This window comes from Saccostrea cucullata, unplaced genomic scaffold (genome assembly GCF_032062105.1).
Source record: "Saccostrea cucullata isolate Sc308-1 unplaced genomic scaffold, CSIRO_AGI_Scuc_v1 ctg2225, whole genome shotgun sequence".
Lineage (NCBI taxonomy): Eukaryota > Metazoa > Mollusca > Bivalvia > Ostreida > Ostreidae > Saccostrea > Saccostrea cuccullata.
The window spans coordinates 13,279-157,457 of NW_026928018.1; the positions used below are offsets into that span (position 1 = coordinate 13,279).

The 144,179-nt window shown below is 33.7% G+C and overlaps 5 protein-coding genes and 1 long non-coding RNA gene across 6 annotated transcripts in view; 3 read left to right on the forward strand and 3 right to left on the reverse strand.

The window, feature by feature from the left end:
- LOC134276202 (uncharacterized) overlaps nucleotides 1-7,381 on the forward strand; it is a 17,365-nt gene extending 9,984 nt beyond the window's left edge. The window contains exons 4-6 of the mRNA XM_062758482.1: nucleotides 1,328-1,475; nucleotides 4,733-4,852; nucleotides 5,996-7,381. Of these exons, the coding sequence (XP_062614466.1) occupies nucleotides 1,328-1,475; nucleotides 4,733-4,852; nucleotides 5,996-6,153 (426 nt within the window). The 3' untranslated portion in view covers nucleotides 6,154-7,381. The remainder of the gene's footprint in view (nucleotides 1-1,327; nucleotides 1,476-4,732; nucleotides 4,853-5,995) is intronic.
- A 12,174-nt stretch (nucleotides 7,382-19,555) lies between these two features.
- LOC134276201 (uncharacterized) lies at nucleotides 19,556-54,638 on the reverse strand. The gene is made up of 5 exons (XM_062758481.1): nucleotides 54,151-54,638; nucleotides 47,997-48,149; nucleotides 32,576-32,699; nucleotides 27,526-27,681; nucleotides 19,556-20,586 (listed from the first exon to the last, which is right to left on the reverse strand). Exons 1-5 carry the CDS (start codon nucleotides 54,636-54,638, stop codon nucleotides 20,401-20,403), a joined length of 1,107 nt encoding a protein of 368 aa, XP_062614465.1. The 3' UTR covers nucleotides 19,556-20,400.
- On the forward strand, nucleotides 35,381-42,596 carry LOC134276203 (uncharacterized). Its single transcript, XR_009993992.1, has 3 exons — nucleotides 35,381-35,428; nucleotides 39,963-40,038; nucleotides 42,174-42,596. It is a non-coding gene; the product is annotated as an uncharacterized LOC134276203 (long non-coding RNA).
- Nucleotides 54,639-72,626: 17,988 nt separating the features above from the next.
- On the reverse strand, nucleotides 72,627-78,052 carry LOC134276206 (uncharacterized). Its single transcript, XM_062758483.1, has 3 exons — nucleotides 77,726-78,052; nucleotides 73,540-73,626; nucleotides 72,627-73,072 (listed from the first exon to the last, which is right to left on the reverse strand). Exons 1-3 carry the CDS (start codon nucleotides 78,050-78,052, stop codon nucleotides 72,653-72,655), a joined length of 834 nt encoding a protein of 277 aa, XP_062614467.1. The 3' UTR covers nucleotides 72,627-72,652.
- A 468-nt stretch (nucleotides 78,053-78,520) lies between these two features.
- LOC134276207 (uncharacterized protein K02A2.6-like) lies at nucleotides 78,521-82,480 on the forward strand. Its single transcript, XM_062758484.1, has one exon. It carries the CDS (start codon nucleotides 78,521-78,523, stop codon nucleotides 82,478-82,480), a length of 3,960 nt encoding a protein of 1,319 aa, XP_062614468.1.
- Nucleotides 82,481-82,704: 224 nt separating this feature from the next.
- On the reverse strand, nucleotides 82,705-84,983 carry LOC134276208 (oncoprotein-induced transcript 3 protein-like). The gene is made up of 4 exons (XM_062758485.1): nucleotides 84,918-84,983; nucleotides 83,868-84,071; nucleotides 83,553-83,714; nucleotides 82,705-82,730 (listed from the first exon to the last, which is right to left on the reverse strand). Exons 1-4 carry the CDS (start codon nucleotides 84,973-84,975, stop codon nucleotides 82,705-82,707), a joined length of 450 nt encoding a protein of 149 aa, XP_062614469.1. The 5' UTR covers nucleotides 84,976-84,983.
- Between the last annotated feature and the right edge of the window lie 59,196 nt (nucleotides 84,984-144,179).

Here is a 144,179-nt window from a genome sequence, read left to right on the forward strand (position 1 = left end):
TGAAAGGCCTCTATTATATGAAACTAAGCTTTTAAACTTACTGATCACTGTCTGTCTGTCCGTCCTTCAGTCCATTCAAGATCTCTTCTCCAGAGAATATCTTCTCTCTCCTTGGCTAAATCTGGCTCATACTTCAACCACAGAGTGCCTTTGGGTAAGCAGTGTGCAGTGACCTTGAACCATGTTTCTAGCTCAAAGGTCAAGGTCAGTAGAATTATATGGAAAATTCTTGTCTGGAGCATATCTTCTCTCTCCTTGGTTCAATCTGGCTCATACTTCACCCACAGAGTGCCTTTTGGTAAGTGGTGTGCAGTGTCATTGAACCATGTTTCTAGTATATGGAAACTAGGTGAAAGGTCAAGGTCATAGAATTATATTGAAAAATTCTTGTTCTGAGCATATCTTCTCTCTCCTTGGCCAAATCTGGCTTATACTTCACTCACAGAGTGCCACTGGCCAATGGGTGTGTAGTGACTTTGGTAGAAGTTTCTAGGTCATGGTCAGAATTTGCCTCTCTGTTTAAAATTTTCATTTGGTGCATTATTTTTTCCCCTTAATTCCAATTAATTTATCTAAGTGTGGATACAAGATAACTTTGATATATATATCATCTGTGAAGTCATACTAAATTACTTTTACTGTAGTACACGAATGTTCCTCTTCAAAATAAACCCTTTTAAACTACCTTACATTTCATGTTCATTGTTGAAAGCGTCGCCCTTTGAGATGGCCACTATCTCAATGATATCTAGTTAAAAGTTATTATTATTATTATAAAAAATGCAAATGCTTCTCTTATTACATATTTTAACTATGATATTGTATACGTATATTAGGCCATAATAAAAATATTCCTAGATTCTCATCCCCGCCTGCTGGATTTTATAGCCCTGCCTCAGTTTTTTTATTTCTGTTTTTCTATGTCTTAATTCTTAGATCGGAATCGGTATTCATCTACCATTCTACTTTCGCTTTAAATCCCATGAAAGTTGACATGATTTTGACAGCTGAAAAGATGGTAATTGATGAAATACATGCGTATATATATATTTTAAACGAAGGGTCATTGGTTGAAAAAGATTGGTGATGATGTGAAGTATGAGATAATTGGACCTCTACTATGACTCTTATTCGTGTATTGTAGATAAAATTACACTGATTGACAAGGTCAATAAAAGTCTGCAAAGTTGAAAAAATAAAAAAATATAAAATAAAAGCCGCCTGCCTCGATTTTTAAAAAACAATTTGGATGAGAATCTAGCAATTTATTTAAAATGGCTTTAAATTTAATTTTTAAAAATTAAAATATAAATACTTTATTATGAAGCTGCCTGGACCCAGTAGTATGAAAATTTCCAGAAGGCTAAAAGGTAAAACTAATAAAGACACAGATCCTGAGCATTCATCAAATTCAAGTGAGGATGACAGTTCAGTTGGATCAGAAGATGATGGAAGTGAAATTGAATCTTTAAAATGTAAGTTAGAAACATGTTCATCTAGTTTTATCTTTTGAATACAGGTATTTGATTAATTCAGATAATATATATGTGTTAGATAACTGGTATAAACATTAATGGAATCTCAGGGTTCTCCATGAGCTGTTTTACTATGTTGCTCCCGACACAGCAAAATTTTCGCCGACACAGTAAGTTAACGATTAAAATTTTATGCATGCGACACAGTAAACAACTTTGTCGACACAGTAATATATGTGATAATCAGAAAATCAAAACATATTAATTCTCTCAAACTGAAACTTTAATCAAACATAACATTTTACCAAAATCATTAAATTGATAAATTGTTTTAAATTTTCAAGGAGCTTGTAAGAATGTCATCCTGCAGGACCGACACTCGTCAAAATTTGGTCTCGCCATTTGGGCAACCTTGGTATGATCACAGGTTGCCCGAATGAATTTTAGGTCGTCCAAATAAAATATCAAATGAAACAAAATTTTTAAAAATTTTTGAAGATAATTGACAAAAGTTGTGTTTTTGTATTAATAAATGTAAACCAGACATTTTTGGAATGTAAAGATGTCTTCTATTTTTTTATCAAACAAAAATATAAGCTGAATCAGAAATGCAGAATGCTAAAGTTTGCAGCTCAAAACATTCATTTTCACTTGCCATGAAGGCCTAAATTAAAAGAGTCGAATAACCCTGGACTGAATTAATCAGGTGTTATATTACAGTGGACACCCAACATGGCTGTCTAGCAGCAGAAAACGATCATCAGATGATCAGAAAGTTGTAGGGGAATGCAAGATGTCACAGTTATTATTAATATTACAATCTATATTTAAGGTGATTGTTGACTAAGTTTGCAAATTTTATATCTCAAATAAAACTTTATTAAAGACTAAGTAAAAATTGCATCAGCTGATTGATCGAACGCAATCGCAGATTTCGCAGGAAGAAAAATCTACGCGGCTGCAATTTGAACATGTTGTTTGGGTTGGTTTTGTTACAGGAAAATATGTTTTCAAGGTCTTTTGAACTTTGTTTTAAGATATGAAACATCATTATTAAATATTCCCAAATTGTCCCAGGTCGTCATTTGGGCGAGCCAGACTGAAAATCAGGTCGTCCGAAATCATTTCTGGGTGGAAATGACGAGGTGACGAGCGTGAATGTCGAACCCTGATATTCCTGTCCTGAAGTTTCCCTAATTTTATGCGCCAAAATTTTTTCGGGGCATAATAGTTTTCATTTCAAAAATACTATGAGCCCTATAATGACCAAACTTACAAGGATACATATAGTACATCTGAGGATGCATACAACCAGACTTGATTCGGATGTTGAATCTGATCTTCATTTCCCGTTAAGTGAACAGATTAAAGTTTTTGATGCAGTTTTCATTTCAAAGATACTATGAGCCCTATAATGTCAAAAATTGCTTGGATGGTACATCTTAAGATGCATACTACCGACTTGTTTCAGATGCTGAATCTGACCTTCATTTTCCGGTTGAGTGAACAGGTTCAAGTAACTTAGAGCTCTTCAGTAACCAAACTTGCATGGATTACAATTCTAAAGGTGCAAGCAGCATTCCACCAGGCTGGCTTCAGATGCTGAATCTGATTTACATTTTCTGGATTAGTGAAAAGGTTATTTTTATACAGGTTTCATTTCTTAATAACTTTGAGCGATATTTTAAGCAGACTTGCATGGATGATACATCTAAGGATGCACACTTGTGTTCAGATGCTGAATTCGACATACATTTTCAAGTTAATGGACCTGGTTAAAGTTATGGGTGCAGGTCTATTATTAAGAAAGTATAATAAGGCTTAGGGCTGGGCAATAATATGGATATTTCAATATATTGCAATACAATGACAAAAAATATCGTATCGCAATACGATTTTGTAAAATCATATATTGGCAATATGCTCACATTAAAGAATTTTGTCATTAAATATAAAAATGAACTTATGATAGTTTGTTTTTAAGCCAAACAGTAATTCAGAAGTTGTTTATAAGTGGGAATATTTCGGATCATAACTAAAATGGAATCAAAAGATTTTTTTCTGTGTTGGTTACTTATCATGTTATGTAAATTCTGCATGTAAATTAAAGTAAATTTAGTAAGAAAATGCCATTTTAATGACATTGAAAATATTGCAATACATATCGCAATACAGTTATAATTATCGCAATATATCGCAATACAGTTATAATTATCGCAATATATCGCAATACAAAATCTTGGGCCAATACCCAGCCCTAATAAGGCTTCTGTAAACCAAACTTGCACAAATGATGCATCAAGGGATGAAAACTCTCAAAGTTGCTTCAGAAGCAGAATTTTTTTTTATTAGGTTTTCATGTTGAAGAACTAGTTTGAAGTTTTTATATAGGCCTATTCCAAAGTATCAAATCAAAATTTCATAAATTTTGCATTTTTGGATGTACACATTTTGTTGGTTAATTGTGGGACTTTGCCCTACTTAATGACAACATTCAGATGAGCTCTGTAATCTTGGATTACCTAATATGTTAGTTCCTTGCTTTGGTACTTCAAATGGATTAATTTTACTTAAGGTATTCAATGTATAACGACCATATTTTGTACCTAATAAATGAACGGTCCAATATTTTTAATCATGGTAGCAATTTGAAGATATTATCAAATGAAAATGCTCCACCAAAGGAATTTACAAAATTTTGATTATTGTCCAATTAATATCACTTTGAATTTTACATTGAAGTCTATGGGCAGTGCATGTTTTTATAAGATATTGTAAAAAGTAATTTGAATTTCAAAGAAATCTCTTGGTGAAAATATGCATAACCTCCCTCTTTATTAAAACATGAAATAAAATAAATTATTTACCACAGAAATATTGTAAAATCAAAACTTTTCTTCTTTTTATCAAGGGCAGATAACTCTTCAAAAACTGTAAATATACAAAATGACCGTCTCCTTACTTGTTATCAGTCTTGTGAATTTGGTTTATTTCACTTTTACCGTTTTCTAGCTGTGTGCTTTTAACTAGTTTAAAATTATTTAAAATCAGTCAAAATCCCTTCGTTATACATCGAATACCTTAAAATTGTATGCCCTATGATGTAGAAGGTCAACCTAAAAATGCTAGGTTTTTCTCTTTTTCATCTGTTATAGCTTAATCATAGCTATTAAATTACAGCTATTTTATTCCTCTAACATTGTAGATATGTTAATTTCCAAACCTTTTCTTTGATTTGAACAAATTCTCTTTGACAGCTGCATCAAGGAAAGTCAAGAGACACAGCTGGCTACCGGAGGAGGATAAAGCCATACAATCATATTTCAAGGAAGATATCAATGATTTCGAAAACGAAGGGAATGCAGGACCATTACATGGTAATATTTACAAGTGTGATTAACAATTGATATTTTCAAATTGCCTCTTCAATTTGATTAAAAATTCATATTACTCTTTAGTTTGATCCAGAATGTTTGCATTTTGATCAAAATATCTGCACTTTTCCTTATACCATAGATTAGATTCATGTTTTTTGGGTAATGGCTTCCGTTTTGAGACCCTGACTGACAGTAAACGACTAGACGAGTTTACATAATCTAATCTAAAAAGAATAATTATTCTAACAAAGCTGACTAATTTTTTTATGGCGTCAGGCTTGCCCAATCATCATCTAGCGATCAGTCAGGTTTACGCGACCGCACGTGTCAGTGGATGCATCTGCAATAGAAAATAGCAACAGCTGTATACCAATTTCTTCTAAAACATTCACAATGAATAATAGCTTGAATATACAATTAAATCAATTGTATCTTCAATTAATACTACAACAAAACAACGATATTATGTTTAATTTTCACGCAAGAAAAACGTTATGGTTGTTGCAGATGAATTTCTACAGAGAGGATGAGTCGAATGACATGAATCACACCTTGAGACCGATTAATGTAATACAAACAGTCTTAAACATGGTAAAATGATTACAAAATAAACACGAATACAACTAGACTATAAAGATTGAATTTCTTAATCTTGGCTTTACTTTTACGATCTTCAATCCGATTTCATCCGAACAACCGATGATATTGACCAGTAATGCCAGTATTACTGTATTTATCCATTTCTTCCATTTGTTAAACACGCCATATTGTGAGTCGATTGTACTTGTAACATTAGACATGTTAGAGTCATGGATGTAGTTAAGATGCAATCACTATACAACAGAACAATGCTCTGACAATGGCAATTAATTAAAAATTATGAAACCCTTCATGTGTCTTCGATTGACTGAAAAGAAATTAGATTGATATAGAGGATGGACATTTCTGACGATGTGTGGTCAATTCAAACCCTGACTCATTTGGACCAGGACACATGGCCATAAGGCCCGATACTGTATTTGTGTCAAGATTATTATTTTATTTTTATGTTACCGGAGTCACTCACTTGACCTGTCTGCAGATCTTTTAAAATTGTTTTTCTTGTTCGACATCATTGAAGTCTTTCTTTCTTAAACTTTACAGTGGCAAAGAAAATTAAAAAATTCCTCATCAAGAATCCAAACATTCTAAGGGATTATCCTATTGGGGAGAAAACCAAGAAGATCAGGATAAAAGTGTTTAATCTGAGGAGACAGAGGAGACTAAAATACAAGAAGGGAGTACAAAAACTTTCTGTCTGATTTTTTTTCTGCCAAGGAAGTTTTAAAAATAGACCGTGTCACAAAAGAAATGCAACAAGCATTAAATACATCTGAACTTTAAGTTCGTTTGGTCAGAAACAAGAAGAGCTTAAGCGATAGTAAGATGTCTGTCATCCGTCTATTTGCATAGCTGTCTGTCTGTCTAGCCCTCTCTGATTTTTTTTATTTGATGTTTTCTGGAGAGGGCTACAATTCCACAGCATCTCTTTAATGGTGCAAAGATATTTTTTTAAATACATGCGACTGCAGGCAGTACAAAATGTTTTTACATTCAGCTTATTTCTAATAAGATGGTATTTTATTCACTGTTGACAACATATTAGCCCGTTAAACGTGAAAACCATGAAAAATACACCTGTTTGCCTTTTCCAGCAGCCATTATAGTTCAAGCATGACGTACTGACTTGGGCTTGAAATTTAGAATTACTTAATATAGCAATTGTCAATGAATAAATAATTATGATGAATAGTAACACTAAACATCGATAAATAAAATCATTCCATGTGTCATTTTTTCGTAAACAGCATTATTTAAGCTTAAAATATTTCAGATATCAGCTCCCTATAGGATCTTTATCAAATTAGCTGTCCCAAAATAAATCTATCAAGGTCATCAAACATGGAGGATAAATTTTAAGTTATGATGTTGACATACAAGAAAAATACGGATATATGGATTTTTCTGTATATTTTTGGATCAATTTATGTCTGGGCCCAGGTAAGACATATAAATAAAATACCCATTACAGTGTAATTGACAATTTTGGCTGAAATCCGTACGGGAATGAATCGCTCCAGCTGTGCACCATTACAAAGATCCTTAGGAGTTGTAGCCCTCTCCCAAAAAAAAAAAAAAAACGGAGAGGGCTACATTATTGCAGCTTATTAAAAATGACTTAATCAAGAATCATTATTCTAGATGTTACTGTTTTAAAGTTTCAAGTTACTCTCCCTTTGTTATAAGTACAAACCAGTAGAGCTTCACACTTGACAGAGACTTCTGGTTTATCGAAATGTCAGATTGCTTTAAACCTTACAAAGTAATATGTTCCTCTTCTAAAATCCCCTCTGCTGATCATCCATTTACATCATACAAGTTAGCTGCAGATCTGTAGCTCTCTGCTTGAAAAAAATTCGGACAGATAAAGCAGAGAGCTACAGATCCAAGCGTTGTAAAAACCTTCGATTTACGCTGACGATTTTTCGTCGCTACTGTAGGCATTTATTTCGTGTAGTTTTAACTTTCTCTTGCTCTTAGAAAGGTAACCTATAATTAATCATATACCGGTATTTAACTATTTTTTGTTGATAATTTATTTACCTTAGAGTGGTCCGAAACACTCCTGTATATAGTTTTATAATATCGGTTTAAAAGACTTAAAAGTCCGTAAACACAAAGCAATATGTTAGCGTTTATACACATGTGAAAGGTAAGTACCTTATCAGGAATTGAAGTTAAATGTATGATTACTTATTAAATATAAATTTTTAAGCTGGGGAATGTATAAAATACTAGCAAAATACACGAAGTGAGCGACGAAAAATCGTCGGCGTAAATCGAAGGTTTTTACAACGCTTGGATCTGTAGCTCTCTGCTTTATCTGCCCGAATTTTCTCAAGCAGAGAGCTACAGATCTGCAGCTACATACAAGTCTGCTTGACTCCACCATATGCAACAGCAACTGCATTTCTACAATGCATTAGGTTTATCAATTTAGTAAGAAGAAAGTATGGTTTTAGCTTAATTGCGCCCTAAAAATGTAATGACATCAAAAAGTTCTGAAACTTGCTTAAATATTAGTTGAATAAATGACTGATAAAATCAGGAAAGAATATGACATGAAGGTTAACCATTCTGCAAATATGACGTCATAAATGTGAAGCATTTCTCTATTTTCAACTGAAAAAGCCTCAAAATGGCACATTTCAAGGGTGATTTTCCTTTAGAAAACATTGTTCACAGCCGTCTACCTTGTTAATTTTTTGATATTTTTATGCAAAATTCAATAAATCAAATATCTCAAGATCTTTGCAAGCGATGCCTGTGGACAATGTTATCTGAAAGAAAATTTAATTGAAAATTGGTGTCTTCTGCAACTTTTTAAGAAAACACGGGAAAATTAATGTACATGTTTATGACGTCATAATTAGCATTAAAAAACACATGTGAGAATGACTTGTTTGATTTTTCTGTATCGAATTTCAATTATTTAAAAAACATGAGTTTTCAACTTTTACACCAGTTTCAATTTTTAAAGAATCACAGGGCAATTTTTTATGGAAACCATACCTTCTTCTTTGTGCAAATGAAATACAAATTTTGGCATTTTTAAACTTTTGTTTTTCAGATGCTGTGGTCAATTTTTATATGCTGACACAGTATAGTAGCCCTTGGACTTCAGGATTTTCCCAATTTACTGATTTGCAATTTGTTAAAAATACATTTACTTGTACTTTTTAATGCCCTGCTCACATGCAGAGTTTAATTCAAATTAAACTTAAGTTAATGTAAATTAGTTTAATTTGAATTCATTTACTGTGCTAGTTACTTCACATTAGCTCTGTGTGAATGCTAAGCCAAGCTAATTTGAATTAAATTTTGAGCCAGGCTGACTGATGCCTGACTGTAGAAGAAAAACTTTACTTTGCATTAGCTGATGTATGCATGAACACAATTTAATTCGCATTAGTTTGATTCGCATGAGTTTGATTTGCATGAGTTTACTTATGATTGATTTACTGCAAATTAAACTGGTTGTGTTAGCAGGGCATATTTTATGGGTTTTATTACTTTATGTAATTTTTCCCCTATTAAAACAAGACATGTTTCTTTTTTTTGTTTAGATATAGATGTCTCTCATAAATCAAACCTAAATGTATAACATATAGAACTATATGATAACACATAGAATCAATTTATTATCGTGTTTTTTATGGCAACACATAGCAAAGTCTTGAAGCATGAAATTGATTAGTGATTTACTGAATAATTGAATTTTAGGACCATTTCTTGTTTCATTACAGCAGTAAATTTTGAATAACTTTGCAGAGCTTTCATAGTAGAAATTCAGCTTGCAGTGGACAATCTATTCACTTGGCAATGAGGAGTCGTACAAGGATTATCAGTGATTTATATTGTATCAGATATCTTTTTTTGTAGAACCCTATTTATTGTCTTGTTCTGTAGTATTCAGCTGATGATGATTTAGTTACACAGACACATACTTGGGCATGAAAAAAGAATAATATGAAGATTTTCTTCATGTCTTTTCATAATTATTTAATTAACAAACCTGTATCAATTAAATCTTATTTCTGATATATTTCATTATCCATTGCTTGTAGAATAGATACTGATACAAGTGTGTGACAACTGTATATAAAATGAAAAAAAAAATTATGCATAATACAATTAAAACATGAATTAAAAAAAGAAGTAATTAAATTAAGAGACATTGTGTTTTATTTAAAAGATTGAATTGCATACTTTTCATTGTATATATACGGTGCACATATACTCACTTGGGGGGCTCATGTAATATAGAGGATAGAGGATAGGAGCATTACATGGAGACTCGAAAGTGGGCCACAATGACTCCGGTGGCTCTGGAGGATACCCCTGCCTTTGAGCAGATAATACAATTAATAGATACTTAAACTGACACCATATGTAGCTCGATCTCTTGAAAGGAATTGTGTTCATATAGACATCAACAATAAGTTATAACAACATTGCATTGATAAAGAATTTTTCACATTTTAATAAATAGGGCACGAGCTCCTGGGATTGGGAAATTGAGGCCATATGTGATCACGTATTATAAATTACTGTAAAATTTTAATGTATTATATTTGGCGTGTACAATATTTAGCGGAAAGTGATTTTTAAACAAGTTAGCGTAGATTTGATTTAGCGCATTTCTTGATGTTCTTATCCATGTCTAAATGTGTAAGATATTTAGCGATGTACTTGAATTAGCGAACACAATAATCTTTCCGCCCAAAGTGCTAAAAGGAGTACACTGCCAAACTTTGGCAAATTCAATTACATTAAATGTAATACGTTTACAGTATAGTACATGTACGTATAGGACATGAAAAATTTAAGGAAAACAAATATTGGGCATCTTTATACATAATGTTCAAATATGGAATATTCTTTCAACAGGCTGAAGAAGTCATATTTTGATTCTGATGTTGATTCTGTATACATTCTGGGGATAAAATTCACTTCAAAGATAGCATTTTAATTTTGAGAAATTTGTTTTAATGAGGCTAGGGGTTGGCAGCCATTTTTAGACTATTTCAATCTCCTTTAAAAGGAGAGCTCCATATAAAGATATAAAAAATGATCAAATTTTAAAACTAAAATATATGAATTCTTTCTTTGTCAAATGATAGTTGACAGCTAAAGATACTGTATGTACCTGGTAAAAAAATAATTTAAATCTGGTGGTTAATTTGGGATTTATTTGTTGACCCTCCAGCCTCCTTAAACAAAAATTGCCTTTGATAAGTATTTTTTGCTCATTTCAAGGAACTCAACTCCCCTACCTTTCAATGGTGTCAGTTTAATATATCTTGCAAATTGGGGGACCCACAGCCTTGAGTTTTAAATCCATGCAGGGTCAAATTTAGCTCGTGAGCTTTCTGATCAAAGTATTTGGTGGTCCTCAAAGTATTTCATTTGTGTAGTCCAGAACCATGCATATAAAGTCTATTACAGTAAAACTCAGTTATAACAAAGTCACTGGGACCTATGCTATAATATATGTAATTTGTTATATCCGTATAAGGAATATGCTAAATTTATATTAAATGGGATCCAAGTTAACTTATCTATATAGAAGTTCTATGAATTTGCAATATCTGTGTTTGTTCTATAGGTATGTACTGAAAAATCTGTCGTCAATTTTATATTTAAATAATGGACCAAAAATTAGTATGACAAGAGGCCCAGGGGCCACATCGCTCACCTGAGCAATTGGCTAGGAAAAAGCACAGATGAGATCAGAATTGAAAGTATACTGGGGGGGGGGGAGGGAAGGAGGCTTGAATTTTACCCAGGGGGTCATGATTTGAACAAACTAGAATCTACACTACCTGAGGATGATTAATAAATAAATATCATTAAGCAATGGCTTTGAAGTACGTGAAAAATAGATTTTAAAAGGTTTCCCTATATATTTGTATGTAAAACTTTGATCGGTCATTTTGGCCCCACCCTACCCCCGGGGGTCATGATTTGAACAAACTTGAATCTACACTACCTGAGGATGATTCTACATGAATTTCATCTTTTCTGTCCCAGTGGTTCTTGAGAAGAAGATTTTTAAAGACTTTTCCTATATATTCCTATGTAAAACTTGGATTGCATGGCCATTTTGGCCCCACCCTACCCCTTGGGGTCATGATTTGTACAAACTTGAATCTACACTACCTGAAGATGATTCCAAATGAGTTTCATCTTTCCTGGCCCAGTGGTTCTTGAGAAGAAGATTTTTAAAGATTTTTCCTATATATTCCTATGTAAAACTTTGATCGGCCATTTTGGCCCCACCCTACCCCCAGGGGTCATGATTTGAACAAATTTGAATCTACACTACCCTAGGATGCTTCCACGTAAGTTTCAGCTTTTCTAGCCCAGTGGTTCTTGAGGAGGAGATTTTTAAAGATTTTTCCTACGTATTCCTATGTAAAACTTTGATCGGCCATTTTGGCCCCACCCGACCCCCCGGGGGTCATGATTTGAACAAACTTGAATCTACACTACCTGAGGATGATTCCAAATGAGTTTCATCTTTCCTGGCCCAGTGGTTGTTGAGAAGAAGATTTTTTAAAATGTCATTATTTTTTCTCTTATTCATAATTATCTCCCCTTGGAAAAGGGCCTGGCCCTTTATTTGAACAAACTTGAATCCCCTTTACCCAAGGATACTTTGTAGCAAGTTTGGTTGAAATTGGCCCAGTGGTTCTTGAGAAGATGAAAATGTAAAAAGTTAACGACAACAACGACAACGACGACGACAGACAACGGACAAATTTTGATCAGAAAAGCTCACTTGAGCCTATGGCTCAGGTGAGCTAAAAAATGTCAGTCATCAAATAACTGAATACTTGTTGAAACACCCTCAGGCTGCATGACTGATTGAGAAAAAAGAATATTGCAACAGAGCTTGGAACTTTAACCTAATAGTATACCAACAAATATATACATGTAATTATGCTGTAATTAATTGATTTCAGACAGATGAGTCCTGAAATAATGATTTTGATTTTGTTATCAGTGAAAGTATTTTTAGGATTTTCATATCCTTCAAAGTTGCACTGGTTGTGATTACAACTAATAAACAGGTAAGCAGCATTCACTTCTAAATGTAATTTTTCATAACATGTTTATACAGTATATAACTACAACAGTTATATGAGCATGATGACTGCTCAAAGTCACAAAGTAGGGAGTTGTTGTATGTACAGTAAAACTCGTTTAGTACTAACACGGATATAGCGAATTCACGGATATAGCGAAGTTTTTTCTAGGACCCCAGCTAAATTCTTATCAAATATTTGTAAAATTTTATGGTTATTACAGATATAACAAATTTACGGATATAGCGAACTGATTTTGAGTCCCGATGAGGTTAAATATGATGAGATTTACATTTTTCATAATGAACTTTTTTTTCTTTTAGCATTCATATATAAAAATCAATTAATAATAAAACTTAAGTTTTCGAAGGTATGTTTTGTAATACATGTATTTGCTTCCCTAACATATTTGGTAGTATTACATGAAGGAGAGCATGCATATTGCAAATTCGCTATATATGGTTATACAAATTCGTTAAACAGATATAAAGAATAACGGATACAGCGAATTAAATTCACAGGTCTCCAGGACTTCATTATAACCGAGTTTTACTGTAGTAAGTTAAAATCCCATAGTAGGATGTGGAGACCAGTTTTTTTTTTTTTTTAGAAGATACAACCTTGTGTATAACCATATAACCTGAGGTCCAACAAAATAGATCTTTCCCTATGCTTCATGGCCCTGAGACCTGAGTAAAGGATAAAAGGATGATGTGACATAACTGCTATCTGGGGCCCCTTTTTCCATGACTAATTAATAGAGGATATTCAATGTTTTGTAGTTGAATATGGAATTTATTTCACGAGTGGGACAGGATTTTTGATATTTTCACGAGTGCGAAGCACGAGTGAAAATATCAAGAAATCCTGTCTCACAAGTGAAATAAATTCCATATTCATCTTCAAAACATTGAATTCTTTGTTTATTACATTTTTTAAAAAATATTCTTTGATTTTTCCTTTCTATCTGTATTTTTGTAATACAGTCATAGACTCGTGACGTCATAGTTGAGCGGTTGAGACGTCATAGCTATGTGAGGTGAAAACACTGTAAACATGGATTTAGCAACATATGTTTGGTAATTTTGACAGTTTTATTCGTTGTCAGAATTGTTTATTTATTTCCATCTATCTTATATTAGGTCAAGGGAGATTTTCTTTACAGCAATCTTCGTTATAGGAAGGGAAATCGAGAGTTTTCCCGCACTTCTGATATTCGTCACACTGTGACAGGATATCATTTTGATATCCTTTCACAGTGTGACAGGATATCATTTTTATTCAATGAATAAATTAACAGTATTTCACAGGTAAAAATGTAATAATATTTAATCTACAAGGATGTTGGTAGTTTTCAAACATGAGTGAATAAATACGATGCCTTTTGAATAGTTTCAATAGTTCAGACACATTTTAATTATAAGGAATACTGCATTATCTTTGATTTTTTAGACCCTATCACAGCTAAATTCGGTTAGGTTTGTGCAAATATTTTCTTTTCCGGCAAGGGAATGGGCGGGTCTTAGTACAATAGAAGGATATGCGTGTCCGAGAACACCTTATATGGCTATTGTTATTGTTTCGCACTTAGTCATTGTCCAATCCGATAACAGAACAACAAAACATGCTGGTTTACTACGTTTCCATATTATCGCAGACACGTGGTTTAGGTCAATTTACCTGTTATCCTTTTCCACATTTCAAACTTTTACAATGGTCATCCAATGCTATTTATACTTAATAATACGCATGGATTTTCAGCATTTACGGTTTTTAGGACAAGAAATGCACATGAAACTTGTATTCACCGATACTCGGGAATACGTGTAGACCTAGCGAATTGCTCACCAAACACGCTACAAAACTTTAAACTGTTGTATATCATGTACATTCTATCAATTGTCTGTAGCTGTATATAAATTTTACTGTGCTCTCGGAAATGATACGTATGTAGATCCTTGTCTACTCTGTGACTCAAATGCATAAAAAATATCGGAAAGCAGTAAAATTCCAAGCACGTTTCCATAGTATTTTTGTGGTACTCACTCGTAACGAATTTCATTTAGCTGATTGGTCAGTTAGAAAGTATCGCCTGTGCCTCGATTAGCATATGAATTCATTCTTACGTCAGAAAATCTAGTTCCGTCGATCTGTTTATAATGGGAAAGGCCAACTAGATTTTACAATTTTTTAAAAAATAGCATGTGAGCGCAGTTAGGTACAATTTTCTCCTTTCACGTATAGGTAGATTTCAATAAAATACAGTGACCAGCCAAAGGAGAAAATTGTACCTACCTGTGCTCGTATATTTTAAGGGCTTCAAAGATTGCGGCGGGGTTAAAATGCAATGGGAATTGAATGTAAACATGATACCCCTACCCCAATAAAAGTTCTATATCTTTCAAATTACGTTTCTATTTTTGTTAAAAATAGTTTTCTATAAAGGTACACACATCAGTGATTAGTTACATACAAAAATTTGAGTAAAATTTAGACATTTAATTTTTTGTCAGTATACGAGGGGTCGCAAGTCACCTCATCCTTTGCAGCTCTCCATGTTTTTTAACCGCCATGATTGAATATAGGGTTGTTTTTAAAATGTTTTAAATATAAGTACACTAGTGCTAATTGTAACGGGAACCATTACAGATGTTCCCAAATTCAAATGCCCCCCATCTCTTTTTTGGTGCCTTTTGATGCCAATCTGTCATAACATTACGTGATCTAAGTCCATGCAACGCTTTGTAAAGTGTATTTAAGTATTTGTCTTCAAACATTTTCTTGATAGAGAATCTTTACAAATGAAATCTCGATCTCGATCTTAAAAATTGGATGTTTCCAGCCCAAATTTTCTCAGTCGCGAAAAATGCAAGTGTGTCTTTATTTCTAGTCGCAAAATCAATTGTTTGGTCGCAAATACGACTGTTTTAGTCGCAACTTGGAGCACTGTTATGCATTGCACGCATGCGCATTTGAATGCATGTGCATAATGACCATATCATCTTGTTTTCATTATTTATATACTAGTACTAGAAATAACAGCTTTTATCCAAAAATATCAAAAAATATATTTTAATCTAGTGTATTTGAAATTTTACTCATTTCATGTGCACGCACGTGCATGTCAACCATATTTTCTTGTAGGAGACTGCTTTGTTTGTCTATGCTCTAAATCCAATCCTGTTTGGTTGAAAAACAAGGAAGTTATAGCCATTTCAAGTTTAAGCCAATCAGATTGCAGCGCACATGTATAGACATGTTTTCACGACAACTGTTATATATCATATTGTAGGACATCCTAATGCATGACTATGTTTAAAATTTTAAAGCATTTGGTCAAAAATTAAAAAAAAGATATTGCGATTTTTGTTTCAGCTAATCACAGCGAACCACACGTGCACGCATGTGCATGACAACCATACTTCCTTGTGGAAGTCCATTATGTCTGTCTATGTTCTAAATCCCATACTGATTGGTTGAAAAACAAGGGAGTTATAGCCATTTAAAGTTTAAGCCAATCATATTGCAGTGCATGTGCATCGTGTGTTTACATGACAATTGTTATATCATATTGTAGTACATCGTAAAGTATGCCTATATTTTAAATTTCATAGCATTTCATCAAAAAACAGGAAAGATATAGACATTTTTGTTTCAGCCAATCAGAGCAAAGTGCACGTGCATGCGTGTGAGTTCGTGCTAATTTGACAGTGTCGCATTATCTACACTATTAATATATCCTTTTATAATGAGTTTTAAAGTATTTCATCGAAAAAATATTAAAGTTATATGGCTATATAAAGTTTATCCGTCATTTCACTCATTTCACGCGCCCGCAGGTGCATGCGTATGCGCGCAAAATGTCCTTGAAAGTTCGTTCCGCACACCTACACTACACACCTAATAACCCTAAAAAGGTTTTAGCTCAGTTGGGTGAACACTCGCAGACAAAAAGAGACCAGAGATCAAAGAAATAAAAAAAATAAGAAGAAGAAACCGAGTAAAAACAATATGTTCCCAAACTCTGTTTGGGGAACATAATTATGTTATACGCCATTTAGAAGATTATCCATAAGGGGTTATATTTGAAAATAGACCCTATGGTATCTTGGCCAAATGCCTGGTAAGGTACCCTAATTTTTTTAAGGAACTTGTTCAAGTGCTTATCCTACAATGGCAAATTCTTGGGAAAAATTATATAGTTTTGAGAAATGTGTAGTTGGACCTTAAATCTGTATACAACAAGCATACTGGCGTTCTGACTGTAAAAAGATTTCCAGGCAAAAAAATACAAGACATGTTACAAATTAAGTTTTTATATTACTAGAAATCACATAATGATTAACATTATATACATGTATATATATGTACAGATATGAAAACATGATTGATTATATGATAATGAATATAAATGTACAGTACATTGCATAATTCGTACATTAATAACTGTCTCAGGAAAAATAAATACAGAAAATTTTTAAAGATTTCCCTAAAACGAACAACAACAAAGTGTTATAGTGCCATTAAAATTAAAAACAAAATATCCAGGATGATTTAAACAAATGCCACAAAACAATTAGTATTTCTTTTTGCTACTCCTTTGGGGATTTACAGTTCAAAATATTGTTCTATATTCCAAATTGAAAAGTTTACCTATTATTTTGGTCCATAGTTAGGTGAGATTTCTTTGTTTAAAGTGTGGGTTTTCTGTACATAACCCAAACTTTTCTATAACTCCACCCATCGAGCTAGGACAAAAGTACTAAAAAATCATGCACAATTTTTAAATAAAACAATCATTCAGACTTGTTTTAATGTATACCAAATTCAGGGGAGTAAAACATATCCATTGTATACAGTGTTATGATATACAGATATAATTAACAATTAAAAATGACCATTAATACTTCAACTTAAGTTAAAAAATGAAATTAAAAACTTCAGAAATCGCTCAAGTTTTTTCAACATTTTTACTAAATAGTGTAATGACTAGGGTGACCTTAGCTTAGTAGATTCATATCTATCTTTCTTTTGATAACCAACAATGGAAACATGACAGAAAAAACAGATTCTGAAGTGTACTTAAACTTTTGGATTGTGGATTTAGCCAATCAAAGATCTAATTTTCATTAAATTGAAATATACACCACCCCTAAAAACATTTCAATCAACATACCACTGTGCACGACAAAATATATATTGGGTTTACAAAACTTAAGTTAAGCCAAGTTCTTAATTAATCTAAATTATTTGATTTATGAGAGAGAAAATCATACCAAAACAACATATATATCTCATTGAAACCATACTCGTGACATTTTCAATTACATAAATCAGAAGAACTTTCTAAAAGGAATTAAAATTTAGATACATTTAATTTTTAAGTCGCCCCCATGGTTAGAGCACCTGCCCTAGAGTTAGCAAGTAAGGAGTCAAACCCCACTGTGGGATGTGTAGACCGTATAAACCTAGGTAAAATGTTGCAGAAGGTGTTGGCATGAAGAAGATTCATAATTGTTCAATGAACCTGAGTGCCAAATATACGATGAAATTTGTAGCTCTCCACTGGCAAGTGGTGGCGTCTCCATATGAGCGAAAAATTCTCGAGAAGAACATTAAACAACATACAATGAATTTTTGAAATATATTGTTTAGAAGTCACTAACCCTATGCTCGATGGACGTGGTCAGAGGGACACGAGAAAGTGTAAAATCATATAAAATGCATGTATCATGAAACCAAAGACTTAATGCTTTTGCATGTCAATAAAATACATGTTTGTTCAAAACAAACAAAACTTAATGCTTCAATCACATGAACCAGTCTGACCAATTCCTAAGCTGACTTATATATGAATGATTTTTGAAAACTATGGTACAAGTCATTTACCCCCATATCATACTGTTAATTATGTGCAGATACCCAATGGGTGTGGTCATAATAACAACAAGGGAGCGTAGCTCTCTCGTGTCATTATGACAACGCCCATCGGGTGTTGTGTATATGGTAAGGTGAGGTCAGGCCGCATTTTCGGACTGGTATGACTTGGACGTTTTTGGTTTTTAGTTTAGTTTGATTCAATGAATAAAAATGGTCAGAATGACAACATGTGTGTCATGTTTCAATGCAAGAATAAATCTGTCTAACCCCTCATTTCAAACACAGATGACACGGGTATCCTCACATAACCATCAATTTAACATGAGGTAACTTCTTCTTCAGACACTTTTGAAATAAAATTATACACTTTTGATTGTAACTGTACAAATTTCAATCAGTAAGGTTAAAAATAATTACTAACCAAATCAATTTATTACTCACATGCAGCATACAGAGAAAAAAATTTCAAAAACTGACAATTATAGTACATGTACTAGTATAGACAGACTGATGACAATTAAACAACAGGTGAACAAAATGAATACTCATGAAACCTCCCATAATTGTGAGCTAAAGCTTGTAACATTGCATAAAAAGCAGTCATTTACAAATGCAAAAAGCAAAATCATTACTAAAGCAATTGTAAAATGCATTTTTGCACAAACAATTACATTATTAAATTTTTAAAAAATTATCCAATTTTTAAATTTCAAAATATACAAATTAATCTGTCGTTATACCATATTGTTAAAAATTTTACAACTCAAACATTTCATTAAATTAGAAAACATTGAGCTAATAAGTTAAATCAGATTTATCACAGCATGAAAATCATTTCAATGTCTATAAAATTCATATAAATATACAGTGCCTAGCTGTTGGAGCATAAAATTTGAGATCTATCAGTATGCAACATACCAGCTGTAGATTATCAACCAGTTTCTTTCAAAAACATTAAATCAAAATAATAAAACAAATCTCATTACATTTTTTAACAAAAGAAAGAAAAAAATGTATGAATTTTATACATGTACTATCACATTTTTGTCATGAAATGTATATAAACAAATGAAAAATTTTATCTTAGACTACTACATGAATTTAAAAATATATTCAAGTAAACAGTGTTCATTAGCATGTAAAAAAAAACATCTCACTTCTTATAAACTACATCAAACTTGATACATATTTACATTAAAATAAGATCTAAATAAATAGTACACAGTTTTAAATTGTTCTCCTATTTGAAAATTGCAATACTACAGTGCATATCCCACTTCTCAGTGTTTGTATATTTTTATATCTTTCGGGTGCATACAAAAATTCTTCATCTATGATTATAAACTCTAGAAATCACCTGCATGCATGGCCTTCAACTTATTCTTGCATGAGTCTCGGTGACTATTTTCATTGTGTGCAAAACTTTGTGACAGTAACATATTTACCTCATTCTAAACTTGTAAGTGAATTCTTAGGCATAAAATATTAAAATTTGAACTGATAAATAACCACTTTAAAATGTATAATATGTTGTCTTTAAATTGAAATGAACACAAAATATTGGGGCTGTCACGGGCACCTGAAATAACGCGGAACAGAACAATTCGGGTCAGGTTCTGTTCTGTTTTTCCAGAATCCGGTTCAGTTCTGATTTGTACAATACTGTAGGTTTTGCCATTAAAATGGTGTCTAAAACGAAAGGTTTTTTAATTACCATTATAATGTCAAATTGTGATTTGAATCACTTTAGTTCAATTATCTTTCTAGTTAGGAAGCTTCATTAAACCAGTCATTATGTTGCTGTTTTTAGATTAAAAATTTTTTTAAAAATTGTTGAACATAATTCAAATTGTGACTTTTTATTCTAAACCTGAATCAAGACACCTGAAAGCGAATTAAAAAAAGTTAGAACTGACCTGACCCGAAAATTATAAAACCGTGACAGCCCTACAAAATATGTGCTAAATAAACAAACAACTACCAAAATGTTTGCATACCCAGCCAAAAGAGAACCTCAAGAATGTTTTCCCTCTGGTCTTCAATAAGGTAGTCATAAGGTTTTGTGTAATATATGACACTTCTAATACCCAAGTCACTTTGATCTTTATGATGAAGAATCTTTTGAAAGTGTTCATCTCTCATTTTCAGGAATGTAAATATTACCTGAATAAAAAGAAAATTCATTTGATTCCTTGACTAAAAAGAGATATATGTGCTCCAATGCTCAACTAAGGCCCTACTGTTACATGTATTTATAATCTTTCAGAATCTTAAATTACTTAGGATGAATTCACATAACTTACAGCTTTTCTTGCTTACTGGTTTTTAAGAAGATTTTTTCAAATATTCAAATGTGACAAAAGGCCCATGGGCCTTAAAGGTCACTTGAGCATCAGGCAACAACATTAAAATGCTAGAATTCGGCTCATGTTTTAAGCTAGATTCTATGGCACTCACAATTTTGAAAGAGGGACCATTGCTAATCATACATGTAACTATAGGGTTGTCCCAGAAAAACGCTAGGTTTTTGAATACCGTATATGGTGTATAAGTGGAAATTTTAGCGAGGCGCAAATTTAGTGATTTGTCCTTTAAAATTGGTAATTTATTTTTAGCGAAATGTTATTTTAGCGATTTTAAAATGTAGATTAAAGAAGCTAATACGAATAAAACGCAATTAATTTATAGCGATATTCAATTTTAGCGATATCGGCACCCTCGCTAATAATGCCAAAATTAAATCCTCGCTAAATATTCTACTTATATGGTATTTCAAATATTATACAACCAAAACTAATAGTTTTTGGCATGTTGTTTCGAAATCATCTTTTAAATTTTGTATCAGAATAGTATAGGCCTGTGATGTCAAAAAACACCATTTAAATGAGGCCAAAATAAAATTATACTTTGTTTGGAATTGCCTCCCGCCTCATTGAATTGCCCCCTCAAAAAAAAAAATTATTGACCAAAAGTAGGAAGATTTTTTTAATTCAATAAATTTTTTGCCCATGACATGTATCACACGCACCATACAAAACACTGAAATATAATGTCAGATCTATGTAAAATTAGGGTTTTCTGTTGGTGGTAGATACTTTTTTTTTAAGTCAGAAAATGTATTTAATGTTAACTAAGATTTTTATAAAAAAATTTTAATTTATTTTCAATTAAAAAAAAATATTTTCCTTCCCTCCCTCCTGTGTCTGAAACCCTTCAGGCGGCAATTCAAAACAAACATTTTTTTTAGGACAGCCTGGTGTGAAATATTTTAAATATGTTAAATATATGTTAAATATTGGTGGTCGATGCACAACAATTTTTTTTTTACAAATAACATTGGGATTGAGGTTTTCGTTGTTATCAGGTTATATGGCAATATTATGTCAAAAATTTTACTTACATAAATACTCATTCTATTTATTTCACATCATAAATAACACATATTTGACAATATATATCAATTTGAAAGCGCTTTGAATTATAGACATTGTCAAAAATAGCGACATTAAGCAGTTATGTGGAGCACCAAATTGTCAAGCAACGCGGGATATTACTCCTATAAACAGAGAAAAAGATAACTGTAAACGATGAAAAAACATAAACATTACTATGGAGAACAGATTTATATATAGTTGCAGAGGTTTCCGGGTGACATGACTGCTTACTGATAGAAGAGACTAGCTTACATAAATATATAAGATGAACTGAAAAGGCAAGAGTGAAACATCATACATGTAAGCCTACGTGAAGACAGCTGTTAAATAAATCAATACGGTACGATTATGATCGGGAATGAGATATTGTCTTTTGAAAGAATTAACTCCAAAATCTTTAGTAGCATTAGAATTTGAGATGTATAACTTTGTAACTAAAACAAAATTAAATACATTGCCGAATGTTGTTTAAAAATGAATATGTATAAAGGCACTGTTTTTAGAACAAATTCGTAAACATCATTCAAACAAGAGGCCCAGGGGCCACAGTGCTCACCTGGGCACATCAGGCTGGAATTTAACCCCCCCCCCCCCCACTCCAGGCGTTTATCATTCGAACAAACTTGAATCTACACTACCTTAGGATGATTCCATATAAATATCACCGATCATAGTTTTGAAGTACTCGAAAAGAAGACTTTAAAAGGTTTCACTATAAATCCCTATGTAAAACTTGGGTCGGCCATTTTGGCCCCACCCTAGCCACGGGGGTCATGATTTGAACAAACTTGAATCTACACTACCTGAGGATGATTCCACATGAGTTTCATCTTTCCTGGCCAAGTGGTTCTGGAGAAGAAGATTCCTATGTAAAACTAGGGTCGGCCATTTTGGCCCCACCCTTGAACCAGGAGTCATGATTTGAACAAACTTGAATCTACACTACCTGAGAATGATTCCAAAGGAGTTTCATCTTTCCTGGCCCATCGGTTCTGGAGAAGAAGATATTTTAACATGAGGCCCATGGGCCACATTGCTCACCTGAGAAGCTTTGACCATTCTGTTCTTTACTAGATTTCCCCCTTGTAATACATATTGTGAACATCCCCTCCCTTCTACCCCACTGATCATAATTTAGACAATTTGAAATCTACACTACCACAGGATGCTTCCACATAAGTTTCAGCTTTTCTGGCCCACTGGTTCTTGAGAAGATTTTCAAAGATTTTTCCTATATATTTCTATGAAAAACTTTGATTCCACATTGTACGTGGCCCCACCCTACCCCGGGGGGCATGATTTGAACAATTTAAAATCTACAATAACCCAGGATGCTTTCACATAAGTTTAAGCTTTTCTGGCCCAGTGGTTCGTGAGAAGAAGATTTTCAAAGATTTTTCCTATATATTTCTATGTAAAACTTTGATTCCCCATTGTGGCCCCACCCTACCCCAGGGGGCATGATTTGAACCATTTAGAATCTACAATACCCAAGGATGCTTTCACTTAAGTTTCAGCTTTTCCGGCACAGTGGGTCTTGAGAAGAAGATTTTAAAGATTTTTCCTATATATTTCTAAGTAAAACTTTGATTCCCAATTGTGGCCCCGCCTAATCCCCGTGGGTCATGATTTGAACAATTTAGAATCTACACAACCCCAGGATGCTTCCACATAAGTTTCAGCTTTTCTGGCCCAGTGGTTCTTGAGAAGGAGATTTTTTAATGACCCCATCCTATTTTTGTCTTTTCTTGATTATCTCCCCTTGTGAAGGAATTTGGCCCTTCATTTTAACAATTTAAATTCCCCTTTACCCAAGCATGCTTTGTACCAAATTTGGTCAAAATTGGCCCAGAGGTTCTTGAGAAGAAGTTCAAAATGTGAAAAGTTTACGGACGGACAGACAGACGGACGGACGGACGACGGACACAATGTGATCAGAAAAGCTCACTTGAGCCTTCGGCTTAGGTGAGCTAAAAATGCCATTAATTTTTAACAAATTTATGATTATCTCCCCTTGGAAAACGGTGTGGGCCTTCATTTGGACAAACTTGAAACCCCTTCACCTAAAGCTACTTTGTGCCAAGTTTGGTTGAAATTGGCCCAGTGGTTCTTGAGAAGAAGATGAAAATGTTTAAAGTTTCCGACATCAACAACGACGACAACGACAGAGGACGGACAAATTTTGATCAGAAAATCTCACTTGAACCTTCGGCTCAGGTGAGCTTTAAATGTTGATCATGATGTATGCCAATATTTAACTCTATAGTCCCAGTGAAACAAAAGATATTAAATATAAATATGTCCATTTATGCCCCGCTCGTAGTATATTAGTAATTTAAAGCAACATCAAAATTTGTATGTGTATAAAATTTGATCAGAGTATCTTAAATAGTGATGCAGTTGAATTGCTTACATTATAGTATGTATCAGCACATGAAGTTTGACACTAATTTCATTAAAGTGAGGTCAAGCTCAAAGGAATTGCCAAGGTCAAAAACTGTTGATTCAGTTGAAACAGGTCGAAGAGAATACTCTAAATGAGGTATTATTTGTTAAAATCGCATATATTATATTCGATATTAGGGTATCGTTGAATCCGCGAAATCGGGTATTCCGTGCAACTTTCTATAAAAACTAAAGAATAAACAACGATGCATTATGCCAGTAACTGTTACTTGTACATCAGTATCTTGTGGATTTATTTTTATTAAACCTAATTCATACAGTTGTCAAATAAGTTTAAAATCAAACAACAAACACTGCTAGGGTAACAAAGAGGACACAATGGCGTTATTATTTTTCAATATAATTTCTAAAAACAAATAACTACACTTCGTTTGTCTTTATTTCCCATTTAAGTATTCCATATACTTAATTTTCTAATTTGTGCACTATTCACAAAAACGTGAAATTTTAAAGAAATTAAATGAATAACGCCGTGTTATGTATTTTTACTGAAAAATGTATGGCGTCCCTTTCACATGAAATATAAATTATTCCTAACAGTTAGAGAGTACAGTATAAGCGAGTCATAATTGTATATCTCTGCCATAATAGAATACCAACGTTATCATAAAGAAGAAAATAAAATAATTTAAACCAGAAGTCTCTGTCAAGACTGAAGCTCTACTAGTTTGAACTTATAGCAGAGGAAGAGAAAGTACTTAAGCAGCTGGGATTTGAAACTTTATAAACAGCATCAAATACAATAATGCTCATTGATAAAGTCTCTTTATGTTCTTAGTGAAGTCTACTTGTGTGCCAAGTTATACTGAAATCAGACCAAAACTGTAGGAGGAGTAGCATTGAAACAATTTGACAGACATTTCTATTTTTAGTTAACACGGCAACACCGTTCATCAAAATTATAATTGGATACACAGAATTATGTATCTTAGTGTATTCTACTTGTGTGCCAAATTATATTGAAATCAGACCAAAACTGTAGGAAGAGTAGCAATTTCAAACTATTTTACAGATATTTCTATTTTAAGTAACCACGACAGCACCATTCATCGAAATCGAAAACCGATATATAGAATTATGTATCTTAGTGTATTCTACTTGTTGGCCAAGTTATACTGAAATCAGACCAAAACTGTAGGAGGAGTAGCATTTTGAAACAATTTCACGGAAATTTCTATTTTTAGTAACCACTGCAACACCGTTCATCGAAATCAAAAACAGATGCATAAAATTATGTATCTTAGTGTAGTCTATTTGTGTGCCAAGTTATTTTGAAATTAGACCAAAACTGTAGGAGGAGTAGCATTTTATTTTTTTAAATATCCATTTTCTAATTTTATCCTATTGACATTTTTTTACATCCCCATTGCACCTGTAGACGCTGTTTTTAAAAAAGAACTGATGTATTCTGATATTTGAACAATAAAATATTGGATTCATTAAGAATGCTTTAGTTTTCTTGTTTGATTAGTAACTTAAAGTGAAATCTAAGACATAGTAAATACCTCTATACAATCAAAATTTAATTCTGATTTTTTGTCTCCAAAAAAAAAAAAGAAAGCTTACCTACCTACCCACACCTAAAATGATGAGGCGGTAACATTTATGGCCTAACTACATTTATACATGTAATGTGTATTAATATTAAAAAAAATTATCTTGTTAGTTGTTTTTTGTTTTGTTTTATACTACTACAGTGAAATGTGTGACTTTTTATATGTGAAAAAGGTCGTTTCTAGCTTTCTCCCCCCCCCCCCCCTCCCTCTTAAAAAAAAATCAGAAAAGTTGACAGGTATGATTTGTGTCTTTTTTTCTTTTTTTTCTTCCTCCGACTTGACCTTTCTTGAAAATAATCTGTAAAACTAACCAGAAGTCTCTGTCGAGACTGAAGCTCTACTGGTTTGTTCTTATAGCAATGGAAGGGAAAAGTTCTTAAGCAGTTGGGAATTAAAACTTTACCACAGAAATAAAAAGAATAATGATCCTTGATTAAGTCTCTTTATGTTCTTAGTATAGTCTACTTGCATGCCACATTATATTATAATCAGACTTAAACTGCAGGAGGAGTAGCATTTTTAAAGAATTTCATAGAAATTTCTATTTTTAGTAACAATGGCAACATCGTTCATCGAAATCAAAAACCGATATACAGAATTATGTATCTTAGTGTGGTCTACTTGTGTGCTAAGTTATATTGAAATCAGACCAAAATGTAGAAGGAGTAGTATTTTGAAAGAATTTCACAGAAATTTCTATTTTTAGTAACCACGGCAACAACGTTCATCGAAATCAAAAACCGATACACAGAATTATGTATCTTAGTGTAGTCTACTTGTATGCCAAGTTATATTGAAATCAGACCAAAACTGTAGGAGGAGTAGCATTTTGAAAGAATTTCACAGAAATTTCTATTTTTAGTAACAACGGCAACACCTTTCATCGAAATCAGAAACCGATACACAGAATTATGTATCTTAGTGTAGTCTACTTGTGTGCCAAGTTATATTGAAATCAGACCAAAACTGTAGGAGGAGTAGCATTTTGAAAGAATTTCACAGAAATTTCTATTTTTAGTAACAACGGCAACATCGTTCATCGAAATCAGAAACCGATACACAGAATTATGTATCTTAGTGTAGTCTACTTGTGTGCCAAGTAATATTGAAATCAGACCAAAACTGTAGGAGAAGTAGCATTTTGAAAGAATTTCACAGAAATTTCTATTTTTAGTAACTTACAACGGCAACACCGTTCATCGAAATCAAAAACCAATACACAGAATTATGTATCTTAGTGTGGTCTACTTGTGTGCTAAGTTATATTGAAATCAGACCAAAACTGTAGGAGGAGTAGCATTTTGAAAGAATTTCACAGAAATTTCTATTTTTAGTAATAACGGCAACACCGTTCATCGAAATCAGAAACCGATACACAGAATTATGTATCTTAGTGTAGTCTACTTGTGTGCCAAGTTATATTGAAATCAGAACAAAACTGTAGGAGGAGTAGCATTTTGAAAGATTGTTTACAGACAGACAGACAGATGGACAGCTGGACAGACGGACAGACAGACGGACGGACGACGGACGCATTACTATCGCATAAGCTCTTCTGGTCTCTGACCAGTAGAGCTAAAAATCAAATTATGGTCGCCTAACCAACAAACAGCAGCAGAGCAATATGGTATGCTCTCCCTCATTACCTTTGTCCTAAAGCAAAGTATTCCGAAGACTGCCTCTTCAAATATTGAATATTCATATTCAAGCAAGAGCTCACCAGCGTGTTGTCCTAAAGTGTCAACAGGTAGATTCTCTATGCTGAAAAATTCTGAATCAAATGGCATGATTCGAAGCTTTACCTGAAATGCAGAGTTAAAATGGTAAAAATTACATGAGGCTTTTCTACCTTTTTTTCAGAGGCCATACCAATATCTAATATATGAGGGTTGATCCAAAAGTAATGTCACTACTTCGATAAAATTGCTACTGTTCAACATAAATCAACGAAATTATACATGATTGAAGCTATATTTATTACAAATCAGTCCTGAAAAATTCAAATTAAAATGATTCACACTTTTTAAAATATGGAATCATATACAAAGTGCAATTACGGTAGTCGCCGCACCTAAATAACGTCATATGACGGATACGCACCGTCACACACTTGAACGCTTCCCCTTCGTTTCTTTAATAAATATTTGAGATTTACGAACACAATCATGTATATTTCTCTTTTTATAAGAATTATTGGCACCCATTATACACTCACACTACATATAATTTAGTCCTCTGTCAAATTTTTTTTAATAGTACCATAAGACAAACTCAAAGTTTCTTATATCCCTGTAACTGTCTAATCGTCTCTCTTTTTGGACAACGTAAGACACCATTAAACGTTTGTGCCAAACCTCCCTTTTTAGGTATTTCTGTCCTTTGCTGATCATCCAGCTAGTGACCCATGACTCGCTAAAAATTGCTGAAACCATCTGTAAACAAGTCTCTCTTCTTTATGTCTGATAAATCTTCGTAACTGTTTCTATGAACGATTTCCCCATTTTGTATCAAAAATGCATCACAGCTTGTTTCAGCGATTATCCCCCATTTTGACATTTCCTTTATTCAATCCAGCAGATTAAAACAGCAATGTTTATGATCAAAAAGCAATGACGTCATTTTATTTTCAACTTAAGACCAGAAAATGTCGAAAAGTTTTGTCTTTTAAAATATTGGGTGATTAGAAGCTTTATAAGTTGCTTTTAAATGTTTTTCTTTTCTCATTTTAACAATTTACACTTTAAAACGTGACGTTGAGTTGTGACGCGGCCACACATCTTATGTTTAATATTTTAAACGTCTATAAAATTGATTTAATTAAACATTATTCAATGAAAATTTCAAATTTTGATCAAATTTTATTTTCATGCATCTTTTGGTGCATTATATTTGATAATATGACGCCAAATATTAAAGATATTGACACAGTGACATTACTTTTGAATCAACCCTCGTAGTTTGTTTGATTTGTCCTTTCTATTTTCAACAAATCCAAATTATAAAAATTGAATCTGTACGCGCATCCAAAAATATCCAAATAAAGATTTTTACTTTTTCTTTTTACACAAAAAACATAAAAGTTCTTGCTATCAATATTAATCATGCATGAATTATTATGAAAAAAAAATCAAAATTAATTTAAATAAATCATCTTTCCTTTTTCTGATCTTTGCACTAGCTCATTTAGAATATAATCAAATTCATTTTGTTTATCAAGATTGATTTATTAGCTGCACATTTTATCTAAATGCAGGATATCAAATGCTCTTATTTGTTCTTTCTTTACATAGTGGAAGTACTTGTACTCCATAATTGGCGCCATTTCTGTGTGTCTGTCAATGATCTTTGACTGGTAAACAATTATTAAAAGTGTGTCTTTTATAAAAACAAAGGGGGAGGGAGAGCTTGGGTTAAATAAGAAATTTTGTGCAAACATCAATACAATTTTAAAATACAGTAAAACTCGTTTAGTGCAAACACAGATATAGGGAATTCATGGATATAGCAAAGTTTTTCTGGGTCCCTGGCAAAATTCTTAACAAATCCTTGTAAAATTTTATGGTTATAAGGAACTCTGACATAACGAATTTACGGATATAGCAAACTGATTATCGGTCCTGTTGAAGTTAAATATGATGAAATTAATATCCTTTATAATGAACTTTCAAAGATCTCAAAATTTGATATATTGAACTGACTTTTTTTTGTTCATGGAATTGTATATATAATTCAATTCACAATAAAACCTCAAATATTGAAGTTATGTTTTGCAATATTTGATTCCCTAACATATTTGGTAGTAATACTTGAAGGAAAACATGCATAATGCAAATTCAATTCATATGGCTTTATATATATTTCTATGTAAATTTTTGGTCGGCCATTGTGGCCCGGCCCTTCCCCTGGGGTCATGATTTGAACAAACTTGAATCTACACTACCTGAGGATGCTTCCATATAAATATGATCAATTATGGCTTTGCTATTCTTGATGAGAAGATTTTTAAAGATTTTTTCTATATATTTCTATACTCAAAGTCAATAGAAATGCAACATTCTAAATTAAGGTTGAAAATTATATACAGGTTATAACTATGGACCAAAAAAGTTAGGAAATCTTTTCCTTTGCCAAATCAGTTTTTTAATCATAGATAAATGAATTTCTAATTTTCTATCCATTACTGGAAGTTGCTTGCCCTCTTAAAAGATATCAAAATTTTGCATTTTCAAAAAAAATTTTAATAATATTTTGGTGAATCTGCACTACTTGAGGATGCTTCCATATAAATATGATGAATTATGACTTAGTTATTCTTGAGAAGAAGATTTTTAAAGAATATTCTTATATAATTCTATGTAAAACTTTGGTCGGCTATTTTGGCCCCGCCCTACCCCTGGGGGTCATGATTTGAACAAACTTGAATCTACACTACCTGAGGATGATTCCCTCTAAGTTCCATCTTTGCTGCCACAGTGGTTCTTGAGAAGAAGATTTTTAAAAAACATGCCACCAAATTTTCATTAATTGCCAATTGTCTCCCCTTGAATGAGGGCGTGGAATAAAAATTTCTTGACAATATACAAATCCACACATTCATTTGAAGTTGGGTGGGGGGGAGAAATTTTCTTGAATTATAGGCAAAACTCTTTGGGATAAAATAATGGAATAAGTCCTAAATAACAGGATAGGTTGACGAAACTATGTACAACATGTTTAAGAGGGGTGGTGCTGACAAACTGTTCATCTCTATATTCAAAATATGGCCAAAAAGTCTAAGTTGGAAAGTGTAGAAATTCCCGGAAAAATTAAGGAATCGGAAATTCCTGGTAATATGCACATCTACCCATTGTGTCCTAAATATCTGCAAAATTAACGAAATTCTGTGCAGCGGTTTATGAGGAGTTGCACTGACAAACTGTTCATCTCTATATTCAAGGTATGGCCAAATGCCTAAGTTAAAAGTGCGGAAATTCCCGGAAAAAATAAAGGAATGTGAATTTCCTGGTAATATGCACATCTACACATTGTGTCCTAAATACCTGCAAAGTATGACGAAATTCTGTGCAGCGGTTTATGAGGAGTTGCGCTGACAAAAAAAGAGGACTGACTGACTGACTGACTGACTGACTGACGGACCAGTCAAAAACATTATACCTCCCGCAACTAGTTGCGTGGGGTATAATTATACATAGTGTAATTTATGGCATTGTTATACCCCCCGCTTGAAAAGCGGGAGGGTATATAGTAATCGTTAATTCCGTCCGTCTGTACGTCTGTCCGTCCGTCTGTCTGTCCGTCCGTCCTTCCGTCTGTCCGTCCGTCCGTCTGTTACGCTTTGGGGTACCCATCTCTTATCCGCAACTCCTCTCACACCACTGAATGAAATTTGATGAAACTTTCACAGAATCTTTATTACATATTGCCATTGTGCACCTCCTATTTTACTTTTTGATCCGACACATATTTTGGGTTTCCGGGCCACAGGAATACATGGACTTTTTCACCAGTTATAACCATACGGGAGGCGGGGGGTATCATTTAGTGAGCTCATCGCTCACAGTACCTCTAGTTTATATTGTAATCATTTAATAAATATCTTTCTCTTTCTCTCTTTGGCTAACAGTACGTGATATGGAATTTTAATCTGATGATTTTAATTTTTACGGAGAAGTTCAATTTGTAAACCAGAAGTCTCTGTTGAGACTGAAGCTCTATTGGTTTGTACTTAAAGCAAAGGAAGAGAAAAGTACTTAAGCAGTAGAAATTGAAACTTTTCAACAGCAATAAATAGAATAATGATCCTTGATTAAGTCTCTTTATGTTCTTAGGGTAGTCTACTTGCATGCCACATTATATTATAACCAGACTAAAACAATTATTTGGAGTAGCATTTTGAGAGTATTTAACAGAAATTTCTATTTTTAGTAACCACGGCAACACCATTCATCGAAATCAAAAATGATAAACAGAATTATGTATCTTAGTGTAGTCTACTTGTGTGCCAAGTTATATTGAAATCAGATCAAAACTGTAAGAGGAGTAGCATTTTGAAAGATTTTCACAGAAATTTCTATTTTTAGTAACCACGACAACACCGTTCATCGAAATCAAAAACCGATATACAGAATTATGTATCTTAGTGTATTCTACTTGTTGGCCAAGTTATACTGAAATCAGACCAAAACTGTAGGAGGAGTAGCATTTTGAAACAATTTCACGGAAATTTCTATTTTTAGTAACCACTGCAACATCGTTCATCGAAATCAAAAACAGATGCATAAAATTATGTATCTTAGTGTAGTCTATTTGTGTGCAAAGTTTTATTGAAATCAGATCAAAACTGTAGGAGGAGTAGCATTTTGAAAGAATTTCACAGAAATTTCTATTTTTAGTAACCACGGCAACACCGTTCATCAAAATCAAAAACCGATACACAGAATTATGTATCTTAGTGTAGTCTACTTGTGTGCCAAGTTATATTGAAATCAGACCAAAACTGTAGGAGGAGTAGCATTTTGAAAAATTGTTTACAGACATACGGACGGACGACGGACGCATTACCATCACATAAGCTCTTCTGGTCTCTGACCAGTAGAGCTAAAAATCAGCGCGTAAAAATTTAAATTAAATCACCCTTTTTTTATAAAATTCATAAAAATTTACAGCAGTAAACATTACCCGTTATATAGTATTTACCTCTGCTACGCCAATAACTCCCAGTGACAATGGACATGTTTCATTGGTAAAAAATCTCAAGTCTGGTACACTTGAAGTGGGAACACCTCCAACTACTTGATTTCTTTTATTACATTCACCAGGTCTGCAAGTAAAAACTTTATGATCTGAAGGCCAACATTTTTTTTTTATTTTAGGTTTATGAACATCAGACTAAAAAGTCCCTAAATAGAGGAAATAAACAAATATTTTTGATTAATAATTTTCTTTTAAAGATTACATTCATTTTTACTCCTTTTTGCTCTTCTCCCAAACAGGATCCTTGTCACTGCTCACACTTACAAATAACAAGAGGCCCACGGGCCTTATAGGTCACCTGAGCATCATGCAACAACTTTCAAATGATTGAATTTGTTTCATGTTTTAAGGTAGATGCTAAGGCATTCACAATTTTGGAAGAGGCACTCTTGCTCACCATAACTATGTACTTAGTTAGTTTATTTAAAACATAGGAGCAGAGAAGAAGATTTTTAAAGATTTAATGCATTTTCACATTATAAACAATAGAGCCCTGCCCTAACACCAGAACCCCTGACCCTGGGGCCATAAAATTCACAATTTTGGAAGAGGCACTCTTGCTCATCATAACTATGTACTTAGTTAGTTTATTTAAAATCTAGGAGCAGAGAAGAAGATTTTCAAAGATTTAATGCATTTTCACTTTATAATCAATAGAGCCCCGCCCTAACACCAGAACCCCTGACCCTGGGGCCATGAGTTTCACAATTTTGGTAGAGGCACTCTTGTTCATCATAACTATTTACTTAGTTAGTTTATTTAAAACCTAGGAGCAGAGAAGAAGATTTTCAAAGATTTAATACATTTTCACTATATAAACAATAGAGCCCTGCCCTAACACCAGAACCCCTGACCCTGGGGCCATGAGTTGCACAATTTTGATAGAGGCACTCTTGCTCATAATAATTATTTACTGAATTAGTGTATTTAATACCTAGGAGCAGAGAAGAAGATTTTCAAAGAAATAATGCATTTTCACTATATAATCAATAGAGCCCCGCCCTAACACCAGAACCCCTGACCCTGGGGCCATAAAATTCACAATTTTGGTAGAGGCACTCTTGCTCATCATAACTATGTACTTAGTTAGTTTATTTAAAACATAGGAGAAGAGAAGAAGATTTTCAAAGATTTAATGCATTTTCACTATATAATCAATAGAGCCCCGCCCTAACACCAGAACACCTGACCCTGCAGGGGCCATGAGTTTCACAATTTTGGTAGAGGCACTCTTGTTCATCATAACTATTTACTTAGTTAGTTTATTTAAAACCTAGGAGCAGAGAAGTTGATTTTCAAAGATTTAATACATTTTCACTATATAAACAATAGAGCCCTGCCCTAACACCAGAACCCCTGACCCTGGGGCCATGAATTTCACAATTTTGGTAGAGGCACTCTTGCTCATAATAATTATTCACTGAATTAGTGTATTTAATACCTAGGAGCAGAGAAGAAGATTTTCAAAGATTTAATGCATTTTCATTATATAATCAATATAGAGCCCTTCCCTAACACCAAAACCCCTGACCCTGGGGCCATAAAATTCACAATTTATGAAGAGACACTCTTGCTCATCATAACTATGTGCTTAATTAGTTTATTTAATACTCAGGAACAGAGAAAGAGATTTCAAAGAAATAATGCATTTTCACTACATAATCAATAGAGCCCCGCCCTAACACCAGAACCCCTGACCCTGGGGCCATAAAATTCACAAATTTGGTAGAGCCACTCTTGCTCATCATAACTATGAACTTAATTTGTTTATTTAATACCCAGGAGCAGAGAAGAAGATTTTTAAAAACTTGCTGCATTTTCACTATATAATCAATAGAGCCCTGCCCTAACACCAGAACCCCTGACCCTGGGGTCATGAATTTCACAATTTTGGTAGAGGACTCAATGCTGATTACAATCATACCAACAGTTTGACTGCTTGATGTCCAGGAGTAAAGAAGAAGATTTTTTAAAGATTGCACTATTTTTAGTGATTTTTGCCCCACCCCCCAGGCCCCAGGGGGGCGGGGACCACGAAATTCACAATTTTTGTTCATTATCATTATCGTGTCTGGAAGTGTCAAACTTGTGTAAACAAAGGATTTACATACAGAAGGTAGAGGTGTGAACAAGACAATTATTATGAAAATCACTATGATAGGCGAAATTTTTGTATCAGATAAAACAAAAATCCCATATTTTCCTATCAGAATATCAGATGAAATTATTAATAAATATATAAGATATGGTTTTGTGCTCTGATATTGTATCAGATAAGCCGAAATATTCGTTTAACCACTATCTGATTAAATGGAATCCACTGTATAAGTTTGATATCCTCTAGTTATTATACCCCCCGCTTGAAAAGCGGGAGGGTATATAGTAATCGTTAATTCCGTCCGTCCGTCTGTACGTCCGTCCGTGTTTACGAGAGTGCATTTATTGGGTATTTTTCATGCCAAGATTGTACTTATTGGGTACTTTTTGCTTATTGGGTATACCCAATAAGAAGTGTCGCTGAATGTGCTTAAAACACCCTAATTGGGTATTTGCAGGTTAGTACCCAACAAAACTTGGACACGACGATTTGTCCAAAAAAGTGTCCAAAAAAGTCGCTTTCACGGACGCACCGTGTTTTGTGTTTCAGTTTTACATTCGGAACTCTAAAATTATCGAGAGTTCCGAAAATCAACTTCCGTTCATCCTGATCATAACAACGTTTGTTTTCATGGAAAAAAATATGGCTATTAAGAAACATTTAATGTCAACAAGATTGTCTGATTGACAAGAGGAAAGGTAAGTTTATTCGATTAATATTTATCTATTGCTGGGTTTTTGTTTAAGAAAAATTGATTTTAATGTAATTTTGAGAACAAATAGAATTAAAATAGATATATCGGAACAATTAATCCTAAGTTGCACTTGTATGTATTTTGAATTTTCTCTGTCTTTTTAACTCTCTCGAGAAGTATTTAGTAAATGATCGTATATTGTTAGATAATCTTTAATAAATCGAAAGTGTTAATTATTTAAGTTTATATCATAACCAACTAAGTATGTTCTGACAATATATTGGAAAGGGAAATGAAAATTTTAACAATCGTGTGTTCATAAATCAGCTGTAAAATATCGTTTCATGTAATCAGTATTAAAAGCGCAAAGTGAGCTGAGATGATGATAAATGGGATAATTGACAACAACTAAATAATTGTATGTAAGTTCATCTCATCTGATATGTAAGAGATGCATTGTATTACTGAAAAACGTTCAGTCAAAACAGTGCTTCTTTCTGTCTTTGATTTTGAATTTGAGTGTCTGATTTATTTTGATTTTTTTTTAATTATTGTTTTTGGCATTTGTTTTAATTAATTCAAAACAATACTGAAATTAATATAGGGCTACTATAACTATTTCACATGATGGGTGTGTAATTAGCATCGCACGACACCCGGGGCTTCCATTCTTGAGGATGGGGCTAGTGGTTTACTGCACTGAGCAATCTCCTTGGGCTATTAGGAATTTTAAAATACACATGTAATACAATGAAAAGCACCACCCGTATTTTCACTCTTTTTTGCTCTTAAATTCCCTATATGGAAATATTCCAGACAGCATGCTCCTTTATCCACAAATCTCCACAACTGCATCCATTTTGCAGTACTACCAGACTGATTTACGCTTTTTTCCCTAATTTGAATTCCCCCCTTTCCTTTGTTTAATATAGCAATATTTGCATGTACATATATGCCTCACAGATATCTCATTATTAAATTAAATACATTCACTCAATCAGCTCAATGATAAGTGTCATGCAATATTATGTAGTGTTTTTTCCATTTAAAACCATAATTATATGGCGTAATTGATTAAAAAAATACACTTTTGAAACATACAAAATTAAGTAAAGAAATATAGTTAATACATTTAAATTAAAGCTTTTCATACAATTCGCAGCATGGAGAACACCTCGTTTCATCTAATAATACGATTTTATCTTCTCTGAAATGTGTTATTTAACAGGTCTGGACGATTTCTAAATATGGAAGTCAAGAACGATAACCAAAAGTTGCTATAAATGTACATCAAGTACACGTAATTATTTTTCTGTCCAATCAGACAACAGCATTTTTACACACCCCAAAACATACTTTAAAAGAACAAAAAGATAACACGTGCTTTTGTTTTTTTCCTCAAAAAGATTTTTTTAACAAAACATCTGTAGAAGTAAGATGAAAACTTTTGAAGAATAAGGTATTCCTCACATTTTTACCATGAACAACCTTGACATTTTTATCTCGGTAAAGAAAAAAAATAATGCACGATAGAATGTAATCGTTTACAGAGGTATAGATTGCACCAGCAAGTTTTTATCAAGTTCAATTATAACATTTATCAGAATATATTATATGATGGTAAATATAATTTTGCTTTGCCGTCCGATTTTCATCGATAATGCTTAAATTCCATGTGTATAGATCAACTCACACAAGTGTTTATCGTATGGACTATACACATATATAATTTTGAATTATCACGGGTTTCATGAGCGCCTAATACTTAGCTATGCAGAATTTAAATGGGCATGAGGAAAGGCGTATAACGTGGAGAAAAGAGAATCCTGTAATTATACATGAATGCGTTTTATCCTATACCTCGCATATCAGAAACTGCATGAACACTAGTATTCTGTAATAAACACTCAAAAATAATAAGGACTGATATCTTTTCGATAAGATTTTTATGTCAGGCTCTAAAAATGAAATTTTCCGTATTTATATCAGTTTTTAACGTAAGTTAAACCTTTCGGATTGCTAACTCCTAGAGACAGATTTTTTTTATCCCACTTAAAATGTATTCTAAGCTTTCAAGTCGTGTTTGTTCACGGTAGAAATGTCATTAATATTAAATTATTCCCAAATGTGTTTGTTCACGGTAGAAATGTCATTATTATTTAATTATTCCCAAATGCGCATAAAGTTTATAAAAAGTTTGTTCTAAAAAATCTTTTGAGCTTAAAACTTAAAAACCACGTGTTTTATTTATTTTCTCATGGGTTTGTCTAAATGCTGTTATCTGATTGGTCAGAAGGATTAGTGCCTTGTTTATTCTGTGTATTAATAGCAATTCACGGTTATCGTTCTTGACTTCCTTATTTAGAAATCGTCCAGACCTGTTTAAATCTTTTGTATTTTCTTCCACGTCGGAGAAAATTCCAAGAATCCAAATTAAATTTTGATATCTTTATATTTTGCAATTTACGGAAAAGTTCTATCTAGAACTTCAGTACCAAAATTTTTTTCCAAACAACACCACTTTCCCCATTTTCAACCTATACTAAGACGTATATGTGGAAAGTGGGGGGCTAAACCTACGAAGATATGTTCAATGTCTATACTTAGTATATATTTGGGAAAAAAGTGGGGAGGGGGGGGGTTACCCCCCCCCCCCCCCCCGTTCCGACGCCTATGCTTATTATTGAGGAAATAAAAACATCTGTGCATCATAAAGAATCAGACACACAAAAGAGCCTGTGTGGTGAGGGTTCATCAAATATACATGTTGCATGCACTGTATGTTCTCATGTTAACATGGTTAAGTCTTCTCGGCTATAAACGTAAATGATGGTGTGTACTCGATGGAATTTTTTAACTAGGTCAGGGCGTGTGTAAAGATCCTCTGCGGCCGACGCGTGGATCCAAGAATTCACAGAAAAACAACATCAAATTTAAAATGACAAACAATGATATAAGTAATCGCATTTACTAATATGGATTGATAGCGAAAACAACTTCAATTTTTTCATTAGTCTTTCTATAAACTTGTTGTAATTTCTTAAAAATAATACATTTAAGTTTGATTAAGCAATCGAATGTATAAGAGTAAAGCCTGAACCCTCAGAAATTAAAAGCACATGTTACACAGTATATAAGCGGATACATTAAGGTCCATAAGAAACTACGGACATTGGAAAATGAAAGAACACAAAGAATTATTATATTTTTTGCATGTCTAATCTATTCTTTTTATTAAAGGAGTTTAATTTCATGTTTATAATTAAAGAACTTGCAATCATTTTCTTAACTGCAGAACTGTAGCTTTCCGAAAAAATATATTGACAGACCGGAAAGTTAAGTGCCACCCATTGAAGATACTGTATATTAATTGCGCTCAAAAATTTTAGCTTGGTTCTGGCTAAATTCTTTCAAATGCAAAGACGGTGAACTTAAACTCTCAAAGTTGACATCTGCACGAAGCGCGTTAGACCGAATTATTTTTTTTATCTTGCAAACATTTTTTTTTTCGATCATCTCACTTTCAGGGCCAGGAGGGCTATTAACAATAATAATAAGGAATGTTTTTTTTTTTTTTTTTTTTTAAATATGTAAGGATCACACAGTTAGTAATATTTTTTGAGTTGAAATTTTGAAGAACATGGAGAAATAAACGGAGAAACAGCGCATTATTTTGTGCGCAATAAATATACAGTTTCCCAAATTAAATATATATTTCCTTCCTATCCACAACATAGGATTTTACTCTTTTCTTTATCTAATATTGTTAAGATAAAATGCCACTCCCCTTCCCTAGAGGAATGATATAGAAAAATCTGGTATAACTGAGAAAAAAATAACATTCCACTGTTTATTCTGTGACATTAACAAAGCCAAAGAGATGACATTTCAGGCTTTCTGGAAAGCCAAACTTGTAGTCTGCGTAATACTTTTCATTGTACATACGGCATATATGGCTTTAAATGATTCAAGATGAAAACAAAATGATTTTTGCTTCGTTTTAATAAGACGAACTAGTGAATGACCAGAAAAGGAATATTTTAAATCTTTTTTCATTTTTTTTTAAATCATTAATTTATATATGATTAAATTTTACTAGCGAAAATTGAATTAAACTTTAATTTTAAAAAGAATCATCTGTAGTTAATACCCTGACTTTTTTTTGCGACGAACTTTTTTTTCAATGTTACTTTTTAATTTTTGCCTCTATATTTGGGCTTGTCACTTTTAACTCGGGGATAGTAACTTTATTGCCACCAAGCTGTGGATTAGTACTTGATTTCCTTTATTGCACAACGATGACTATGATTTAATAGCACAAAAAGCTAATGGGTTTACATATGTGAATTTATATAATTAATGCTTACTTGTGATTTTAAGATAACTGGAGATAATGATTCCTTTTTTTCCATTGATATTTCATAAATATTTTCCTAAGTATTATGATAATAAATTGGTTTAGATTTTTTTTTTATAAAAGTAATCAATAATTGCAATGGGTATTAAAACCATAATCATGTTAATTGAATATGTAACAGGTCAAACAGGAACTTCAATTGTGAACATTGCAGAGAACACACTCAGAAGAAGATGACCCTCAGAAATAGGACAATTGTAAGTAAACAGCAAAATGATCAGGAATACTTCATGCCAACCATAAGATTTTTAGAGACATTTTCGCTTCTTAAATTAGAAGAGATAGAGGGGAAAACTTGTACATACTACATAACTACTAGGCAACCAACCTTCAACTGCAGGAAAGCTTTTGGTATGTGCAATAAGGCTACATAAACCCTCTTTAGTATTTATGTTGAATTTGTGAAAGTACCTTAGTATTTTTTCTAGTGTTTGCCAACATTTTCATGCACACTGCTTGCTTGTTTGTACTATCATTTTATTTTATATTCTTCAGATGCCCTTTACCTTTGCCAGTTTTCAATCATTTGTTTAAAGGGCATCTGAGGGTTGGTTCCAGAACTTAATTAATTGTAAAGTAAATACCGGGGTACTATTCGGTCACAGGTTATGTTAATACGTGTATAACATTTTGTTCTGATAGAGGTGGCATACAGGAAAAGAAACAATACTAAACATCACTTCAAAGGAATAAAACAGCTTCATCTTTTAGGTGTATTTTATTTGAGGATCACTATTTCATGTCTGATGTGGTGAAAGTTATTCATATTCTGTTTGACTGTAATTTTTCATATTTTCAACTTCTATCCAGCTTAGTCAATTTTAATTAAAGAACGAGGGCGCTTTTGATTGGCATTCGGCAGGAACCTGGGCGTACTTGAAAAGTGAAAATTTTATTGACATGTCACATGAAATATTAACATTTTTTTAATTTATCGAGTTCCTGTGCAACAGGAACGGAAAATATTTTCCCGAAATTGAGCTTTGATTTGCTAAAAAATAACTTGAAAATTGGCCATATCAGACATTTGGTACAAAATGGTACTTTTTTAAACACATTTTTCTAAAAATTATGTCTGGGTCTTCTCTCCATGATTTTGAAACGTTATTTGTGTGAATTTTAATTCAAAGAAACGAATACACTTTTTTTTAAAATGGAGAGAAGACCCAGAGACCAAGAAAAATGAACTTTCCCCAAAAAAATCCAAATGTGTCAATGTGGTGCGTCTTTGTCCTTTTAAAAACATTTATACGTGTGTAGCGGTGATAGCTCAGTTAGTTAGTCTACCTGTTCAGTGCACTCGAAGCGAAAAGTTTTTGGTTCGAGCCTGGCATGGAGCGTTAATTTTTTTTTCATGCAAACAACTATTTAATATTTTGTTCGTTTCGTTTTATGTACTGATGTATTAAAATTTTGAATTAGATAAATTTTGGTTCAGTTTGGTTCTCAAGCGAAATTAATTCTAATCTTCTATTTTAATAATGTACATGTACACGTATCATGCATCTATGCATTGAATATTTTAGGTTTAATTTTTTGTGAAACATTACTATGTTATAGTACCCCCTAGAAAAAAAAATGGACATAAATGTTACAATTTCACAATGTCTTTCAAACTAAATGAAAAAATAACCCATGGACGTGTTTATAAAATCTGACCAGGTATGTTCAGCCAACCAAATCATGAACATTTAAACCATAAATGTTTCGTACAAATGATTCCTGCAGATCACCCGCCAAATGCGCCCATCTTCTTTGTGCAAAGCATACCCCAGGAAGGGGGGATGAAGTGTCAAGTGTGTCTCTGTCCATGTCAATATAATTTCAAAGCAGTTAGTAAGGTTTGGGTCAATTTTAAATCCTCTTTAGCAGAACCATTGGGCTAAAAACAAGACTAATGTGAAAGCTTTATCATTAAGTGTAGAGATGTTTTTGAAGATTATGGACCCCTAATGTACTGATAGTGTTACATTAAAAGTCTAAAATTTGCAAGGAATAGGTGTAAAATCGTTTTAAAATCTCCTTTCTTAACAATCAGAAACTAACAAACTGTCTAATTAATATGCAACATCGTTTTGTGTGTTGAATGATGATTCCATTTGGATAAAATTATGGCAGATGGGGGTAGGATGAAGATGCAGTCAGACAACAAAGAAACAAAAAAGAGTTGATAGAATTTAGTTTTTCTTCCATTTTATTTATCAATACATATTTCTGAATAAGTAATATACTTCTAATTCTTGGTTGGGTTTGATCAACATGAAGGGTGATCTTGCTGTCGTCAAGAAAAACATGTTTTATACGGCAAAGAAATGCCTTTATCTAATTGCAGAATGAATAAAAAGGACAGAAGCAGAACTGAAGGAGATGCATGAAATGAGGAATATTTCAAAGATTGCCTGAGCATAACCACTGCTACTGGATAAACATATGGCAATATAAAAGAGCAGGGTCAATGGAGGTATCATACAGTATAGGCCATGAGAGACCCTGAAGAAGAAAGTATGGAACAGAAACAAAAATAAAACCATTTTGACATTTATTGTAATATAGGATCAAAGCCTTACATGTAAAATTTTGGCATGTAATGACTTTTCTCTTGCTCTAATACTTATAACAGTGATTATTTGATTGAATATCTTTATCCCAATTTGTCGAAAAGATTTGGACATAGTACATCAATTATTTTAAAGTTTTGATACAACGAATTCATTCATCGTACTTGTAACTGAGTTTCCTGGTGCAACACTGTTTTATTGGCTTCAAAACTAAGTTTGTAATTTCCAAACCAGATTAATGAGATACATGTAATATCTTTTAACATCGGTGACTATTAAATCCATTCTTTCACATCTCAGAAGTATTTTTATTATTACAGGGAAAATATGCATTGTACACGTATCTGTAATAAACAGGATTATAGAAATTTTCCATATACCGGTAATACAACACAATCTGAGCATCTGAAGGCAAATATTTTATACTGTGGGTTTTATTCTAATGTTGGGATTTAATATCCAAGAGGAGTTAAACCAATGTCCAATACCTATTGGGTTTTCTTTCTTATTAAAAAAATTTTGAGTAACCCAAGAAGAATGTCCAATTCCTTTTAGTTTATATACTATTGAAGGGATGAAGATATCCAAGAGGAATTGGACAGGTGTCCATTACATGTTGGGTAGTATTCTTATGAGGAGATTCTCAAGAAACCCAAGAAGAATTGGACAAGTGTCCAAGCAATTCAAAAAACCCAAGAAGAATTAGACAAGTGTCCATTACCTGTTGGGTAGGATCAGGGTTCTCCATCATTTGAAATTTTACTGTGTTGCAGAGTTTACGTGAAGCACTAATATTTCGCGGTATTTTCGCGAACAAATTCGCAACTGAATCTCAATTCATTATAATTACAAAAGATTACAAGCACACGCTTATTTTAAAATCGCTAATTATTTACACAAATGGTATGGTCGAACATACTGATAAAGGGGAATAAACGTTCCGAAAATCAGAGGAAATTCTCACCGATAGTCGAACTATACTTAACATTTTTGAAAGTACATTTGCCGTGTTTATTTATCAGTATTCTTGATCTAGTTACCGCATTACAAAAAAGGGACTTCAGAACAGTAAAAATATTTTAAAGAGTTCCTTGAACATGCTGAAATTTCAAAATTTTCGGCAATTTATTTACATCAATTAAATGACTTCGATACGATGTTATGTTTGACTTACATAATTCTTGTGCCGTGGCTCTATAGGAAAGACATACTTAAATATTTTTCAGAAATAATACAATGTATTTTATTGCAAGCCAACTACCAATTAACCGGTACATTGAATTGTGATAACAATTTATTTGTCTTTGTTTCGTCATGCGTAAAGTCCGGCGAGGGTCTAGGAGATAATTGATTGATTACTCAAGGTGAAGCCCTAGTAATTAAGTGTTATAACATTTTGAAATGAAAGACGGTATAATTGTTTGATTAAAGTTTCAGTTAGAGAAAATTTGTGTGTTTGGATTTTTTATTTATCTTAACTCTTACTGTGTCAGCAAAATTTTTACTGTGTCGCATGCATGAAATTTGAATCGTTACTGTGTCGGAGAAAATTTTACTGTGTCGGGAGCAACACAGTAAAACAGCTCATGGAGAACCCTGGGTAGGATGTAGGTATCCAAGAGAAGTTGGACAGGTATCCATTACCTATTGGATGGTATTCTGATGAAACGATTCAAGAAACCCAAGAAGAATTGGACAAGTGTCCATTACCTGTTGGGTTGGATATAGATATCCAAGAGGAGTTGGACAGATGTCCATTACCTGTTGGGTGGTATACTGATGAAACAATTCAAGAAACCCAAGAAGAATTGGAAAAGTGTCCATAACCTGTTGGGTTGGATGTAGATATCCAAGAGGAGTTGGACAGGTGTCCATTACCTGTTGGGTTGTATTTTGATGATGCAATTCAAGAAACCTAAGAATTAGACAAGTGTCCATTGCCTGTTGGGTGGGATATAGATATCCAAGAGGAGTTGGACAGATGTCCATTGCCTGTTGGGTGGTATTCTGATGAAACAATTCAAGAAACCCAAGAAGAATTGGACAAGTGTCCATTACCTGTTGGGTGAGATGTAGATATCCAAGAGGGGTTGGACAGGTGTCCATTACCTATTGGGTTGTATTTTGATGATGCAATTCAAGAAACCCAAGAATTAGACAAGTGTCCATTGCCTGTTGGGTGGGATGTAGATATCCAAGAGGAGTTGGACAGATGTCATTACCTTTGGGTGGTATTCTTATAAACAAAACAAGATACCCTAGAAGAATTGGAAAAGTGTCCATTGCCTGTTGGGTGGGATGTAGATATCCAAGAGGAGTTGGACAGGTGTCCATTACCTCATAGGTTGTACTTTGATGAGGAGATTCAAGAAACCCAAGAAGAATTGGACAAGTATCCATTTCCTGTTGGGTGGGATGTAGATATCCAAGAGGATTTGGACAGATGTCCATTACCTGTTGGGTGGTATTCTGAGGAAGCAATTCAAGAAAGCCAAGTTGAATTTGACAAGTGTACATTACCTATTGGGTGGGATGTAGATATCCAAGAGGAGTTGGACAGGTGTCCATTACCTGTTGGGTTGTATTTTGATGAGGAGATTCAAGAAACCCAAATAGAATTGGACAATGCACACATGTTCAATTGTTCTTGGGTAGTTTAATCCCTTCGTCAAAATACAACCCAACAGGTATTGGACACCTGTCCAATGCCTGTTGGATACCTTCATTCTGCCCAACACGTAATGGGCATTTGCTTATTATTAATTGATCATGACTCAAAAAGGTTTCTCCTTAAAAACTTATTTTTGTTATTCAAGAAAGGTTGAACAGAGTCTGAGATGTGTTGAGTTGTGTTTGCACAATTCATTTTTTTTTTTGCACTTAGGTATTCATATATTTTAATATCAGATATTTTGATATATACAAGTGTATGTCCTAATTGCTAAGAACAAATTAGTTAGGTGGTACAATAAAAGAGCTATATCACAGAAATTGACAAAAATATGGGTTCAAAACCAAAGGTTTTCGGTCTTGTCTGAATTTACCAGCAAATATTAAATATATAATAAATTTGGAATGAATAAAAAACAAAAAGAAAAAACCCAATAAAATACAGACACGAGGATTAATATCCAATAAGATTTGAACAGTTACTACCCAAATAATGCTCTCTCGTGTGTACACATTTTTTGTATCCAATAAGCAGTATCCAATAGGACTTGGACTTGATGTACCCAATATATAACCAAATGTGTGTCCGTCCGTCCGTCCGTCCGTCTGTCCGTCCGTCCGTCCGTCTGTTACGCTTTGGGGTACCCATCTCTTATCCGCAACTCCTCTCATACCACTGAATGAAATTTAATGAAACTTTCACAGAATCGTTATTACATATTGCCATTGTGCACCTCCTATTTTACTTTTTGATCCGACACATATTTTGAGTTTCCCGGACACAGGAAAACATGGACTTTTTCACCAGTTATAACCATATGGGAGGCGGGGGGTATCATTTAGTGAGCTCATCGCTCACAGTACCTCTAGTTTATCTTTTTAATTCAAACTTTGTCATTGGGTGTACTGTTGCTGATTTTCCTATAAGCTAGGTATTTAAGGACAAAGTATTCTCAACTTTTGTAAAATCTTACATTTTTGCATCCATTTTGGTAAATATTTTTGTTTAATACACTTCTGTAACAGCAGGTTGCAAACATGAATTGCTTGGATGATAAAAAGGCTTTCAATAAAACAGCATATTAGAATTGCTTATTTGCACATAATCTTATTTTTAGTGCACTTCCAAAAATGATACTTTGAAATAAACCTGTATATAAACATCAAACTAGTTCTTCATCATGAAAACAATTAAAATCCAGCATCTGAAGCAAGTTTGAGAGTTTTCATCTATTGACGCATCACTTGTGCAAGTTTGGTTCATATACTGTAAATCACTTATCATTCGCAAGAACTTTATTTTCACGTAATTACGCAAGTAATTACTACAGTAAGCTTATGGTTTCTTGGTAATAGACCTGCACCCATAGCTTTTACCTGGCCCATTATCTGGAAAATGTATGTCTAATTCATCACTCGATGCAAGTTGGTCACAGTCAAGGTCATAAGGTTATTGACCTTGTTGTCATTTAAAAGAATTTAATTAGTGGATCTTTTATTGTTCAAAAGTTATTGCGAAGGTTCAAAAGGTTATTTTAAGCATATTGTTTACAGTCAAAGTAACAAACTCATTCACTCATTGACCTTGTTGCTATTTGAAAGAAATTAGGGGAGTAAGCATACCTATAAGTTCACTGCATTATGTTTTTTTATTAATAGAACACATCAAACAAAATTGTATCTAGACTTTCAGTCCTTACAACATAAATAAATTCTGTAAACATAAAACAGAATCCAAACTATGTAAGTCCCATTCCTATTTGCAGTATGCAATTAGTGAACTTCCATTCTGATCGAGTGTACTGAATTACATGGCATTTCATATCAGGATTGTACAGTACAAGCCATTTATTGTAACACCAGTTTTATATAATACTCCATTTTTTATGATAGATATTTAACATGTTTAAAACACAAAACCATTTCTTAATAATTGAATGTTAATTTCTAACATTATTATCATAAGTAAAAGTGTATACTTCTTCGGTTACTATAATAGAAAATTTTCGCCCGTAATATTTTTTTCACACCTTTTTCACTCTTGAGACAATCAACAAAACAAAAGATAACAGCTGTTAACACCTGTTGCCAATGCACTGTCGCTTGTCTATACACAATGGCTTGACTGAGGGGCATAAGACACCTAAGCAATGGCTCGAAGTTTGATTATTTCACAAAGTACATTACACAACAACAAGAAACCATTCCCAATCTTAATTTCTTCTTTTGTTTACGTTGAATTGTACATTGATAATAAATGTTTTTTACCAAACTGTGTTGAATCTAAATTTAGTGTTAATTAACCCAAGCTTTTTTATGCTTGTTGCCTGATCAATGTTCATAATTAATCACATTAATAAACTGTTCAATTAATTAAAAAGTGATGTGAAATTAACTTTTTAACCAGCCTGTCCAAGCAGCATTGATTTACATGCTCGTCATTGTATCAATTAATTTCAATTACCCTACCCTATTTTTGTCTTTTTCTTGATTATCTCCCCTTGTGAAGGGTCTAGTCCCTCTATTTTTACAATTTAAATTCCCCTTCACCCAAAGATGCTTTGTACCGAGTTGGTCAAAATTGGCCCAGTGGTTCTTGAGAAGAAGACGAAAATGTGAAAAGTTTACAGACGGATGGACAGACGGACGACGGACAAAATGTGATAAGAAAAGCTCACTTGAGCCTTAGGCACAGGTGAGCTAAAAAGTTTCAGACAATTCCTTCTAATAGTTCCTCAGAAGCGGACCGGAACAAAATCTGAGACTTGTCTAAAGATAGATGGACAAGCTGACAGAAAGACAAGCTGATTCCAATATAACCCCCCTAAACTTTGTTTGTGGGGGGGGGGGGGATTAAATTCATAACAATTGTCTACAAACTTTATAGAGAACCATTGTTCATATTGAGTAAAAATGCATAAGCCTACCTTGGAGAAAGCATGAAAATTGTTGTAAATTGTAAAAGTAATGTTGTGAAGTCAGACTCAGTCCAAGCCTTGTTGTCCAATCCATTTTCAAGGAATTGCAAATAGGATTTCAGGAAGTCCACTATATGGTAAATGCATGCCCCCAACTGGTACCTGGATAAATAAATGGAATGAGTGTCAATAGACAATGCATAAATGAAAACTTGAGTGTAAAAAATTCCATGTTCAACACACAATTATTACTTAATAGACAATTAAAGCATTATTCTTATCAATTTTTACATTAAGCTTGATTTAAAACAAAGAGATGTTTGTAGAACACCTATGCCCCCTCCTCCAAATAATTGGAACTTTTTCTAAAACCAAGGAACATAAATCTGTCAAAAATGGCTCAGTCATACCCAAGAGAACTTGACCATATTAAGTGATTTTTCTACAATTTTTAAAAGGGGCCTGCAGGGTTCGACACTAACAGTTTTAGGCTTTAGTACGACCGGACTAGTGCTTCTTTTCTCTTACTCATGTTACTAGTCCGTCAAAATATAAATAAATAGAATTAATGTTGCAATGTACTTTTTATACTTTTTTGAAATTAACAAGGCTTCTACATGAAATGTTTATACCAAAATTCGTTGAAATCGCGCAATCAGGAACTACGATCATATTCCTGATCTCATTTGTTTTTCTCTATGCATGATTACATCATCCAAACATCCGACATCTTTCTTTATGTGTCATACTAAATCATGATCGATAAAATGTTTAATTTCATATGAAAGAGTCCTAAAATTAAGTCCCGTATTGACTCAGAACTACTCAACTTCCCACCAAGATGCTAGAAAGCTTAAAATAAATACGGGGTTTTCCAGTGAAAGTTGTAGAGAATATTTGAACATCAGTAAATTCTTTTTTCCCCAGAAAACTTCATTAGTCTGTTTGGACTAATCAGCTACAAATTTTATTAGTCCAAATGAAAATGTATTAGTCTGAGACTAACGGACTATCGTTAATGCCAAACCATGGCCTGGGCCTTTACAATGGGAAATATTGTCGACATTTGTGTCAAATTGGGAAAAATCCATATTAAGATTGTAATTAAACTGCATATTGACAGGAAGAACAAAATATACATGGATAACTAAATATAACATCATTTAATATAATTATTCAATTAAGAAATAAATAACAATAACAGAAGATTTGATCACGTACCGACCCCCTTCAATTCCCATTGAAGTTTATAAACTTGTTATTTATTACTTGTATATACATTTTAGACGGACAATTGAATATTTTCAAATTTAATTATTGCACTAACCGTCCGTCATAGATTTTGAAAAATGACGCAAGGTGTAAATCGGCTTGCATGGCGGTTACGCTTTGAATTCACTAGGTTAAAGGATCTATTTCGAAGGGAATATTTTGTGAAAGACTACTTGTGATCAGAAAAAGTGAACAGATTGGTGTCTGGGAATAATTTTAAATGTGAAAATTGATAATCGGGGCTGAAATGGCACAAGAAACACGTCCGAAGTTTGATGATAAAAGTTGGAGGAATTTCGGTCACTGGAAAAGGATGGATGGATCCGATGGATTGAGACACTTGGCCGAGCCGGTTAATTTGCAATTTGATCAAAAACATTTTATGATTTCAGTAACTAAAAGCAAACTTTTCGTAAAACACTGTTAAAAACAGAGACACTGCGTGGCGACAGCTTTACATTGAACTACGAAAACGCCGAGGTGTTTGGCGCTGTTCATGGCACGATTGCAATATTTTCCAACAGATTTACACATTCATCGTGAGTAGAATTTAAAGATGAAATAAAAGTTTATCATGAAAATTTAACCAAAGATCTACCCGAAAAATAAGGATGAACGTTAGAGACTGTGCAGCTGACAAAAGTGAAAAAAATGTAAACAAACGTTAGTTTTCTCTATGTAGGACCTACACTGTAACACAGGTTGAATCAATAGCCCCAAAACTGTATGAAATACTTGTTTACATTTTAAATAAAATAATTAATCATTTTACTTGCTTATTTTGTTCATTTTTATACATGAAAAGCAAGTACATGTACAGCAGGTCAGTTTATAATCTATTACTGGTAGATATTATTGCGCCGTGTGATTAGGTCACGTATTGACCTCTGACCTCTGACAAACTTCATACGGAATTGAAGATCTATATTTTCTCTCTGGATGTTTATATAATGGAGAGATACCACAAATGTATATTATATATTATTATGTATGTATTAGCTACAAAATTTATAACAAATTATACACACCTCTACGGTGTCAGAAAAATTTTAAAAAATTTATCGTGAAAAGTCATTTGTTCCATTTCTTAATAAAATGCCGTGCCACAGCATGATACGCCCATCAAAAAATTAAAATTTTCTTGAACAGTTAAGGTGCAAGAAAATCATGTCAACCTTGGTTCTAAGATTTCAATGATTTTTCCATTCCTTAAAATATTTATGGATCCCCTGTGATGTAGGCATAAATTATAAGAATATAACATAACTGATAGATTTCTGTGCTGGTTGTGTTATACCTGAGTTTACTCAGGTGACCTAAAAACAAACCAAACAAGAGGCCCATGGGCCACATCGCTCACCTGAGAAGCTTTGATCATTCTGTTCTTTACTAGATTTCCCCCTTATAATACATATTGTGACCCCACCCTACCCACTGATCATAATTTTGACAATTTAAAATCTACACTACCCCAGGATGCCTCCACATAAGTTTCAGCTTTTCTGGACCAGTGGTTCGTGAGAAGAAGATTTATTTACAAAGATTTTTCCTATATATTTCTATGTAAAAATTTGATTCCCCATTGTGGCCCCACCAATCCCCAGGGGTCATGATTTGAACAATTTAGAATCTACACTACCCAAGGATGCTTTCACATAAGTTTCAGCTTTTCTGGCACAGTGGATCTTGAGAAGAAGATTTTCAAAGATTTTTCCTATATATTTCTATGTAAAAATTTGATTCCCCATTGTGGCCCCGCCCAATCCCCAGGGGTTATGATTTTAACAATTTAAAATTTACACTACCCAAGGATGCTTTCACATAAGTTTCAGTTTTTCTGGACCAGTGTTTATAAGAAAAAGATTTTTAAAAGATTTTTCCTTTATATTTCTATGTAAAACTTTGATTCCGCATTGTGGCCCCGCCCAATCCCTGGGGGGTCATGATTTGAACAATTTAGAATCTACACTACCAAAGGATGCTTCCAAATAAGTTTCAGCTTTTCTGGCCCAGTGGTTCTAGAGAGGAAGATTTTCAAAGATTTTTCCTATATATTTCTATGTAAAAATTTGATTCCCCATTGTGGCCTTGCCCAATCCCCGAGGGTCATGATTTGAACAATTTAGAATCTACACTACCCAAAGATGCTTTCACATAAGTTTCAGCTTTTCTGGCACAGTGGATCTTGAGAAGAAGATTTTTAAAGATTTTTTCTATATATTTCTATGTAAAAATTTGATTCCCCATTGTGGCCCCACCAATCCCCAGGGGTCAGATTTGAACAATTTAGAATCTACACTACCCAAGGATGCTTTCACATAAGTTTCAGCTTTTCTGGCACAGTGGATCTTAAGAAGAAGATTTTCAAAGATTTTTCCTATATATTTCTATGTAAAAATTTGATTCCCCATTGTGGCCTTGCCCATCCCCGAGGGTCATGATTTGAACAATTCAGAATCTACACTACCCAAAGATGCTTTCACATAAGTTTCAGCTTTTCTGGCACAGTGGATCTTGAGAAGAAGATTTTCAAAGATTTTTTCTATATATTTCTATGTAAAAATTTGATTCCCCATTGTGGTCCCGCCTTACCCCCGGGGGTCATGACTTTAACAATTTAGAATCTACACTACCCAAAGATGCTTCTACATAAGTTTCAGTTTTTCTGGCCCAGTGGTTCTTGGAGAGAAAATTTTTTAATGACCCTACCCAATTTTGTCTTTTCTTGATTATCTCCCCTTGCGAGGGGATATGTCCCTTCATTTTAATAATTTAAATTTCCGTTTACCCAAGCATGCTTTGTACCAAGTTTGGTCAAAATTGGCACAGTGGTTCTTGAGAAGAAGTCGAAAATGTGAAAAGTTTACGGACGGACAGACGGACGGACAGCCAGATGGACGGACGGACGACAGACACAACGTGATCAGAAAAGCTCACTTGAGCCTTGGCTCAGGTGAGCTAAAAACAAAACTTAATACAACTCACAAATGAAAATGAAAAAATCTAGTTCTATCAGTATGTACTATTAATTAGTTCACACCAAATGCATTCGTAAACTGGTTCGGGGAACCAGGTTAGTTTTATTACAAAATCTACAAAAAAAACATCGTTTGAGTTACAAAAATAGACTTTTTATTTAGACATTAGTAAGCTGCAACTAGAAACATACCCAAGCTTCAGCATGTTAAGTCTCGCACTGAATTAGTAAGCAACATTGTCCATGTGATGGAGGAAATTTGAGATTATGTGACTAGCGGCTGAGAAATACAAATAAATGCTATATCAATACTCAAAGATAGTTATGACAAAGCTCTGCTTTCATAAATATCCTAAGTAGCCATGTTTGTTCTATTTAACTGTTTATTCAAAACCAGAGTTAAATTGATGACAAAATGCTAGAAAAGCAAAATTTGAGGATTTATTTTAATGAATGTTGGTCATCCAACTTTTCCCAAAATGACAACAATTTTCTCAATTTGAATGGCCCTGGCCCTGGCCCAAGTCCCAAAAAGTGGTGGGAGAGCCCTGGGCCATGATGTCGATAGTGAATAAAAATTTTGTCTTATTAGAAGAAAGTTGAATGTAAAAACAATTTATTCTGCCTGCAGTAGCCCATATTTAAAAAACATTTTTGCACCATTACGGAGATGCTGTGGAATTGTAGCCCTCTCCAGAAAACATCAGATGAAAAAAATCGATGAAAAAAAACGGAGAGGGCTAAATTATTGCAGCTATGATGATGGATATGACAAAAATTTGGTCAAAAAATGATTACTTCATATATTATCAATTTTGCATAGAAACTGATTCAGAAAGTAATCATTTTTTTCCCAAAATTTTTGTTGCATTCATTATCAATGTGACTGTATCAATGAAAATATATGGAATTCACCAGTCCATGTTGCGTCTTTTAGTCTTTTGTTCAAAAATACAAATAATAGCGAGCGCAGAGAGCGTCGCGAAGCGACACTCGTCACTGCGAGCTCTTAAAGCAACGCCTGTGCGAAGAGAAAATTTGGACTTAGTCTACTGCACATTCATTTGATAGAATTTTTATATGCCTAATTTCGACCCACAATGCATCACTTGTTTAAGCTACGTTAAAGCTACGTTCTCGTGAAAATAGTTGCAAAAGTACTAAAAAGTATATATGCCCTGATTTAATGGATAAATAATGAAGATAAATAGCAAACAAAACGTTCTTCATTTATTTTCAGCACTGTTCAGGGTTCTTTAGGGGAAATGTAACTTACATACGACGTCATGTGACGTCAGAGTCTAGACGCATCAAATGTCACGTGCAGTTTGACGTACGAGCCCGATTTAAATTCTAACAAAATAAACATCTGCGCTCGCCACAACGGTCGCACCGTCAACATATTAGCGAGCTCTTAAAGCAACGCCTGTACGAAGAGAAAATTCAGACTTCTGCACATCATTCGATAGAATTTTTGATGCCGTAATTTGGACGCACAATGCATCACTTGTTTTAGCTACGTTCTCGTGAGAATCACGGCAAATGTTCAACAAAAAATTTACTCCCCTTGATTAAATGGATATATATTAAAGATAAATAGAAAATAGAACGTTCTTCATTAACTCTCAGCACTGTTGAACAGGCTTTTTCTCAGTATATTGCAACTTGCATATGTCATGTGACGTCAGAGTCTAGAAGCATGGAATGTCACGTGCGGTTTGACAAGCCCGATCTTTATTAAAACAATAGAAGAGTTTGCGCTCGCTCTAAAGTTCGCACCGTCAACATATTACAAAAAGTAGGTAAAAATAGCTACTTTGGGTAGGTTTAAATACCTACGTAGCTATTAATCATGTTAATAGCTATGTAGGTAGAAATAGTCTTTGGACTGAACCTGATTAAATTGTTAAATACCTGGACAATCCAGTCTTCCGAGAAATTGTTGCTGCAGAATAATTGTCTTCTTCATCGCTGTCAACTCTCCTTACACTTTCCCAAATTTTTTTCTTGGCTGCTGCTATCTCTTTTTTTATTGTTCCTTTGAAAAAATCCGGTCTATCCTCATCGATATCAAATGACATATTCAAACCATCTTTTGAGAAATCTACAAGTGTATCTAATAAAAGCCGTGATTTATCCTTTAAAGGATATGTATACCTTGTTGGAGTCCCTCTTACAAATTTAAGATCACTGGTTGACACCATGTTTATGAACTCGGACATTTCAGTTGCTTCCCCATTGTAAAATATTCCAAAATGCTCCGCTCTCCCCCGTTTCCAGTAAGACACACTGTCAGTGGTACGCCCTTTTGCATTTCTTTTACTTTGTGCTCTTTGTTGTTTTCTAGATTCACTATCGTAGCTCGGATCTGTTTCTGATGAGCTTTTACCCACACCCGCCATTTTCGAATTAATACGGTTCATTCATACGGTGACACCTCATTTTCTTCACCCGGTGATGGGTGGGTTCGCTCCGATTAAGTGTTCGCACCAAGTGGTATCGCCTCTTTTAACTACAGGGTATGTATATGTTCTTCTATTAAGTGATTTATGTTACACTGACACACGAAGCAGTAATTAGATAATTAAATAACATTTTATATCTGATATAGAGTGAAATTCTTCAAGAAATCAAAATTAATCCATAATGAAATATAATGCAACATATTGATTCATTTGTTTAATAGATAGGGCCTACATAAATAGATAAATACATTTAATATTTCCCTACATTTTTTTTTAGTTTAACAAAAAAAAATAGTTACAGTTCATTGATGGATACATCAATGGATACAGAGCTCTACATGTAGCCTTTGTAAAAAAAAAAAAAAAAAAAAAAAATGGTATACCGAATAAAACTAAAAAAACACACAAAGGCGGCCTTTTATCTTGGGGGAGGGGACAACCAGAGATTTTTTTTACCTACCTGAAAAAGTTGAAAAGCAAAAAAGAAAGAAAAAATTCCCAATGTCGAAAATCCTATTTCGGGGGAAAAAAGGGGGGGGGGGGGTTAGAGACCAACTTTTTTCAATACCAACTCCTTTCAGTACCAAGCAGACTATTTAATCTTTGTTAAAATAAATTGATACAAATTTAAAAGAAAGCGTTAGAATATTTTCAAATTACCTATAAATAAATAAAATCATTTACATGTATTTGCTGGTTCAATTTCACTTTCACACACCGCATGCGCAGTCAATCGAATTCAGCTTTACTTAAAAATGTTACTTGCAACCGAGTTTATATATAGATAGCATAATGATAATCGATCCCATAAACTAATCATGGATTAAAATTTTAAAGCGGAAAACAGATCATCAATATTGGTTAATTTATTCAACTGTACATGTTATTTGACAGCGACTTTATTCACTTAAAGATCATTATTATATAGTCTATTTATAGTCCCTATATAATCTATACAAACGCAAACAGTTCATAACACTACATATTCACCGGATTTGAGGCCGTATTCATCGGTGGGTCAATGCGCGTGCAACGGCATTGTGACGTCACAATCAAAATATCAAACAACGTTGTAAACAATGGTTGCAACGGCCGCAGCGAGCTACGTATCTGTGCAGGAAAACAATTATTCAAACCTATTTCAGGATTATTTTTTAACATTTTGACGTCTCACACATAGCGAAACTTGGAAAGGAAAACACGGAGGCTACAAACAGTAATCTGGAGATTTTGTTTTTAATTTTCAACAATGGAAGATCGCAAATGAAAATGGTGTCGTCATACAGTCTTCAATGTCTTATCTATTCAAATCCAGACTATATAATAAAACAATTATGGACTCTTTTGGTGTTGAATATGGTTTGTTATTCACCAGAAAAATATCCATATTGGCCTCTTTGAAATTGTTTATGTAAATTATCTTAGCGCTTCATGAAAAATATGCCTATGTGCAAGTCTGTGTGATTCACACACCAATAATTCACACTAAACTGAAAAACATTCCTTATATTTTCATTTTACCTGTTTGGAGGCACTAAAATGTACTCAATATTTGAATTTCTCGCTGTCCTATATTATTGTATTTAACTTATGTCGCTGCTGTCTCATTGTGACGTCACGCTAACGCACGTTTCTCCGTGTATATTTCTACGCGTGAGTATACACGAAAATGTTTTTCAAATCAATTTCACAGTAAGCTTACTAGAAAAACACGGCAAATTTAAATATTTTTACGTGAAAAGAAGAAAACACTTGCTGTGGCCTTCAACTCGACATATAGATATATATATATATATCATATACATGTATCGACGACGTATTGTCAATTAATAATGATAATTTCCATTCCTACGTCGACACGATATATCCTGGTGAGCTTGAGATAAAAGATACCACAGAGTCCGACACTTCTGCTTCATACTTGGATATTTAACTTGAAAAAGACACTAATGGTAATCTAACAACCAGGCTATATGATAAACGTGATGACTTTAACTTTTCTATCGTCAACTTCCCTTACTTATACAACAATATACCTTCATTAACTGCATACGGAGTATTTATATCTCAGTTGATTCGATACGCAAGAGCATGCTCTACGTATGAACAATTTCTTAAACGAGGTAAATTATTAACAAGCAAGTTGATGAAACAAGAATATCAACAGTCTCTTTTAAAGTCATCATTTCGTAAATTCTATGGTCGATACAATGACCTTGTCGGCAAATACAATTTATCATTGAATGAAATGCTGACTGACGTTTTTCATACCAATTGTTAGTCCATTATTTATACACTGAATTGACCACGGATTTTTTCCGTTATTTCCTGATCATGACAACGAGCACACGGCGGGTGTGACCGGTCGGCAGGGGATGCTCACTCCTCCATGGCACCTGATCCCACCTCTGATGTTTCGGAGGTCCGTGTTTGCTCTGCTCTTATTTGTATTTTTGTTTAATAGACGTTGAGATTGAATACTGTTCGTTATTTCCATATCCTTCTTTTAAGAAGTTTAAAATAATTTTTGATATAGAATTAGTTAAAAAGTTCCAACCCCCGCGAGCAACCCCTTCTGAATATGCCATACAATGGGGAGAGAGAAAGAGAGATAAAAGAGCAAGAGAGAAGTTTAATTTGTAATGTATTACGACCGCATTTTTAGAATGGAATATGTTATATTTATTACTTCAAATAAGTTAATGATATACTGATATTAACTATAATCAAGACAACAGACAACAGGAAGCGATTTCAGTTGTTGGGGTAACACTTAATACCTTTCATCCAATAGTACCAGGCGCTTATTGTGGAATTTACCGAGTTTCTTCAATTCTTGGGAAAACTCGTCATATTTGAATGGAAAATTTACAACATGTATGTAAACATAACTTACATGTGATCCCTGCAGACTCTGTCGTCTTCCTTGGCGTGTTGACTGTTCCTGTGGAATAAAATGTGATTACATGTATAGAGCCTATTAGAGGGTCTCTTTTATGATAAGCAAAAAAAAAAAATTAAAAATAAATAAATAAAAAGATAAAATGAATAAATAAATAAATAAAAAAAAACACACACACACAACATACGAGGCAAACTATAAAACAATTTTAAATACAATCATAAAATTGATGTTATTTAAAAGACTTTATCTCATTAAACTATTTTTCTCTTGAAGGAGTTTGTGGGGTTTTTTTTTCATGATAAGAGATTTCTGGGTTGTGTATATATATTTTTTTTATTTATTGTGTTTGATAATCTCCTCCCCCCCCCCCCACCCCTCCTAAAAAAATCCTGTTTATCTGTTTGCGTTACAAATTCACTTCATGGACAATACTTCAGGAGGTTAAAATAAAGTGGTTATAATTTGTCATTGTTTACGATCAAAACAAGTGCCGTTGAACGTCTTTGATGATAAATCTCGAATGACTTTCCTGAATGCATTGCAAAGTGAACCACCCTACCGAAGCCGAGGGATAACACTTGACGAAATAAAACGTGTTTAAGGACCCTCTCTACACATGTGCAAACCTTTTTTCAGACATTGAGAAAAATATTATGTATAAAGGATTAATATTGCACTTATATATTTAACTTTTACTATATGATGCATGGCATTTACCCCCTGGAAAATGTTCAAAGACAACAAATTTATTACGTATCATTTACGATATGCCGCTAAGTGCTTGCATTCCATGACATAAATAAAAGAAATTAAACGCTCACTTTTTTATTACAATATGAGTTAATAGTTTGCGACTGATCTGTTACCTTTAACTTTTATGCATTTAAAACTTTGTTGGGAAAATCAGTCGTCTTTTATTTTGCCATGTTATTGAAATAAATACATTTTCATGAACAAAATGATATTTTCTCTATAAAGAAACGGTAATAAAGAAAATGTTAAGAATTATTATAATTCAAACAAAGCAAGAATCTTGGATAATTTCTAAAGGTCATAATTATACTGTATTCGTATCAACATTGTTTCTATTAAGGTTTAGAGGGTTATTGATATTTTATATAGGGAAATTCGTCAAATTTTGTTGTTTTCAAATTCTATAGAAAAATAATTTATAATTCTTCCCTTATAACAATAATGCGAATTTTCATCGCATATATACTATTGTTTACATGCTTTCCCCTTACGTAGAATTCTATTTGAATAATGAAGTTAATTAATATCAATTTTATGTAAAGTACTCATTATGCCATAAAGTGCTCACACAGACGATATGCCGCCAAGTGATTGTATTCTGTGACATATCTTTATATAAATTTAAATTCTCGCAGTTTTCTGAGTACAACTTTAATTCATTTTTCATAATTGTTGTGCTTATTTTTACTTTAACCCATTTAAAAAAGAAATCAACCATTTCTTAAGTCATGAAACATAAATATTTTCCTTAAAAAATCCTGAATTTTCTCTGTAGGGAAACGGCATTAAAGAATGTGTGTGAATGTCATATTTCAATCAAAGCCGAGAATCTTGAATACTTTTTAAAGATTATCAATGTACTGTTTTTGCATCAACGTTATTTCTTTTAAGTCTTACAGGGTTTATTAATGTTAGGAAAATCTTGTCTATTCTTTTTAGTTGTTCAATTTTATGGAAGAAAAATTCATTTATTCTCAGTATGACTATAATGCGAATTTCAATCGGAGATGTGCTTTTTCTAAAGCGTAGAACTGTTTTCGAATATAAGAAGGTAAGTTATTAATTTCATTTAAAAGACCTATTATGCCACAAAGTGCCCACATCGACGATATGCCGCTAAATGCTTGCATTCCATGAGATAAATAAAAGAAATTAAACGCTCACTTCTTTTCACAATATGAGTTAATAATTTGCGACTGATCTGTTACCTTTAATTTTCTTGCATTTAAAACTTTGTTGGGAAAATCAATCGTCTTTTAATTTTGCCGTTTTTTTTAAAAATACATTTTCATGAACAAAATGATATTTTTCATGTAGAGAAAGGGTAATTCAGAAAATGCTAAGAATTATGATATTTCAAACAAAGCAAGAATCTTGGATAATTTTTAAAGGTAATTACTATACTGTATTCGTATCAACATTATTTCTATTAAGGATTAGATGGTCATTGATATTTTATCTAACAAAACTCGTCAAATTCTGTTGTTTAAAAATTCTATAGAAAAATAATTTATTACCCTTCCCTTATAACAATAATGCGAATTTTCATCGCAGATATATTATTGTTTATATGCTTTCCCCTCCCGTAGAATTCTATTTGAATAATGAAGTTAATTATCAATTTTATATAAAGTACTCATTATGCCATAAAGTGCTCACACAGATGATATGCCGCCAAGTGATTGTATTCCGTGACATAACTTTATATAAATTTAAATTCTCGCAGTTTTCTGAGTACAACTTTAATTCATTTTTCATTATTGTTGTGCTTATTTTTACTTTAACCCATTTAAAAAAGAAATCAACCATTTCTTAAGTCATAAAACATAAATATTTTCCTTAAAAAATCCTGAATTTTCTCTGTAGGGAAACGGCATTAAAGAATGTGTGTGAATGTCATATTTCAATCAAAGCCGAGAATCTTGAATACTTTTTATAGATTATCGATGTACTGTTTTTGCATCAACGTTATTTTTTTAAAAAGTTTTACAGGGTTTATAATGTAAAAAGTTTTGTCAATTTTTTTGGTTGTTAAATTCTATGGAAGAATAATTCATTTCTTCTCATTATGACAATAATATGAATTTTGATCGGTGATTGATTGATTGTATACTGTTTGATGTCCCTCTCCAGAATATTTCACTGATATGGAAACGTCACCATTGCCGGTGAAGGGCTGCAAATTTGGGTCTATGCTAGGCATACAGGGCCATTGAGCAGGGAGGGATCTTTATCGTGCCACACCTGCTATGACACTGGGCCCCGGTTTATCCGGTCTCATCCGAAGGACCACCCCATTTAGTCACCTTTTACGACAAGCAAGGGAGTACTGAGAATCTATTCTAACCCGGAGATGTGCTTTTTCTAAGCCGTAGAACTGTTTTCGAATATAAGAAGGTAAGTTATTAATATCATTAAAAAGACCTATTATGCCACAAAGTGCCCACATCGACGATATGCCGCTAAGTGCTTGCATTCCATGACATAAATAAAAGAAATTAAACGCTCACTTTTTTATTACAATATGAGTTAATAGTTTGCGACTGATCTGTTACCTTTAACTTTTATGCATTTAAAACTTTCTTAGGAAAATCAGTCGTCTTTTATTTTGCCATGTTATTGAAATGAATACATTTTCATGAACAAAATGATATTTTCTCTATAAAGAAACGGTAATAAAGAATATGTTAAGAATTATGATATTTCAAACAAAGCCAGAATCTTGGATAATTTTTAAAGGTCATAATTATAATGTATTCGTATCAACATTATTTCTATTGAGGTTTAGAGGGTTATTGATATTTTATATAGGGAAATTCGTCAAATTTTGTTGTTTTCAAATTCTATAGAAAAATAATTTATAACTCTTCCCTTATAACAATAATGCAAATTTTCATCGCAGATATATTATTGTTTACATGCTTTCCCCTCTCGTAAAATTCTATTTGAATAATGAAGTTAATTATCAATTTTATATAAAGTACTCATTATGCCATAAAGTGCTCACACAGACGATATGCCGCCAAGTGATTGTATTCCGTGACATAACTTTATATAAATTTAAATTCTCGCAGTTTTCTGAGTACAACTTTAATTCATTTTTCATAATTGTTGTGCTTATTTTTACTTTAACCCATTTAAAAAAGAAATCAACCATTTCTTAAGTCATGAAACATAAATATTTTCCTTAAAAAAATCCTGAATTTTCTCTGTAGGGAAACGGCAATAAAGAATGTGTGTGAATGTCATATTTCAATCAAAGCCGAGAATCTTGAATACTTTTTAAAGATTATCAATGTACTGTTTTTGCATCAACGTTATTTCCTTTAAGTCTTACAGGGTTTACCAATGTAAAAAAAATTAGTTAATTTTTTGTTGTTGTTGTTAAATTCTATGGAAGAATAATTCCTTTTTTCTCATTATTATAATATGATTTTGACTATAATTCGAATATTTCATATCGGAGATGTGCATTTAGTTAATTTTGCTTTTTCTAAGCGTAGAACTGTTTTCGAATATAAGAAGGTAAGTTATTAATTTCATTTAAAAGACCTATTATGCCACAAAGTGCCCACATCGACGATATGCCGCTAAATGCTTGCATTCCATGACATAAATAAAAGAAATTAAACGCTCACTTCTTTTCACAATATGAGTTAATAGTTTGCGACTGATCTGTTACCTTTAATTTTCTTGCATTTAAAACTTTGGTGGGAAAATCAATCGTCTTTTAACTTTGCCGTCTTTTTTTAATCAAATACATTTTCATGAACAAAATGATATTTTCCCTGTAGAGAAAGGGCAATTCAGAAAATGCTAAGAATTATGATATTTCAAACAAAGCAAGAATCTTGGATAATTTTTAAAGGTAATTACTATACTGTATTCGTATCAACATTATTTCTATTAAGGATAAGAGGGTTCTTGATATTTTATGAAAACTCGTCAAATTTTCTTGTTTACAAATTCTATGGAAAAATAAAATACCCTTCCCTTATAAAATAATGCGAATTTTATCGCAGATAAACAAATGCTTTCCCATGGATAATTTCTAAATAATGAAGTTAATTATCAATTTTATTTAAAATACTCATTATGCCATAAAGCTCACACAGACGATATGTCGCCAAGTGATTGTATTCCGTGACATAACTTTATATAAATTTAAATACTGATACAACTTTAAATTCATAATTGTTGTGCTTATTTTTACTTTAACCCATTAAAAAAAAAATAAAAAATAATTTATTATCCTGAATTTTCCCTTATAACGGCATTTTGTATATTTATCAAAGCCAGATATACTTTTTAAAGATTATCAATATGCTGTTTTTGCATCAACGTTATTTCTTTTAAGTCTTACAGGGTTTATTAATTTAAAAAAATTTGTCTATTTTTTTAGTTGTTCAATTTTATATTTAAATTCATTTACTCATTAATGCCAAAAGTGCTTTCACACGTAGAACTGTTTTCGAATAAGTGATTTATTAATTTCATTTAAAAGACCTATTATGTTATTGAAATAAATGCTTGCATTCATAACTTTATATAAAATTTAAATCTATTATGCAAACGAGTCATTTTCACAATATGAGTTAATTGTTGATCTGTTACCTTTAATTTTTTGCATTTAAAACTTTTTGGGAAAAAATCGAAATGCCATGTTTTTTTTTTAAAAAACATTTTCATGAACAAAATGATATTTTCTCTATTAAGAAACGGTAATAAAGAATATGTTAAGAATTATGATATTTCAAACAAAGCCAGAATCTTGGATAATTTTTAAAGGTCATAATTATAATGTATTCGTATCAACATTATTTCTATTAAGGATTAGATGGTCATTGATATTTTATCTAACAAAACTCGTCAAATTCTGTTGTTTAAAAATTCTATAGAAAAATAATTTATAGTTCCTCCCTTATAACAATAATGCGAATTTTCATCGCAGATATATTATTGTTTACATGCTTTCCCCTCCCGTAGAATTCTATTTGAATAATGAAGTTAATTATCTATTTTATATAAAGTACTCATTATGCCATAAAGTGCTCACACAGACGATATGCCGCCAAGTGATTGTATTCCGTGACATAACTTTATATAAATTTAAATTCTCGCAGTTTTCTGAGTACAACTTTAATTCATTTTTCATAATTGTTGTGCTTATTTTTACTTTAACCCATTTAAAAAAGAAATCAACCATTTCTTAAGTCATGAAACATAAATATTTTCCTTAAAAATATCCTGAAATTTTCTCTGTAGGGAAACGGCAATAAAGAATGTGTTTGAATTGTCATATTTCAATCAAAGCCGAGAATCTTGGATACTTTTTAAAGATTATCAATGTACTGTTTTCCCATCAACGTTATTTCCTTAAGTCTTACAGGGTTTATTAATGTAAAAATTTTGTCTATTCTTTTTTGTTGTTAAATTCTATGGAAGAATTATTCATTTCTTCTTAATATGACAATAATGCGAATTTTCATCGGAGATGTGCTTTTTCTAAGCCGTAGAACTGTTTTCGAATATGAGAAGGTAAGTTATTAATATCATTAAAAAGACCTATTATGCCACAAAGTGCCCACATCGACGATATGCCGCTAAGTGCTTGCATTCCATGACATAAATAAAAGAAATTAAACGCTCACTTTCACAATTTATTAATATCATTAAAAAGACTATTATGCCACAAAGTGCCCACATCGACGATATTTTAATCTGTTACCTTTAACTTTTTTATTAACATGAAAATGACTGAAAACCTTTAACTTTTATGCATTTAAAACTTTGTTGGGAAAATCGGTCGTCTTTTATTTTGCCATGTTATTGAAATAAATACATTTTCATGAACAAAATGATATTTTCTCTGTAAAGAAACGGTAATAAAGAATATGTTAAGAATAATGATAATTCAAACAAAGCAAGAATCTTGGATAATTTTTAAAGGACATAATTATACTGTATTCGTATCAACATTATTTCTATTCAAGGTCTTAGAGGGTCATTGATATTTTATCCAACGAAAATTCGTCATATTTTTGTTGTTCTCAAATTCTATAGAAAAATAATTTATAGTTCCTCCCTTATAACAATAATGCGAATTTTCATCGCAGATATATTATTGTTTACATGCTTTCCCCTCCCGTAGAATTCTATTTGAATAATAAAGTTAATTATCAATTTTATATAAAGTACTCATTATGCCATAAAGTGCTCACACAGACGATATGCCGCCAAGTGATTGTATTCCGTGACATAACTTTATATAAATTTAAATTCTCGCAGTTTTCTGAGTACAACTTTAATTCATTTTTCATAATTGTTGTGCTTATTTTTACTTTAACCCATTTAAAAAAGAAATCAACCATTTCTTAAGTCATAAAACATAAATATTTTCCTTAAAAAAATCCTGAATTTTCTCTGTAGGGAAACGGCAATAAAGAATGTGTGTGAATGTCATATTTCAATCAAAGCCGAGAATCTTGAATACTTTTTAAAGATTATCAATGTACTGTTTTTGCATCAACGTTATTTCTTTTAAGTCTTACAGGGTTTATTAATGTAAAAAAAATCTTGTCTATTCTTTTTAGTTGTTAAATTTTATGGAAAAACTATTCATTTCTTCTCACTATGACTATAATACGAATTTTCATCGGAGATGTGCTTTTTCTAAGCCGTAGAACTGTTTTCGAATATAAGAAGGTAAGTTGTTAATTTCATTTAAAAGACCTATTATGCCACAAAGTGCCCACATCAACGATATGCCGCTAAGTGCTTGCATTCTATGACATAAACAAAAGAAATTAAACGCTCACTTTTTTATTACAATATGAGTTAATATTTTGCGACTGATCTGTTACCTTTAACTTTTATGCATTTAAATCTTTGGGGGGAAAATCAATCGTCTTTTAATTTTGCCATGTTTTTAAAATAAATACATTTTCATGAACAAAATGACATTTTCTCTGTAGAGAAACGGTAATAAAGAAAATGCTAAGAATTATGATAATTCAAACAAAGCCAGAATCTTGGATAATTTTTAAAGGTAATAACTATACTGTATTCGTATCAACATCATTTCTATTAAGGTTTAGAGGGTTATTGATATTTTATCTAACGAAACTCGTCAAGTTTTGTTGTTTTCAAATTCTATAGAAAAATAATTTATAACTCTTCCCTTATAACAATAATGCGAATTTTCATCGCAGATCTATTATTGTTTACATGCTTTCCCCTCCCGTAGAATTCTATTTGAATAATGAAGTTAATTATCAATTTTATATAAAATACTCATTATGCCATAAAGTGCTCACACAGACGATATGCCGCCAAGTGATTGTATTCCGTGACATAACTTTATATAAATTTAAATTCTCGCAGTTTTCTGAGTACAACTTTAATTCATTTTTCATAATTGTTGTGCTTATTTTTACTTTAACCCATTTAAAAAAGAAATCAACCATTTCTTAAGTCATGAAACATAAATATTTTCCTTAAAAAATCCTGAATTTTCTCTGTAGGGAAACGGCATTAAAGAATGTGTGTGAATGTCATATTTCAATCAAAGCCGAGAATCTTGAATACTTTTTAAAGATTATCAATGTACTGTTTTTGCATCAACGTTATTTCTTTTAAGTCTTACAGGGTTTATTAATGTAAAAAAATTGTCTATTGTTTTTAGTTGTTAAATTTTATGAAGTACTATTCATTTATTCTCAATATAACTATAATGCAAATTTTCATCGGAGATGTGCTTTTTCTAAGCCGTAGAACTGTTTTCGAATATAAGAAGGTAAGTTGTTAATTTCATTTAAAAGACCTATTATGCCACAAAGTGCCCACATCGACGATATGCCGCTAAATGCTTGCATTCCATGAGATAAATAAAAGAAATTAAACGCTCACTTTTTTATTACAATATGAGATAAAAGTTTGCGACTGATCTGTTACCTTTAACTTTTATGCATTTAAAACTTTGTTGGGAAAATCAATCGTCTTTTAATTTTGCCATGTTTTTAAAATAAATACATTTTCATGAACAAAATGACATTTTCTCTGTAGAGAAACGGTAATAAAGAAAATGCTAAGAATTATGATAATTCAAACAAAGCCAGAATCTTGGATAATTTTTAAAGGTAATAACTATACTGTATTCGTATCAACATCATTTCTATTAAGGATTAGAGGGTTATTGATATTTTATTTAGGGAAATTCGTCAAATTTTGTTGTTTTCAAATTCTATAGAAAAATAATTTATAACTCTTCCCTTATAACAATAATGCAAATTTTCATCGCAGATTTATTATTGTTTACATGCTTTCCCCTCCCGTAGAATTCTATTTTAATAATGAAGTTAATTATCAATTTTATTTAAAATACTCATTATGCCATAAAGTGCTCACACAGACGATATGCCGCCAAGTGATTGTATTCCGTGACATAACTTTATATAAATTTAAATTCTCGCAGTTTTCTGAGTACAACTTTAATTCATTTTTCATAATTGTTGTGCTTATTTTTACTTTAACCCATTTAAAAAAGAAATCAACCATTTCTTAAGTCATAAAACATAAATATTTTCCTTAAAAATATCCTAAAATTTTCTCTGTAGAGAAACGGCAATAAAGAATGTGTTTGAATGTCATATTTCAATCAAAGCCGAGAATCTTGAATACTTTTTAAAGATTATCAATGGACTGTTTTTGCATCAACGTTATTTCTTTTAAGTTTTACAGGGTTTATTAATGAAAAAAATTTTGTCAATTTTTTTGGTTGGAAGAATAATTCATTTCTTCTCATTATGACAATAATATGAATTTTGAGCGGTGATTGATTGATTGTATACTGTTTGATGTCCCTCTCCAGAATATTTCACTGATATGGAAACGTCACCATTGCCGGTGAAGGGCTGCAAATTTGGGTCTATGCTAGGCATACAGGGCCATTGAGCAGGGAGGGATCTTTATCGTGCCACACCTGCTATGACACTGGGCCCCGGTTTATCCGGTCTCATCCGAAGGACCACCCCATTTAGTCACCTTTTACGAAAGGCAAGGGAGTAATGAGAATCTATTCTAACCCGGAGATGTGCTTTTTCTAAGCCGTAGAACTGTTTTCGAATATAAGAAGGTAAGTTATTAATATCATTAAAAAGACCTATTATGCCACAAAGTGCCCACATCGACGATATGCCGCTAAGTGCTTGCATTCCATGACATAAATAAAAGAAATTAAACGCTCACTTTTTTATTACAATATGAGTTAATAGTTTGCGACTGATCTGTTACCTTTAACTTTTATGCATTTAAAACTTTGTTGGGAAAATCAGTCGTCTTTTATTTTGCCATGTTATTGAAATAAATACATTTTCATGAACAAAATGATATTTTCTCTGTAAAGAAACGGTAATAAAGAATATGTTAAGAATAATGATAATTCAAACAAAGCAAGAATCTTGGATAATTTTTAAAGGACATAATTATACTGTATTCGTATCAACATTATTTCTATTAAGGTTTAGAGGGTTATTGATATTTTATATAGGGAAATTCGTCAAATTTTGTTGTTTTCAAATTCTATAGAAAAATAATTTATAACTCTTCCCTTATAACAATAATGCAAATTTTCATCGCAGATATATTATTGTTTACATGCTTTCCCCTCCCGTAGAATTCTATTTGAATAATGAAGTTAATTATCAATTTTATATAAAGTACTCATTATGCCATAAAGTGCTCACACAGACGATATGCCGCCAAGTGATTGTATTCCGTGACATAACTTTATATAAATTTAAATTCTCGCAGTTTTCTGAGTACAACTTTAATTCATTTTTCATAATTGTTGTGCTTATTTTTACTTTAACCCATTTAAAAAAGAAATCAACCATTTCTTAAGTCATGAAACATAAATATTTTCCTTAAAAAATCCTGAATTTTCTCTGTAGGGAAACGGCATTAAAGAATGTGTGTGAATGTCATATTTCAATCAAAGCCGAGAATCTTGAATACTTTTTAAAGATTATCAATGTACTGTTTTTGCATCAACGTTATTTCTTTTAAGTCTTACAGGGTTTATTAATGTTAGGAAAATCTTGTCTATTCTTTTTAGTTGTTCAATTTTATGGAAGAAAAATTCATTTAGTCTCAGTATGACTATAATGCGAATTTTCATCGGAGATGTGCTTTTTCTAAGGCGTAGAACTGTTTTCGAATATAAGAAGGTAAGTTATTAATTTCATTTAAAAGACCTATTATGCCACAAAGTGCCCACATCGACGATATGCCGCTAAATGCTTGCATTCCATGAGATAAATAAAAGAAATTAAACGCTCACTTCTTTTCACAATATGAGTTAATAGTTTGCGACTGATCTGTTACCTTTAATTTTCTTGCATTTAAAACTTTGGTGGGAAAATCAATCGTCTTTTAACTTTGCCATTTTTTTTTCAATCAAATACATTTTCATGAACAAAATGATATTTTCCCTGTATAGAAAGGGTAATTCAGAAAATGCTAAGAATTATGATATTTCAAACAAAGCAAGAATCTTGGATAATTTTTAAAGGTAATTACTATACTGTATTCGTATCAACATTATTTCTATTAAGGATTAGATGGTCATTGATATTTTATCTAACAAAACTCGTCAAATTCTGTTGTTTAAAAATTCTATAGAAAAATAATTTATTACCCTTCCCTTATAACAATAATGCGAATTTTCATCGCAGATATATTATTGTTTATATGCTTTCCCCTCCCGTAGAATTCTATTTGAATAATGAAGTTAATTATCAATTTTATATAAAGTACTCATTATGCCATAAAGTGCTCACACAGACGATATGCCGCCAAGTGATTGTATTCCGTGACATAACTTTATATAAATTTAAATTCTCGCAGTTTTCTGAGTACAACTTTAATTCATTTTTCATTATTGTTGTGCTTATTTTTACTTTAACCCATTTAAAAAAGAAATCAACCATTTCTTAAGTCATAAAACATAAATATTTTCCTTAAAAATATCCTGAAATTTTCTCTGTAGGGAAACGGCAATAAAGAATGTGTTGAATGTCATATTTCAATCAAAGCCGAGAATCTTGAATACTTTTTAAAGATTATCAATGTACTGTTTTTGCATCAACGTTATTTCTTTTAAGTTTTACAGGGTTTATTAATGTAAAAAAATTTGTCAATTTTTTTTTGTTGTTAAATTCTATGGAAGAATAATTCATTTCTTCTCATTATGACAATAATATGAATTTTGAGCGGTGATTGATTGATTGTATACTGTTTGATGTCACTCTCAAGAATATTTCACTGATATGGAAACGTCACCATTGCCGGTGAAGGGCTGCAAATTTGGGTCTATGCTAGGCATACAGGGCCATTGAGCAGGGAGGGATCTTTATCGTGCCACACCTGCTATGACACTGGGCCCCGGTTTATCCGGTCTCATCCGAAGGACCACCCCATTTAGTCACCTTTTACGAAAGGCAAGGGAGTAATGAGAATCTATTCTAACCCGGAGATGTGCTTTTTCTAAGCCGTAGAACTGTTTTCGAATATAAGAAGGTAAGTTATTAATATCATTAAAAAGACCTATTATGCCACAAAGTGCCCACATCGACGATATGCCGCTAAGTGCTTGCATTCCATGACATAAATAAAAGAAATTAAACGCTCACTTTTTTATTACAACATGAGTTAATAGTTTGTGACTGATCTGTTACCTTTAACTTTTATGCATTTAAAACTTTGTTGGGAAAATCAGTCGTCTTTTATTTTGCCATGTTATTGAAATAAATACATTTTCATGAACAAAATGATATTTTCTCTATAAAGAAACGGTAATAAAGAATATATTAAAAATTATGATATTTCAAACAAAGTCAGAATCTTGGATAATTTTTAAAGGTCATAATTATACTGTATTCGTATCAACATTGTTTCTTTTAAGGTTTAGAGGGTTATTGATATTTTATATAGGGAAATTCGTCAAATTTTGTTGTTTTCAAATTCTATAGAAAAATAATTTATAGTTCCTCCCTTATAACAATAATGCGAATTTTCATCGCATATATACTATTGTTTACATGCTTTCCCCTCCCGTAGAATTCTATTTGAATAATGAAGTTAATTATCAATTTTATTTAAAATACTCATTATGCCATAAAGTGCTCACACAGACGATATGCCGCCAAGTGCTTGTATTCCGTGACATAACTTTATATAAATTTAAATTCTCGCAGTTTTCTGAGTACAACTTTAATTCATTTTTCATAATTGTTGTGCTTATTTTTACTTTAACCCATTTAAAAAAGAAATCAACCATTTCTTAAGTCATAAAACATAAATATTTTCCTTAAAAAAATCCTGAATTTTCTCTGTAGGGAAACGGCAATAAAGAATGTGTGTGAATGTCATATTTCAATCAAAGCCGAGAATCTTGAATACTTTTTAAAGATTATCAATGTACTGTTTTTGCATCAACGTTATTTCTTTTAAGTCTTACAGGGTTAATTAATGTAAGGAAAATATTTGTCAATTTTTGTTGTTGTTAAATTTTATGGAAGAAAAATTCATTTATTCTCAGTATGACTATAATGCGAATTTCAATCGGAGATGTGCTTTTTCTAAAGCGTAGAACTGTTTTCGAATATAAGAAGGTAAGTTCTTAATACATGTATAATTAAAAAGACCTATTATGCCACAAAGTGCCCACATCGACGATATGCCGCTAAGTGCTTGCATTCCATACGACTCGTATTCATATTTGTTTTTTAAAATAAAAGTAATACATCTAACAACTAGCATTGCATACATTTCTATATTTAAATCTAAATTCTCGTAGTTATCTGATTACAAAATGAATTCCTATAAGAACACATAGAAAATTGCCTTCCCAAAAAATTAAATAAATAAGATAATAATAAATATAAATATATTTCGATAAAAAATATTACATGGCATAAATTTCTTTAAACACGATAAATACGAAAGTTTAAACTAATCATACATTAATATTATTATTTTCATTTTCTATGAAAATATTAAATAGGTTATGCACCTTAATGTTCCCGAGGACTCAATAATGTCCTCTATTATTCATCTTTTATTTCATATATTCCTTTATTCCTTTATATTCTACTAGGTTTATGTCAGCGGTTTAGATGTTACCAAGCACAATTACTTTTACTTTGCATATACACCTAGTTAAATCCGCTCCTCTTCTTAATTCCTAACGGGCCGTAACTCGGGTTTGTTTTGGTTTATTTTTAGAATATGAAAGCCATGTAAACAAGAAGTATACAAGCAAATAAAAATACTTTTCTTCATACAATGTGTCATTATAACTGCGTACATGTATTTATAGATAATTGTTCCAATATTTCTTATCAGAATATGAATAGAGAGGTAGTTCTATGTCATTTAATTAATTATTTTTAGAAAATATATCTGTATATACGTAAAACTATACGCTTTTAAAAAATAATGTTGGTAAAAGAACGCTGCATTCGTATTCGATCAAAAGAATCAAAGATTGCTGGCCTTACTATTATATATTACTATAATATTATTGAATTAAAACAACGTCTTTATTTATTTTTATCTTCCCACGGGAAGGATATCAATTAGGATGTAAAAAAAATTCAGTGTAATTAATTAGAGTTGAGATATAATTTTTTTTTATCTTTTCTTTAACACTTTTGTGAGTAAAGGTTTAAGCTATGACAACACAAACTTATTGTTGATTAACATTATATAATCAGATAACTCTAAATTCAATGAATATTTAGTGAGTTTCAAAGAAGATTGGAGAAGTTCCGTCCCTTTCTAATTTCTCCATGCCAGTAAGTGCTGCAAAAATTTAGAGGCATCAAGTTTAAAAACACCCGATAGCACTTAGTGGCAAACAAACAATGTATATGATGAATAATTTTTAATTGCTTTACTAATTTATCTCAAAAATGCTTTCTATTTCTTCGAAATAAAAATATCTAATCATACTACCTGATAAAAGCTTGAACTTTTACTTAACTTAATAGAAAAACGCGATGAAACCAGCAAGTGTCAACAGTCACGATATGCCGCTAACAGCTTAAAGTCGGTTATATATATATATATATATATATATATATATATATATATATATATATATATATATATAACCAAAATGTGTCATCTGTTAATAACAAAATAATGAAAAAGCACAATAACGAAACCGCACATATGAAGTTTCCCTATCCTATTTTGCGTCTTGTCGTTCGGTAAACAGAGACAACTGTATTCAAAAATGACAAACCTGTATGTCTGGTAATGTTATATATTCCCAGATTTTACTGCCCTCGCCATTTGTTGACCCCGTTTCGAACCGCAACGTTATGTGTTTGTCAATCAGTTTGAAATTTCCATCGTCTTGATTTTGAACTTTTATTTTATGTACCACTTTCCAGTCATTTGTGTTGTATTTATCTCGATCGTTGTATTTAAAAGCATTTATTTTAGTGTCACATGCCCTTCTATTTTTGTCGTCACAGGAAAGAGAGGAACTGTTATGAACCCCCATTTGAATGTTAAGATCAGATTGAGCGTTTTCCGTCCCAAATGGAAAGTAAGCAATTCCGTTTTCATTTATGAATGGTATTGTAAACTGGAGTTCAACCTCTGCACTCTGACCCCTATTTATGCGAAGTATTGGCGTCAAGACCTAAAAATATATATATATAATTGTGCTCAGGTGTCATTTAAACATACCTCCATGATAATTGTTTTGCTTTGGAAATATTTTTCTTTGTAGGATATATGAATTGACGATATTGAAATCGTTATTATATTTTCTAATATCAATGAATTCCTTGGGTTTTTGGGTACATGTAGTGTATCGATCTGCTGTTTCTTTTCCTAAGTTCCTGGGTAGAAAATGAGTTCAATCACAAACCCTTAAAGACTCTTTACATGTAATATTATTTAGAAACCCATTAAGTTTCCTCTCCGCCAAATAAATGATGAATATAGGTTTCACATTCAATTCAGTAAGATAATTTTAAGATAAGTCATGGTTTCTGCTTCGCATTTTCTCTATGAAGAAGAAGTTTTCTCAATATGCTTTTACACAGGAACTCACGATTGAGATAGATTAATTATGTATTGCTTTAGCTATTTTTTTCTTAATACCTTTATTCCTGCATAGAATAGAGAACTTGTTCCGGTCTCACAAGGACTGTCACCTTCACTTAATTTTGCTCCAACCACACAATGGATCTGCAAACGTTACATTTAAAATTAATACACTGCTCAAGGTTATAATTATTTGAACATACTACATAAAGATGAAATTCCGCGCAGGCGCGGGAACTTGAATTTATATTTGATTGCGCCCATGAGAAAAGGGTCCTTATGGCAATTTTTACACATTTTTAGTTCTTCATGAATTTTGATAGAACAAGGTTAGAAGTTGTCAGATATGAATTTTTATGGTTCTAATCCGTCTCTAAGTATGTTTTTTCTTCGTTTATATCAGTGATACTTTTATTTTTAACAGTGGAATCATGACGTCAGGTTAACGTTACGTCAAACATTAACTTTATTTTTTGTAACGTTCCTAATATGATTGTAAAGAATCATTTAAAAAAAAAATAGTTGTTATAAATAGTATCCATCAAAGGTAAAGAATCTTTTTCTCTCATTTTTTTTTTAAATTGTTAATTGTTATAAACATTATCTATCAATGCATGGTATGTGCGTTGATTGTAATACACTTCTCTCATGCTGGACGACAGAAAAGTCTCAGAAGGTGCAACTTCCGGGTAAGAATTGTTTTGTAAGTATACAGGATGAGTTCAAAAGTCATTTTATTTTAAATTTAAAATTTCAATTTAATTTTAAATAAAACAACAATTTTGTTGTTTGATTGTATAAAACTGATACATCTTTCCAAATGTGGAAATAAAAAAAAAATGTCCCTGAGAATGACAATAAACCAGAATCTATACCCAGTAATGTAGAATGATTTTTTTTTCGTTTTCTATATATAAATATGATAAAGACAACATTTGAAATGCAATTATTTACGAAAATACAATAATTTGAAGGACAATAATTTGATACACTGTAGATAGATTGCACATTTAGCAATATTCCATAGAATGTTTGTAAAAATATTTGGAAGGAACTCTGTCTTGCATTGGTAATAAAATCTTTATTTTAATTGAAACTATACAACCTTTTTTCAATCCCAATATTGAACACTTTTTTATCATTAACTCATAAAATATGCGGCTTAAATAATTGCGTGATGCATGAAATAAGGCAGGGTCAGTTCCAGGAATTCCGGTAGTAATTATTTCGGGATGATGTCAGTTGGATGGGGGTAGGCGTTAAATAGGTAAATGACATACATGTACGAGTACAGTTAATAAGAGCTTAACCCCCCCACCCCCCCACACACAACTAAATACCCAACCCAGTTAGACTATAATATTGGGAAATTATTCTTTAATTTTATTATTTGAATATTAATTTTAAACCCACAGTGTCGTTTTCATAAGCAATCAGCGATTAATTATTGGGCAACACATGCCCGGAACTATAGAAACTTGACTGACCACTATCAACGAGTGAAATGGCACCGAAGCGTACCTTTATAATGTAATAATATAATTCCGGGCATTTTGATTATGATAAAAAACAATTTCAATCCGAATTTCGTTAAATTGTGAAATTGATTTGTCGATCTATTCATTTATTTTAATCAAATACTAGTAAATAAATCGCGCGTGATATGAAATAATTTTATGTGTTGTTATAATAAATCGCGCTTTTTAATTTATAGAAAAGATTAATTCAATTGGAAATCAGACTTATATGTTAATGTCACAGACACTTGTTTCGAAAATTAATTTTTAAACCATAGTATAATCTATACTATAGGTTAAATTTCCGAAACAAGTGTTTATGGTTCGTGTCCAATTATGCGTCTGTTACATATACGTTATATCTTCTGATTGGCCAAATTCTGAAATGACAAATGTTTGCAAAGTGGTACATATAGCTAGGTCTGTTGTTTAGTTATGATATCAAATTTTTTATTTCAACACTCAACACTTACCCCCCCCCTTTTTGTACTTTCTTTTGTGTACGAAATTCTAATATGGAAGCTGTGTCGAGGTTTAATAAAAAATACATAACTATGTTGAAAGTATTCCAAATGATTTGCTTTTATGAATTTCAATCTGGTACCAAAAAATGACATGAATATGCTTAGCATTGGGTGTGTATCATTAACGCTACATTTTCAAAATTGTCAATACCGCTACACACAACAACACTACTACTACTACAAAAAACGTTATATTACTGCTGCATTTACAAGTAGACAAAAACTCTACATAACATCTTTCGTTAGCCAGCGGCTTTTGCATGAATTACTGTATAACGGGTCCTATCGGGAGAATGGGGGGGGGGGGGGGGGGTAGGACTTTAAGCAGTGTTTTTTTCCCTTTTTTAATATTAAACCTATTTTACTGAATAAAACATTTCAAAAAAGTTTCAACCATTATTTTATGGATAAAAAAAGTCTTCACAGAATTGGTACATGTATGGCAAAACTGTTTTGAAGGCCTTTCGCTTGAGGTAATGCTGTCTGGAAATCTTGCCAATTTTAAATTCCACTTTCATTGTTTTCTGACTTTTGTTGTAATTCTCCTTCCGGTCTGAAAAGAACTCATATAATGTGTCATTACTGGCGGATTCTAATATGTAACTGTATTGATCTGTAATTGCCCATAGATTTATTGATAAAATGTAGCGGCAGTAATGATCACCTGAAATTTCGAAGAAAGTTTTACATCCGTAAGAGTTAGGTTTTGGTATTTCAAATGCCTCAACCCCCCATATCTGCAACCAACATAAGAATCTTACAAGCATAATGTTCATGTTTTGTGCAGTGTATTTTTTTTTATAGCATGTAAAAATAAAACACGAAACAAAAAAAAACAAAAAACAAACAAAGAAACAAAAAAAAATACCAACCAAACAAATAAAAAAACAAATTGGATATAAATTGATTTCAATGTAATCTCTCTTTCCCTTTCTCATACGTTTAAAACCTGGCTATCTACTAATAAAGAGAAAATATTTTAAATGTTCTGAAATTGCTGAATGATGAGTGCAATGTGAACTATTAAAATCTTGCTATTTTCTTTCTTTTTTTTTATTTATTTAATTAGATAGTTATATTATTTTTTGTTATTGTTGTCATATTAAATATATTATTAAAGATAAATTTAAAAATAAACCATGAAGATTAGTTTAATTTTTAGAGGATTGTACACGAATTTTTATTTAATAATGATGAGGATTAAAACGTGCTTAAGCTGCTGTTAAGTAATATATTTTTCATTTTAAATCCGTAGCAAAGCCACGCGAGACGATTGTTAAGAAATTAAACTTTATCGAATGAGGAAAAAAACTACACTTGCATCGAAATTCCCTCTCTGGTTCCTCTCTTGTACCTCGAGTTATCTCTCTTATTTTTAGTCATTGAAAAGTTATCATATTCTTCTTGTGTATTCTTCTCGAATTGTGAAGCTTTCAGAAGAATTATACTTTAAAGTTTAATTTCTTTCTTGAGAAGAAGTTAACAGAGCTTCATTTTATACCAAATTTATGTACATCGCATAAAAACAAAATGTACAAAAGTTAGCCTGCACCGGTGATTCAATGTTTAAATTTTGTGATAGTGGAGCGGATCAAAATCCTTTTGCGATATTATATTTAGTTATTTCCGTGTCTATAGTACAATACATGTACAGAAATCTCAAACTGGTCCACATATATCAAAATCGAATTCATTCGTCCATGTATTCAACAAGCCAGTTAATCCATTGTCTGAAGTTTTTGACAAAAAATTAATGAATATATTAACTGTACTAGTAAACGAACCGATCTGGAATAAAATTCTGTCATTTTTTTTAATTAAAACTATTGGACAAAAGGATTTGGACACAGATTAAGTATGTGAATGAAATTTTTTTATTATAACTACGACAAAAGTTAGTGTCAAAAACGTAAACACGTGGTAAAAAAAATCTGCGTTGACACTCGCCGTCGATCTGCAACGTCACGTCTTTATGACGTTATTTCTCTGTTTTAGTGAAAATGTCATAAGGACCCTTTTCTCATGGGCGCAATCATTTATAGTCACCACCACTAACAGGAATGTCACTGTACTTTCTTCTGACAGTCTAGAGGGTTTATAGAAGGAAGATACAGTCCCTTTATGTAGAAAATTGACTGAAAAATAACAATTATTCCTGATTCTATCATTTAAAATATAAACTTTAATGATTAAACTACTTACCATCGAGTTCGCCTTTTTGCTCTTAGCTAACATCTGCGTCCCTGATAATAGAGCTACTTCCGATATGTTCGAGGATATTGTTTGATTTCTAAGAACTTCAGTATCGTCAGCATACCACGTGATGTCATAATAAAGATCCTGGTTGGCTAATCTTTGAAACTGGCAGACAAGATTGACATCTGGTTCATGGATAGTCCGCAGTATTGCGTTTAATGTTAATGTTTTCGATGTCCAGGAAACACTGTGGTAAGCTACCGTTATACTGGACGGAACTTCTGAAACACCTTTAAACAGAAATGTACTGAACTTTTGTTTTAGACTCGACATATATTTATGCATGAACATGAGAAAATATCTTTCAGATATGTCCATTGTGCCCCCCCCCCTAACAAAAATACACGACTGAACTGTAAAAGTAAATTATCAATGTCAAAGTTAAATATAAGCAGACATACGGACCAAAAGAACAAAAGACATTTTTCATCAACCAATTAATTAATTGACAGGTATAGGAAAACTTTACAGCACTAAGTACCTAATCCAATACCGGTACCTCAAATGTAAAAGAGCAATGAATGTCAAAAACATCCTTGTTTTATAAAAAATTAATAAAATTAAAATTGTAATGTGTTTGAATTGGGATCGGGCTCGGGGTACTAAAAATATAGAAGAGAAGCTTCGGGAATAAATGTCGCATGTTTATCATGTTTTGACTTTTTGGGCCAAGACTAGTGAATATATTACATTGGTGACGAGGATTCGGAACGCTTGAATTCTCTTTATCGAAGAATCAGCATGACCCACATAGGAAAAGTCGGTGAGTTTAATGAGAGCACAGAAAGCTTCGCGAATTATGTGGAGAGACTTGAACAATTTTTCGCGGCAAATGAAGTTAAGGACCAAAAGAAAGTAGCTGTATTTTTGTCGATTATTGGTCCAACGACTTATGGAGTTTTGAAAAATTTAGTGCAACCAGCCTTGCCGAAAGAAAAAGAGTACAAAGATTTAGTGCAAGTGTTGCGGGGGTATTACATGCCCAAACCGTTAGTTATTTCTGAAAGATTTAAATTCAATAAGAGAAACCAGAAGGAGGGTGAAAGTGTTTACTCGTATGTAATTGAGTTAAAGAGGCTATCTACACATTGTGAGTTTGGAGAATTTCTGCCTGAAGCACTTAGAGATCGACTGGTTTGTGGGTTACGGTCAGAAGCAATACAGAAAAAGTTGTTATCAGAGACGGAACTGGATTTCGATAAAGCGGTCAAGATTGCGTATGCCATGGAAACGGCTGAAAAAGACACATTGGCATTTTTGACTCCTGATCCAGGAATACACAGTATGGAAACAAAATATTCAGGGAGGAAATCTGAGAACCGAAAGAAATTTCAAAGACAATATTCGGAGGAATGTTACCGATGTGGGAATAACCATAACCCGAAGGAGTGTAAATTCAAAGACAGCAAGTGTTTCAAGTGTCAGAAAATTGGCCATATAGCAAAGAAGTGTCACATGAAAAAAAAATCAGAAAAATCAACACTGTTTGTGGCCAAGCCAGATGATGAGACATCAGATTCATCAGACAGCATTTGTTCTATTTTCTGTACCAATGAAAAAGACCATAGCAGAAGGAAGTTGACGGTGAACATAACAGTGGGAGATGAAGAGGTAGAATTTTTGATTGACACCGGGAGCGTTCGTACCATTGTAGGTGAGGCAGTTTACCAGAGACATTTAGAGCATTTCAAGCTCACAAAAACAGATACTGTACTTCGTTCATATACTGGAGATGAAATCGGGCTGCTGGGAGTGTGTCATGTTCCTGTAAAGTACCAGGATCAAGAGTTCGTTGAGCTACCATTGCTAGTTGCCCAAGGACAGCGACCAAGTTTATTGGGGAGGGACTGGCTGTCAAAAATAAAACTCAACTGGCAAGAAGTCTTTGCAGTCAGTATGAATGAAATGGAGACCCTAAGGAGAGAGTATAGTGACCTATTCTTGCCAAGCACAGAACCAATAAAGGATTTTAAAGCACAGATAAGGTTGAAGGAGGACGGACATCCAATATTTTGCAAAGCACGCACAGTACCCTATGCTATTAAAGAACAAGTGGAAATGGAACTGAGAAAACTAGTTGAGCGAGGTGTTCTTCAGAAAGTAAAAAATAGCTCCTGGGCTGCAACTGTAGTAGTGGTTCCAAAGGCAGACCAGTCAGTGAGGATTTGTGGAGACTATAAGATGACAGTTAATCGGTTTATCAGTGAGGAGCAGTACCCACTGCCCAACACAGATGACATGTTTGCTAGCTTAGCAGGTGGAAAAAAATTTACAAAATTGGATCTAAGTCAAGCCTATTCTCAGCTAGAATTGGACAGAGAATCTCAAGAATGTCTAACCATTAATACTCACCTTGGACTCTTTCGATATGCCCGGCTACCTTATGGAGTTAGTTCTGCAAGCGCAATATTTCAGTCAGTTACGGACCAAGTCCTATTGGGATTAGATCATGTGGTATGTCGGATAGATGACATTCTCATTACAGCGGCGGATGATACTACTCACCTGAATACGCTTCGAGAAGTATTTCGACGTTTGCGAAAGCATAACATTAAGTTGAAAGCAGAAAAGTGCGAGTTTTTTGCAGACCAAGTGGTTTATATGGGGTTCCTGCTAGATCACAATGGAGTACACCCAACAGAAGAAAAGGTTAAGGCCATAAATGATGCACCTAGACCTACTGGAGTAAAGGAGTTAAAAGCTTTTCTTGGGTTGTTGAATTACTATGGTGCTTTTCTGCCAAACTTAAGTACCGAGTTAAACCCACTCCACAAGTTGTTAAAGAAGCATGAACCGTGGAATTGGACGGCTGACTGTGAGGAGAGTTTTAATGTCTGTAAAAAGATGATCACTGAGAGTGAACTTTTAGTGTTTTACGACTCCAAGAAACCTCTCCGATTATCGTGCGACTCATCTTCCTATGGAGTTGGAGCAGTAATATCGCATGTAATGAAAGATGGCTCAGAGAGACCAATAGCTTTTGCCTCCAGAACACTGAGTGAAACCGAGAGACGGTATGCTCAAATAGAAAAAGAGGCACTGTCATTAGTTTTTGGAGTAAAGAAATTCCATAAGTACTTGTTTGGACGCAAATTCACATTGGTAACAGATCACAAACCGTTGTTGTCAATTCTGGGACCAAAAAAGGGTGTTCCCCCATTAGCTGCAGCCAGAATGCAACGTTGGGCACTGATACTGGCTGCGTATCAGTATGACATTCAGTACAAATCATCTGAACAGCATGGTAATTGTGATTCCTTATCGAGACTACCATTACATGAGACAGAACAGGAGGATACAGAAGAAGGAGTATTTTCATTGGATATGTACTTACCCATCTCCAGTCAGGAGATAGCTATGGCTACCCGAAGAGACCCGATTCTGTCTAGGGTGTATGATTTCACTCTGAACGGCTGGCCAGCTCATGTAGAGGATTCTGATTTGCAGCCTTTCTTTGATAGAAGGAATGAACTTACACTGGAAAAGGGATTGCTCTTGTGGGGGATGCGAGTGGTCATTCCGGACAAGTTTAGAGGTCGCTTGTTGCTAGAGCTGCATGATGAACATTTAGGAATGTCTCGAACAAAAGCCTTAGCCAGGGGGTATCTTTGGTGGCCTTATTTAGACAGGGACATTGAAGACATGGTTGAAAGATGTTCAGCTTGTGCATCTACTAGAAACACTCCAAAAGAAAGCCCCCTGCATCCTTGGATTTGGGCTTCTAGACCGGGGCAACGAGTGCATATAGATTATGCAGAATATAAGGGGCAGTCCTTTCTTGTTATTGTCGACAGTTATTCAAAATGGCTGGAAGTCATACCAGTGAAGTCCACCACAAGCAGCAATACCATAGAGAAGTTAAGAACATGGTTTGCCTCAGTTGGAATACCTGAAGAAATAGTGAGTGACAATGGGCCCCAGTTTACATCTTCTGAGTTTCAAGATTTCATGAAGCACAGTGGAGTTAAACATACACTTGTACCGCCCTATCATCCTCAGTCAAATGGGTTGGCTGAAAGAGGAGTACAGATTCTAAAAAAAGCATTAAAGAGGCAAGATTTTGATGGTCATAGATGGTCTCTTCAGCAGCGCCTTGACAACTTTTTGTTAAGGTATCGCATAACTCCACATAGCACTACTGGAACATCACCGGCAGAATTATTTCTTAAGCGCCAGTTAAGAACCCGGTTGAGTTGCATTAAACCTAATCTTCGGGAGTCTGTGGAGGAGAAACAGCAAAAGATGAAAGAACAACATGATGGTGGACAGTGTAAAGTCAGGGAATTTCAGGGAGGTGAACAAGTTCAAGTGAAAACAACTATTCCAGGACAAAAATGGAAGTGGATATCTGGTGTGATTCATAGAAAGTTAGGACCATTAACTTATCTTGTACGAGTTGGAAAACGCATTCGCTATTGCCACATAGATCCTTTATTAGCATCGTCTGCTACGATGCTGGAGCCGGAACTTACACCGCTGCCCTTTGATGTAGAGTTACCCTCTTTTAAGGAGCCAGGAATGGATCGGGCCTTAGTGTCTCCAGATGAAACAGGAAAGGGAACTCCTGAAATGGTGGAAACTCAAGAAAAACTTGCGGACTCTGTAAACAAGGATACCAAGGTGCCTGATCAGACTGATGCAGTGCCGGAACGTCGTTATCCGCTCAGGATGAGGAAACCCACTAAAAAATTGGACTTATAGAGCGAAATCGTTGGTGAACTGTGCTGCATGTTGCAGTTCTTATGACAATGCAAAATTAATCATTAATCATTACTTTGTATGTCCAGATAGGATTTATTCATCTTTTGTATTTTTTATTATCTTTTGTGTAAAAGGGGAGGAGTGTAATGTGTTTGAATTGGGATCGGGCTCGGGGTACTAAAAAATATAGAAGAGAAGCTTCGGGAATAAATATCGCATGTTTATCATGTTTTGACTTTTTGGGCCAAGACTAGTGAATATATTACAAAAATTATCTAGAATAAAATACTCACATGATATGCCAGGTTCTGCAAACAAAAAAAAAATCAATAAACATTTTTATATATTTACTTTAAAAACGAATTATTTTCGTGGCGTGGTGAACTTTCGTTATTATCATTGTATGAAGATACCAATGAATAAATGACCACAATTAAATGTTGAATTGAAAACGATCAAACATTTCTCAAACATTGATTTAAATTTTTAAAGGAAAAATCGAAATGGTATCGTAGATTTTGATTTTCGGAATGGCAAAATATATAGAATGAAACAAATAATGTATTTGTTTTTCTTAGCTTAAAAATTCTAATTTCTAGTCAAAATATATTCTGTACGAACATTTCATTCACCCACTCCCCCTTTTTGAAAAAAAAAATGGTATTTAAAATTTATAAAGGTTTATGAATAACTTTACTTTATTTCAACTCTGATGCATCGATAACATGCTTAAAATGTTTCAAGACTGTTTCTAAATCTTAGAACTAGGACATTTTAGTGTCATAAATAAATGTGAGTCTTCCATTATGTCATAATCCAAAACTAAAGCGTTCACCGGTTATGAAGTTTGAACATGATTTGGTAGGCAGAGGGCATCTCTACATGTACCATTTATTCTGTTAATAAGCCATAGCAAATGGATTAAGAATGGTATGAAGTACACATGAAAAAACATCTTTTACATTTAAACTAGGGATATTTTCCAACAGAGAGTGTCGGCAGCTCTGTACCACAGGCAAAATAATTTGAGAATCGTAAAATGACCATAAAATATACCACGTAGTGAGCTCACCAAAGCAATATGCAGAGTTACATTGATCCAAAGGTGTCAATTCATATACGAAGAAATTCCCACAATTCTTTGCATTTACGGTGTGCTGCTTTGAACAGCTACTACTGAATCCAACTTGACAAACTGTCACTGCTTTCGTTTCTCCTGATTGTGGCGGTGAATCTATAATATAGAAAAAGACAGATAAACTCTTCATTTCTTTTGTGCGATCTCTTTTGTCTTTATCGTATACAAGGTAATACTTTTGGTTGAATATCAATTAAGATTGTCTTTTGAGATAACAAATAAAACTTTTTAACAGATATAATTAATTACCATTCATCCAATAAGGATATAGCGTTCCACACATTCCCAGGGTGGGTTCGGAGGTAGGCATTTTGTGGTAGCTGGCCCTATACCATTTCCGTACAATGTATCGGTCACAGAGCGGGACAGAGTCCTGCACATAAGATGGGTTTCTTTTCGCCAAATCTCCAAGCTCTGTATACACAGAGGTCGAACAAGGATCTTGAGCAATAACTGTTATAATAAGAAAACAAAATTTAATTCTCAGAATGCATTTCTCCGAGAGATACATAAAAAAAATATGTGTATGTCTCTTTGGTTTGCAACAACTTTAAGCTTGCTATAGTCTTCCTTTTACGTTTCCAATTGCAAATCCTTTTTCTATATATTTAATTATATGAAAATCGAGTTTTTGCTATTGCTGTTTTCAGATCCGAAACAATTAAGAAACAAGGTCTGTCTTACACGAGACTTTTTCTATAATATGTTTTTAACAGATATTTATATTTATTATTTGCAAAGAAATCGTGATCTGTGTGAACAATTTTTATATTCTATACGCAGGACCATGCTCTACTTATACACTATTTCTAATGCAAGGTAAGATATTGAAAACAAGTTGTTTAAACAAGAATATTAGCAGTCTTGTTTACAGTAATCAATTTGTCAGTTCAATGGTCGATACAATGACATTTTCAGTAAATACAATATATCAATGAGTCAAATGCTGACTGAGGCTTTTCTCACTACATGTAATTCCTGGTCCATTATTTACACTCTGAGCTGAGGACGGATTTTTTCCGTTATTTCCCGAGTATGACAAGGAGCACGCGGCTGGTCTGACCGGTTGGCAGGGGATACTCACTCCTCCAGAGCAGCTCATCCCACTTCTGATGTTTTTAATGTCTATGTTTGCTACTTGCTCCTATTTTGGCTTTTTGAAAGTTTTAGTTCTATTTGTTTTCTCAAAATATTCGTTTTATGCAAACATTCCTTTCAATAAAAGCGTGTTCTCAGTCTGACGACTGTATTCCAAATTGTACAGTTAATACGTAGAAAAATAAAGAAACTTATAATTACCTAATGTAATGTTTCCACTTATCAGCACCAATAAAAACAGGAGAACTGTCGATTTCATTGCTGTAATATGTATATATTTAAAACATAGTTCATATATAATAATTTTATACAAAATATCAGATTCTTAAGATATATTCATTTAAACAAGAGGCCCATTGGTCTTACAGGACACTTGAGCATCATGCAACAACTTTCCAATAATTGAGTTTGGTTTATGTTTGAACACGTTTAAACTAGACACCATGGCATTCAAAATTTTGAAACCATTATTCATCATAACTATTCACATAAATTTAACATGTTTTCACTATAATCAATAGAACCCCGCCCTATCACCAGAACCCCTTACCCTGGGGCCGTAAAATTCACAATTTTGGAAGAGGCAACCTTAGCTTGCTTATCATAACTACATACTTACTTAGTTTATTTTAATACCTAGGAGCAGATATGACGAATTTCAAATAATTAATGTATTTTCACTATATAATTCAATAGAGCCACGCCTTAACACCAGAACCCCTGACCCAAGGGCTATAAGATTCACAATTTCTTGCTCGTCATAACTATGTGCTTACTTAGTTGATTTAATACCCAGAAGCAGAGAGATAGATTTTCAAAGAATTAATGTATTTTCACTATTTAATCAATAGAGCCCCGCCCTAACACCAGAACCCCTGACCCTGGGGCCTTAAATTCACAATTTTTTGAAGAGGCAACCTAGCTTATCATAACTATACTTAGTTAGTTTATGTAATACCCAAGAGCAAACAAGAAGATTTTGAAAGAAATAATGCACTTCTACTTTATGATCTATATAGCCCTACCCTAATCCTAGAACCCCTTACCCTGGGACCATGAATTTCAGAATTTTGGTTGAGGACTGAATGCTGATTAACATCATGCCAACAGTTTGCCTGCTAGATGTCCAGGATTAAAGAAGAAGATTTTTAAAGATTGCATTAAATTATAATTTTGGTGGTTTTTGCCCCACCCCTCAGGCCCCCCGGGCGGGGGGACCATGAATTTCACAATATTTGTTCCCTTTACCTATAGATGCTGTATATCAAATTTGGTTGGAATAGGCTCAGCTATTCCTGAGAGGAAGCTGAAATGTTCAAATGTTTTACGACCGTTTGACAACTAACGACGGCCGAAAACAGATAGCAATAGGTCACCTGAGTGACTCAGGTAACCTAAAAAATCAAAATATCTTTTAAAGTAGCCATGTACCTATCTTTTTATGTCCGCGTAAACTAGGTTTGGGGGGTATATAGTTTTTATCGTGTCTGTCCATTCGTCTGTTTAGCTGTTCCTCTGTTTGTCATTTTGTCTGTTTGTCCGCAAAAAACATTAACCTTACCCATAACTTTTGATTTAGTGGAGCTTTGACTTTCATATTTTACATGTGTATTTCTGTCAAGGCCTTACTTTGGATTCCACGAAAAAGATCCCTACCTGCTAAGTAGCCGGAGTATTAGGGATTGTTTTCATCTTTTGACCTTGAAGTTTGACCCACTTTTACACAAAAATTCCAAACTTTTACTTTTGTCATATCTTTTGAACAGTAGATATTAGGACTTCTATACTTAATATATGTATTCTTTGTGGCAAGACCTTTCATTGGGTACCAACAACTTTGACCTTGACTATTTCCGTACTAATGAAAACTTGAACCTTGGCCATAACTTGAAAGGTAAGGGCTAGAGCGTAAATACTTCACATTTGTAATCCCCGAAAAAAATACGCTTTCTTGGATACCAAGAACTTTGACCCTTTCACCTTGAGGTTTGACCTACCTTTAAAACAAAACATTGACCTTAATTTTTGAAGGGTTTGGACTAGGTCTTTCTTACTTGACCTAATCAATCCTTGTGACAAGATCATTTATTTGATAACAATAACCTTGACCCTTGACCTCGACCTTGAGTTTGACTCCTTTTATACAAAAAATCCAAACTTATACTTATAGTTCTCATTTTAAACCTATGCAACCGGCGGCAACATAGATTTAAAAAGCTTTTATTTATCATATAGGTCAAGGTCATCAACCTTGTTGTCATTTGCTTAAACTTCATTAGTGGAGCATGCATACAAAATATGAAGACTCTATCTCTTTGGGTTCAAAATTTATGTCAAAAGAAAAAAAAATTATTACCTTATAGGTAAAGGTCACAAGGTCATTGACCTTGGTGTCATATGAAAGAGCTTTATAAGTAGAGTATGCATACAATTAATGAAGCCTCTATCTTTCATGATCCAAAAGTTCTAAAAGGCTTTTTGTAACATATAGGTAACAGTCAAGGTCACCAGAACAGTGACCTTGTTGTCATTTGAAGGAACTTGATTAGTGGAGTATGCATAACAAATAAGAACCTATTAACTATCGCACAAAAGTTATGGGAAAGGTTAAAGTTGACAACAGACAGATATTCAGATAAACAGGCGAAACAAAACAATATACACCTAGGATCTATCGACTCTGTCGCATAATAAAAATACTTTTCATTACCCCATGACATTTAAAATGTTAGATTTCGTAAATGCAATATTGATATAGCATTATTTGTTCTTATAATTAAAAGAGCCAACGCAATTGCGACATAAAAAATGAATGCACAAGCCGTTCTTCCTTGTCTAATTATAAACCTGACGGGTAAATGACAGGTACTTGGATAAATTTAAGCCGATTAACCATGGCTATGACACTATATAGCTATTAATAAAATTCTTTTAAAAACTGAAAAAAAAATTTAAATAAATACTCAGATAGACACGAAAAATAAAAGGACAAAAAACTGGAGACAATGCATGTCATTATTAATTATAAATAACTTAATTATCCTGATGAGAAAAGCGGTGTTAGTTTAAAACTAAATAGTTTTCTCCGTCTTATTGAAATAGTTTTGTCAAAAAAAAAATGACATGATCGATCGCAAACGTCTTCAGAGTATCTTTTCTTTTTTAAAAACACTGTGCGCCCGGCCGCAACAAAGTTCTAAAAAGCAATTTTTAGCAAATAGGTCACACTCAAGGTCACACAACCATTGTCCTTGGTGTCATCTGAGATCACTTGAGATCACAGTGGAGTATGCATACCAAATATGAAGTCTCTTTTTCTCACGGTTCAAAACTTATGGCGAAGGTTCAAGTTGACAACAGACAGACTATTGGACAAACATACAGACAGGACAAAAACAACATGCGCCCCGAATAAATTCGGGTGCATAAAAACATATCGAAAAGATTAATTTTCATGGACATCAATGTTGTAATTTTTACTGACGGGGGTTAAAAGGCTGAAATTATTTAAAATGCGTACTTCCTGAAGCTGTACCCTTTAATTATTATTTAAATATGCAGGCAATACCATCTTTAAATTATAAATTAAAATTTCTTTGGTGTATAATTTGAATAAGACGATTTTAAAAAAATCGTGAGTGACTCAGGTGACCTAATTAAAAAAAATAATCAATTCATTCTACATTGTACCTCAAAAAATTTATTACCACATATTAAATGAGTCTCCTTAGTCCTTACATATGTCCTAAATGGCTATTTTTTTACGAGAATATTATTTAATGTTAATAATTAAAAAACTAACTATCTAGCACCTGCGTAAAACGTCCATTTACATGATGTAAAAAAAGCCGTTGCATTTAGATTTATGTAATGCAGTATCAATAAACCATTATTTAATGAATAAAAATCACAACACCCACGAAACTGCGAATTATCAGTTCGTGCAAAACGAAAAACTAAAAAAAGAAGACAAAACGATGAGTTTAAAAAAAAGACAAAAGCAAAAACATTTCTGTGTTGAAAAGTTTGACATCCTATGGAACCAGGTTAAATAGAAATTGGTTAAAACAGAATATAACAAATATAAGAGACTTTTTTTTCCTGCCCCCTATTCCCCTGAAAATAATCAAAGTGTTGTAAATGTTAGTATATCCCCCACTTGACAAGCGGGGGGGGGATATACAGTGATCGGGATGCCCGTCCGTACGTTCGCTGGTCACGCTAAATAATGCATATTTACGCATTATATATCACTATCAAACATAATATTACAAATTGGAACTGGATTGTTACACTTAGAAAAACTTTTTATTCTAAATCAACAAGAAATCAGAATATGTCCTCGTTTGGCATTTAAAAAAAAAATCAAATTGCTCTACATTGTACCTCAAAGAGATTTATTACCACATGAGATGAGTCTTCTTACATAGGTCCTAAATGGCTATATTTTTTACGAGAATATTATTTAAATGAAAAAAAAAATTAAAGGTCAAATTAGCAGCCACATAAAAGTCCATTAATATGAAGTCAAAAAAATTTCCCGTTGTGTCCATATTTATGTAATGTACTATTAATAAAGCATTATTTATTGTAATAATAATAATAACAGCAACGTAATTGGGAATTTTAAATAGAAACTAAATGTACGCGCAGCTCTTCCTGGTCTATTTATATGGTAACCGTGGCTATGACCCTGTAACAGTACCAATATATCTCATAGAACTTTTAAAATATGGACTAAATTGGTTCCTTTTAATACTCAGATATGTACATGTACGAAAAAATCTAAATAGACGAGAAATAATTTTTACAAATGTAATTATGAATGGCCTCTTTATCATGAAGGGGAAAAAACGATGTTCAACGGTATTCATTATTTGAAACTGTATCATTGTATTAATATTTAAAAAAGGGTGGTCAATCTCTTTTGACTAAAAAGGACAATCCCAACCGAAATGTTTCTTCGAAAATAACATGTTTCAAGTTTAACTGATAGAGCCTATAAGGTTAAAATGTATGTTTTTTAATTACTTATTTTTTAAAAAAAAATGGATCTGTATCTTCTCAAGAACTTTGAAATATGACCACAATACCTTCTTAGAATTATTAACCGGAATTTCATTTTTTCGCAATAATTTGAAAAAGACAATTCTGAAATTCGAGATAAAACACAGGTCATTTTATCCAGATTTGAGTTATTAAATTGTCAGATTTTTGTCAAAATTCTTTCTTTGAATTTCATTATATTTAGTATAATTTAGCAAACAATGGGGGTAAAATAACTTTATAAAGTATTCTGTAAACCAAAAAATCTAACATTTATAAGTACTTTCAAGTAAAGACTTCGCCTTTGATAAATGGACATGTAAACATTCATGTATTTTTATATTATTTGTGGTTAAAATCTGTTACAATGTACATATTTAAAAAAAGAGTTTTCAAGTATAAACACTCAAATTTAAAAATATATATTTATATAAATTTACTTAATAAAGTTGACGTCTAACTGAAAGAAAAATTAACATAATTTTTTTTCTTAAACTAAAAACAGTATCTTACCGAAATGCAAATCCCTACAGATACGTAGTAGGAACTAGGTAGTGATATCATTGCATGAAGCCGCTGTATATTTTAAAAGTTTTGTGAAGGAATAAAGGCACTTCCTGGTTCGTTAAACTGGTCTCCATAACCAGCACAGTGAGCACACTCAAAACAAGACTTTCAAAAACCGTTTTTTTTCTATTATAGGTTAAACTTCACAACTTTAAAATGAATATCAAAACTACATAAGGAATGAATTAATTGATAACATTAAGATGTTCACCATTTATTTCGCAAAATCAAAAGACTATTTAAAATACACTTTTACAAAACCATTGGATCGGAAACAGGTAAGGGTTAACGAAAAAAATGGTAATAAAAATATCTTGATATTTATTCTTCTACCCATGCAATAAATATTAGATTTGAAATTAATTATTGTCATTAATCATTACTTTAATCCGTGTTCATGGAAGATCTTTTTTCTATTGACGAAATACATGTATATATATCACTTTCTGAAACATATTTTGACAAAGGAACAAAGGAAACATAAGAATGGAATTCTAACTATAGCTGTATAGGTTTGATCGCCCCCTTGAACAAAAGAAAAGAGCGCCTCTTTTCTCGTAAACAAAAAGCTTTTTTTTTATCTTCTCCGGTTTCCTAAGTCGGTATATTGTCATTATTAAAATGCCACAGCGGAGAGTTACAATGAACATGTATCAGATGTTTTGTATGGTTTTCAGATTAAGCTACATTCCATTGTATATAGTTCATCCACTGTTTAATAATTATTCAGTAGCAGAGAAACGATGATTTCTACATGTATTTACCTATCTTACTAACGTTTAATTAGTAATTTAATACAAACTATTACTCTTGTAAAAAGTAATTATACATGAATGTAAACAAAACAGGTCAAAGAAGGAGGATTGATGTTGATTTACACTGGCCATGATTTTTTTTTCTAAAGCGCAGTTCGAATTTTTTTTAATCCCATTTAAATTTGATATATTTAAACATCTTTCAGAATGAAATTATCAGCTGATAACTTTCATTTCTATTTTGCACGATTATTTTCTCGTTTAAACAAAGTCGACGTCTCTTTTCAACATTCTATCAACAGGAAAGAAATGAACCTTGATAATGTTAACATTTCGGTCAGGAGTTCATATACGTTATTGATTGATATGTTTGAATAAATTTCCATACTTCATTCAGCATTCCTATGTTTAGGGACGGTCATTTAATTCTAAGAGCGGGGAGAGTGCTGACGATTTTTTTTTTTATTTGGACTACATATTTTCACTCCTATTATAGACAAATTATTCATTTTCAATACGATCAAGAAAAGAATTCTCGAGGACAGATTATTAAATTTTGCCACGTTACAATTTCTGAATTTTATGGATAATGCATCATGAGTTAAGGTCTTCAAACTTGTTATGTATTGAAGAACGACCCAGCACTAATTCAGCATCTTTTTTCTATGAAGTAATCAATGAGAAATATAGATGAGCATAAAAAATACATTAGAATTAAAAATATTATAGTTTACTTTAATAATAACTATAGAAGTACTTTTTAGTACTTTTTTCTCGTCTTATTAATTTATGCGTAGTTTTCTACTAGCGGATTGAACAACCAGAAGTCTCTGTCGAAACTGTAGCTCTACTGGTTTGTACTTATTAAAAACCATTGCACTATTTTATGTATCTTTGTGTAGTCTACTTGTGTGCCAACTTATTTTGAAACCAAACTAAAACTGTAGAAGGAGTAGCGTTTTTAAGGAATGTCACAGAAAATTCTATTTTTAGTAACCATGGCAACACCGTTCATCAAAATTAAAAACCGATGCACTATTCTATGTATCTTAGTGTAGTCTACTTGTGTGCCAAGTAATATTGAAATCAGACTAAAATTGTAGGAGGAGTAGCGTTTTGAAAAAAATGCTTACAGACAGACGGATGGACGCCGGACGCATTACTATCGCATAAGCTCTTCTGGTCTCTGACCACTAGAGCTAAAAATAGAGATTCCGCAGAATTATGAACTCGTTGGAAAAAGTACGTCTTCTGTATTTAAAAAAATCTGTTGATAACTCTGTTGTTTAAGTTTTGAATGCGTGATGTATGTCATTCCCCATGTACGTTTTTTTTTTAAATTGGTGTAGACTTTAAAAGGCAACTTGCAAGAAATTGCAGATTCGATAGACATTGATTTGTAATCAATTAGGAATTCACTTATTTATCGACGAACAGGAAAAAAAATAAACAGTTTAATGCAACTAAATTTCGGGATAGGTATATGTTCGGATAAGGAAAATTTAGGCCAGTAGAAAATATAAACTAGAAGTACTGTGAGAGATGAGCTCACTAAATGATACCCGCCGTCTCCCATATGGTTATAACAGGTGAAAAAGTCCATGTTTTGCTGTGGCCGGGAAACCCTAAATATGTGTCGGATCAAAAGTAAAATAGGAGGTGCACAATGGCTATATGTAATAATGATTCTGTGAAAGTTGCATCAAATTTCATTCAGTGGTATGATAGGAGTTGCGGATAAGAGATGGGTACCCCAAAGCGTAACAGACGGACGCACGTACAGACGGACGGAATTAACGATTACTATATATTCAAGCGGGGGGTATAAAAAAACTGGAGTTTTAATCGTCTTATTTTTAAACTGATAATCGCAAAACGACGAAAATGAAAAGAAGAGTAAGGCTCCCTGCTTTCTTTCATGTGAAGTTTCCAGAAGTACTAAGTATCTGTAGTATCGTAAAAGGAGTTACAGCGACATGGACGGCGAATTGTCTTTGACCAATTAAACCATATTAGATGCAAATATTATCGACTTTAGAAACAGTGGAAAAGGACAAAGCTTCATGCTATCGGATCTGTGTGTATGGACACGGTTTATAGCAAAATGAAGGGCATAAGGTGAACCCACGACAATTTAAACGTGTTTGCTCTAGTCCTGACTTCTACATGTATTATTAGTTACACAGTCCTAATACGGATTTCCATTTCACACCCTGTATGAATCCGAATTAGGTCATTAACTGACTGTGTAACGAATTTATCCAGCTGAAGACCTTTTTAGATAAAAAAAAAATATCTGTGCATATTATGAAAATGTTAAGTTTTAATCCAATAACAATCAACATTAAATATCGTTAAGGTACATAGGCGTCGGAACCGGGGGGGGGGGTGGGGGCTAGGGGGGGCTTAGCCCCCCCCCCTTTTTGTCCAAATATATACTTAGTATAGACATTGAACATATCTTCGTAAGTTTAGCCCCCCCCCACTTTCCACAGATACGTTTCAGTATAGGTTAAAATATGGGGAAAGTGGTGGTGTTTGGAAGAAAATTTTTGGTACTGGAGTTCGATTTTCAAATTACGCCTCGACGGAGACGTAATACGGAAAATTTCAGGGCGCCATGTGATTAGCTTTTATCCAATCAGTTATCGACAAATTTGTCGGAAGCAGGATAAAATAAGGTTATCTACTTTTGTTATCTCCATATATTTAGTTTTATATTTTGATTTGAGCAGCGCAATTAACAGTTGACAAACAGCCCTCTTATGTCAACACGAATACAAATAACACAATTTTACATACACGTATGTAGATTCTGTTGTTGCTGCATGCAATAAATGAATTTGATCGATCAGAAAAGAGGTATTTGGCAATCAAATACAAATTCTAGGAATACATGGATAAAAAAAGTTGAACATTTTCAAGAAGGTGGTTGATATTTAAACAATAAAATGCTTTCTATTTTTGTTATTACTGGAATGAAAGGAAGCAGCTGTTGCAGAAAAAATACATAACCCTTACGCGGGTAATGTAAATTTTTTCTGCAATAGCTGCGACCGTTCATTCCAGTAATAACAAACAAAGAAAGACATTTCATTGTTTATATTTATATCTGTTTAAATAATCAATTAAAGTAGGATTAAAAAGATTAATTATTGTATTAATGATGCGAACGTCTTTATACGTTTCATTGATGGAACAGCCACTGATTAAGAAATCTGTACAGGCGACATGCCTACTGTAGTTTATGCAGTGATGAACGCAATGGAGTTTCTTAAGAAATAAAGGAGAAAAATATTCAGTGGATGTAAATATAAAGAAATATTTAAAATTTATTTGTATGAAACAAAATTTTTTGTATGAAGCAATTCTTTTTTGTATGAAACAGATTATTTTCTTTCTGAAATAAGTTAGCCGAATACGATAATGACGTACATTTTAAATATGTAAAATTCGCTTAATTAATCATTATATGATTAATTAAGATCCAGTCCTTAAATAATGTTTTTCTGCCTTCTTCCGATTCAAGATGACAATATTTGATTGGTATAAAATCTACAAAAATTTTAACATGCATGTAAATGCTTAATTTTCAAAATATAAAACATATCTCATTGCATAAAAAAATTAATGATTCTCTAAAATTGACATTTTAGTCGGGCCTGTGCTAGTCAGTCGGCCCGGGGACAACTAAATAATTTTCTAAGATAGCCTTAATTGAATACATGTATTTATAAACCCATATATCATTGCCTACTTTGTTTTTAAATTTGAAATATCCTTCACTCTGTTGCGGGACAAAGTTAAATGAGGTTTACTTTAAAAGAAGCAATTTTGTAAAATTTATACTGTAGAATCATTCACCTTTATCATTTGCCAAGCTTCCTATACACCAATTAAAAAATTACATAAATGAAAAAAGTATTTCGTTCCAACTGGTTTCTAAATTATTCGTAAAAAAAGAAAAAAAAAATTGAACTAGAGGTACTGTGAGCAATGAGCTCACTAAATGATACCCCCGCCTCCCATATGAATAAAATGGCAGTTTCCATGTTTTGCTCTGGAAACTTCAAAATATAATTCAGACCAAAAAGTAAAATAGGAGGTGCACAATGGCAATATGTAATAAAGATTCTGTGAAAAATTCATTAAATTTCCTTCAGTGGTATGAGAGGAGTTGCGGATAAGAGATGGGTACCCCGAAGCGTAACAGACGGACGGACAGGAAATACCGATTAAAATATACCCTCCCGCTTTTCAAGCGAGGGGTATAATAAATGTAAATCTACAGTGAAGGCCTATAGCGAATGAGAATGGGACAATAAGACAAATCTTACCGTAACGATAGAGCCGTATCACCTCTATGTATAAAAAAGAAGTAATTTATGCATACACACAATAACACGCTTTACTCTGATAATCATGTTTTTAATTCACTTCCTCTTTTGGTGTTCAACAGGTCGGAGAGAATACTCCAAATCGGGTATTATCCGTGAAATCTCGTATAATACTCGATATTAGGGTATCGTTGAATCCGCGAAATCGGTTATTCCGTGCAACTTTCGATAACCAGAAGTCTCTGTCGAGACTGTAGCTCTACTGGTTTGTACTTATCAAAAACCATTGCACTATTTTATGTATCTTTGTGTAGTCTACTTGTGTGCCAACTTATTTTGAAATCAAACTAAAACTGTAGAAGGGGTAGCGTTTTAAAGGAATTTCACAGAAATTTCTATTTTTAGTTACCATGGTAACACCGTTCATCGAAATCAAAACCGATGAACTATTCTATGTATCTTAGTGTAGTCTACTTGTGTGCCAAGTTATATTGAAATCAGACCAAAACTGTAGAAGGAGTAGCGTTTTAAAGGAATTTCACCGAAAATTCTATTTTTAGTTACCATGGCAACACCGTTCATCAAAATCCAAAACCGATGCATTATTTCATGTACATGTATCTTAGTGTAGTCTACCTGTGTGCCAAGTTATATTGAAATCAGACCAAAACTGTAGAAGGAGTAGCGTTTTAAAGGAATTTCACAAAAAATTCTATTTTAGTAACCATGGCAACACCGTTCATCGAAATCAAAAACCGATGCACTATTCTATGTATCTTAGTGTAGTCTACTTCTGTGCGAAGTTATATTGAAATCAGACCAAAACTGTAGAAGGAGTAGCGTTTTAAAGGAATTTCACAGAAAATTCTATTTTTAGTAACCAAGGCAACACCTTTCACAGAAATCAAAAACCGATGCACTATTCTATGTATCTTAGTGTAGTCTACTTCTGTGCCAAGTTATATTGAAATCAGACCAAAACTGTAGAAGGAGTAGCGTTTTAAAGGAATTGCACAGAAAATTCTATTTTTAGTAACAATGGCAACACCGTTCATCGAAATAAAAAACCGATGCAATATTCTATGTATCTAAATGTAGTATACTTGTGTGCCATGTTATATTGAAATTAGACCACAACTGTAGAAAGAGTAGCGTTTTTAAGGAATTTCACAGAAAATTCTATTTTTAGTAACCATGGCAACACCGTTCATCGAAATTAAAAACCGATGCACTATTCTATGTATCTAAGTGTAGTCTACTCATGTGCCGAGTAATATTGAAATAAGACTTAAACTTTAGGAGGAGTAGCGTTTTGAAAAATTGTTCAGACTGACAAACAGACAGACAGACGAACGGACGCATTACTATCGCATAAGCTCTTCTGGTCTCTGACCAGTAGAGCTAAAAACTAAAGAATAAGGAAACGGCGCATTATGCCAGTAACTGTAACTTGTACATCAGTATCTTGTAGATTTATTTTTATCAAACCTAATTCATATACGGTTGTCAAATAAGTTTAAAATCACACGACAAATACTGCTGGGGTAACAAAGACTAGAGGACACAACGGCGTTATTATTTTTCAATGTAATTTCTAAAAACAAATAACTACACTTCGTTTGTCTTTATTTCCCATAAAAGTATTCCATATACTTATTTCTCTAATTTGTGCACTATTCAAAAAAAACGTGAAATTTTAAAGAAATAAAACGACGACTAACGCCGTGTTATGTATTTTTACTGAAAAATGTATGGCGTCCCTTTCTCGTGAAATATTAATTACTCCTAAAAGTTACAGAGTACAGTATAAGCGAGTCATAATTGTATATCTCTGCCATAATAGAATACCAACGTTATTATAAAGAAGAAAATAAAATAAGATTAAATAAATACCCACGGGAAAACAGTTTGAAAATAGCTAATTGAAGGCGAGTATCTTTAAAATGTCAATTTAGCATGACATTTTTATTCAAAGACACCGTAAATTTTTTGGTTGCATTTCAATCGATACAAGATATGCTATTTTACCTTTATTTTATGCATTTGTGTGAAAATTGAGAGCAAGAAGTCATATGAACAGGATTTTCTTGTTGTTTTTTTTTATTTTTGGGGGGGAGGGGGGTATAAATAAAAGTCAAATGTGTACATTTTTCATGAGCTTATAATATATTGAATTTCTCAATAGATCGAGGTACAGTCATATTGAAATATGAATTACATAGTCAAGTTTTCACATTTCTTAATGTTTTTATGTTTATGAACATGTAAATGAACAAACTGAAATAATGGAGTGTTCAATTGCCTTGGAAACTCTTGTCTCACATTTTGGGAATATAATTCCTCATCGGACATTAAAATTTCATAAAAATCGTAGCCACTTCCTTTCTTTATTAAACTATTTGATAGTCAGGGTAAATTGTACCTGTTTACCTTCTATATTTTTTTTATATCACTATCTTATACCTCATTATAATACGCTAATACAACGCTATCTGATTGGTTCTAGATAATATGTCACAGTTTTCTTTTAGTTATTTTATCTATGATACGTATTACTCATGGAAATAACTTTTCCTAATACTCATCTATATTGAAACCAGAAGTTTCTGTCGAGACTGAAGCTCTACTGGTTTGAACTTATAGCAAAGGAAGAGAAAGTACTTAAGCAGCTGGGATTTGAAACTTTATAAACAGCATTAAATAGAATAATGATCGTTGATAAAGTCTCTTTATGTTCTTAGTGTAGTCTACTTGTGTGCCAAGTTATACTGAAATCAGACCAAAATTGTAGGAGGAGTAGCATTTTGAAAGAATTTCACAGAAATTTCTATTTTTAGTAACCACGGCAACACCGTTCATCAAAATCAAAAACCGATACACAGAATTATGTATCTTAGTGTAGTCTACTTGTGTGCAAAGTTATACTGAAATCAGACCAAAACTGTAGGAGGAGTAGCATTTTGAAAGAATTTCACAGAAATTTCTATTTTTAGTAAGCACTGCAACACCGTTCATCGAAAATCAAAAACCGATACACAGAATTATGTATCTTAGTGTAGTCTACTTGTGTGTCAAGTTATATTGAAATTAGACCAAAACTGTAGGAGGAGTAGCATTTTGAAACAATTTTACAGAAATTTCTATTTTTAGTAACCACTGCAACACCGTTCATCGAAATCAAAAACCAATACACAGAATTATGTATCTTAGTGTAGTCTACTTGTGTGTCAAGTTATATTGAAATTAGACCAAAACTGTAGGAGGAGTAGCATTTTGAAACAATTTTACAGAAATTTCTATTTTTAGTAACCACGGCAACACCGTTCATCGAAATCAAAAACCGATACACAGAATTATGTATCTTAGTGTATTCTACTTGTGTGCCAAGTTATATTGAAATCAGACCAAAACTGTAGGAGGAGTAGCATTTTGAAAGAATTTCACAGAAATTTCTATTTTTAGTAACCACAACAACATCGTTCATCGAAATCAAAAACCAATACACAGAATTATGTAACTTAGTGTATTCTACTTGTGTGCCAAGTTATATTGAAATCAGACCAAAACTGTAAGAGGAGTAGCATTTTGAAACAATTTTACAGAAATTTCTATTTTTAGTAACCACGACAACACCGTTCATCGAAATCAAAAACCGATACACAGAATTATGTATCTTAGTGTAGTCTACTTGTGTGCCAAGTTATACTGAAATCAGACCAAAACTGTAGGAGGAGTAGCATTTTGAAAGAATTACACAGAAATTTCTATTTTTAGTAACCACGGCAACACCGTTCATCGAAATCAAAAACCGATACACAGAATTATGTATCTTAGTGTAGTCTACTTGTGTGTCAAGTTATATTGAAATTAGACCAAAACTGTAGGAGGAGTGGCATTTTGAAAAATTGTTTACAGACAGACGGACGGACGCCGGACGCATTACTATCGCATAAGCTCTTCTGGTCTCTGACCAGTAGAGCTAAAAATGTGTTTAAAAAATAAACACGAATTCTAGTTACTTGTATAGTCTTATATTGTGTTAGAAAATAATAGGTTGATTTTTGTTTACCTACAATGTATATGATTTTTATTTTATGAAAAAATCTTCCCTACGATTAAAAATATATGACCGAGTTTAATTATAACCGACCGTGACATTCAAAGAGAGGTCTCTCGGACACATGTAGAACATAGTCGAGGTTGTTTTTTTTCAGAGGATTTTCAGAAGCCTTGAGCCCCCCCCCCCCCCTCCTTTGAAGTCGCGAAGAAATGGTAAAATATTGATGACTTAGCGAAATTAAACGATCAACAGTGATGTTCTCTCAAAAGCTGTATTCATGAAACTATAACTGTCTCTGCTAAAATGTTGAAGACATATTCTGCCAATATGTTTGAATGATAAATAAAAAAAGAAAAGATTTTCAAAAAAAGAGAAAGAGGGTTCTTTTAGCCGAAATTTTAGACATTTTTATCATTACATTATTTATACATTCATGAATAAACTTCATTTTATGCACAAGATGACTGTGAAAGTAATTAATGACGCATAATAAGATGCGATAGACAATCCCTTGTTTATACATGGCATCATATCTGGTGTGAAATGTGTTTCCGTATAATTTGATTTATTTACAGATTGTTCATGTTTGTCGTGTTTATGTGGAATTATTATAAATTCCCGAATTCTGATACTTTACAATTATGTTGTGTTGGGAATGAACATTAGGAAGATGCATATACTTACAACATAAGGAAAAATATATAGCAAATCGAACGCCTTTTTGTGTGCAGATCATGAAATGTACTGAGCTCCACGGGTATTTGTTGTCCCGAGCGCATTAATCTTGACGCCCAAATTCTTACTTGGCTAGTGATACCTTTAGAAAACATGTGTATCAAGATGAAAGTTAACTCGACAACATGCGCCATCCCATTGTTTAAGTTTTATTAGGTGATTACACCTCCTATACCCGATTTCGCGGATTCAACGATACCCTAATATCGAGTATTATACGCGATTTCACGGATAATACCCGATTTCGAGTATTCTCTCCGACCTGTTCAATGTGTTCGTGGACTTGCCTTACATCAGCTTTAAAAATGTTTGTTAAAAAAAGTTTCTTTCGAAAGAGATTTCTGATTCATTTCATTCTTAAAATGCCTATCTCTCGAAATTTCCTAAATAAAGGTTGATTTAAAACACATTAAAATATGAAGGAGCTGTTAAATATTACCTTGTTTCGATTGATAAATGAATAACAAAAGTTAAATTTTGCTATCGCAGCAAACACGGTCAACATCAATCAAGTATTTCTATATTGAAAAAAACATCCCAATTTTTTGTGTATTTTTTTTCATACCCGCCTCCTTCTCCCCTATCGATAATCAAAATGTAATAAATATACACCATTTCATTTTTTCTTCTGTCCATCCTTATGGCTTTTAAGTATGATATATGAAAAATCATTCTTTATTTACAAAAAGCGGTATCTCTTTATACTCAAATTATTGTACTAGGAAGTATAGCACGGATTTATGTTGGTATGAACTTCTTTTCAAACTATTGTCGAAAAAAAGAGATGGGACATTCCCTCGTTATCTTTAAAGTAATCTGTGACATTTCAATTTTCTTCACAGGTTATAATTTTGTCACCATTTAAATGCCACGGCAGAGAGGTTACAAGATACTTGTAATCAGATAATGCATCAGTTCATTGTGTAACAATAATCCACAGTTTAATAACTATTTCAGAGTTTAACAGTGCATTCAGGTAAGAGATCACATTACATTAAACATGAGCGTACATATATGCAATGTTAAAAAAAAATTATCACGGGATGAATTTAACTAAATAAACACATAACTTTTGTGTATCCATTGACCTGTTTTACCTGTTTCAGTAATGTGATACATTCTCTGCTGAAATCTAGATAATTAACGAAATCAAATGTAATTCATTCTTTCGTTAACGGATTTGAGCCCTCAGGTTTCGCAGGCGTACATCTTGTTTTCCGCGCGAAAATGTCAAACATCGAGATTATGTGCGCGATCAAAATTCGGACGGAGCGATCATAAAGTTTGTAGAGATTATGAGATCTTATACTTAGCGACTTTTGATTAATACGGTACAAGACTTAATGTAATTTATTAAGATTTGTTTTTGTCAGATATATTCGAAAATTCGCAGCACAGTTAAGGTTACAAATGGAAATATCGGGGATTTTTTAAAGATAAAAAATACATATTTTATTAAAAAAGGCGATTCTATTTAGGACTTCACTGATATAAAAAAATGTAATGTGGTTCAAATCTACATGTGGAGGACAATTAAATTTGTCACGTGACGTCGAAGTCATATAATTTTAGGAATTATACCTGCAGTTTATAGGTCATCTATAAATTCCAATATTGCAATGGAATAACCAAGTTAAAAATTTTAGTTTAATTTATAATCCTTTTCAACACTAAATATAGTTTGTGAAAATTGCTACGAACCTATATAGATTCCCATTATAATTGCTGAAATTTAAATTGCTCGACGGCAGGTTTAATATAAAATTAAATTCAAAATGTCTAAAAATGAAGCTTGAAAAGTAAATCTTTAAATTCTTAAATTCTTAATTGAAGATTACGGTGTCAACAGATGTTCATAGACAAAAATCAGCATGCATTACCTTCGGTTTTAGAAGGATATCAATTGATGAAAATTCTTGGGTGATACAAAAAGTATTTTAAAAATACTTTACATATATTCTGATCGATGTCACTTTTATCTAATATTATTTTGAAGGCAGGTACACAATATATATAGACATTAAAAAAATAACACACAAACCTTCAGGAACCGGGAACCATAAAAATCCATGGAAACGACAAAGAATATCAAACTATGTCTTAAAGGTCCCTTAGAGTTCTCAGAAAGGTCATATAAAAAGTCAGAATTTTTACCTCTGACATAAAAATATTTTAAAATTGCATATCAGCAATTGCGGTTCATTTTAATCTAAAAAGAAGGGTCAGCGCAGTGTTTTAAACTCGACATCCAGGGGTGACAGCTGGTAAAAGTTGTCAGCCCTGCTAAATATCAACAAGCCCTGAGAAAATAGTTGGCATATGTTTATTTATTTATTTATTTATTTTTTGCCTAATCTACATCACTGTCAGAGTCTAAATCTGAAAAGTTTTAATCTTAATCAGAGTCAATTGATGATTCCCCCTTCCTGTTTGAGGGTACTTTAGCAGCTTCTCAGCTTCAAGTTCCACAGACCAATGGTCCCCGTGTACATATACCATTGTATGGCCAATAAGTGTCCCGTCACCTCATTCAAAATGAACATATTGGAGCAGCACATGCTGCAGAAACATAAAGGCCTACATGGGTGCTGTTTTACGAGAGTCATCTCAAATCCGCGATCCTTGGGGCATTGGTCTTCCATTTCCGACGGTGCATCAGGAAGCCCGGGATGAGGCTGCACGGAAAAGTCGCGCGTTGCCTGTGAAACCCCTTTGTCGTCTGACAGAGGCTTATAATGCTCCAGACCAGAAGCCACAGTTCTACTGACATGATTTATAATTTCGTCAAATTATATGTATCCTGAAACGAAAAATTTATTGTAAAATTCTGTTTTTTAAAGGGAGGATGTAATGGTTTGAATTTTTATTTCATAACCCTCCTTCCGTATTTCATATTTTACAAGTATTTGCTGGTATTTCAGTCAAACCCTTTTATAATAAGTTAAGTCATGAGTTGACATTTCATATGTTTTACTTTTTAAACAGGAAGTGTCATCCATGTTGACAGTCTTTCCGTAGTACTTTTGATAGCTGTTTTTTTTTGATTGGTTAAGTTAGCTTTAGGATCTTTCATATTTATTGGTTTTTATTTTGGGCCTAACAAGGGTATTTAAAACCGTGTTCGTGTAGTTTTCTTAACTTGGGTTGGAAAAACACAACCTCATGGTCAGTTCCTCTTTACTGTGCTAAGAAAACCTCCTGGTTCACGAGCACTATTTGATTAATTAGATTGCTAGGAAAACCTCATGGTTTAATAGTACTCTAAGTCTTGGCTTAGCTTTAGTTTACGTTTTTTCACAAGTTCTTGGGTTTTGTTGGGAAACAGTTAGGATGAAGGTTTTAAAAAGTAAATTAATTTCCCCTTTCCAAGTCCAGCCTGGTCTAGGGATATGTAGATAACAGGTTTACTGAAAACGTATTACATTTGAAGGTGTTTTCTTTTGAGCTTTTTTGGCGGAAGGAAACTTCCGCTTATTCAAGTACAACGCTAAATGTCTTAAGCATATATACATTAATAAGAATATTAAGAAATGCGCTTAATCAAATCTACGCTCAGTTGCTCAAAATCCTTTTCCGCCAAATATCGTAGACGCTGAATTTAATATGTTTTCAGTATTTTCTAGAAGCACTATTTATTTTTAGCTCTTCTGAACCAAAGGCTCAAAGACCTAATGCAATGGCCATTTGTGCGTTTTGCGGTGTGCGTTAACTTTTTAGAATATGGGCCATAACTCAAGAACCCCTTGGCCAATTATTGTCCAATTTGTCACAGGTTATCCTTGGCCCAAGGGCTATTATTTATACTAAAACTAGGGATGGGACCCTAAAACAAGGGGAGATAATCACGAAAATAAAACCAAAAGTACTGGTTGCTAAAAAACTTCTCCAGAACCACCAGGCAGATTTTCACCAAACTTACATACAAGGGTTGGGATATTTTGAAGATTAAAAATTGTTCAAGGCATGACCCTGGGGCAAGGGCGTGGTCTCAAGGTCACTTCGAAGTTGACCAAAATTTACACTTATTAAAAACATTGATATTTGGCTTACTATAAAGACTGGGATCATCAAATCTTGTAAGTTGATGCATCTCAGGACTTGACATCATGTTAATACAAAAGTAGGTAACGGTGACCTACTTTTTAAATTTTACGGGCTTTTGTTGTCAAATTGATTTCGAGGCATATTTTGGACAATTTAAGGCATATGATCATAAAACTTTGTTAGTTGGTGCATCTTGGGTCCACAAACAACATCAACTTAAAAGTAGGTCATTGTGACCTACTTTTTGAATTTTATGGCTAATCTTTTCTAAAACATTTAATCCCATTATTTCGAACACCGAGAGGTTTAGAATCACCAAATCTTGTAAGTTGATGCATCTTGGGGCCTTAAAACATATTTATCAAAAATTAGTCACTGTGACCTACTTTTTGAACTTTTGAGGCATTTCTTTTCAAATTGTTTAAAAGGCATATTTTGAATACTATTAGAGCTATGATCATCAAATTTTGTTAGTTGATGCATCTTTGGTCCTCAGAAAATGTCAACCAAAAAGTAGGTCACTGTGACTTACTTTCGACATTTTATGGCTAGATTTCAGTATCTCGGGTACTAATTGGCTTAGAATCATCAAAATTTGTCAGTTTGTGAATCTTGAGATTTGGGAGATTAACAACCAAAAAGTAGGTCATGGTGACCTTCTTTTGACATTTTATGGCTATATTTAAGTATCTCAGGTATTTAATGGCTTAGAATCATCAAACTTTGTCATTCGATGCATCTGGTTTTCAAAGTATGTCGACCAAAAAGTAGGTCACAGTGACCTATTTTGGACATTTTATGGCTAGTTTTATGTATCTCAGGTACTAATTGGTTTAGAATCATCATTTGTCATTTGATGCAACTTATGTTTTTGGAGCATGTTGACCAAAAAGTAGGTCACGGTGACCTACTTTTGAATATCTCACGTACTGATTGGCTTAGGATCATCAAACTTTGTCAGTAGATGCATCTTGGGATTTAAGACAATTTAGGAATTTTTGCTCTTCTGCTAGGTTGATTCATTTAGAGAAGAAGTGTTTTAAGGGGTAAGGAGTAAGAATGGGTTGGGCGTTCTGAATTTAAATTTAATAATGACTTTTTAGTTTTAATTTAAGAAGAGTCAGGGTTAGTTTAAGGATTTTTAGGAACTTTTGGAATATCTGTGGAATTTTATAGGAAGTTTTGGTCAAGTTTTAGTGAATTTTAACTGAGAAACTGGACTTGGTTAAAATTTGCTGGTTGTTTGAATTTTTGGTAAATTATTGTTAAATCTTAGAATTACTTGAAATTGTTTAGGTAATTTATACATTTAGCTAAGGAAGCTAGTGTATTTCTAAATTTTGCTACTGTTTTTAACTGAAATTCAGACTTAAGAAATTTGCAGGAATTACTGGTGTTTGAAATCTGTTAGGAATTGATTAGGTTTAAGGGATTAAGTTTTAGGTATTGGTTTTTACTTTCATCCAGGAGGTCTGGGAGGAAGTTTTGAGAATAAGTAGTTTTGTGAGTTGCATTGAGGTTGGTTTTAGACAGATAAGTCAGGACTAATAGGTGACATAGACACACTGAGACAGAGCTTAGAATTTGTTTGTTGATTGTTCATTTGTCTCATTTCAAGTACAGAGATTTACAAGGTTTTATCAAAGTGTGATTTTCCAACAAGATGGAAATATTGTGGGATATAAAAGAGTGAGAACAGAGTAATGAGATATAAAATGTGTATTCAACAATTTTAGTGACTTTCCTTAGGTCTAGGTTGTAATGAGTTTGACATATAGAGAAGTAAAACAGAGATTTCGTGTATTAATAAATTTAATGTAACTTAGAGAGCGCGGGTTAATAAAAGGAGGTTTAGGTTTTGGGCAGTGGTGTATTATCTGAGTTCATTGATTAAAGGGAGATAATTTAGTGTGTTGTGAAATAAGATTTAAGGGTATTGAATTTTGAACCACTGTGCCATACTATCCCTCCTGAGCTCGGGTTGAGATGTGTAACGCAAGCCTTGCCACGAAAGATACGACAGCCCCCATAGACAGAGTGAGGGAGTGCGGTCCAAGAGTAGTAGAGGATTGTGCTCCCCACCCCGTTACACTTGGCGTCGCCGGTAGGATTTGTACTTCTTTTTTTTTTTTAAACAGAGTGGCTCCACAAATCCAGTGACCTCCGATCACTTGACTCTACACTACAAAAATGTTTCGGCGGTGTGAAAGAGGTATATTTTTATAAATTGATTTATGATGAAGAAATAATTTTCTTATAAGAGAGGCAAAGCCTCATCAGGAGTTTATTTGCATTATGCATTTATGTATCTACACATAATATTAAATTAAATTATTTAATTGTTGAGATGAAATATCACCTAAGTTGTTATTGTCGTTTGTAGGACACAATAGGTAATTATGAAACCACATCCTTTGCAAGGATGAATTTTATCAGTTTTCTTTTTAAATGTCGTATACAGGGGTTGTATTTTGTGACAAACACAAGAGGAATTCATTTTTTCTTGATGTCACTTTTACTTTTTAGGGTTTTCTCTCAGCTATAATCACTATACATTTTGCATGTTAGATTTGATTTCAATTTTATCGTATCCTCTTTTTAAGAGATTAATCTCAAACTCACGCAGAATTTCATGCAAAGTCATTTCATTGCTTGTATTTCTCATATGGCGTATTGTTTCACCTTTGATGAATTAAACCATTAAACCAACTAACACATTCCAATATTTGGAACGAAATAGTGCACATAATTCCTCTGTTTTTAAAGGATTCATCAAAGGTGAAACAATACGCCATAGGAAATGACCAGTCAGATGAAATGTATTTGCATGAAAGCCTGCGTGAGTTTGAGATTAATCTCTTAAAAAGAGGAGAACGATAAAATTGAAATCAAATCTAACATGCAAAATGTACCGCTAATTATGCAGAGAGAAAAGCATGGCAAATCATCAAGAAAAAAGGAAAACCCTTGTGTTTGTCACAAAATACACCCCTGTATACGACATTTAAAAAGAAAACTGATAAAATTTGGCACATCTTCAAAGGAAGAAGATGAACCAAAAAGACGGTCATCGAATTGGCATTGTGTCTAGGACCAATAAAAAATTTTCTCAACCAACCCACAAACAATTAAATAATTTAATTCAATATTATGTGTAGATACATAAATGCATAATGCAAATAAAGTTTGATACAACAGATTTGAGGCTGTAGCCCATTATTTGAGCATCATAAATCAATTTATAAAAATATACCTCGTTTCAGACCGCCGAAACACTAAATTAGTGTAGAGTCAAGTGATCGGAGGTACGAGGCTGATGGGAGCCACCTGTTTAAAAAAAAAAAAAGTCCTCAGTAACTACACACGTCTACTGAAGGAGCTACAAAGCAAATTTGGTGAAGTTGAGACTAATTAACTCTACATAATGCAGTTTACCCGCAGAAACCAACAGCCTGGTGAATCAGCTGAGGAGTATGCTACTGAGCTTAAACGTTTGTATGATAAAGCTTACAAAGACAGAGGCATCTCAATCAGACAAGAGGATTTGTTACGGAGATTCCTCCTAGGACTTCGTGACCAGAAGACAAGGATTTATGTTGAACTGAATAAGGAGCCAGAGACAATCGAGGATGCGGTATATCACGTGGTACATTACTTGGAGACCACCAGATATCCCCATAATCCAGAAGACAGTGACAGGAAGGAAAAGAAACCCACAAGACAGGTCAATGCTCCAGTCAAGAAGAAACCTGTTAAGAAACCAGTTCAGCCAGAGGAAAAGCAATCGTCAGGATGGAAGTCTACACAACAGAAATCCCAAACAGGTGCTCCAAGGACCATCACCATACAGGAAGGAGATCTTCAAAATCTGGTTAATCAGTTGGTGGATGATAGGATCAGATCTCAGCTACAGAAACAGTCTAAAGAGAGGTCATCTAATTCCAACCAATGGCCAGGGAAGAGGGTAAATCCCACTTATGCCTTCAATGTAAGATCACCTTACAATGGTAGCCTACCAGCACCCAAGCGAGAAGCAGATCATCAAACAAGTAGGGCAAATAATGGAATTTGTTTTGCTTGTGGCCAAAATGGACACTTTACCAGGAGCTGTCCACAGAGAAATCAACAGAAAACTCATAACAATGAAGGGAGATTCCAACAGAGTACACCTAGTACTGCCAATCAACCATCCAACGATATCAAGCGAAGTGGAGATGTAACCTCACAAAGTTCCTCTCAAAATTTGACCCACATGTCGTCAAACTAGAGAGGGTCACTCCTATTGACCAGGGAGTGACCCGAACTGATGGGAAAGATAACGGTCATAGGAAAATGCCGGAGACAACACAACCAACAGGAGTAACCACCCTTGGTGATCAAGGTATCACACAAATTGCAAGACAACTCATGAGGAGTGAGGGCATCTTCATAAAAGGGAAGATTCAAGGCATGAAGGTCATGCTTACAGTTGACACGGGAGCTATCCGGACGGTGCTGTCAGACCGAGCCTACAGGAAGATCCCTGAGGATGTACGACCCCACTTAGAGAAGTCTTACATGTTAACCAGTGTAAATGGCCAACCTCTGAAAGAGATGGGGAAAGCCAAGTTCAAGTTTGATTAAGGAGAATTGAAGTTTGAGGAAGAATTAGTTGTGGCTGAAATTGAAGATGAAGCGTTATTGGGCTTAGATGTGCTGATGAAGGGTCCCGGTGGACCAGCAATTATTAATCTTATTGAGGGTGTCATCCTGTTGAATGGTTGTTCCGTTCCGTGCATCCAGAACCATCAACCCAGCCGACTGAGGAAAGTTTGCGCTGCGGAAGACTATTCAATTCCCGCCAGATCATAAATGATTATAGATGTATTTGTTGACAGGGAGGAAGATGGTTGTTGTGACGAGTCCAATGATTTTATTGTAGAACCATTAGAAAAGTTTACAGAGAGATATCCGTTGTTGATGGCGACCACATGGGTGGAAATTAACAACAGTGTCACCAGTAAGGTGAGGATAATGAATCCCTCAGAGGTAGAGGTGATCATTCATCTAGATACCGAGATTGGGGAAGCTGAAATATTGGAAGAGAATCCAACACTATTGTTAGCTACTGAAAATGAGGCTGAAGTTGGGATCAGTACGGCAGTTAGAAGAATTCAGCTCAGGAATCCAACACAACCCATAATGTGGGAAACCAATGAAGGGATAATAAGATCTGTGGCTATGAGTGGAACTTCAGAAGGAGGCAAAAGTGGAGTTGTACCACCTCACTTAACGGAGCTGTATAGTGAAGCAACTATAAAGATAGATCAGAGGATGAGAAAACTATTGTATCGGCGTTGCTGAGGATGTATTCGACAGCTTTTTCAGAACATGACCAAGACCTTGGCTTCACTAATCTAGTTCACCATGCCATTGACACAGGAGATGCGAGACCAATCAAGCAGCCACCCCGAAGGGTACCATTTGCTCTCGCTGGAGAAGAGCATAAGGTCATACGGGAGATGGAAAACCAGGGCATCATACAGAGGTCCTGTTCACCATGGGCATCCCCACTTGTGTTAGTTAGGAAGAAGTCTGGGAAAATTAGGCCATGTGTGGATTATAGACGGTTGAATTCTACTACAAGGAAAGATGCATACCCAAGACTGCCTTCGCTACCAAATATGGGTTGTACGAATTCAAAAGTATGCCGTTTAGCTACGTTCCAGCGACTGATGGATTTGGTGCTACATGGGCTACAGTGGCAAACCTGCTTGATATATCTCGATGATGTGATAGTCTACTCCTCATCCTTTGATGATTTGACATAGAGAAAGTAAGTAAAAACTGGAATTAAGCTGAAACCAGATAAATGGCAACTCCTGAAACCTGATGTTACTTTCCTGGTACATATTGTCTGTGGAGAAGGAGTCCGCCCAAACCCTGACAACGTACAGAAATTGGTTCATTGGCCAACACCGAAGAACATCACTGAAGTTCGCCAATAGGAATGGGTAGTTATAAAGGTTATAACCGTAGGTTTATTATGGATTTCTCCACTATTGTTAGTGACAAACTCTAAAGAAGGGCACTGATTTTGAATGGACAGAATCATGCCAAAGAGCCTTAGAAACACTCAAAGCAGCGTTAACTGGTCCGGAGGTCATGGGTTATCCACGGGATGATGGATACATCCTCGACACCAACGCAAGTAATGTGGGAATCGGCGCTGTCTTAAGTCAGATCCAGGACGGTCGCGAAAGAGTGATTGCATATGGAAGCAAAACGCTCAACAAATCTGAACGCAACTATTGCATAACCGACAAGGAGCTGCTTGCCGTGAAGTATTTTGTGTAATACTATCGCCAGGATCTACTGGGTAGAGAGATATGGTTATGCAGTCTTAAGGAACCTAAAGGCAGGATTGCCAGATGGTTGGAAATCCTGTCTGCTTTTGACTTTGAAATACAACACCGTGCAGGGAACAAGCATAACAATGCTGACGTTATGTCCCGACACATGGATTTGACAAATTCTGAGGGTACTGAGCATGCATGCCTGAGATGTGCACCCTGTGCCAAGTGTCAACGTCGAACACATAGGTCAATCCGAAATTAGAAATACATCACAAGGAGGAAAGACACAAGCAGTGAGAACCCGCACACAGATGGCAGAAGATACATGGACACCCTGGACAGGCGGATATTCTAATGATCAACTGAAAGAATTACAAGAGAATGATGAACACATTGGTCCTATTTTGAGATTCAAGAGAGAGAACCATAGACCAGAGGGGAAGGAAATGGAACCAGAAGTCTCTGTCGAGACTGAAGCTCTACTGGTTTGTACTTATAGCAAAGGAAGAGAAAAGTTCTTAAGAAGTTGGGAATTGAAACTTTACCACAGCAATAAAAAGAATAATGATCCTTGATTAAGTCTCTTTATGTTCTTAGTATAGTCTACTTGCATACCACATTATATTATAATCAGATTTAAACTGCAGGAGGAGAAGCATTTTGAGATTTTTTAACAGAAATTTCTATTTTTAGTTACCATGACAATACCGTTCATCGAAATCAAAAACCAATATACAGAAGCAGCTTTAACTTGTGTGCCAAGTTATATTGAAATTATCCAAAACTGTAGGAGGAGTAGCATTTTGAAGGAATTTCACAGAAATTTCTATTTTTAGTAACCACGGCAACACCGTTCATCAAAATTAAAAACTTATAAACAGAATTATGTATCTTAGTGTAGTCTACTTGTATGCCAAGTTATATTGAAATCAGACCAAAACTGTAGGAGGAGTAGCATTTTGAAAGAATTTCATAGAAATTTCTATTTTTAGTAACAACGGAAAGACACCGTTCATCGAAATCAAAAACCGATACACAGAATTATGTATCTTAGTGTAGTCTACTTGTGTGCTATGTTATATTGAAATCAGACCAAAAATGTAGAAGGAGTAGTATTTTGAAAGAATTTCATAGAAATTTCTATTTATAGTAACAACGGCAACACCGTTCATCGAAATCAAAAACCGATACACAGAATTATGTATTTTAGTGTAGTTTACTTATGTGCCAAGTAATATTGAAATCAGTCCAAAACTGTAGGAGGCATTTTGAAAGAATTTCACAGAAATTTCTATTTTTAGCAACAACAGCAACACCGTTCACTGAAATCAAAAACCGATACACAGAATTATGTATCTTAGTGTAGTCTACTTGTGTGCTATGTTATATTGAAATCAGACCAAAAATGTAGAAGGAGTACTATTTTGAAGGAATTTCACAGAAATTTCTATTTATAGTAACCACGGCAACAATCGAAATCAAAAACCGATACACAGAATTATGTATTTTAGTGTAGTCTACTTATGTGCCAAGTTATATTGAAATCAGACCAAAACTGTAGGAGAGTAGCATTTTGAAAGATTGTTTACAGACAGACGGACAGACAGACAGACGGACGGGAAGGAAATGGAGAAGTATAGCCCAGCAACTCGACATTATTGGCAAGTATGGTCTTCCCTTGAGGAAAGGGAAGGCTTGCTGTTCAAAACATTTGTATCTAAAGATGGTACTGGACCTCATAGCCAATTTCTAGTCCCAGGAAAACTGAAATCTGAAGTTTTGTACCAAATGCATAACTCGGTTCTATCAGGACATTTGGGGAAGAAGAAAACTCAACAAAAGATAAAACAGAGGTTTTATTGGTATGAGATGAAGGTAGATATCCAAATCGGGATTGCAAAATGCGAGGTTTGTTCAGCAAATAAACCACTTACAAAGACCCCAAAGGCTCCTCTGGGAAAGATGCAAGTTGGTGCCCCCATGGACAGAGTAGCCACAGACCTGCTTGGCCCCCTTCCGATCACACCTAGGTAACCGCTACATACTCACCAAAACGGACTACTTCACTAAGTGGGTGGATGTAATACCTGTGCCAGATCAGACTGCTGTTACCTGTTATGTTGAATGAGTTTATATCTTTATTTGTAGATTTGGATGCACCTTAGCGATCCACTCAGATCATGGTCGTTGTTTTGAGAGTGAAGTTAAAATTCGTAAAACCCGCACAAGTCCCAGGAACCCAAAGTGTAATGGTCAGGTTGAAAGGTTCAACCGTACTTTGCTGGGAATGATCAAGTCTTATATCCGTGGGGAGCAAAGAGACTGGGATCTTCACTTAGGTTGTCTGTCTGGAGCTTACCGTGCTACCCAGCATGAGTCAACTGGACTTACACCAAATCTTCTGATGCTGGGTAGGGAAGTGAGATTGTCTTCCGACTTGACCCAAGGAGGGTTGCCGTTGGAAATGCTGAAATCTAAGAGTAGCCCTGCTGATTATATTTTGCATGTTCGAGAGAAAATGCAACATGCACACAAAGTAGCTAGGAAACATTTGGAGAAATCTTTTCAAAAGAGGAAACAGATTTATGACTCTAGGACTAAGCTTAGGGTCTACAATGTTAATGATAGGGTCTGGTACCAGGAGGACTTGCGCCGAGGAGGCACTTGCCAAGTTGCAACCTAATTATGTAGGACCCTGTTTGATAGTGTTTGCAACATCGATTATTATATAGGACCCTGTCATGAAAATAATCGGACATTTCTAATGTTTTTTTTAGATTATGAAAGCCCAGTATTGTGTTATTGCTAAGAACTAAAGAACACGTAGGCCAATATTTCAGTTTTAATGAATCTGCTGATTTTCTATTATTCTTAAAAAAAGGATTACACTTGTTTTAACATCAAAGAAAAACAATATTAATAATATTTAATTATTAAACTGATATTTTAAACTTGATAGACAATTGTCTTTCATTTTTTCTAATAACATCTATCATGTTTATAATGTATTGAACAGATTAAAATATTGATTAAAATTTTCTTTATTTTTGAAAGATCATAATTTCATTAAAATTTTATTCCTATATAAAAAGAAAAGAAACAAGTTGTTTTCCTTCATAAATGTTCACATTTGAATGGGTACTGAGAAATAAGCTACTTCTTTTGAAGTGATATAATATTAAAAAAAAAACAGTAGCTTTGTGTTTAATTTCTATCTCTTGATATTTAAAAACAACCTCTTGATATTTAAACTTTAAAAAAATAATGCACAAAATGAGAGTGGAAAGTAGAAAATATCGTATAGTGTAGAAGAGAGAAATTCAGGTTAATACGATTTTTGTGCTCTTGTGGCTTTATTTGTCCTCAATGTGTGAATGATGTCTTACATTAATGGAAGGGAATTTTATTTAGATTTATCAATAATGATGACTTTCAAAGCATGCGATTTTTTATTAAATGCTTTGTTTAGTCAGATGACGTATGGGAACTTGTTTGCACATGCATGGAAGATGCATAAAAATAATCAAAGTATCATCTTTGTATAAAGAAAAAAAGGTACACTACACGAATAAGATAATTTATATTAAGGTTTGGTACTATGTGTAAAGTAACTATACATATAGCGACAATCGATTTTGCTGTTAAGCTATCAAGTGCCCTGACTATGTCGGCTACTATCGCTGAATCACTACTGTTTGATAACAAAGAAACTTAGTGAGCTGAACTTTGAGATAAAGCTACCTATGGGTCGGTGTGTTGTCGTGAATCATGACAAACTAAAACCTTATGACTCAGAATGACTTAAATAGCTTTGAAAAAAAAAATAAATATATACATATGTGTGTGTGTGTGTGTGTGTGTGTGTATTTATATTTTGGTCTTATGGACATCCATAGTTGTAGGAAACATGGGTGGGTAAAGGTATAAGAGAGATACTTTTACACTGTCATTTGTAGAAACATGTATTGATAATCATGCTTTTATATTCTAGAACCATGTCGAAGATGACGGGATTGTTGAAGAGGGGGCGAGCCTACCGCTGTGTCCAGTTCCTGCCTTTATCGCAGAAAAGGGGAGGATGGAGACGCACCATTACAAATATCATCTGCAGAGGATTCCCCTTTTCACTGCAGTCTCTGCTAGTATAGTGCAAAAACCTATTCGGAGAGACATACCTTGACCTTTTTGCCCCACAGCGGGCCAAATTGAAAGTATGAGGCATGATTAACGATGATTATTATTTGAAGAGAAATGACCACCACCACAAATTCACTATTGCGGACTATGTGTCTCTCAACAGAGAAGAATCAGCGACCTATCGGGAAGCTAAGAAGAAAAACATCTACATCGTTACCATTGTCAAGCCAACCCCAGAGGCCCTGGCTGAGGAAGCCGGACCATCTCTTCCGTTGTCAGGTCCTTCCACCCCAGTTCCAGCGGTTACCGAAGATTTTCTTGAACAGCTTCTTGGAACTGGAGAAGACATGGAAATTCAAGAGGAGGCAAAGACGGACCGACAGAACATGACAGCCAAAAAGACTGACATTGGGACCCAGACCGGGAATACAGGAGATGTGACTCTAAAGCACATAAAGAGAGCAGTGGAACAGCTGCAGACCTTGGTGGTGGTTGAGATTGGGGGACTGCGGCGAACCATTAGAGGACTGCAGACGGCTAGACAGATGGAGACAGGATCAAGAAGGCGCCGTTGATTAAACAGTAAAGAGAATAGAGATTCGACCTGATGGACTGACTGTGATGCTTGACGGTATATGACGGTATTCTGACAGGACGATGCCTTGATGAGGACCAGGAATCGCGTGTGATTGTATTAAATGGAACTGTGCTAAGTGACATTCTATTTTAGAGAATGATGAACTTTAAATTTAAGCATTGATATGTGTACATTATAGCCAAAGTTCTAATTTCAGAGATTATGTCATATTATTGTAATGTATTGATGATTGTACATTGTAAGGTAGACCGTTTGACCTTAATGTGTAGATTTGACATTTGTTTAACATAAGTCATTTGTGAGGACACAAATATTTAAGAGGAGGGTAGTGTAACGGTCCAGTGATTTGACAGATCAATTTTATACAGAGTTATTTTATTGTTGACAGATAAATTTGTATATGTGTAATAATTATTTGATATTATTGTTGATTTATGCTTTGCATGTAATTGATAGGTGATTATTGACAAATTTAAGTGATTTACATGAGTTGAAATAGTTTGTGTACATGTTTTGAGTTACGTAGAAATCAGCTGATCATAGCAGTAGCAAAGCTGTGGTATTATTTTAGCTTACTTCATGTGTCAGGGACTATATTTGGTCTTCTATATTAGATGAACCATAGATTTATGGATGGAATCATGTTTTCTTATAGTTTAATTTGTTTTTAGTTATCGGCGGTTTATTGCTTTATTGTAAACTGGTGGAATTGTTTACGAACTTGGCTGTCGTAAAATGTGGAGGTCGAGCCCGATGGTAAAAGTTACGATAGTTTTAGGATTTTTGGAGTTAATTGTGCTATTAGTTGTATTAAATGGAGATTAATTTATCATTCTAATTGAAGAAGGTATTCGGACATTACTTTCATTCAGAAAAGTTGTCTTGTATGTTGTTATTAGATTTTTCTATAGACTGTGCTGTTTACGGGAAATGTCACGAGAGATTCTCCAACGTTTTCCAATGAGTCCAGCAGTTTCCAACTTTTACGTCATGTTATTGTGTAAAAGAGAGAGATTCAAGGAATTTTTGCTCTTCTGCTAGGTTGATTCATTTAGAGAAGAAGTGTTTAAAGGGGTAAGGATTTAGAATGGGTTTGGCGTTTTGAATTTAAATTTAATAATGACTTTTTAGTTTTAATTTAAGAAGAGTCAGGGTTAGTTTAAGGATTTTTAGGAACTTTTGGAATATTTGTGGAATTTTATAGGAAGTTTTGGTCAAGTTTTAGTGAATTTTAACTGAGAAATTGGACTTGGTTAAAATTTGCTGGTTGTTTGAATTTTTGGTAAATTATTGTTAAATCTTAGAATTACTTGAAATTGTTTAGGTAATTTATACATTTAGCTAAGGAAGCTAGTGTATTTCTAAATTTTGCTACTGTTTTTAACTGAAATTCAGACTTAAGAAATTTGCAGGAATTACTGGTGTTTGAAATCTGTTAGGAATTGATTAGGTTTAAGGGATTAAGTTTTAGGTATTGGTTTTGACTTTCATCCAGGAGGTCTGGGAGGAAGTTTTGAAAATTAGGAGTTTTGTGAGTTGCATTGAGGTTGGTTTTAGACAGATAAGTCAGGACTAATAGGTGACATAGACAGACGGAGACAGAGCTTAGAATTTGTTTGTTGATTGTTCATTTAAGAGATAATTCTTATAATAAATTGTAAAACTGTATTTTGTCTCATTTCCAAGTACAGAGATTTACAAGGTTTTATCAAAGTGTGATTTTCCAACAAGATGGAAATTGTGGGATATAAAAGAGTGAGAACAGAGTAATGAGATATAAAATGTGTATTCAAGAATTTTAGTGACTTTCCTTAGGTCTAGGTTGTAACGAGTTTGACATATAGAGAAGTAAAACAGAGATTTCGTGTATTAATAAATTTAGTGTAACTTAGAGAGCGCGGGTTAATAATAGGAGGTTTAGGTTTTGGGCAGTGGCGTATTATCTGAGTTCATTGATTAAAGGGAGATAATTTAGTGTTGTGATATAGGAATTAAAGAGAATTGAGTTTTGAACCACTGTGCCATACTATCCCTCCTGAGCTCGGGTTGAGCTGTGTAACACAAGCCTTGCCACGAAAGATAAGACAGCCCCCATAGATAGAGTGAGGGAGTGCGGTTCAAGAGTAGTAGAGGATTGTTCTCCCCACCCCGTTACAATAGTGTTCGAACAAAATCACGAAGAGCATGACAGTCTTTTAACTCATCTCACAAAGAAAAATGTGAATTCAATATACAGCAAATTGAGTTCTATGGATCTATATTCAGATCAAAGTGAATTTTCAGAGACACGAGAAAAGCGGATGTGCTAAAGAACTCTGAAATACCGCCTAAAGGAAGTGAAGTCTGAAGCTTTATTGGCATGACAAACTATGTAGGTCGATTTCTTTTTCCAAACTATTCAAAAAATACTGCGTCATTCCCAGAGCTAACCAAGTTATATTGTGAAGTTAGAATGCGAACCCAATCAACAGAGGCATGTTAAAACGTGAACTTAATTTCTTAAAGTAAAAAAAAATTACGTCGTCCAACAAAAGAAACAACACTAAGTCCCGTCGGACTTATAAACACAGGAAGGCAAAGTCATATCTTACGGAACCCATGCGTTAAATGATGTAGAAAATTGATATTCACAACATGAGCGCGAGGCACTTGCAGTTGTGTTGGGATGTGAACATTTTCATCTGTATTTGATCAGACAATTTTTCAAAGTCATTAGCGACCACAAGACATTGGAAGCTATTTCCTATAACCCACACTCAAAGCCTTCCGCGAGAATAGAGTGATGGCGATGGAAACTGCAGCCATATCATTTTAGCTACAATGCCGTCCAGGGAAAACAAATACGGAAGATCACATGTCAGACATCCGCCTAAGTCAACACAAATCAAAAGTCTGTAAGACATCGCTGATGAATACGTACATCACACAACAGAAAAAAGCCACCCTTCAACGGATTACTTTTCAAGGAGTTCGTGAAACATCTCGGATTTCAACAAAGGAAAATAACACGGTTATAGCTACAAACAAACGGAAAGGCAAACGACTAACTAGTGCTAATTGTAACGGGGACCGTTACAGATGTTCCCCAAACGCTCCCCAACTCCTTTTTGGTGCCATATTTCCTGTACGCTTAGATATAGCCATTTGAAGTTTCAGCCAATCAGATTGCAGCACGCAGGTATGCGCATGATTTCATGAAAATTCTTATATATCATGCTGTAGATCTTTATAATGTAGGTCTATGTTTAAAATTTCAAAGGAGTATGACAAGAAACAAGAAAGATATTGAGACGTTAGTTTCAGCCAATCAGAGCGAAGCACACGTGCATGCGCGAGCGATTTTGCTATTTTGACCATGTCATCTTGTGCATACTACTAATATATACTTATAAAATGAGTTTCAAAGCATTTCATCAATAATTTTAATAGTTATTTCTGTATCAATTATATTGGGCATTTCTCGTGTTGCACGTGCGAGCTCTTGCAAGCACATGTGCATGCATATGCTTTCATGAAAAATCGTATATTACAGGCTGTAGATCTCCCTAATGTATGACTATATTCAAAATTTCAAATGATTTTATCAAAAAACAAAAAAGATATTGAGACTTTAGTTTCAGCCAATCAGAGCGAAGCACACGTGCAGGCGCGTGCGATCTTGCTAAATAAATTAAATAAACAAAATAGAGAAGTTACGGTTATATCCATTATATATTGGTCATTTTAAGTTTTGCACGTGCGCGCTCTTGCAAGCACGTGCGCGCAAAATGACCTTGATTCCGCAAATCTACAAAACATGCCTACTTACCCTAAAAAGGTTTCACCTAAGTCGGATGTGTAGTTTACAAGATCACTCGCGGACAAAATTTTCCCAGGAAGAAAAATAATAATAAGAACTAGAGCAAAGCTCGTTGCAAAGCAACGAGTAGGTCTTCCGTCCTGTTTGACCGGAAGTTTATGCTATTTCTGGTGTGACCGGAAGTGTTGACGACGGACATAAAATTAATTTTTATGCTCCCAGTGACAGATTTTACCTAAAAACTTTTCAAGAACGGTAAAAATACGCATTTTTCGACTACTTCCGGTTTGGCCGGAAATGACTTCGACGGACGTATTTTGACGACTCCATTAGATTAAGCTTGACATTTTGAACAACTTTGCTTCATGGACGTATTACAAATTCTCAATACTTTTTGAGATATAAAGGAAAAACTTTCGGCCCCTGTAGTCCCCTAATTTAAGGGGCCAGCCCTTTTTACGAGATATCATTTGGAAGAACTTAAAATTCTACACTTCTTTTGTTCTATATGTTTTAACAGATTATTTCCAGGTAAAAAGATATCGTAGAAAAAGTGCTAAAAATTTTGAAATTCGCGATAGGCCTATTTTCGGGCCATACCGAGCGCCCACGTGCAGCACTTCCGGTAAAAATAAAATACATTCCACAAATCTACAGACATAGGTCTACCAGATCTGAAAGTATCACGTGTCTATCTAGAGTCGTTTAGGAGAAATCATGCGGACAAACTGACCCTTAAAAAATCATTAAAGTGCTGATAACTCCGGACCGGAAGTGACGTCATCAAAACAGAAGAAAACGCATAAGGTTCAAGTGATGTTACATAAGTCCTGAAAGTTTCATGGGAATCCATCGAGCCGTTTTCGAGAAATCGCGTGCACAAAATCGGTAAGAAAAAAAACCCAATAATAATAACTAGAAAGTCTGCTATTGCAAGCAATAGCATATGTCGCCCCGTACTGGACAAGACTTTCATATTTGTCATCACTAAAACAAAAGTCCATTAGCTAAGTTTGAACAACCATCGAGTTGTATAAGTCCTTTCCATTGGAAACGGAAGACCTTAATTAGGTACATCCCACTAATTATTTTAAGAATCGGTAGGAGAAGAAAGTAGTGCAGGAAAATTACAAGTTCCTAAATTTGCAGACTTGCATAAAAGAAATCTGGCAGATGTACTGAACTGAGCCTCATACTTGTTAATTGGCAGTATCTTTCCTATCATAAAAGCTTGGAAAATGTTATGAAGAAGATCAGCCGAATTATTTTGTGTATTGTAACGCCAGTGAGAACTCTGAAAATTCCCTCTTTCACTTTCATTTTAGAGGTTCTGCCGAAAAACGAATCTGACATGCCACCATCAATTCGAACATTTCTGCATTGCAGAGAGCTGATGTTTGTTATGAGATGATAAATCATGTGTTAACTTTCTCAGTTTAGCTGAATCATGAACATTTTCGGCGAGATGAATGTTTTGTATACAGTGGTGATCAAGGCTTCGCGAACCTGCATGAGCGGATCAAAGGATTTATGAATGAATAAAAACTATGGAAATGACGTACCATTTTTTTTAAATTTATACTTGCACTATCTAATGAAATGAATAATGCTGTAAAAGCACAAATATTCGTGGGGGATTAATTTTCGTTTATTTCGTTGTTAACAATATTCAACGAAATTAAATCCCACACGAAATTTATATGACTACATATTAAATGGGGTTAACATTTAAAACAACGAAATTTAATGCCCACGAAACTATTTTTGATGACAAAAGAACGAAATTTTATGCCCACGAATATTTGTGCTTCTACAGTATTGTAAGTAAGTAATAGATATACAAGAAAACGCGAAATGATAATAAATGCAGCTGACAATCGTTATTTTTTTTTATATAGATAAAATAAAATATTTATAAATTCAAGAGACAAAACAGAAGGAGAATGAATGATGGCAAAATATCACATGACGGGAATTGAATTTTATGAATGAAGATTTATGAATGAAGATTTTAAAACGTTACTTGTAAGTTGTATATGTTATATCTGTGTATTCTACCTGGCTGTGTGCTTCAAAAGGGGGGGGGGTCGTCTTGAACATAGTACATAGCCATAACGTTTGAACGGTAAGTGCTAGGGCTTTCGTATTTCAAATATGTAATCCTTGTGAAAAGAAATTTTATTGGATACGACGAACTTTGACCCTTTGACCTAGACCTTGGAGAACACATGTGTACATCTGAATCTTTTTTCTGTTTCGTTTCTATGGCAACTGTGAGCGACTCAATACAATTATTTTAAAAGTAGAAATCACTTTGACACATTGCAAGGAATAAACATTGAAAGTTTCAAAACGATTGCCTGCGTAGTTATTGAGAAAATCGAAATTAAAGAATTATAACTTTCACCTGGTTTCCATGGCAATAATCGATTATTTGAAAATTTTAAATGCGAATCGCACAACTACAGATACTAATCATTAAAATAAGAAAAGTTTCATGACGAACGTTTAAGGGACCAGAGAGAACACTCTCGGACAAAATTTGTCGCTTTTTACAGGTTTCCATGGCAACGGTAGACATATTGGAACTGAACGACCTCACTGCACAACTACAACCAGTGATCGTCCTTTGAGGAAAGTTTCAGGAAGATTGTCCCAGCCATCTCCGAGAAACAGCCTGGATAAAAAAAACATGCGTACAATATCAATATGTCGTCCCCGACTTCGTTCGGGGCGACATAATAAAAGTGAAAAAGAAACCTAAGAATAACAAGAAGGTCTTCCGCTGAAGACGGAAGACCTTAATAATGCTAGCTGTGGCACAAGATTGCGCGGACAGAAACGATTGTTGCTTTACCTGATTGGTGTATAATGAGAAGTTGTTTATAAAAAATTATTCTGCACTTGCTTTATGTTTTATATATATCAGGAAATTGTGTTTAATTCATGTCTACAAGGAGAGCAAGAGAGGCTGGCCGGTCTGTTTACATGAGAATAAAAACTGCAAAAGTCGGGTTCGCTACTTGACACACATTCCGAATGTACATGAATCACCGCGAATCTATGTGTAAACAATAATGTTTCAAGATTAAATGATTTATTTAATGGTTAACATTTATTTCTGAATGGGAAACACAGCATTGAAAGGGTACATTATACTTATCATACCGAGAACCGTTATTTCTGTGTATTTCTGTGTATTGCTCAAATGTAAACAAACATCGCATTTACTCCCCAGGAAAGAAAAATAAAAGATGCTCGGTATATCATAATCATAAAATATTATATCATATCAGTAGAATTTAGTGCACCCGAAACATGGAAAGAAATGGGCGACAAAAGCTTTATATGACATGTTTTATCATTTGAACTGGAAATTTCAATAACGACAAAATTAGATGTTCATGCGGAAAAAATTAATAATTTCTGTATCCCATAAAATCTGGCCATGAAACTCTACAGAAAATATTGCTGTGGTCTGTTCTACATGTTCCTGAATATTACAAGTCAATCGGAAATTTGGCGTGAGTTTAAAAAAAATATTCTACGTTGCTAATACGTCGTTCAAGGTTTGAATTTTTTTTTATTGCCGAGAAAATTTATAACTTCTATATAATATACTGAATCACTGTTAAACTTTAAATACACTTTCTTTGAGGTTTCTTCTACATGTTTCCGCAGTTTTATGTGGATCCCAGGTGGTGTATGAGTTCAAGAGATGAAATTTAGGTTACTCTGGTTTAATAAGGGGGGGGTCTAATAATAAATAAGCGGATGTTGTATTTTACAGCTTGGGTATGAATTTCGAATTAAGTCAAATGTTAAAGGTCAAGGTCAAATGTTAAAGGTCAGGTCAAAGGTCAAGGTCATTTTTTCTTCATTGAGCTTAAGAGAACATTCTTGATGGGTTTTTTTATTATTATTAGCGGTGGGTTAAAGAATTATTAATGTGGCATTGTTTCCTAGAGCATGGACATGAATATTGGGTCAAGGTCAGAGGTCACACAGACAGGTTAAAAGTTAGAATTAATGTTGGTATTTCAAGAAATTAATGCTCAGTGCTGATACGCCGTTCCAGGTTTGAATTTTTTTTATTGCCAAAAAAAATTATACCTTCTATATATTATATAGGATCACTGTAAAACGTTAAATACACTTTCTTTGAGGTCTCTTCTACATGTTTCCGCAGTTTTATGTGGATCCCAGGTGGTGTATGAATTCAAGAGATGAAATTTATGTTACTGTGGTTTAATAAGGGAGGGGGGCGGGTTCTAATAATGAATAAGCAGATTTTGTATTTTACAGCTTGGGTATGAATTTTGAATTAAGGTTAAAGGTCAAGGTCAAATGTTAAAAGTCAAGGTCATTTTTTGTTAATTGAGCTTCTATTCCCAAAGAGCTTAGGAGAATATTCTTGATGTTTTTTTTAAATTAGCGGTGGGTTAAAGAATTAATAATGTGGCGTTGTTTCCTAGAGCATGGACATGAGCTTTGGGTCAAGGACAAAGGTCATTCAGACAGGTTAAAGTTAGAATAAATAGTGGTATTTCAAGAGATTAATGCTCCAAGAAAGGTAAAAGAAGTTTATGCTTACTAGAGCAAAGCTCGTTGCAAAGCAACGAGTAGGTCTTCCGTCCTGTTTGACCGGAAGTTTATGCTACTTCTGGTGTGACCGGAAGTGTTGACGACGGACATAAAATTAATTTTTATGCTCCCAGTGACAGATTTTACCCAAAAACTTTTCAAGAACGGTAAAAATACGCATTTTTCGACTACTTCCGGTTTGGCCGGAAATGACTTCGACGGACGTATTTTGACGACTCCATTAGATTAAGCTTGACATTTTGAACAACTTTGCTTCATGGACGTATTACAAATTCTCAATACTTTTTGAGATATAAAGGAAAAACTTTCGGCCCCTGTAGTCCCCTAATTTTAGGGGCCAGCCCTTTTTACGAGATATCATTTGGAAGAACTTAAAATTCTACACTTCTTTTGTTCTATATGTTTTAACAGATTATTTCCAGGTAAAAAGATATCGTAGAAAAAGTGCTAAAAATTTTGAAATTCGCGATAGGCCTATATTCGGGCCATACCGAGCGCCGACGTGCAGCACTTCCGGTCAAAATAAAATACATTCCACAAATCTACAGACATAGGTCTACCAGATCTGAAAGTATCACGTGTCTATCTAGAGTCGTTTAGGAGAAATCATGCGGACAAACTGACCCTTAAAAAATCATTAAAGTGCTGATAACTCCGGACCGGAAGTGACGTCATCAAAACAGAAAAAAACGCATAAGGTTCAAGTGATGTTACATAAGTCCTGAAAGTTTCATGGGAATCCATCGAGCCGTTTTCGAGAAATCGCGTGCACAAAATCGGTAAGAAAAAAAAACAATAATAATAACTAGAGCAAAGCTCGTTGCAAAGCAACGAGTAGGTCTTCCGGCCGGTTTTGACCGGAAGTGCCGGAAACGACTTCAAAAAAGAAAGCAATGAGCTATGTCGTCTCCAGTGACTATATAATTTCAATTTTGCATCAGAAACCTTCAAAATTAGCTATTTTTGGCTACTTCCGGTTTGACCGGAAGTGACGCTGACGGACAAAAAATTAATTTTTATGCTCCCAGAGACATATGTTATCCAAAAACTTGTCAAGAACGGCAAAAATACGCGTTTTCCGACTACTTCCGGTTTGGCTGGAAGTGACGACGCCGGACGTATTTTGACGACAGCGGAAGATAGAGCTTGACATTTTGAACAAGTTTGCTTCTTTGACGTATTACAAATTCTCAATACTTTTTGAGATATAAAGAAAAAACTTTCGGCCCCTCTAGGCCCCTCATTTTAGGGGCCAGCCCCTTTTGCAAGATATCATTTGAAAGATCTTGGAATTCTACACTTCTTTTGTTCTATATATTTTAACAAAATGTTTCCAGGTAAAAAGATATCGTAAAAAAGGTGTTAAAAAATTTGAAATTCGCGATACGACTATTTTCGGGCCATAGCAAGCGCCGACGTGCGGCATTTCCGATAAAAATGAAACACGTTATACATATCTATAGACTTTGGTCTATCATACCTGAAAGTTTCATGTTTCTTTCTTAAGCCATTATTGAGAAAGTCTGGAGACAACATGACCCTTCAAAAATCATAAAATCGACAATATCTCCAAACCGGAAGTGACGTCATCAAATCAGAAAAAAATGCATGAGGTTCAAGTTATGTTATATAAGTCCTGAAAGTTTCATGGAAATCCATCAAGTCGTTTTCGAGAAATCGCGTGCACAAAATCGGTAAGAAAAAAAAGAATAATAATAATAAAAGTGAAAAAGAAACCTAAGAATAACAAGAAGGTCTTCCGCTGAAGACGGAAGACCTTAATAAAAGTGAAAAAGAAACCTAAGAATAACAAGAAGGTCTTCCGCTGAAGACGGAAGACCTTAATAAGAATAATAATAATAAGAAACAGAGTAAAAACAATATGTTCCCCAACTTCGTTTGGGGAACATAATGAAGACAGTTGGTAAGGCAATACGGCCGCACAAGCCAAAAATAGAAGGTGAAGACCAGAATTGTACTGTTTTTGCGCAACTATAGAGCGACGCCACATGCAACAACAAACGCAACGTTAGGCAGGAAACTAAAATATCAGGATTCCAGAAATTATTTCATCGTCTAGAAGCACGGAAGTATCTCGTGAAGATCAAAAAGAAAAATTGGAGAGATATGCAGCTGTCAAAAGAGCGGCAGCTGAAGACCAAAAGCTGCAGCCGGGAGACAAAGTTCTTGATAAACAACAGAAATATGACCAATTGTCAACTCGTACTGTCCCGAGCAATATGAAATAATAAGGTCAAATGGCTCTATGATAACAGCTAACATGATGGCAAAAAAGAATTATTCATCGAGAAAACTTATGAACGCAAAAGGTCAGCTGAGGTAACAGACGATTCTAGTGATGATCTAATTATTACACAGCCTAAGCCTAGATGGTAAAGTCGCAAGCGCAAATCAACAACATATCTGACTGATTTTGTGTGTGCATAATGAAAGGTTTATTGAGACTTTTGTTTTCATTTGATTTTGATTCATGTAACTGCGTTATCGACAACGTAGTCAGAAACCCACGCCTGAATACGCTTCGTCGCTCTCTAGTACCGTTCACGGTAGCTCAGTCGGTAGAGCGCCCGCTCCGTGATCGGGAGGTCGTGAGTTCGTATCTCGGCCGCGACTGACCTAAGTCGATAAAAAATGGTAAGCAACTGTTCCTTCGCCATGCGCTCGGCACTTTGAAGTGAAAGTTGCGGGTCCTTCGGATGAGACCTTAAAAACCGAGGCCCCGTGTCAGCGGCAGGCGTTGGCACGATAAAAATCCCTCACGGCTCAATGGCCCTGAGTGCCGAGTATAGGTCAAAATTTGAAGCCCTTCACCGGCATACGGTGACGTCTCTATATGAGTGAAAATTCTCAAGAGGGACGTTAAACAATATACTATCAATCAATCAATCGTCGCTCTAGCCATCGCCCGTGGGTCTATTGATAAGATTGACAATTCGCTTTGTTACAATGAAGAATAATTGGTAACTCGAGGCACTTTTTACCCTCGGCTCAAACATTCAACACAAACAAAAAGATTCGCTTTTCTCATGTTTCAGTTTATACTTATACTTTTAAAAATATAAATTTTGTTTTTGACAGAAGAAGAATATCGTCAACGTATCAAGCATCAAGTTTAAGAACTTGGGACAGAGTTCAAACGAAATATTGAGGAATGAGATAATACTTTCACCATTTTAACCTTCAATTAAAATCTGTAAATGTTAACATATTCTTTTCCCATCGTCTGTTTTAAGACCCGATTGATCTTTTGTAGACTACAGTAGCGGTGTCCTTGTTGTAACCGGGTGTTGCAAAAACGCGGAACGGAAAACGGAATATATCATTTTATATTAAATCAATTAAAATACATGTTTTTTTATCATAAACGATATATTTTATTGATATTAAATCCTCTTTTTTCAAAAACAGGTTATTAAGTCATTTTCAGTCTCTTATTCACGAAAATCGCTGACAAAGCAATGGCGTAGAAAAGAATTTGAAAGTGTGTTTGTAGGGGCCCCCTTACATTAAACTTATTTCAAAAGAGTTTAACGAGCGAAAAATACAAAAGATAATTTTGTTCGGGGGAGGGGGGAATGTTAAAAGTCAAACATCTTTCAGTACTTTTTTTACACAATCTTACTACATGAATTGCATTAATAAAAACTGTTGGGTTTCAATGAACATTTCAATAGTGAAAAGGTCTGGGGCTAATGTCAAAAGGGGAGGGGCAGACCATTTGCAACCTTTTAGACCTTTCAAAAGAGTGTAAAAATAATCTCAAATGTTTTATCATTCATATCAACCTGCCCCTCCCCCCCCCTCCCCTTACACATGTACCACATACAAACTATAACTTCACAAAATGTAAAGATGCTACAATTTTAACACATAAAAGTTTCCAACTATATTTATCCAGAATTTTATATATAGGAAGATTTTGTATAAAATTTAAAGAACAAACGAACTTTACATATTAGAGATGTTTATCCGAGCTTGCCAGAAAGGTCTGCTCGAATCGTAATCATAGGAATTTTTTTTAAAAAATTTCATTCTCCATAAACATGGTACGTCAAGATTTCAAATATTTACCCCCCCCCCCTTTCAGACGTAGAAATGTTCATGGAAACTCCACACTTTAGTAGTAAGTAGGTAGTAAGTGTACAAAAAATGTATTGAAAAGCATTGGAGTAAGGACTGGAACCCCCCCCCCCCCTTGGAATCATAATTTGTGGGTTTTAAGCTCACCTGAGCCGAAGGTTCAAGTGAGCTTTTCTGATCACATTTTGTCCGTCCGTCTGTAAACTTTTCACATTTTCGACTTCTTCTCAAGAACCACTGGGCCAATTTTAACCAAACTTGGTACAAAGCATCCTTGGGTGAAGGGGAATTTAAATTGTTAAAATGAAGGGCCCTAGCTCACAAGGGGAGATAATCAAGAAAAGACAAAAATAGGGTGGGTCATCAAAAAATCTTCATCTCAAGAACCACTGGGCCAGAAAAGCTGAAACTGATGTGGAAGCACCCTTGGGTAGTGTAGATTCTAAATTATTCAAATCATGACCCCCGGGGTAGGGCGGGGCCACAATGAGGAATCAAAGTTTTACATAGAAATATATAGGTAAAATCTTCGAAAATCTTCTTCTCACGAACCAATGGGCCAGAAAAGCTGAAACTGATGTGGAAGCACCCTGGGGTAGCGTAGATTCTAAATTATTCAAATCATGACCCCCGGGGGTAGGGCGGGGCCACAATCGGGCATCAAAGTTTTACATAGAAGTATATAGGAAAAGTCTTTGAAAATCTTCTTCTCAAGAACCACTGGGCCAGAAAAGCTGAAACTGATGCGGAAGCACCCTGGGGTAGTGTAGATTCTAAATTGCTCAAATCATGACCCCCGAGGGTGGGGCAGCGCCACAGTGGGGAATCAAAGTTTTACATAGAAATATATAGAAAAAATCTTTGAAAATCTTCTTCTCAAGAACCACAAGAACCACTGGGCCAGAAAAGCTGAAACTAATTTGGAAGCACCTTCGGGTAGTGTAGATTCTAAATTGTTCAAATCATGACCCCCGGGGGTTGGGTGGGGCCACAATGGGGAATCAAAGTTTTATATAGAAGTCTATAGGAAAAATTCTTTGAAAATCTTCATCTCAAGAACCTCAGGCCAGAAAAGCTGAAACTTATGTGGAAGCACCCTGGGGTAGTGTAGATTCTAAATTATTCAAATCATGACCCCCGGGGGTAGGGCAGCGCCACAATGGGAAATCAAAGTTTTACATATAAATATATAGGAAAAATCTTTGAAAATCTTCTTCTCAAGAACCACTTGGCCAGAAAAGCTGAAACTTATGTGGAAGCATCCCAGGGTAGTATAGATTCTAAATTGTTCAAATAATGACCCCCGTGGTAGGGCGGGGCCACAATTGGGAATCAAAGTTTTACATAGAAATATATAGGAAAAATCTTTAAAAATCTTCTTCTCAAGAACCACTGGGCCAGAAAAGCTGAAACTGATTCTAAATTGTTCAAATCATGACCCCCGGGGGTTGGGTGGGGCCACAATGGGGCATCAAAGTTTTACATAGAAGTATATAGGAAAAATCTTTGAAAATCTTTTTCTCAAGAACCACTTGGCCAGAAAAGCTGTGGAAGCATTGTGGGGTAGTGTAGATTCTAAATTGTTCAAATCATGACCCCCGGGGGTTGGGCGGGGCCACAATATGTATTACAAGGGGGAAATCTGGTAAAGAACAATATGACAAAAGATTCTCAGGTGGGCGATGTGGCCCATGGGCCTCTTTTTTCGCTTGTCATATTCTTCTCAGATAAGTTTAACCCCCCACCCCTCACATACACGCACACAAAAACTTTCAATTTCAATTCTATGACACTGCTACGTACGTCAGCAATTTTCGTGAATGAATAATATGGAGATAACGAACAGTATTCGATATCAAAAGTCTATAAAACAATACAAAATAGGACGAAGAGAGCAAACACGGACCTCCAAACCATCAGATATTGATCAGGTGCCATGGAGGAGTGAAAACCCGCCGTGTGCTCGTTGTCATGATCGGGAAATAACGGAAAAATCTGTCGTCAATTCAGTGTATGAATTATGAACTACATGTAACAATTAGTATGAAATACGTCAGTCAGCATTTGACAGAATGATAAATTGTATTTGCTGATAAAGTCATTGTATCGACCATAGAACTTACGAAATGATGACTTTAAACAAGACTAATGATTATTCTTGTTTCATAAACTTGTTGGTCAATAAAAAAGAGGTTGGACATGACTAAATCAACTCATTTTTGATCAATGGGAATTGAATGTGTTTAAAATATATTTTTTATGACAAAATTTGTGTATTCTAAGGGATTTAATCTAAAATAATATATTCCGCTTTCCGTTCCGTTACGCGTTTTAGGAACACCCGTTGTAACCATATCCCCCCATCCTTTACTATACTGGGCTAATCTTCTTGGTACTTTTTTTTATACTTTTCATTTCATTTACCCAATATATTCTTTATTTTCTTTCAACCTGCCTTTTTAAAAAGGTCTTTACTGTTTTGATGTTTCGTATGTTTATGCAGAAGTGAGCATCGCTTTCATCAACTTTTGTATAGAAACCAAAAAGGTGAAGGATAAAAAGATTTTTCTTTTATTTGATAAAGTCTGGAGTTCCTCAAGGTAATATTTTAGACCACTTTTATTTTTATTCTAAGTTCATGATTTGGCTGTCAGTATTGATCATGACTGTAAATTATTTTCTTATGCCAATGATAGTGTTATTTATATGCACACAGAGATGTTGCTAATATTGCTCATTAAATGGGCATAGTTCTTCAATGTTGATTGTAGATTGTCTCTTTAACTGAATGAGAGAATCTTTTTTTTTTTGGTCCTCCGAGAAAGCTTTAAAATATTGAGGTTTCGTCAAAGGTCAATATGTCTAAAAGATTATTTTTGAAATAGCTCCAAAATATGTATTGTATAAGGTCTAAACGTTTACGTTTATAAATATATCATTGAATAATAGATAGAAAGTATCACTTGATAACCAATATTTTAAAAAAGATTTTTATTTGAGAAAAATTGTATTAGAAAATTTGCATATTTTAAAAAAGAATGCACCTGCTAAACTCTGTCCTTTTTGTGAACCATCAATGCAGAAATAATAATATGTTTATCATTGAAGGGCAAGTTGAACGTGATTGGTCTCAGAAAGGTTGTTATTGGAAGCATGACATGTATAAAGACAAGACCCTATATAATCCGCCATTTGCAATGTATTTTCACTTTCAAGTCTTAACATTTGGACAAAATAAACAGGGAAAACAACTTTCCAGAGGCTATCATAGTACAACTTGCCCTTCATTGATCAACATGTTTTGTTTCTTCGATGATGGTTTTCACTAAGAGTACGGAATTAAATAGGTGTATTTTTTTAAAATATGTGCATTTTTAATAAGAATTTTTCTCAATAAATATAGAAGATACCAGTGACAGTGAAACCGTACCACAAGTATCAGACTTCGACGAAATGAACATAAACGAATGTTACCCACAACAAAAGTCCAAAGAGTAACCTATCAGATGAGACAAGACCTCAGATATTATGGGAAAATATTTAATGATGAAACATAAGTAGTGTTAAAACCATCCCTAAATTGTTACTCTGAGCCATCCCACCTTATTCTATAATCACGGGAAATATTTGTTAAATATGGCACTTGGACTTTATATCTTGCCACTTGAAATCAGGGAGATGATTAGACGATTCATTTACCAGGCCTGCATACTTGAGAAGAAGCCCCTACAGGACGAGATAAAAGGATTAAGGAAAAGAGGAGTCCTCAATCCACCGTCTAGAATTCACGCAGATAATAAAACCAAGAAATTTTGGACCTTGGATTTTGCTGGGGAGGCCATCATCGAAAATGAAAGTGAAGAGTGGTTGCTGTGCGTGAACTAACGAAATTGGGTCTTGTGTTATATAACGAATTAATTGGATCGTATGCTATAGTGTGCATTACGTGTGAGAAGGCCAACTAAGTGAATCATGTGTTATTACATGTAGCGTAAACTTTGAAGAGAGTTTTGTAAATTGTATACAGACCCTAAACCGTGCTACTACACCACTTGAACGGTACGGTTCGGTACGCTTTGTGCACGGAACGGTACGCTTTGTGGACGGAACGGTTCGTTTTGAGAACGGTACGGTACGCTTTGTGCACGGAACGGTTCGCTTTGTGCACGGAACGGTACGCTTTGTGCACGGAACGGTTCGCTTTGTGCACGGAACGGTACGCTTTGTGGACGGTACGTTTCGTTTCTTGCACGGAACGGTTCGTTTTGAGAACGGTACGCTTTGAGAAACGGTATGCAAATGAGTGGGCGGAGCCTGTTAGCTTTAATTCTTGATTGGCTGCTAAAAATGTATTCATTTTAAATGACTTTTGAAGTACTTAATGCATGTATATAATTATATTTCAGCTATTAACAAATTAATTTCTCGGTTTCAATTTAAACATTTTACACTACAGCGGTGATGGAGGAAAAATGAAAAAAAATTGAAAGGAAGAAAAAACATCATCCCACCGATGTCTTTGGCATTATGTATAGATATGTATTAATATATATAGAATTCGTAAATATTTTCGTTTACGTATGCTGACCCTTCATGTGAAAAAGAAAAAAAATTAAATGAAATATTTTTTCACTTTAAAATAAAGTTGTAACATAATTAAAAGGAATTAATATATACCGGGTATATACTTGTTCTATACATATATAACGCTATGCACATAGATTGTAGATCTATCGCTTAAACGTTTGCTTCAGAAGAGAAATATCAGTAAACAAAATAAATATAAAAATCAACAGCAGACACACGAAATTAATACATTAACTTCCGAGCGCTTTCTCGAAACAAGAAATATTCTTTTCACAGACAGGTATTTATGTTTTCAATAATCCTTTCAGCGTATTAAGTAATTATTTTTAGAAGTTTTTCTTTATTTTATAAAGTTATTCTATTCTTGTTAAGTCTGTAAAAACAATGTCGAGAGAGAGAGAGAGAGAGGGAAAGATGCAAACCCTTAATACATGTACATTATCTGAAAAAAAAATAAAAACTTGTATTTATTCTCATTCTTCGATTTATTTACATCGCCAGTCACAATTAATCAGTCTATGATGCTATTAAATCAACCCATTTACAACTGTTGTGCAATGAATAATCCGTTCTCTGTACATGCATGCTGCCGCATGAAATCCTCGTGCATCACCTGTCAATCAAATTGGCATGACGCTTGGTGACCCTGAAAGTCTGTTTACGCAGGAAGAATTTCTCCTGTGATTTGAAACATTCTTTTGGTCAATTCATAGTTCACACCTGTCTAAAAAAAATATTGGGTCACTACCGGAGAGACGGGGGACGGGGGGGGGGGGGGGGCGTGTGTTTAACACACCTTTCAAATTACCGGTATTTAGTTCCAACCACATCAAGTGTATTCAATCGCTCAACAGACATCCAGCAAACTCATCTTCCAGGTTTCACCACAACACTGATTACAAATTTACTTCCTAAATTATCCCTTTTCAGACAAAAATAAATACGCATGTATCCCTGAATTATAATCTTTTTTTTTTACAAAAGCACAATTTAAAGTCACATAAATTCGCATAAGTATCGCCTTCTAGAGGGGGGGGGGGGTAACAAACATAATATGGCTTGAAAGAGGATTGATATACATTTTTTAATTTCATTTTATTTAGTAAATTATCTTTTTTCAGACACTTATAAAAATGTTTCCTGTAGATTATGATTAATTTTAATTTACAACAACGTACCATTTTGCAGTCTTTTAAAGAACTTTTAACCAGCTAATTCGTATTGCTTTCTAGAAAGGGGATGGGGGTACAGTGTAACAAACCTTATAATATCTTCATTTTTTCGCAAACTGTTTTTTTTTCATTTTTCCTGAGATGCATTTCAGAATGAAGTAATATTTATACTGCAGTTTGCACATTTTATTTGCAAGAAATTCGGCTCGCGATTTTTGTATGCAGCGTGAAAGTTGATCACAATTTTCTTAGTAAGATTACTATCTCTGTCTGTTCAGTAGAATTCTTCACGTTTACCGCATGTAATATTTTAGTCCATATTTTACATGATTACAGATTTTCAGTGCAAGTATAACGGCACCAATGATTCGCCTATAGTAAGAATCTTAACAGAATTAATGAGAGAGTCTAATACGGATATTTTTTTTTTTAATTTGACAGTTTATATATGTTTTAGAATTCTTACAAAATAATTCGTTAGTAAAATCACGCATCTGATATGTACTACATATGAATGCATACTTACGACAAAAACGATCTTGTATCCGATAAGATTTTAATTAATAATTTAAATGAGCAGAATTAAAATCAAAAGTAGAGACAACCAGGGAATTAATTCATGAAAGCGTGTTCTATCTTAGTGATATTATAGTCTATTTAACTTTTTTTTATTTCAAATACAATTATAGGATTATGAAACATGAATTAATGTACATGTGCACATTTAAGGCGGGTTTTTTCCCCGGGCACGAGCACAATTATATTGAATTTTGGGGCATCTTATAATATTAGTTTAGATATCTATTGTTAAATTACGAATATTTAAATACAGCTAATATTTCAAAAGGAAATTGATTTAATTTGCTTAAACTTGTAGTATGAAAATGAAAGACTTCAAAAACGCCGACATTGTTCGAGGTCCACTGTGCCCCGTGCGTATTTTGCGGGAAAAACTCGTGGCCTGTACTGTACCTTTGACCACAAACACAACCAGTTAATTTATATTTTGTAGCAAATAAGGAATCGTCTCACACTCTGTCTATTGTTTTGCAGTTGTAGTTTGCTTCGAGTAGTTTCCTTATTTTTGCAGTTGAAGATCCAGACGTTTGATACTTGATAATGGTGTTTCGAACAGGCAGACACAACCACCGTCCTCCTTTCACAGGCGCCGTAGCGAGAAATAAACCAAAATGACTTATTTGGTCATTATACGATTCAAAAATCATTGGGGGCGTGGTTTGCATAATTAACCAAAGAACGGTACGGTTCGTTTCTTGCACGGAACGGTACGCTTTGTGGACGGTACGGTACGCTTTGTTCACGGAACGGTTCGCTTTGTGGACGGTACGGTACGCTTTGTGCACGGAACGGTTCGCTTTGTGCACGGAACGGTACGCTTTGTTCACGGAACGGTTCGCTTTGTGGACGGTACGGTACGCTTTCTGCACGGTACGGTTCGTTTCTGAGGTGTAGTAGCACGGTTTAGGGTCTGTAGAACCAAAGCAAAAGTACATTTATATATATACGCGTGGTCAATTTAATTAAAGGTTGATATGTTTATGGTATTTGTGCATGTAAAAAGATAATGAAAAAATAAATGTCCAAAGAAATCTTTTCTTATTTTTATTTGCAGGATTATGGATACAAAACCCAAAGCACGTATTATACCGGTAAACCCTTTAAAGAATGATTGCACTTTGTGTACAAAACGTGGCCCCCGGTAAATTGCGCAAAAATAAGGTATAGAAAGTAGCCTCATGAAATTTAAAAAAGCAATTCTTCAAGGTCTAGATCGCAACTTTGCAAACTTACAGAAATCAAAATTGAGTAATGTTAAAGAACGAGACTGTGTTTTGTAAGAGGGGTCAATGCAAATCACGAATCTCCATTGTTATTCAAAGTTATTCCGATTTTTAGAGCTGAAATACATAGTGAGCGCATGCTTGCCCAAATTTCTCAAAAGGACAGAAGGTGTAGGACTGCTGAAAATTCAACATATTTAAAGGAGAATTATTGTCAAGCCTGCGCTCGGGGTAAACTTTTTGAAAAAAAGTACAAAACGCCGACAGTTTTCTTCAATGTTTACGGGTATTTACATGTCATTGACCTCATTGTGACCTGTATAATATTTCAATTCACCACGTGATTTGTTGACTTAGGTAACTTTGTGAATTCAAAAAATCAACAAACCATGTGGTTGTAGATCCGATTAACATTCCGTCGAAAGGCGTCCAACTTAGACCGTTACATGTACATGTACATTTTCAATCAATAAACATAGAATTATTTCTTTTTTGTCAAGTGTTTTATAGGGTGATGGAATATTAAATTTAAATTGAAAAAAAATGTAACGATATTTTATTTTTAGTCTTGGATTTAGGCGGCACGTTTGGAGGCTCAACGAGTTTCAAAGATTTAGCTCCCATCTTTGAAGTAGCATCATTCCTCAAAGTGTTTTTGACTGTAAAAACATAAGGACACGGGGTAGAAGTATGTAGATTGTTTAACACTGGCATCGAATTCTTACTGGTGCACCCCCCCCCCCCGACACACACACACAAAAACGCACGTACAATATTTAAAATTGTTTTAGTGATAAAATATCATCACATGCAGCATCACAAAAAAATATTCCGTACACCATTATTTGTAAGAAGTATCGAGTATTTACTGTACTTTAAAAAGTACGAAGAGAGAGAGGGAGATATGTTTAAAATTTCAATAGGGCACTAATCTTCATAAAAATACAGAAGTTTTTCTTAAATATGAATGTTTTCCCCATTTTCATATACAAGTAGGCTCAGTTTATTTAATTGTCAAATTTCCACCTAGAAACGACCACAAGATGGGGGATCTTGATTTATAGGGATCATATACATCCTCCCCCAGTACCATCTTTCCTAAAACAAATTGGCATAATCCTTGAGAAATTCTTTGCGTTTATTTTTCTGTATACAGTTCGTATTTTGTATTAAATTTCAAAAGCCATTATAACTGTCTAAATATTAAATGTTTTCATTCGATCGATGAAATGCCCCGCCTACTCTGAATATTAATGTGACACAATTAAAACACAACTCGGACAAACGCAACATTCCGGAATTAACACCAATTATATGGCTTTTTTAATTACCATTTATAAAACTAAGACGCCGTTTTCAGTGTGAACTTTTGCAAGTAATATACCACACAGATAAAGTATTAGTTAGGTGTAAAATAATAAACATTTGTGTTAATTAGATATAGTTAGAGGGGTCCGAAAAAGGGGCCACGGCACTATGCTTAAGTGGAAACATTCTTTAAAGAAACATGTGAATTTCACCTTTATAGACGTTTTCGATTGAATTGGAAAAACCACTACAGGCTGTATGAAACATACTTCAGTGTCATGGCTGATAATCTCAGACACAGTTGCAGCAACACTCCCAGAGATGAGTGACTTACTCTACTATGCAGAGGAATTAAGAGGATGTCTTGATATATCTGGATGGTTATCTCCTTGCTTTAAAGGTGTCAAATACCACACAAGGACAAACACCTTTAGGTGTGTAAAATTTTAAAAAGTTATTTATTTGAATATTTTATAGACACTGTTCTTAGAAAGGGGTATATTGTGGTATGGCATTCCTGTACACCAGTGTCTCTCTTTTTCGTTTAGTGGAGTATCTTTGTACCCACACTTTCGAAAGAAATATATTGTTGTTACCCTACCTTGAAGTATGTGCCCCCAGGGTCAGTGGTTCCTAGGGTTGGAGTGGTTAGGAAGTGAAAATGCATCTTCTCTTTGTAACTCTGATCTACCACTGGATTTTAAGTAACCAAAGTTAGCGTACATTTCTAGTAAGCAATAGTGCCTTTTAAAAAATTGTGAATTTCATAGCATCTAGTTTAATCCAATTGTTTGAAAGTTCTTGCATGATACTCAGGTAACCTATAATGCCCTTGGGCCTCTCGTTTCATTAAGTTAAAAACTCATAACAATTAAGGGAAAGTAATTCGATATCAGGGACAGACCAAAAATTCACAATATATATTATAAATCAACAGAGAATGCTATTAATTTAGCTGTAAATTTCAATACATTTTTATTGTGTTTATATGTTTTATTTAAGAAATGAATTTAGTTTTTGAAGATTCATGAGGTTATGAACTACGACGCTTCACGACGGCATATTTCATGAAGCGCGTTAGCGCTTCATGATAAATATGCCGGCGTGAAACGTTGTAGTTCATACACCTCCTGAATCTTCAAAAAATTAAATTCATTTCTTATATTTACATTACATTATTTTTCAGATGACTTGCCATAAATTTACGCCGTTCAACTGTCATTTTTAAAACAAAACAGTGTGCATTATATTATTTGACTTTTTTGACGTTAGGAGCGGTATTATGACGTAACAATGGAGATATTCATGCTTATTCGTGATAATACCTAATGTAGTTCATGAGAAAATATACTGCATTTTATTTTGTATAGAATCATAGGGGAAAATTATTGGAAATGTAAATATTTAAGAAATAAACAACGTTATTCAGTGAACATGGCATTATGAATAGCAATTGCTCTGCTGGCATATTCCATGATGCGCGCTAGCGCATCATGGAAAATATGCCAGCAGAGCTATTGCTATTCATAATGCCATGTTCACTGAATAATCGTTGTTTATTACTTATATTTGCATTCTTTGATTTTTTTTTCAAGAATATCAGAGGAAATCCTGACTTACATAAGGACGCAGTATCTTGTCTTCAGTAAAGAAAAACATACGGCTTTAAAATCAGTAAACCTGATTTAGGCTCCATTTCTCTAATAAATCACAAACATATTTATAAAGTAAGTCCCTTCTAAACACAGTTATCTGGATACAAGCAGAACCGTCATCACATTTTTGTTTTGATGCAGTTGTGACGTCATCGATCAACGTTATTGAAACCCTCTGACGAAAATCAATAGTTTAACACTATGATGAAAAATGAGAATGCTTTTATAATGATTATTACTCCAGAATGCTTTTCTATATTTTTTTTTACTTTTTCTATTTATTTTTAATAGCTGAAATCATTCTTTAAATAGAAATACTTGTTAAAGAAATTTCCTCTTTCTGAATGTTTTTACCCAAGTGTGAAGAGTTATCGTTCTTTGTTCAAATATGCATCATACAAAAAATTAAAATATGGCAGTTCTCTACAATTTTTAAAATGTTTTATTATACAATTAAATACATTGACCAAAATTTGCTTTTTAAAGATATAAATCAGCAATTTTAAATATTCTGAATTTTCTTTTTTTCAAAGAATATTATTAAAAACTTTTTTTTATTCCTCTGATGAAAAATTTCATATATATACTTCTCAACGCGTCTTACAATTGTAGTAGTGATTGCTCTACACGAGTGTGATAGAGCAATTGCACTCATAGTAGAAGCATTTGCGTCTATAGTCCTATGAACGCAGTTGATGGCTACATGTTCATAGTGTAAAAGAGCAGTGGATATGCAAATATTGTAAATTATACATGTATAATTTTGACTGAAACATCACTAACTGTTACACGTTTTCTCGTAAATATAACAAATTCTTCATTTGCTTGAATTATAACAATTATATTTCAAATAAATAAAAATCTTTCTATAATTTTTGAACTTTCAAAAAAAAAGGCTTGCCGGTAGAAATGATTTTTTTTTGACACAAAAAAACTTGAGTTTCTGTGCCTTTATCTTTTCATGCAGGTATAAAATTGTTTATATGTGAAGCATAAAGTAGATTATTCCATATCTATTGTCAAGTTTAAATTTTCACTACTTCCGGACTTTGTCAAGTTAAGATTCTCGTCTTACAAAATCCTGTACTTCTGATCACGTGATCATCGTTAACTTTTATTTTAGAAGGGAGAACATTTTTTTAATTTTTGATTGGACTTGTGTATTTTCGTTGTGTTCAAATGGTTTCTTTGATTATACGAACGCTTCTGCTGTTGTATTGATGAGATTATGAACTGTCATCAAGATTTGAATTTTACCATTTTTTTATAACGTTAACAAACTGACTTACCACTGGTTTTTCCCGTTTCCACTCTTTTTATATAACAAATAATTTTCTGATTGGTTAACTTAGCTTTAGGATCTTTGATAGTCATTGGCTTTTATTTTGGGCCTAGCTAGGGTACCTGGGGATTGCTTCTTTTGGGTTTGGGAACACAACTTCATGGTTAGTTCCTCTTTTCTTTGCTAAGAAAATCTCATGGTTCACGAGCACGGTTTGATTAGAATGATACTTACGAGTGCTAAGAAAACCTCATGGTTAAACAGTACTCTAGGTCTTAGCTTAGCTTTAGTACACGTTTTTCACAAGTTCTAGGTTTTTGTTAGGAAACAGTTAGGATGAAGGTTTTATAGAGTAAATTGAGTTTCCTCGTTCCAAGTCCAGCCTGATCTAAGGATATGTAGATAACAGCCGAATATAGAACCTGAAGACAGGAATTATACTGTTTTTGCGCAACTATTGAGCGGCGCCATATAGGCAACAAGAAATGCAACACCCGCAGTATTAATATTTGGCAGGAAACTCAAAATCATGATTCAAGAAATAATTAAGAAGTACGAAGTATTTGGCAAGTTCAAAAAATTATTCCATCTTCGGAATTCCGAGGATTCCGGTTATGAGGGAACCCTAGACGGTATTGGTAAAATCGCGAGCGCAAGCCACCAGCGTATGTGAAAGGTATGGAAAGCCAACGGGTTCAAAATTCCAACTCTGTTATTCTTAAAATGTACACTTGTAAACCTAAATTTGTAAATTGTAAATCTTAATTTACCAGCGTAACCACCAGCGTATCTGAAAGATAGTTAAAAGTTGAGGGAGACTTTTGGCATTTTTCATTTAATTTTGATTAATGTTACTGCGTTATTGCCAGCAATTTCAGAAACTCACGGCTAATTACGCTTCGTTGCTCAAGTCGTCACCCGTTAAAATTGATAACAATGACAATTCGCTTGTTACAATGAATAATAACTGGGGTCATTTAATTGGTAGCTCCAGGCACTTTCTACCCTCGGCTCATACATGAAACACTTAAACTGTTTTTTAGTTTAAAAGATTCGTTTTTCTGATGTTTCAGTTTCATTAATACTTTTAAAAATATAAATTTTGTTTTTGACAGAAGAAGAATATCGTCCACGTATCAAGCATCAAGTTTAAAAACTTGGGACAGAGTTAAAAGGAAATATTGAGGAATGAGATAACACCTTCAAATTTACCTAACTTAAAATCTGGAAATATTAACATTCACATCCGTCTGTTTAAAGACTCTATTGGTCCTTTCTAGAGCACAGAAGCGGTATGCTTGATGTAACAATTTACCTCCATCTTTTATCATACTGGGCACATCCTCATATTACCTATTTTTTATACCCCCGCTCCGAAGGAGAGGGGAGGGGGATATACTGTTTTACCCTTGTGTGTCTGTCTGTCTGTGTGTCCGTCCGAAACAAATTTTCGTCAGTTTCCTCAGCAACTACTCTTCGTAGATGCTTGACAGTTTAACACAATCTTCTCTGAGGCATGCCATATGGTGGGATACATTTTTGCTCAAATCCGAAGTCAACTTCCTGTTTGTCTGTGCGTCTGTCCGTTTCATACATATAAAATTTCGTCGCAGTTTTCTCAGCAACTACTCATCACAGATGCTTGAAATTTTAAAACAATCTTCTCTGAGGCATGCCATTTGGTGAGATACATTTTTGTAAAAATCCAATGTCAACTTCCTGTTTGTCTGTGCGTCTGTCCGTTTCATACATACCAAATTTTCGTCAGTTTTCTAAGCAACTACTCATCACAGATGCTTGAAATTTTAACACAATCTTCTCAGAGGCATGCCATATGGTGGGATACATTTTTGTTTAAATCCGATATCAACTTTCTGTTTGTCTGTGCGATACATACATGACAAATTTTCGTAGCAGTTTTCTCATTAACTATTCAAAGCAGAAGCTTGAAATTTTATTACCGACTTTGTTGAGGCATGCCATATGGTATGTTGAATTCTGATATGAATCTGATGTCAACTTGATCTGCCTGTAATTGAACTTGTGTAAATAATATATAAACATTATAGTGCTTATTTACATCAAAGCGGGGTATTACTAGTGAGCATTGGCTCACAGATTTCTTGTTTTTTTTATATAAACTTTTCATTTCATTTGCCTTTAAGAATATGTTCTTTTTTTTCTTACAAACTGGCAAAAAGCTTTGTACTATTTTGATGATTCTGATGCATTAAAACTTGTAAGCAAGTTACCTTGTCCTTCACCTGTTTTTCTGTAAAATCACGGATTTTTAGATGGTTTATGGGGAAAAAAACGGAGAAAGAACTAAACTTTTGTATTTCAACCTGTGTGTGAAGATTTGTTTCATAAAGGACTGAAAAATTTGAATGATAATTAAAGTAGTGATTTAGATACTACACCAGCAAGTATGTTAAAAGATGGCACTTTTTATATTAAAGAACATATTATGTCAATTGTCAATAAATTTTTAACCATCGTTACTGTATAAGAAGACCTAAAAATGACAAGATTAAAATCTCTTCACTAAAAAAAAAATTTCCTGCTGTCAGAAATTATAGGCCAGTTAATATACCATACCAAGTGTCCAAGATTTTGGAAGACATGATCATGAGTCCATGTTTAACTTTTAAACATGGAAATAATAACTACTTGTATTCATATTAGTCAGGATTTAGAAACACTTTTTAAGAAATATCTGCTTAATACACATGTTAGATGTTATTAAAAGTTATATCTCTAAATGACTTTTAACAAGTATGGTCATGTTGGATTTACAAAAAGCTTGATACATTTCATGTGAAAATTAAGATGTTTTATCCGCAGACAATAAATTTTATTGATGAGTTAGAAGTTTTATCCACTAAGTGGTACCCATCTTATCAGTCCAATAAACAGCGCAAGTCCAACAATATAACATCAGAGTTAAATTCCATAAAGTATTGTATTCCTCAAGGTAGTATTTTAAGACCCCCCTTTTATTTTTAATCTAATAGTATGTTCTTGATGTGGCTGTCAGTATTGGTGATGACTGTAAATTAATCTTATATGCCCATGATATTGCTATTTTAATGTACACAGAGATCTTGCTAATATTGCTCATTAACTGGGCATAGTTCTTCTTAGTTGATTATAGAGTGTCTCTTTCATTGGATAACACAAAATCTATTTTATTTGGTCCTCCGAGATAACTTAAAAATAGTAAAATGAATTTTGTGTAATGCATAAATAAAGTTATATTATTTAAGGTTGTGAAAGTGTTAAATATTTAGAAATCTAAAACTAGAACTGTCCAATAGGGACAAATACCCCCCGCTGGGTTTTTAAGAGAAGGTGCCAATTCAAAAATACTTTATGGATCTAGAGGTCCTCACAATTTACTTACAAAAATTTGCAGTGAAATGAAATTGCTCATCATGTTTCTTAATGAATGAAACAAAGGTGCAAATAAATGAAACATCAGTACTAATACATTATAATTTCATTGTAACATTATTTATTTATTTATTTTTTTATTTCTGCATTAAAAAAATATATTGCAATTATGTGTTATGTCACTCTGCAAACTAATTGTTGAAAAAAAAATCAAATTAATCTTGATAACTTTTTATCAAATTCATTTTGAAAATAAAGAGCTGATCATCCATTAATGAAGTGCTTTGACAGACAATAAATTACAATTAAGATAATAAGAGAAGAGAGATCTTTAATTCTTGTGCTGCTCAATTCCCAGGAGATTACACATGGTTGATAATGAGATGCCATTAATTTATCTTTAACTGGATGCATGTCCAGTCATTATTCCCAAGAGACAAATGAAATAATATTATCTTCTGTGCAATGTCAAAACTGTTTTTAACACTTGATTGTTTTAAAAAAAGTTTTTGAGTAGGTTTAAGTTGTAGTATTTTTGATCAGATATTCTCAATTCTATGTCTCAAACCTTATACATGAGCCCAAAATGAACAAGTAAATTAAAATAAAACCTGCAAAATGCAAAAAAATGAACAAAAAGAGTTGAAAATTCAAGGTGCACACCTTCATATGGTGAATAATAAGTGTACAAATTTTCAGATTAATCCTTGCAATAGTTTCTGAGAAACGGTCCGGACAAAACCACAAAATAAAAATGAAAAAAAAACACCTGTAAAATTCAAAATAATAATCGAATCAAGATGAAAATATCAGGTGCACAACTTCATATGGTGAATAATATGTGTACAAATTTTCAGACAAATGCTTCCAATAGTTTCTGAGTAATGGTCCGGACAAAATCTCGTCTACAGACAGACGGACGGACAGACAGACGGACATGGTGATTCCAATATACCTCCCTAAACTTCGTTTGCGGGGGGTATAATAAAATTAGTTGCAGAACCTAATCTGTGTGTAGAACAAAATATTGCCAAATATACTTTGAAACCAAAGAGCCGTTTCCGTAATTGGAAAGATCCGACAATTGATGAAGTCAAAGTGTTCTTTGCCTTGACAATTCCTATGGGTGTCACAGGAAAAAATGG

Coding starts and splice junctions, on each gene's coding strand:
- LOC134276206 (XM_062758483.1), bottom strand. CDS start 78,052: ATGTCGAGTCTAAAACAAAAGTTCAGTACATTTCTGTTTAAAGGTGTT. Junction 73,627..77,725: donor GCAAAAAGGCGAACTCGATG/GTAAGTAGTTTA, acceptor TAACGTTTGCAG/ATCCATTGTGTGGTTGGAGC. Junction 73,073..73,539: donor TATTCTATGCAGGAATAAAG/GTATTAAGAAAA, acceptor ATATATTTTTAG/GTCTTGACGCCAATACTTCG.
- LOC134276208 (XM_062758485.1), bottom strand. CDS start 84,975: ATGAAATCGACAGTTCTCCTGTTTTTATTGGTGCTGATAAGTGGAAAC. Junction 84,072..84,917: donor AAGTGGAAACATTACATTAG/GTAATTATAAGT, acceptor TTATTATAACAG/TTATTGCTCAAGATCCTTGT. Junction 83,715..83,867: donor ATATCCTTATTGGATGAATG/GTAATTAATTAT, acceptor TCTATATTATAG/ATTCACCGCCACAATCAGGA.
- LOC134276207 (XM_062758484.1), top strand. CDS start 78,521: ATGACCCACATAGGAAAAGTCGGTGAGTTTAATGAGAGCACAGAAAGC.
- LOC134276201 (XM_062758481.1), bottom strand. CDS start 54,638: ATGGCGGGTGTGGGTAAAAGCTCATCAGAAACAGATCCGAGCTACGAT. Junction 32,700..47,996: donor ATTTTCATGCTTTCTCCAAG/GTAGGCTTATGC, acceptor TTTTACTTGCAG/ACCTGGTGAATGTAATAAAA. Junction 27,682..32,575: donor GAGTTATTGGCGTAGCAGAG/GTAAATACTATA, acceptor TCTGCATTTCAG/GTAAAGCTTCGAATCATGCC.